The sequence below is a fragment of the Nipponia nippon genome, unplaced genomic scaffold, assembly GCF_047370975.1.
Source record: "Nipponia nippon isolate SJK-2023a ecotype South Korea unplaced genomic scaffold, ASM4737097v1 scaffold_16, whole genome shotgun sequence".
Classification (NCBI taxonomy): Eukaryota; Metazoa; Chordata; class Aves; order Pelecaniformes; family Threskiornithidae; genus Nipponia; species Nipponia nippon.
This window is the reverse complement of record NW_028262332.1, coordinates 3,462,332-3,606,510: the sequence shown is the minus strand read 5'-3', so window position 1 is coordinate 3,606,510 and position 144,179 is coordinate 3,462,332. Positions and strand designations below refer to the sequence as shown.

General features: G+C 42.2%; 2 long non-coding RNA genes across 3 annotated transcripts in view; both read right to left on the bottom strand.

The window, feature by feature from the left end:
* Nucleotides 1-25,388: 25,388 nt before the first annotated feature.
* Nucleotides 25,389-64,178, bottom strand: LOC148056216 (uncharacterized). 2 transcript variants are annotated; one of them, XR_015703779.1, is made up of 4 exons: nucleotides 64,044-64,178; nucleotides 61,592-61,732; nucleotides 57,044-57,139; nucleotides 25,389-25,499 (listed from the first exon to the last, which is right to left on the bottom strand). It is a non-coding gene; the product is annotated as an uncharacterized LOC148056216 (long non-coding RNA). The 2 variants fall into 2 exon arrangements; XR_015703778.1 differs by lacking the exon at nucleotides 25,389-25,499 and having other exon boundaries at nucleotides 56,453-57,139.
* Nucleotides 64,179-137,057: 72,879 nt separating this feature from the next.
* The window catches only part of LOC148056215 (uncharacterized), a 10,797-nt gene continuing 3,675 nt past the window's right edge, over nucleotides 137,058-144,179 (bottom strand). The window contains exon 3 of the long non-coding RNA XR_015703747.1: nucleotides 137,058-138,520. This is a non-coding gene — a long non-coding RNA (uncharacterized LOC148056215). The remainder of the gene's footprint in view (nucleotides 138,521-144,179) is intronic.

The following is a 144,179-nucleotide window of genomic DNA, read 5'->3' as shown; positions in this document are numbered from 1 at the left end:
ACTAGAAAATGCAGATAAAGGAAAAGTTATTGAAAAAAAATCTTCCAGAAAAGACACCAAAGAAACCCCCAGGCACTAGGAAAAAGCTACAGGCCGTGGCCAGTTCGTTGCAGAGACATGCAGGACCAGGCAGATATAGAGGACTCATTTTTCCCTTACATCCAGGTGCCATCCTGGTGCTGCCAACACACAGGCCCCACAGGGTCGACAGACCTGCTACAAGCCATAACCACACCAGCGGGCAAGGAGGAGGCAAAGCAATGCCTCAGCCCTCTCCAAAACCCAGGGAGAATGCCTCTCGCGATGCAGCTTTGAGCCAGAATAATTTCCTTCTCTGAGCAGTGACTTCTCAACCCAGTCATATTTATTCTACAAGGATATTCCTTACTCCAGTTTGCTCACAAACAGAAACTACTGCTCAGCACCAGTACAAGACCATATTAAAGATCCCAAGCATCAGCCTGCCAGTGCTCGGCCTGCACCATCACACCTCATGGTGCAGGTGGTGGTTACTCACACACTTTCACACAACGGCGCAGATTTCACCAACACTTTGCACATGACAATGTTGGTACAACTCCTCTATAACCTAAAAGAGCTCATTCTTGCCATGACAGATCATGTTGGCATGTCACACAGTGGGACATGCTCCTGGCATCCAGCTCTATGATACAGCATGCTCTTCTGCCCCACCACACAAGTAGCTCTGCATATGTCACCAAAAGCATGTTTGTCACAGGGCCAGAAAGTGAGTGTCTGTTACGCGAAGTTAAGTATTTTAGAAAAGTAAATAAAAGCAGCATGTATGAAAGAAGATGCAAGATAATCCCCTACAGCACCTTCTACTATAGGAAATTAAAAAGCTGAAGTGGGAGCTATTGCCTAGCCAACAACAGTGCACATAAAGCATCGCTAGCTCTGCAGCGAGGCTGGTGGGGCAGGGACTGCAACGCAGGCAGTACAGATTGGCTTTCCCTCCTTGTTTTGTAGATTATTTTACCCTGTGAATATTGCCATTTTATTTTAGCTTGGTCAAAGCTGTTAAAATAGTGATTCCAAATAGATGCATTTTTTTCTAACAGTATTTTTCCCCCCTTCAGCTGGGGTAGGGGAAGGGCATTTTTATAAGCATTGTTCAAATGCACTTCTTTTTCATAATGGAAAGCTTTTTTTTTTTTTTTTCATTTCCTACTACGCACACCACCAAGCTTATCTGCTTTGCAAAGATGAATAGCTGAGTCAACTCTGCTGGGATTCAACCCTCTAGGCTTAAGCATCATGAGTGCTTCCGTCTCCCTCATTATCTAAAACAATTAGCAGGGAGAAGAGAAAGCTGCATTAGAGCTGGCAGTTTCCTATTCTCATCCCTTGGTACAACATCTCTCAGAAATGCCTGTATTTCCATGAGCTGATCTTAAGCCACAGATATTGAATCCAGACACTGATTCATTTTGCTATCAATTCCCCTAGCTTGAAGCTGGTCAGAATAAGTGATGCAGTTCAGACACATCAATAAAGGAGGCCTGAAATGCAATGCTTTGTTTCAAATCTGTCTGGCAAGGCCCCAAAGTTTGGGAGAGGCGCTTTGTCATCTACGCCAGTTGGGTTCATTTCTAATGTGCTTGCATCAACACACATTGTCAGACCAACACAAAAATTCAGCAGTTTCAAACCCAACAAGCACCTAGATTCACAGCTAATGTGTTTCTGAGGCATTTGCCCTCTTCTGTTTAGCACGCACGAGGTTCACTTAAAAAGCTCTGTACTGAAGTTAGGAATAGAACAACTTAGGCTACAGTCTAATATTCTTGATTAAGTATATGTTTAGGGACCTTGATGCTTTGGTAAAAAGTGAATTTTAATCCCATTTAGAGCAATAAAACCACTTAAGTAGTATCTTTCTTGGAAGCCTGAATCATTGCTCAAGCTAAGCCTGATAAGTGTATCACTTGAAATTGCCTCTTTCTGCATTTAGAGTTGGTAAGTACAAAATAGTGCCTTCATTTCTCAGTGAAGGCTTTACGTCCAGTTATAATTTACTACCTTGGAAACTATGTCAGGAGAGCATCAAAGGAATGCTATGAAGGCTGTCAAGAAAGACTGTCAATCTTGAGAATGTACCTCATTAACCCCCCCACTAGGACTGGAATAACATGGTTCCTTTACAATTTATTCTGAGGCTTCAGGGAAGAGGATCTCAAAACAGATCTTCAGCTGAAAGGTAGCAGGCTTTAAGATCTCTCTGCTGGACTTGGAAAGACTGGACAGCAAGTTACCTTTTCTTTAGAAAAGGGCTGATGAGGCAGTGAGCAGGATATGGAGTTGGCCTGTGGTTTGCTAATTCTCTGCAGATTCCCCAATCTCTTTTATTACCAGGACTTAAAGCTGCACTACACAGAGCCAAAGGGGATTTGAACTTCACTCAGCAAACCAGCTGACTTTGATGGGAATTACTCAAAGTTCACGTAAGGGCTGTAGGACTGGACAGAAAGAGGGGAAAGAGTGGAGGAGGATATTACATTCTTGGATGTAAGTTGTTGGCTGAAGAACATATGAGATGTGAATAGCCACTAAAGAGCATATTCAGCCTGCCTAGATTTCTCCCGAGTCCCTTTGCCTCTTGGCTGGCTTCAGATTCAGGTCTTCAGATCTTCATTCGGGTCTCCAGAGGATTTCAGTAGTGCCTGGATTTTGATATAGCCCAGGCAGAGAGACATAGGTGAAATTTAAACTCTGAATAAAAGCCTAAATGGATCATTATTTCAACCTCCCCAGGAAGGGCTGTTTACTCTTAAGGGAATAGTTAAGAGTAGAGCCTTTACACATTTAGCAGCTTCATCTGCTTAGCAATAAGGTGAACTTATTACTAGCCTATGCAGACTCTACTGTTTTGGGACGAACTTCATTATGGCCATCCTTAAAATATTTTTCACACCTCTTTGCTTCACATTAGTGTATTATCTAGATAAATAGTAAAATAGCACTGATATTACCCATTATCACATCAGAAGAAAAGGGTGCAGATTTTGTACTTGGGCTGTTAAATTTCCACATGAGCTTTGTAAAGTGGATCTAACCAGAAGGGCAGATTTGGCAGCCCTTACTCATGTGGAGCGATAGAATGAGACTAGTCTGGGGCCAAGGTATTGGGGGTGTTTGTCTTCTAAATCTCAGGTAGAAAGAAAGCAGAACACATATTATGAACAAAGTACAGGAAAATATACCAACCAGAACAGCATAACACCAGTGCAAGCCTTCACCCAAATGCAGACTCAGACTTTATGTAAATGTGCACGCATTGACCCTTAACCTATGGGGGCCATAAGCAGCAGCACTGAAGCACGAGACATGATGCAAGGAAGATGCGACTCAGCATTCCTGGTTAGCCTCAGCTCTCTCAGGGTTTTACAGGTAACAGGAGGTTTGAGAGCCATGAGTTCAGGGCCACTGTACTGGAGCTTGGAAATAATATACGCTTTAGGAAATTTTACGTTTTCCAGTTTTGATTTGCATCCTGAATAGAAAGCACTAAAAGAAAAGCAGTCTAAAACAGGTGACGCTTATCACCGTTTGTACACACTTGCATCACTTGCATCCATTATTTGCTAGATGCTTTTCTAATAATTTAGGGAGTTGAAACCTTGCTCTAAGAAACTCAGAGTTAAACAACAGATAGGCATACGTCAGACAGAAGAGGAAAAAAGGTGATTGCGTTTGCTTCACAGTAATCACCATTACAAGTGCAGGTCTCTACAGAAATATATGTTATAGTGATGGGGGCAGGTGTTAAAGCAAAGATACACAAGGTATCTTTAATCTGGTTTGCTTGAGTACTGAAAACAGTGAAGCAGGAGCTGCAAAGATTAATCCTGCACATATACAAAGACTCAGATTCACTTTGTGCACCTTGCACTGAAGCCTGGACTACTAAGGTGCAGATCTGTTAGCCCTTGAGCTACCTGGACTAAAGCTATGCTGTATGCATGTTTGCATCCAGAGTAGAGACCCGTTCAACATGGATAGAAGAGATAACTTGTAGTAACTGCACTGAACCTATTTTGCAAGCTCAGTTTAGCTTACCTTCAATTAACTTATTTTTGTGTCCATAATTCTCTATCCCAGACCACAAAGTCTGGCTCAAGAAAAAAAGTCCCAAACTCAAAATGCCTTTACTAACCATTCTGGCACACAAGGAGCCTCCAACATCATCGAAAGCCTGCCCAGCAGGTGGGTTGGATGTTTCACAACAGAAAGACTTTTGCCTCTGGTGCTTGATGTGTTCGAGGCCTCTGCCAAACAGCAGGTGCAAAAGCATCTCTTTTCCCTGGACCTTGAAAGTATCCTCCTTGCCAAGAGGAGAAAGGCTGCTGAGAAGAGAGCTGTGCTGGCCCATTTTGATAATTGATGCTACAATAAAAGTTTTGGCCTGATTCCTGGGGAAGACACTGCATTGCGCCTAGGTACCAGGGGCTTCTTTAAGTGTTCATGCTCATTGGATCCTTTTGGGAATCTTTTTGAGAACTGTACAGACAGGCACGTGTTTCCCCCGCAGAGATTTAAGACAGTGCCGTTACTAAAACTATTTCCTCTTCAACCCTCTTACATGACACATAGGGCTTTAAAGGAGCCACATGTGATGGAAGTTACCCTCTGTAGACAACCTCTCCCATGTTGCTGGATCTTCTCAAATAAAGCCAACTTCATCAGATATCCAGCATGGAGTCTCTCAGCATTCCCAGTGTGAGAGGATACACTGACCTGCCACTGCTCTTTCTATATTCAGGCAAATCAGGAACAGTACCGAAATCAGGTTATATAGCTATAGATGCTGCTTATGTTTGTTTTACCGCAGAGATCAATTTCCTGGTTACCCTTTTGTCTGACAAAGCATTTTCCTGTGGGCTGGCGTTAGCTCAAAAAAGCTCTCTGTCTTGCAATATACATATATTGCATATACATGGAACATATGTAATGGAATATAAATTCCATGTATGTATATGCAATGGAATATACATACATTGCATATACAAGGGAAGTCTTCCATGCTAGGGTCATTCCATGTATATGAAAAGGCTAAATACATTCTACTTAAATCACTATTACATATCCCATCCCCACAGAACTCCCTCAAGCTCTTTGCCAATTGAACAGACAGAAAATTAGCACATTCTCCTCACTGCAGTCCTGAGGAAGAAAGTGGCACAAGCAGTCCTGAATAAGGCAAAAGAATACGCCACATGGAAAAAGGGAACATGCGACCTGTATTGAGCTGGCTGTTTTATAAGACTATGAAGAGAAGGGAGGCATCCACACAGACTTACATTAAGAACAGGCTGGTTTGATCTTTTCATGCAAAAGTACATTAAGTTACAAAGAAGAGTAATGCCATCCAACACCTACAGATTTTTTACGTACAGGCTTTCTTACGAGCAGGCAATGTGAAAAGACCCTGGTTTCACCTCATTAGTGGTACTCTGCCCCTTGCCTGGGGAGAAGGATCATTATTGATAAAGAAATATATCTTTCCTTATCGATAGAAGAAATGTTTCACTTAATCAAGTTTCCTGGAAGGTGTAGGAGCTTCATATTCCCATTTATTTTTGTGTGAAGCGCAACAGCAATGGGAAGGAAGAGACCATGGTAAGGACAAGACTATGGGCACAGCCTAAACTTTGTTTTTCTCCAAACATCCAAATTATAAGCAGGCTCTCTGGAAGACAAGATGTTTCTCAAATCCTGACTAAAGCTAACAAATTAGTTTTAAAGTCTGAAAGAATGCCTGACAAATCTACAACCCAGAGAGCCCAGCAGCATGATAGCCCTACAGATGCCATCTCAGCTACCTTCAGCACAGGAGGTGACCACCCTTCTGCATAGGAACAGCGATATGATGGAATGGGTCACTGTCAGATACCTCCAAGAATTCATTTCATGTCATAGCTCAGTAGAGGCCAGATCTAAAAGACTTTATGACCCACTGCAAATTTGTGGAGGATGCATCTAAGGAGAGGACTGACTGAAAGGGTCCAAGCAGCATTTGATGTCTGAGGTTTGGAGGACATTAAAACAGATCTTTGTAGCCTGCTTATGGATTTTATAAGCCAAGCTGAAGCATAAATGGTTTCAACTGTGTTTTGTAATATAGTAATACTAGAAGCCAAAAGAAAGGGTCTGAATTTCAAATACTAGACTTCCAATGAAAACCCCATATTTTCTCTAAGTTTTCTTCCTCTCAATTTTTAAAATCCAATAAATGAATATACACTAAATGGGGCTGATAGTGAGGAGCTATTGATTCATAAACAAGATCTGCCTGCAAAAGAGAGAGCTAAATGCGTTTGAAAATGAGAGAAAATTGACGTCTGAGGCCTCAGAAAGGCACATTTCCACAGAAACATAGCTAAGGCAGGTAACACTAGGACAAGGAGAGAAGAACGTGTGTATTTTTCTGTCTACCCGACTTGCCCTTAATGCGAGGTGAACAAAATTTAGCGCTGCCTTGCACTTCGGCTGCAGCGTCAGCTTTTTCAGACTAGCCTTCTTCACATCAATTACAGCACTGTTCACACATGCACAGGAACCAGCATGATGAAGCCCTAGGATACTCACACTCAAACTACTTATTATGCCTAGCTTTACTTTGAGCCAGCTTGTCAGTCGGTGTAAATCAGCACAGCTTCCCCAAAATCAGTGCTGGAATTTTACCCCAGCAGCAATTTTAAGCCATTGGTCCAACACAGGTAACAGAGCTCTTCATAGCCACAGGCCACTTCATGCACAGATTCTTTTAGAGGGCCCGGTTTAGATCTCACTGGCATCATGGTAAGGCAGAAGCAACTCTATTAAAGCTGATGGCAGAAATTCTCAGCTCATATTAAAAAGTCAACATGAGCTGTGTCTGTAGAGCAGCAGAAGCATGTCCAGACAAGGGACAAAGCAGGGTTATAGCATTTGAGTTCCTTCCTCAAAAAAAAAAAAAAAAAAAAAAAAAAAAAAAAAAAGTCAGCTGTATGCCTTTGTCATTCTGCGTTTGCAATGTAGAAGGCTGGGGAGTAATACCTGCATTGCCTAAACATCCGCTCTTCAAAAACCTCTCCTAGGAAACTATCAGGTAGCTAAGAATAATTTTAAGCTACCTAAATTACTTTCAGACCTGGTTTTGATATTGGTTGTTACAGAGATCTCAATGCAGAGAGCTGTTCCACTTTGTTCCTCAGCACAGCGAGTTGTTCCAATTGTTTTTAATCAAACTGCTTAATTACAAAATGCTGGGGGACTTACTGCTTGCTTTTCAAGTTTGTTCATTAATCTGTGTTAGATTCTGCTCAAATGAATTATGGCACCAAGCCAGTTTGCTTCACAAAACTAACATTTAAAGAAGTAAATAACTGAAAATGGTTAAAAGGCATAATTATTTTTGCAATACAACATCTAATTAATCCATGAAGCTCACTGAAACAAGTGCTAATTGAAGAGAATACCTTAACAAGATTTTCAAAAGGAATTATTAGACATGGGTAGGAATAGGAATTTCACCATGCCAGCAACTGAAATCAAGCTGCAAAGTCACTTTCACATTTCTATATATAAGCTGACCTCAGGCAGGGGCTGAGACAGGCTTCTGTCTCCCTCGCATGAGCAGCCTGATGCAACGCGTTGGTTGTTTGCGTCTGTCTGAGGCATGACACGTTAGCCATTATCAGAGACAAGGTCCATCTAATCTTGTACCATTCATCTGTTTTCTTGTGGCAGTTCCAATATTGCTGTGTAACGTCAGAGGAATGTGATAATGAATAACTGACTCATGATGAAGCCATCATCTCAAAAGCCTTCTATGCAACTAAATGAATTAGTGCTGGGTATGAGCAATATCTTGATGTGACTAAGCTCCCAAGATAACTCGACCGTTTACCCATTAGTGAAGCAAACTGGAACCAGCCCAGAATGAGGCTTCTGGCAGAACACCTTCAAGGTAATTACGCCATAGCAAGCGTGACAAGCATGCTCTCAAGCGATGTGATCCCTTATAGAAAAAATTGGAGAAAGGACAGTAGTTACTGAAAATATGACTGAAATTCTGGCTGCACTGAAGCCCACGGAGTTCTGCCATTTCACATGGATCTTTAAATCCTGTTCCCTATTCTGCAACTTGGGAAGATGCAATACAGTTTAGGAAACCTGTGTGCAGAAAAACATCACCTCTTTCCTTCACAGTATCAGCACCAAGCTTGGATAGAATTTATTTTTCTTGCCTAAGAGATCTGCTTGTTCGAGATACACATAGCACTGAGTACTGCCATTGCATGGAAATGATCGTGATCAATCCTTCACCTCCTGTTTCTCCCATGACTCTGCAGACTCAGTGCCAGCTCACACATTTCAGGGAGAAGAGGGCATCTTCAAGAAATCCTCAACATTTGAAAGCTAAACAGTAATTACTGGCTCCAAGTACTCATTTTTATTTTTTGTCCAGGAGATTTTACTCTAACTTCAAATTCAACCAATTAGTCAAATTTTTATAGTAACCATAACTGACGTAAAAGATCAAACAGCCTCTAGTATATGGTTCTGATTTCAGCCACAGTCAGCCGATTACTACATTTTGCTGTAACAAGCCAACTGTTATGACACAGGAAAAAAATATTGAAATGAGTTCAAAAAAAATCTTAGAATACGCACCCAAAGTTTTAGCTGTTTTCCAAATGAATAAACATAATAAAACAAATTTTGTTTATACAGTAAACATGCTAGAAATAAGAAACCCACAGAATCTATGCTTAATTGTCTCAAAGTGAAGAAAAGCTATGACAGATCCACTGATGTATGGTTTTACATGTACATAAATGGATAGCTATAGTTTGAGACGCTGCAGAACATTTTTTCAAGAAGCCTGAAGTAAAATACAGTGTCTGGACTTCTTATTCTTTTATTACATTTTTCAGTTGCTCTTTTTTCCACATATTTAAGAAATGTTTTCCTCATGATTTCTGTCCCTCAACTAATTTTGTCCAACGTCAAGTATTAAAATAAGTGTTTTTGCAGATACAGCTTTTCCCTTCCAATATCTCTTATCACAGAAATATTGGCTGGGAGGGACCTCTCAGCCTCCCGCTCAACACGGGACCATTGCCAATGCTGGCTCAGGTCAGCCACGGCTTTGTCTAGCCAAGACTCAACAACCTCCGAGCATGGCGCTTCCACAGCCTGTCTAGACAACCCGTCCCAGGCCTGCACTTCCTTTCTGGTGAAAACTATTCTCCTAATATTCAACTTGCAGCTTCCAAATGGCTATTCTACAGCCACTGCCCCCTTGTTTTATTATCTGGCACTAACACCTCCCTTGTCTTGGTAACTATCCTCCAAGTAGTCGTAGATTGCTAGTAGGGAGCTGCTTCATCCCCTCTTCGCCTGACTAAACAAATCCAGCTCTGTGAACCTCCCTGCTTGGTCACATACTGTTCACTCCCAATCATCTCCAATAGCTTTGTGCTGGATCTTCTCCCTTACGCTTGGGGAACTGAAGCTCTCAGTTTTCTGTGCTCAAGTACTGCAGGAGAACAGGGCAAACTTGAAAAGGAAGGAAAAAACCAATTTTTTTTGCGCTTCAACAGGCACCCACGTCCTGAAGCTATGTCTTACTAAGAAGTTTCCCACTTCTTATTTGGGCACATGTAGGATCCCAGCAGCCAGTCCTCCAGCTGGCAGTACCTGACAGCTTTGGCAATTGTGCATTATCCCTTAACAATTGGAAATTATGTTGCCATTGGATCACCAAGTACCCAATTCATTCAGAAAAAACAATTCAATGCAACTGAAGTAGGATAAATTAGCCTTTATCCCAGTTTTCTCATATGGGCCTTTTACAGCTGTTACATTAACATCCATCTGTCTATCGTATTTCTGATGCAATTCACTGCTATCATTTTAACAGCTACAGTCTCCTTTCATCCAAATGAAGGATTTGTGTGGGAACAGCTGGCCCGCTACACTCAGCTCCCAGTCCATCGCTCCCTTATTACTGTGAACATGTAGAGAGGCGCATAACTTCGTGTGCCACTTCACAAGATTTCAAAGAGAAACGTGGCCTCCATCCAAAAAGAGTTTATCGTGGTTTTGCCAAACCAAAACGCTCAAAAATCACAAATAAAGCCAGCCCAAAACCATGGGACTGATTTATTTAGATGCTTCAATTCAGCAACACCTAAATAGGAAAAAGATGCTGAAATACTTCAAGGATCTGGGCTTTAACACCTCGCAAATGATACTGAAATCACCCTCTCAGCTCCTCCAGCATATAGGGAGGGTTTTTTTAGTCTCGCTTTCTGGATGAAGGACTGAGTGAGAAATGTCAACAAGGTCTGACAATGCTGGTGAAGCAAAACCTTTACTCCCCTTAATCTCTGTGCCTCAATTCAGAGCCATGTTTGCTATATAACCCTTCCTCCTAACTGCTTCTTCAGCCAGAGGTATGTGGTGGGAGACACCACAGGAGTACAAAACAGCGGGAGAAATGGCCAAGCTAGATGACAGCTTCATGTACTTAGAGACGAAAATGGAGGAGATGATGCAATTTATGGAGGATGCTGTGCACTACACAGAAAGGTCTGAAGGGGCAGCTGCACAAAAGCTTGTTTCATGAGAGAGCATTCACCTTGACCTACCTACAGCAAACAACACAGAGCTCTGCTAGTTTTGTCTCAGCAAAGCTATTCACATGGTCTGAAAGAGGCCCTGGCAACTTCACACAATGACAAAAGCCCACAAAACTTGAGTGTGCCATTGCCTGATTCAGTGCGGTGACCTCAGGTATACCTCTTCTTTGGATTACTTGCCAACCTCCTCACCCTAGTATAAAACAAAAACCTACTGCAGGAATTGTTCTTTAGCTGACCTTAAAGAAGCTAGAGCCGAACAAGTACAGTGCAGCTTCATGCTTATGGGAGAGCCAATTCCATTAAAGACCAGATCATTACTGGTTTCTGAGTGGTCTCACACACAGCAATTAACGCTACTTGCATCGGACAATACACAGGACCTTTTCATGCGAAGTTTTCAGCACTTCAAAATTGGTTTGGAGTTATCTGCTCAATCTTGTGGCCTGAGGAAGTAAGAGAGAGGAATCAAGCCTTTTTTATTATTTTAAAAGGAACCCTCAATTTTGGATCTGTCCCCAATACTTTCTCTGAATTCCTTATTTTCATTTGAGTGGAGCTAAATTATGTACTGCTTTTGAACCAGAATTCATGAGATCTTAGGGAAACAAACTGTTGCACAAAGCCAGACTAAAGGTCTGATAGGGGTTCCTGAAAAACTGAGGCAAGTCAACTCAACAGCCGTTCCAAAAAAAATTCCCAAGGATTCATCCACAAAGCACAAAAGAAAAGCAGGCAGATGGGGAAACAAGTGTCTCTTCACCTGATCCCTGGCCACCCACCATTTATAATCTAGTCTAAGGATCCACACACACTTTTGCCCATTCCAGCCCCAGCAGTCACAGCAGATCCCACATCAGCAGGAGAAATGCTAATATACAGCACACAGCTTTTCCAAGAGCACTGTAGACAACTAATGCTGCATTAATTACTGTGTGAGAGCCCCTGTTCAAATCAATAAAGATTAGAGCACAAGCCTGAAAACTGCAGTAACCAAAAACCTGTTCAGTGTGCACTAAGCAATGCATTTACTCTGCATGGCTCAGTCTCTCTCACCCTTTATCTGACCTCTAACACACTCACTCCATACATATCATTTTGTTACTGACAAATTAAAATTCAGTTAACATTCCTGGAGACTTCAATCACAGTGCTTAAAAACCCTGCATATCTCAGCAAATGCACTCATCTTCCAGTTCTGAGATGATCACAATTTTTATTTTTATTATTTTAAATGTTCTTGCCAGTTTCCATTGCAAATCATGCAATGTCTGGTAAGCAAATGAAAGGGTAGAATGTTCTCATGCTTGGGAAAGACATTCAGTGTGGGAGAAAGTTTCTTAGAAGTAGCTGCACTCTTTTTCTAAAAAGAAAAATACAGTACATACTTGGAATAGAATGAATAGAACAGAAAAGATGACATTAGGACAGGGGTGTAGGGAATATTTTGATGGTGGCCTTAAGAGCTGAAGATGTTTCTCTGCCACACTGGTAACAGAGAAACATCTGGATGGAGAAGGAATCAGAGAAAGCAGCCTTTATTACAAGCCCTGGTGTAAAAAGAGAGTGTTTACTTGCTAAAGAGAAGACAGTGAGTTTTTATGCCCATTTCATACTGAAAGTCATTATCATCATCCTTACATTATGGCTGCTGCAGGCAGACACACTCAGGCTCCAAACTAAACTGAGCTGATAGAAATAAACTTCACCGTCCATGTGTGGCTTTGCACAATACTTCAACTGTTGCCTCAGCACACTACTTGTGTTTAGGGATCCTGCTACATCTTACAAGAGTGGGAACTTTAGAAACTATCATTTGTCAGCAGAATGAATGTTGGAGGCTACAGGTTAAAAAGCCTTCCCTTTTGACTAGTTAGTGTGCATAGCCCTAAACAGTCATCCCCTCTGAATTTTAATAACTAGCAGTTGCACTTTTACTTGATAATCCTTAACTGTATTGAGTCTGGGGTTGTAATAGTTTGTATCGGTACCTGCTACACGGCACCAAATCTCCTTTATGCTTATAGGAAGCGTAAGTTATACATCTTCACACAGCACAGTGCAAAGCAGGACTAGAATCTGCATTGTAGTCATTTACATTAAAGTGAGTGTAATCATCCACAGTCCAATTTAGTAACACTTTCGACTTCTACTTTGATGGATGTGACTATGACATGCAGGGCAGCAGAGAATCATGTCTTAGCGTGTTTAGACATTCAGAGAACAGAACAGCATGGTACAGGTTTAATGATAATTGTATAGTGATCTATATTACATTCTTTTCAGCCTCTCTCTAATTATAACCACCATATATAACCTATAACATTAACGATAGCCTGACAAAAAAAAAAATAGGAGATTTGGGAACTGTGGACGTTTCAGTTTGGCATCTCCCAGCAGCATGAAATTGAATAAAGCAAATCATATTTTAGACCATAAGCAAGGGGTAGGGATGTGTTTTTTTTCCTATTCAAAGAACTTCTGAATAGGATCAGCTTTGGGAGCCAAGCACAGGCTAAGAGCAATTTCACATAAATACAGGAAGAACCGATGACAACACTTGGGAATAATCACAATGAGTCAAAGCTGCAGAAGTCTTCCCAATGCTGCAGGATTACTTGGAAAAACAATCTCTCATTTTCCAAAGACAGTAAGTGATGATAAATGAGGACATATTTATTAAGAGGGAACTTTGCATCCAGTTTTCTTCTCTCAAATCACAGCAGAGGATGGGGTCTCTGTCTGCTGGGCACTTTTCTAATGCAATAATCCTAACTTGTTCATGGGACCAAGATGTGACTAATAACTTCGTTGACAGATTTTTTTAACACCTTGAAGGACTTTGCAGCTCCAGAAAAGAGAGCAAGCAGAAGGATACTTATTTTAAAGAAAATTCTTCTTCTCATTTAACCTCAGTTTCCAGAGGTTCAAACAGAAGAATATGCACATCTCAAGGGAAACTCAAACTCAAAAAATGTGTAATTAAAAATGGAATATGGGTGAGTGCTGAAAGCTGCCCATTGCCTCTTTCAGGATGGGCACGAGCTTTAGGCAATCAGAAGATTTTTCTCGCTGTAACCCAGTTAACGACACATGGGCCAAACCAAAATCCAGTAGCACAAATGAACTAGGCAGCTGGCAGCTCTGCAGCTTTTCCTCCTGCCATGGACTGCCACTGTCTTCATGCACAGCTTTCATCTCTCTTCACCTTGTTTTTCCTCACTTACAGGACATAATTGCACTTGGTTCCCATACAGGACTACTGTGAATTGAAATTCATTCAGACTGGTTGAGAGATGATATGGGAATGTAAAGCATCAGCCACGCCAGAGGAGCCGGGAGGCGAGCTTCAGCAGACAGCCATGTGCTAAGCCGGAGTAGAGTATGCACAGGAGAAGAATTACATTCGGGTGGTGGCACAGGGGAAATTACGAAAGCAATTCAGAAGCATTGTAATAAAGTACAATGCGCTGTAGTGCTGCTCAAATTCAAAACAGGAATAAATTCTTTCATATGTTAAGTGCTCCCTGAAGTACGGGGCTGCCTAAAGCGCGAGGCCCTGTATGGGGGCACAGTGGTACACGCTTAAAGCTGGGTTTGGGTGCATGACACAGAACTGCAGCTGAAATTCAAACTGACATGCCCACGGCTCCTTAGCTGACTGAACGACAAAAGCCAAATTAAACATTTCTTCAGCTGGAACTTACCCTTTGTACCTTTAAAACCATTATATTAAAGAGCAATGTCATTTATGAGCTGGCCATGGGGAAGGGCAGGTGTCTAACACTGAGAAATCATTTCAGCTATGGGTGTTAAATCCAGTCTACAAACTGAAAGCATCCAAAATGAGCTCCACATTCAATCCCACCCCTTTTCTTTCTTTTTCAGTTGCCTTTGCTGGGATAGAGCTGAGCTTCAAACCTGAACAACCTCCTTTAGTGGCAGTGGCACAGCTGTAACCTGAGGTCACATCAGCATGTTGCTGGCAGCTTGATCCAATACCTGCTGAATTCAATGGAAACCTTTCAATAGGCTTCAGCAAGCTTTAGTTTACTCCCTAGGTGACACTGCGTGTCTTTTTTTTTTCTTCTTTTAAGCTTCACAGTATCAGGCAGTTAAAAGTCTTATTTAATCTCTAGCCAGCTTGAGTTGACTTCTCAGCAGGAAGCGCAATCTCACCAACAGACCTTGGAGCCTTCCACTGGGAAGCAGCGGAGAGGAACATGTGTCACTTGGGGGTTGTTTTAATCATCATTTCCTTGAGGATGGTTCAAGTAGATTCTGACATCTAAACAACACAAGTTCATCAGGGCAGAGAAGGTATCTCCTTGCCTCCTAACTCATCCACTGGGAAAATAGTCCCAGAGACTAGGTTGATCATAAAAACATGCCTGGCTATTATCTGAGTGTACAGGAGCTGGCCCATCACTCCTCACTGGGTATTTATGGAGTTGGAGGGCACATAGCCACTGAGTACTATATCTTCAGAAGAGATATTTAGCAACAATAGTATTAATAATAGGTCCCCGTCCCCCCCAAGAAGCTCAGCTTGTCAATGTGTTCACATTCAGTACATCCTCACATATTTCCTTAAGTCTTAGTTTCAAAGGCCTGACAGCCATGTATGGCACTGCCTGTTACTCATGAATATACAAGTGCATTTACATTGCAAGAAGGTTACTGTACAGATAGAGCTTACAGAAATGGAATATAAATTTTCTCCCTTTCATAACAGCATAAACTGAAGATGACATGAAAACTAGGATGCAGGAGAAAACCAAACCAACGCTTTTTGTCTAGAACTCTAGAGAAGAAATCTGCTACTGGAACTGGTAGTAGGTCAGCAGCAATACCAGCAGTGCTTCAGATGAATTATTTTCAGACCACTTCCTAAGAGGACACATCCCCAGCAGCTTTGAGTTCCTCTTTCCATGGTGCTAAATGAAGATGAACATGGCTGCCTGGCACATGCTGGCTGCCCTCTCTCCTGCCACCTGCACAAGGGGGATCTGCAACAGCCTGTTAGCTTGCAGAGCTTGCTCAGTTCCTGAAAAGAGCCCGTCAACAGTGTTTCCCTGAACACAGGGCAGGACTCTACTACCTACAAGTTTTTAGGTCCTTCTTTCCTAGGGAGGAAGCTCTTCCCTAGAATGATCGGTAATAGGAAAAGATGATGCATATGTTACCTGACAGGTCAGTCATAGGAAACTATATTTGCATCCTTGCATCCAGAAATAGATGAAAATTTGCCTGTTGCACAAAGAATATTCAGATTTGTGTTTATCATTTAGCTCTTCCCAGAATCATCGAAATGACAGAACCACAAAACTGGGAGTACTTTAGCTTTGGTGCCTTGCAGCTTGCATTGTTACCTGGAGTGCCGCTTCTCAGGCTGTTATGAACTGAATGCAGAATCGTCTTCCACTAATCTCACGCCCCCTGCATGGCAGCTCTTTTTCAAAAAGATATTTGGGCTTAGTTTAAAATATATATGCTTTGCTGTTAAATAGCTTTTCTGCAGCAATGTTTGCAAAATATAGTCACACTGACTGAACATACTTAGTTTGCAAAATATAAACTGTGTGTCAAACTGCAATGTTAAAGGGGACTTTTGCCCACTACTTTGAGTCTCAAGGCCTATAATTACTGAGTGGCAGTTTTAGGTGTCACACTAGGCATACATTATGCCCATCTGCACGAGTGGTCTCATTTCCTTACACTTACAACCTGCAAAAACTATCAATAAACTTTGATTTTATGATTTTTTTTCTTCTTTCCAGTAAACTTCATATTCGTAACTTGGCAGAGGGAGCCATTGTATTTAGCCACCTGTGCAGACATTAACTAAACACTTGAGCTTTAAAACCAAGAAAACACAAAGTGTTAACACTGCTTAGATAGATGCTTGGGTACCTTCCAACTCCACTTAGCAAGATGAGGTTGTGAATGTGCAGCACCTTCATACGGTCTCTGGTCTCCCTTACTGTACAAGGACGTGGGAGTGCTGGCTTGTGCAGGAGGATTTACGGTGTTAGAGCTGTTCCCAGGCAAGAGTCATTGCAAGGAAAGGTGCACACAGGGCTTTACGGAGGTCACAGCCTCTCTCTGTGCTGTGCTTACTCAACAAAGGTTGCTCGCAAGCTGGAAGCCACAGAGATTTCACAGCTAACCCCAGCAGGGGTTTTCACTTGTGTTAATATTTCATCGAAAAACACCACCAGGTCTGAACAAAGCAACAGCCTTGTTCTGCAAGGTACTTCACATGCACTTGGTCATGAGTGGCTCCATTCCAAAGAGTTGTAGACTATACTGACAACGAACAGAAGAAAAGCTCTGTTAACCACATTTCACAAGTGGAAAATTGAAGCCCAGAGGGAATAAAGTGACTTACTGATGGCCACACAAGTCACTGGCAGAACCAGGATTTCAACCCTGGTACACCAATTTCAAGATCCATGCCTTAACTCCAACGCTATCCTTAGCTACCACTGGAGAAATAAAGACCACAAAAATTGGCTGCAGGAAAACACTCAAATTCTTCCAAGCTAGAGACATAACACAGAGGAAAGCATTATAACTGCAGGAAAGGCAAATCTATACCATACCCTGGCCCTTCTTGGACTCTTTCCAAGTCCTTGCTGTTTAACACTCCAGGGACTTTTATTTCAGAGTTGTCAAGTTTCAGTTAATTATCTCTGTTTTGTTAGGCTCTGATCTGTCTCATTTCTTCCATATAAGCCACAACAGTGGACGTTGTGCCCACCTATGCACTGGATATGTACAGCATTACCTTTAAGTCTGAGTCAATTTGATAGGGACAGAACTAACAGGCTGAAGCCAGTGTCCTTTACATCGACTGCATTAGGCTCTGGCTGAACTTCCCCAAACCAAATCCCTGGTGGCTGTTGCACTGTAAAATAATAGAATCACAGAACGGTTTGGGTTGGAAGGGACCTTAAAGATCATCTGGTTCCAACCCCCCTGCCATGGGCAGAGACACCTTCCACCAGACCAGGTTGCTCAAAGCCCCATCCAGCCTGGCCTTGAACACTTCCAGGGAGGGGGCATCCACAGCTTCTCTGAGCAAGCTGTTCCAGCGTCTCACCACCCTCATAGTGAAGAATTTCTTCCTTATATCTAATCTAAATCTACCCTCTTTCAGTTTATAGCCATTACCCCTTGTCCTCTCGCTATGTGCCCTTGTAAAGTCCCTCTCCAGCTTTCTTGTAGGCCCCCTTCAGGTACTGGGAGGCTGCTATAAGGTCTCCCCAGAGCCTTCTCTTCTCCAGGCTGAACAATCCAGCCCACTGATCATCTTCATGGCCCTCCTCTGGTCTCACTCTAGCAGGTCCATGTCCTCCCTATGCTGGGGGCCCCAGAGCTGAATGAAGCACTCCAAGCAGGGTCTCATGAGAGCAGAGGGGGAGAATCACCTCCCTCGACCTGCTGGCCACGCTTCTTTTGATGTGCCATTACAAGGCTCTTCCCTTGTAAGCCGGAGCCGGGAAGCCCGTTGGGCCTCAGAGCGAGAAGCCCCTGCTAAATGGTCAGTTCAGAGTCAGTACAAATAAACTGACATTGCTCGAAAGTGAGATCATTGGCAATTTATTCCTGCCCAAGCCCTACCAGAAAGAAAACAGTGTTTCATGTTGGGGCTTTTTTCCTCCTCGCTCTCGCTCTCATTTCTCATCTCTCTGCTATTTCCATGTGCTTCCCACCACACTGTGATTAATCTTTTCTAAGGCCTAAGGGACTAGAGTAAAGAGGTAAGGCAGAATGTATCAAAGACCCTACACAGAGGCAGCCAGGATCTGCCCCAGCCTTTGTGGGGCTGCAGCATTCCAAGAAACATTTTCCATCCTCAGAAGTTATAAAGAGTCAGAACTTTTACAGCTCATTAGTAAATCATTAATGAGATATTCCCTTTACCTCTCAACAAGCTCCTTGCTTCCCTCCCCCAAACCAATCCTCAAATCCTCCTGTGAAAAAGAACGTTTTGTTTTCAAGGCCCTGTAAACGCCAAACTCCTTTTCTTCCACTCCCCAGCACATTTTCCAAAAGCTAAATTCAAGCGTGCCAAAGCTACTGCCAGGGAGGTGTGGAGCTGAAGCCAGCCTGCTTGGCACGAGCAAGGGGGTTACGACACTATGCCACACATGTACTGTGCCTAAATTCTGGCTTTCCAAAAAAACCCCACCAAATTGTTAAGAGCTGGAGCCCTGGTGAAAGCCTAGAAGATATTCGACTCCAGCACAGATCCTAAATCTACACAAGAAACTTGCCAGTCTGGCCCATTGATGTCAATTAAAGTGAGGAACAGGGTCAGCTTTTGTAATGTGTGCCAGTAAAAGCTTTTCCAATGCAGCCATTTAAAAGCACGTTTATCCGCACTTTTCACTCACTGAGTAGTTATCAACTAATATCAGCAAAAGTAGTTTCTGTCAGTATAAATTATGCCTATTTGATGAGGATCCTGGAAGCACAGGTGTATTAGAGGAACAGGTGTAAAATAGGTCTTGAGCTCCTGCACTGAGAAATAATGCAATATTTTCCAAAAACCAGTTGCAAAGAAGGTTCTGTGCAACACGGATGAGTGCTCCAGCATCTGAACACTTGCCTGAACTACTTGAAAGGAAACAGGCTTCTGCCAGGTATCCAGCTCCAAGAAACTCTTCCACAGTATTTACAAACATTTGGGTTCTCTATCAGATCCAGACCTTACGACATTACACTTGGCTTTAAGAAACAAAAGAGAAGTTTAGAGAACTGCCTTGTCATGTGACTTCTAGTTTTCTTTACTTTTTAAGTAAAAAAAAAAAAATCCTCACATATGTATCTCATGGCATGTTAGCACTTATTCCTACCCTTACCACGGACTCAGAGTATCTGCAAACATTTACAGTGGTTTGGTGTGGTCATTCTTGCAAAATTATCAATAATCTAGCACTACTTGACAGTATCCCTGACGTCTGAGCTGCTGACACCTTCTGATTGAAAACAGAATTCCCTGATGAAGAAAAAAGCCTGTCCTTGGTTTGAAAGAGAAGTCAGAAAGTATAAGGTTGCTGAAAGATTAGAAGTAAAAGCAAAGAACTCCAAATATGTTATATATTTAAATATCACAGGGAGTATGGTACTTGGCTATAAAGTTTTAAAGTATCACCGATAATAACAGGACACATAAGCACTAAGCCTGAGTCAAAAAGTATCAATCCCTAGGAGATGACCGGAAATTCAGAGTTCAATTTAGTTTTGTGTTTTAAATGGAAATCCCAAACCAATTATATTCCACATAGATTTGTCTGAAGAATTTTAACAAAAATATTGTCAACACCAGAATATTTCACTTGGGACATTGCCTCCCATGACATTACCTCTCTCAAACTCTTCCAGAGATTCTCTTATGCCTGTGAGTCAGGGGAAAACGTGGTTAGATCCCACCTGGGATGCATGGTTAATTTTTTGCATGGGGCAGGAACTGTAGCTTTGGTTATTCAGAATAGATGGGCCAACATCCTAACAATAAGTCATAAATGCCATACAAACTAGGATCTTACATTCATTATATCCCTTTTTAAATTTGAGGAAGAAAAAAGAAATCAGTGTGAAAATGGACATCGTCATACAATGTCACAGGAAGGAGGAACTGCTTAACATGCAGTTTCTGGTACTGGTAAAGAATGACGCTGAACTAGGACCACATTTCAATGTCATGACAACACCCTTCTCCAGCTGCTCCCCGCTGCTCTGCTTTTACCCATCCTGCTCATTTTTCAGTCAAACCTGGGCCTCGGGACAGAAAGTCTACCCTTTGCTGTAGTATTGGGTTATCAATATTTTTACAGGTACAAAGAGCTGGAGTTAAAACCCGGAAAGAAAATGCCTCGAGCATCTTGGTAAAGCGTCCAGCACCCATGCAACAGCCTTTTCAAAATTTATTTAATTAAAGGCTGGATCCCATAGACTCCCACCTTAATAAAGGAACACAGCAGCTGCAAGTCAGCAGAGAAAAAAAAAGAATCTTTGAGATGCTTTACTTTTTTGAGAACATTAAGATGGCAGCTGCCAGCTTTTTTTTTTTTTTTTTTTTTGAGAGACTACTGAGATGCCCTAGTTATTCAATGGAAAACTACACAGAAAAGCAAAATATTTCTCTACTTGCCAAAGTGCAAAGAGGGAAACCAGACAAGATTGAAATCAGCAATTTTACCCTGACGGTGACATCAAATCTTTCTTAATGGAACCACATGCAACATAAAAGTGATCTATTGTCAGGATGCAAGTGTTCTGGTTGATTTCAAATCAAACTAATTCTGATATCAAAGTACAATTGGTGGAGCCCTTGTTTATGTATGGCAAGAATTAAATCCAGAACAACTATTTGTTGGAAAATGAGTATTTATGCTTGCCATCAAAGTTCTTTGGACTTTCCCTGCTTTAATCTTTCTGTTTTTTTAATAGAGGCTGGATTCTCTAGTCATCACCTGTGAAGACAGACTTAAACACTCCTGTGCTAGAGGAGTTAACACAAGGGTGTACTCAGCCCCCACAGTGCTGGTGGAGACAAAAGCAAGAGCTTTTTCAGGTAGGTTGCAAGCTAGATAGTCCAGGCCCATCATTCCTGGTCACAGTGTCCACCATGCCCATCTTGCTGCCCAAGGGTCCAGCACACAACCCCACTGCCTGCCCCTCTTCCCCAGGCCTCTTGTGCCCCTCCACCACCCCTTTGGGGCACAGAGCAGACACTTCATCCACTGTTCCCCACATCCTTTGTCCTTACAGGGACAAACGCCTTCATGACAGAGGTGAGGAGGACAGCAGGGATGGACACCAGCCCAGGCACAAATGTCACTGCCGTTCACATTGCATGAGCAGGCCAAGTAGCAAGGAGATATGAAGCTATCAAGGAAATAGGTAAATGCCAAAATATTAGCACAGAAGTAGTAACAAAGGGGTACATTAGGAAAAAATAGGTTTGAATTAGGCCATGGTTATGCAAACCAAATGAAGCAAGAACAGCTACAACTAGTTAACAGCCAAGCAAAACCTGCCCATTAAGAGATATTTGCATTTTGCAATGGTCCAAAGAGACCTATTTTTCTATTTTATTTCTGCAAACATCTTTTTTGAGGGAAAGGGTAATTTAGCTCAAATTCTCCTTAGATTTTTCTTTAGTGAGCACAGTCTGGTTTTTATTGGGAAAAGAATAATCTTTTCAGGAAAGTTATTAAAAAAGCAAGCCATGTATGTTCAATTAAAATTTTAAATAAGACATGAATTCATTTGCAAAATGTGAAGTGCTAATAACCTTGGCATATTTTAGTCAGATGCACTTTAAGAACAATTCTTTTCTCCATGAAAAGCTTTTTATATGAACAACTTAAATCAGTTCTATTAGCAGCTTTAGAAACAGGGATGTGGTTATGAAGACAATTCCAGCCAGAAAAGGGCAGACATTTGTAGGGGAAAATTAAGGGAATGTAAATCATTTTCCAATAAATATTCCATGCAGAATATTCAGTTCTGTGATACACAATACTGTCTTTTTCCAGAGATATTGCCTTCCCTCCCTGTGGATGCTGAAAGTGATTGCAGTATTAAGTTTCAATTGATTGTTAACAAAACCCCAAGCCTGTTCCTACTTCTGATTCAATCCACTTAGAATGGCAGGCTGAGCTTTTCTAATCTCATTTTAATTTTCCATAGGGGACTAAGTGTCCAAAATCCTTGCAAGAGGGCTAGAAGTTTCAGCTGTAGGATGCAACAACCTGATTCAAAGTTAATGGAGAAAGACTGTCACTTAGACTAGGTTGCTAATAGCCTTGGTATGCTCTGGAAAGTGCCCTGACTGATCATCTTTCTTATAAAGCAGAATATCATTCTGCCCATACAGGCCTCCAAATACAGTTAAGGCTCAGCCTTTGGAAGAAAAAGGATCACAAGAAACAGCCTGAAGAGAATAGTCTCACATTACAGCTGCCTGTTAACGGGCAGCAGGACTGGTTTTCCTCAGTTCACTATTAGCAATGCCAGTTTGGAGTCTCCTGTACCATGACACCTTTCCAGACTTTTACTTTTGCATATCTAATAGTTGCCTGAATCCTAACCCATGCATCCCATGCATGGAAGAATTGCTGGAGAAATGTAACAGTTGTTCCCCAAGCTTTTATCTTGACCTGCCCTGCTCCACCTGCAACATCTCATACCTTCTTCACCTTTCCGTCCCCCTCTGTACCTGGCAGGGCAACAGGGAGTTACCTATTTGGGCAGATTCACTATCCTTTCACTCACTCTTGCCTTCCAAAAAAACCAAACCACAAAACCAAAACAAATAAGCAAAAGAGGCATCCCAAGCACTTTGGTTTCTCAAGTCCCATCCACTCAGGCCTGGTTCCTGTAAATCTCATACTGGCTATTTAACACAAACTCTTCCGCCAGTCCCAGAAATGCCATGGTGGTGTTCAAAGAGGAATTTCAAACTTGGCAGATGTTTGGGGACAGCCCCAAAACACTTGTTCAAATAGCCCACATCCTCCTTTAAAAATCAACCCCTTAACCTGCAATTTCACTCTCCCGCCCTACCTTAACTCCCTTCCTCTCTGCATACCTTTTCTCTGCAACTTCAATGTGTTCAACATTAATGGGATAAATACAGGAAATTCCTGATGCATGTTAAAATGAAGAGGTTTTACAGTAATGTTTCAGACCAGCATAACAAATTAAGAATAAACATTCTTTACAGCTCAGTGCTTGACCCCGTATACAACTTCTGGAGTATATGACAAGACACACAATAACCATAGAAGTCACAATTCCAGTAGACCAGCTCAAGAAACAATTCCAGTAGACCAGTACCCGAACCACCCCCCAGCCAGCACCCGGCTAACCAGCTCTGTTCAGTACCTCTCCTTTACAGCTTTATTCTTCAGACTTAATGAGACAGATGTAAACAGCAGGCATTTATTCTCTAATTAACCAATTTGACTGCCACCTTGTGATCATTAACCCAATGTTGCTGGGTCAAGATTGCACACAAAGTATTCCTTCCTTCCCCATACTCTCCCTTTCAATCCTAACGTATGCCGGGCTTTGAAATCAGCTGCTTCCCTCCATTCCCCAACCTCTGCTGCATACAAGCCATCTTTGCTCACTCACTGCAGCACCTTACAAGATGTATTCCTGAGATCTAAAAATAAGCTTGTTAGATTATTTGACAGTTGAAAATTAAATGAAATTGGAAGTAGTAATTATTTTCTTGATTATTTAATACGGGCCAGACTTTTATCAAAATATTTTGACATGAGAAGATCTGTGAAAATAAATAGGCAATCAGCAAGTCATTGCTAACGGAAAAGAATTTTTTTTTCAGGGAAACAAGTATATATTACCTGTCACTGCCATGTTAAAGTCTCATGCTTTAAAAGATGATGTGTTAACAGCACTTTATCTAGAAGACAGCATAACAGACAGATCAACATCATCAAAAGACAGATTCATACAGTGCCACACTGAACATGGCAGAGGCACTGTATTGTACTCAAAGATTAGTGAACTTTTATGTATTTAGGAGTTCCTGGGGGGCAGAGACTGGAGTACAGGTCTCTACTCAGCTTGATGAGAACCCTAATCACTAGCCTAAAAACATTGAAAAGAAAAAATTCCATTCATCCATCCTTCTCCTTTCTCAACCAAGAAATTCTGGACAACCTCAACAAGGGAGCTAGAGGACACTTGCTTCTCAAAACATTTATGCCAAACATGAAGAGGGGGCTTGACAACTTTGTTCCATCTACCACATCAGTACTTTAAACCACATGAGCTTAGGCAATCTCATTGCCCTCCTCCTTCTAGATGAGGTATGGGACATCTCCTGCCCAAGCCAGATACCTGTCATAGCTGGTTATGCTTATTTTGACTTGCCATTTGTATTCTGAGTTAGTGAGTGCCAATGTTAGTGGAGCATTTCTGGTTTCATATCCAGGTAAACCCCGTCTTTCAAGATCTTATTATGAAGAGTCTTGGGATCTGCAACAGATCAGCTGTTTAGTGTTAGCTATGAATACACAGCGCCAGTTTGTTATAGCACAAACAGCTGCTATAATTATTTGCTTCTCCTTTCTTAAAAAGAAGAGGAATAACATATGAAATGGATTTTATCTGCTTTAGGGATAGCATTAACATCATTTTCCTATGCTTCTCTCTTTTTTGGAACTGGTTTGCATAACATTTCCTAGAAATACGCTCCATATGTACACTAGCTAGCTACAACCAACTACACCAACAAGACATTTCAACTGGGGGTGATTCGGAGGCGGGGGGAGGAGGGACCCATCCACATGCATTTGTTAACACCAACAAATACAAAGATGGGCTGTGGCTGAGCCAGGTGAATTGTTCCAAAACAGCAGGACAACTCCCATCAGACTCACACAAACTAGGTCTGGAAAGATTACATTCAGCACAGAAAAACACACACCTCAATTTGGAAAGGCCTCATTTAGCATCTGGTGTGGTGTGTCAGATTCCATTTGAGATACTGGGCTCCGGAGACCAGTGGGAGAAAACAACGCACTCCAGAGTACATGTGTAACATGAGGAGTTAATCCCACACAGGCATTCATCTTTTCAAAGTATATATTTCTGACAGTTTTGGAAAGCACGCTTACAATTTCCATAATGTTTGAAAACATACAGACACTTTCTCTCGGTGTCACAGCGTCTTGAACTTCTGAGGCCCTTTTCGTGACACCATAAACTTCTCCTTGGAAGCACAGTATGATGTCAGAGGATGTAACAGTACAAGAGGTGAAGAGGAAAGCTGTGGGAGCATTCAAATAACTTTCTGGCCTAAAAAAAAAAAAAAAAAAAAAAAAAAAAAGCTGGAGTTTGATCCAAGAACATTTTGTTCATTTGCTATACAGGGGTGCCTTTTGTATGAGCACAGACTGTTTTGTGGACTCTGGTCCTCTGTAGTCACCATGAAACGGAAAATATACAATGAAGCTAGTGATGTGTTATCATCTAAGATTTCTATGAATGCTATTTCTGTCTTATGTTCACAGTCACTGCTGGTCAAACATTCAGCCACTACAACTTGATAAAAACAGGAGTTTTAATGAATTATCACTGATATTTATAGGTTATTTTCTCTCTTATCTTGTCTGCACAGTTGGCATGACAATGCTCATTAGTGTTCAGGTTTAAGTGAATCTTCCAAAATAAATAGTGTTTTTTAAAACTGCTAGTTTCTCACATATTCATCAGGGTTAAAAATATCCATATTCTTAATACATACATACACTTTGATATCATCCAGGTAAGCCAAACAAGTTTCATGCAAGAATAACTGAACTGCTGTATCTGTCACCTTCAGACTTGTGCCATAGTTACAACAGGTATTTAATGAACAAGTCAAATTTGATGCAAACTTTCAGAAGTTTCGTAGCTCTAATCAGCAAAATAAAAGTAAGCTAGATAATTACTGGAGTGTTAAGCTGATATTTATCTCTGTAATCCCCCAGATGAAAGAATAGATTTCACAAGAACAGTCTTTCTATTTAATACCATATGCAAAAAAAAAAAAAAAAAGACATTATAGGATGGATTGAAGGCAAGCATGATGTTAACGAACACCAGACCGTTTGCACCTTCAGCCCTGTGTAGCCCCTGTGAAACGCTTCTCTTGCATGACCACATTGGCTGTCACCAGGATCAGGCTCAGGGCTAGCAATGCTCACGTATTCCTCTCCCCCTCCTTCAGCACTCCACTTTCCCCCACCATTTATTTATTCCACATTCTTCAACCTCTGTTCCTCTCATTTCATCACAGCCGCTTCTGCTGGAAATCATTTTAGCAAGCAAGAGCTCACAAATAGCAGCATGTACCTACACTGCTGAAAAAGGCCTACTACCCACTCAGACAGGGCACTGGCACAAAGACAGAAAATCATGCCCATCACTTGAAGTAGCCTCCACTGACGCCTCTTTATAGGGTTGTGTTTGGTTTCAGACCTGTATTGACAAGGCCGAAGCCGCACATGTTCGTACATCTACCCAATGGAGCTCATGACCCATCTCCAGGACCTTCTACTTATTTCAAGTACTCCAACCCCCTGAAGTTAAAAATATATTTTCAAATATGGGCAAAACATTCATCTCCATCCATATGCCAAACAGATAAGCTGTCTCAAGATTCCAGAAAATTGCAGTCTGCAGTTAGCGTATAGCACTTACCCAAATGACTACCACTTCAGCAAATTTATTAGCCTCTGAACACAAGATACCACTACTGACAGTATTGAAGAACCTTAAAAGGAGTTGATGCTATTATTTTTACTCAGTTTAATCTTGCAGTTTCAAAAACTCACTGGAAAAGAAAAGAAGCCCCAGAGGTGGTAAATACATTTTGGACATTTCAAGCTTTTTTTTAAAACTCCAGGTAGACCACAGCTGTTCAGTACATCAGCTTTATCAACCATCTCCCATTGTATCATTGCATTGATATTCACACCTACACAGACACACAAATACTTGTCATTAAAAAAATTAAATACAAATGAAACAAAACAAACATCTCGGGAAGAATAGGTGGACTTCAGCGGTAGAACCTGCTTCCATATGCCAAAGGAAGAAAAGGAGGGAACAGATGGCTTTCTTACTTTGTCTTCATACTGCTTTCATACTTACACTACTTCATACTTTGGGTTAATATTTTTATCCAAACTCAGAGTGATTAACAATAAGGAGAGACAGACAGAGGATTGTATTTCACTCTATAATTAGTCAGACACAGCAAGGTGGGTTCTCAGCATGGTACGGAGGAAAATAAAGCATCTATAGCTCCGTTAGCGATACTTCCTGTGCAGAAGGGAATAACTTTTATTCCAATACGTGCAATAGAGATAAGAATTTAAAAAAAAAAAAAACAAAAACAACTCAGACCCACAAAAAACAGGGTTTACAGTGTTATTAATGAAACAAAATACCACAAGGCCTTCTTTCAGGACAAGCCTTAACTCTTCCTTAACTTTAAGCACATGCTTATGTGCCTGGAATGAAGAAATGGACAATGTCCTATTTCAATGCTAGAAATAAGAATGGACTTGGTCTTCTTAAACAGTCTTTTTAAACAGGTAAAAAAGCTGCAATAAACCTAGTTTTAATCAGACTTAACATCTTGCATGAATGTTTTGTGCAACTGAAGCATCACTCTGAGTGCTGACTCTGTCTATACCCACAGTGAGCCTGGACGTGTGGAACGGAGGACACCACTCATCATGGGATCCAGTGACAGACTCATAGGTAATCACACATTGAAAATAAAAGGAACACAGTGCTGGGAAAGACACAAGGCTCTGCAAACAGGGCACAATCCAGGGGCTGATCTGCTGAGACTGCCAGGCCGTGCATAGAACAGTCTGCCTACCGACACAGTGAGAACATTTTGCTTCTATGGGTTTGCTCATGACTGAGGTGCTGTCACACAAATGGGTCAGAAAGGATTGGTTTCTGGCAAAACACTTGAGACTAAATTACACATGCGGCAATAATGTCCATTTACCACAGTAATGAAGATATTTGTAGTTTCAGACCTGAAGGTAAGAGCACATGCTTTTATGACCTAGTTCAAGAGACCTAGTACACACGAAGGCTGTACAGAAGTGACCACCCTGGTCACTCATACCCAGTTTAAAAACTGATGTGGAACTAGGACCAAGAAAAACAACCCATGAAAGGGTCTACAAGACTCTAATCCCATCAGAGTCTCCATGCTGATGTTGGGGCAGTGTCTTGGTAAGCTAGGCATGCATCTCACCTGCTTTCCACAATGTTTTTGCTCTTAAATAGCTTGTGCTTGACCAATGACAGCAGAATGATGGCTAACTTATTGTTGCCAATACAAAGCAGGCACCAAAACTAACATGAGGTCTGTTGTGCTCAACACAAGTAGCAGGATCCCACAGCCAAAGTCTGAACAGCCACAGCAGAGGGTGATAGCCAGCAGCCCTGACAGGGTGTATTTGAGGCACATAGGACAAGATCTGATGATTCAGCTCTTCCGATAAACTCACCCTACTCTATTTACAGCAAAGCACAGCAAAGTACAACAACCTCTCACGTCCCTTTCTGTCCCCTCTTAGAAGCATAGGAATTGCCATGGTGACTGACTAGTGGCCCAACAAATTTAATACCCTGCTGTCAACAGTAGCTGGTACTCGGTGCTACAAAGGAAAAATACAACAGCTCTGCAGCAGGCAGTTACAGCACAGCTAGTCAAGAGGGAAAGTTTCCTCCTAATCCCCTTGCCATTTGATATTGGCTTATAGCTTCAGTAGCAGCAGACTCAGACCCTGCATGAGGAAGTATTTGAAAACAAACATAGCATTAAACATAGGCTTAGAGGCACATGCTCAAATCCGACAGACTTCAATGAACTGAGTGTTTCCCTGCACAGAGCCATGCTCCTGAACTGCAGCATAGGGGTTTAAGCCACAGGGCCTTGTTCTTTCCCTGCAAGAAATACAGCTCTTCTGTGAATAACACCAGTTCCTCACATCAAAAAGATCTGGCCCATAAGAACAACACAAATTCAGAGCAGATTTGTGTCTCTTTGTCAAAGGCTGCCTAAGAGTTGCATTTGAAGAGGTCCACAGATTTCCTGGGAGCTGACCCAGTCCAGATCTTAAACGGACATCTCTGCACATACACTCCTTGCAGAAGCAGCTAACCAACATCAAGAAGGTATTTAAAACTGGAGTGGCCTGGGGGTAGAATTTGATGCAATTATCACTGACTTTAGCCAGACTTCAAGGGCTCAGTCAGTACCCCCAACTGGCTCAAATTTTCCAAAGGATTCAACACCCATCACCACCAGAGCACTGGTATGTTTTGGAAACCTGGAATTGCCTCTAAATACTAACACCACAGAGCGACAGACAGCACTGGCCCAGACAGATATAAGACATATCTGACAGCCTTTTACAAAACTATTCCGGATCAAGACTTCTTTTCCAGTTGTGATGGAGCACTCAGTCAAATAAAGCAGCATATGGAAAACCCCCAGCACTACATGTTCTCATAATTTTTGGAACACTGTAAATATTTGACTCAGTAGATCTTAATCCATAAACACAGCTGGACTCAAGAAACAATGATGGTAACTTATTATAATTTAAACAATTGTGTAACAAAACAAACCAATGATAATCACTTTGGTTTTCTAAGGACAATAGGCACAACCTTTTCACAAAGTTAACGTGATGGTACATGTAATTATATAAAAAATAAACTTACATATGCTAAGATAAATTATTCTCAGCTTTTAAAGAGCGCTGTAGAGGAATGACAGTGGAGGAGAAAAGCTGTATGGTGCAAAGCCAGCATTTCATATAATGTACAGAGCTGGAATGGTAACTGCCAGCCAAAGGACATCCCTTTTCCCTTCTATCCGCTTCCAGAACATATTAGTTTAATTGCTTTATGACCAGGAACATCATTCCCCCAAGTTCACCCTCAGTGTAAGCCCTTGTGCACACAGTTTACATACAAAGAAGTAGCGGCTGATCTCTGCTGTGATTAAGGAGAGGAACATTTATCCAAACTGCACAAGAACAGACCTGGGCAGTCAACACACATTTTAAATAAGTTAAAGGGGTTTTAAGTTCTTTCCTGAAAGTTCAATTAAGTTCACTTCCTTCTTACTTCCATTGCTTCTTTGCATTTTCACAAGTGTTTGCATTCAGCAATATAACCTACAAACAGAAGTAAACACAATACAGTTCAAATCCATTTCAGAATTGTCCTAAGCAGGGTGCTACTGTGAAGTTTTTACCAGAGATGTAAAGTGGATTCAACTAACACCAAAACACATAGCCAAGACAAAAACTATGCAAAAACAAAATAGGATTTAAATGCATGCACTTTTTTTAAGCAAAAGCCTGATCATGGCTATAAACCCTTTATTACTTTACTAACACCAACACGAAAACTCCAGCTTTCCTATTTTACATCCAATTTTCAAGAGATAAGATTCCTACCCAAACTTCTAGAATCCAGAGCTCAAATGAGAAGTGCAAATAAAGAAGGCTAAAGCTCTTTAGTCAAGAACTATAAAAGTTTCATGTTCCAGAACTGCAATATCCATAGTAACAGAATTTGGCCCCCTTGTGTGTACCCCTTAGCAATTATGGTAGATAAGCCTGTAAACAAGCTACATATATGCTATGAGCCCCAACTTCCAGCTCTTGGTGAAATACCAGTGCCACACAAAATGAGAAAGCTGACATCTGAACTAATTCCTTATACCAGGAAAATTTCTAGTTCTAAAATTGCTAGGTTGAAAAGGAGCACATGACCAAAACAGCATATTTTCCAGCTCCCTCCCTTGCACTGAGGCACAGATGAGCCATATTAACTGCAACTTGCAAAAAAAATTCAAATATGGAAAACGTCAACCCCACAGTACAAGCCTGGCAAAGTTATAATCAACTAAAATCAGGATCTTATAATAGGAACTGACAGGGAAATTCTAGCTACTTGTGCTGATTATAAATGCTAACATTATCTGGCAGAGGGATGAACCCACAAAGCTGAGACCCAGTTCTGGACGAGAACTTCTCCAAGTTTTCAGGAAACTTTGATAAAGGAGTACAGTTTGGTCCAGGTAAAAATGTATGTAAGTTTTTCAGAAATAAATAATTAGAAGGTCTAAGAATGGTTAAAGGTTCAAAAGAACTCCTTCCATTCAGATTAAAACTCTCTTTTTAATAAAGAAAACCACAATACAGGATGGCAATTTCAGTGCCTGACATGTGACCCCAAAGTCAGTATGCTGCACTTCACACTAGAAGTATTGCCTTTGATCCATTTGAATATGTAAGAGCATTCTTTAAAAAAGGGAATAATAAATCTAGAACAATGACCACATTAATCCAGACCCTATTTGGCTGTTTCTGCCAAACAACTATTAACAGCCATTTATGCAAGTTCCTAAATGAGAGATCATTCATTGACTTGCAAATGATGTCACTCTCCAAATGACAGAATCTTTCTTTCCTTTTGTGGCTTTCCCATCCTATTTCTGCAAGGCTGCCAGGCAGGTAAACAGAATTCCACTTAACCTGTCTGCAGCTGAAAAAAAAAAAAAAAAAGCCAAACAAAAAAAACCCCACACCACAACCAAAAAACAACCTACAGCTTGTCTACCGAGGCCAGCGTTTTCGAAGATTAGTGCTTAACATTGGCCACCTAAATCCAAATTTAGGAACATAAATAAGTACCTTGGTTTTTTAAAGTCTTTAAATAGGTATCTTATGTTCCACAGTGTTTTCCTACTCCATGCTGTTCTTCAGTAAGGACCTCGAGGGGAGGGCAGAGAAGGGGGCCATTGTGCTTTCTAGATTTATTGTCTCCCAGACTTCAGTCTACTTGCATAGTGGGAGGACTGGCTAGAGAACAATTCTGCCCCACTAAACCCTCCAGCATTTTGAAATTTAGCTTCATTCCACATCACTGGTGCAGTACAAGGGAAACAGTTCTGCAAGAGATTTAGGGGGAGGCAAGAGAGTGACTGACATGGTTAAGAACAGAGACTTCAATCTGCTTTAATCAGAAAAGCAATTGCACCTTATCCATCTTCCCAAGCCAACAACTCTGTCACAGAGCTGCCCTGAACCTGAGGAAACTTCCTGATGAGTATTTCAGGAAAACTTACTACTCCAACTGGCTTAATGCTTTCCACAAACAGAAGACTTCAAGCAGTAAACAAACTTTTAATCAAACCATTCTTGGCCATCTCTATTTATAGGACAAGTAGTTTTCCTAGTAGATAAGTTTGCAAATGCAAGCTGGGACCTGACAACATGACAGCACGGCTCCAGCACTACCACCATTAACAAGTCAGATGCAGGAACATTTTCTCATCATTTTCTTCATAACAGAACCATGGTGAGAGCTCAAGGGAAAAGAAAGGAAGTTGCTTGAACTTTGAGAGTGGGAATGTCAGAAGTACTCACCCTACTCCCACCGGGGTCAGCAGCAGGAGAGTGGGCCAAAACTTTCCAAAAATTTTTGCCTTATATGTATCAATTTCAGGAGTCAAGAGACTGAGGAGCAATCAAAGATGTCTCCTCACCAGGCAACAGTACCTAGTTCCTGGTAGAAACCCCTTCTCTATTGCCCATCTAGGATGGTGATGAGCTGCAGACCACTCTGCAGTTTCTGACCACCTTGGGACAGGTCTGCACTCATCTTACCTAAGGTACCACATGAAGTCATGTAGCACCTCAGACCCCTTTATTTGCCAGTGTGGGGGCAAAACATCTTCCAAAAGGACCTTCCATAGTGTCGGGATACATATACCTATCTGTGTGCCCCTTGTCTATAGTAGGACGCCAAGGCAACTGTCACCCAGCATCAGTGAAGTAAGTGCCAAAAATTAAATGGAGTTATTGCAGATATTGAAGTCTCTTCTCCCTCTACCACACAATAATAAACATTTTTCTGTATCAATACCATCAGCAGGACCTTGCAAGCACTGGCCCAGTTTTATGTGGACAGGCATATAGCAATGGGGATGCTGCTACTGTCTCCAGTAGGATCAGATTTAGGCCAAGACTAAAATTCAAACAAGAGTTGATTGGGCTACATTAGGTTCAAAGTTTGAGCCAAAATACTCTCAAAGCAGTCTTTCCTCACTTTGTGGTTTAAATGTTTAAGTTGCCTAAACCCATAGACATTGCAAATTGCAAACAGTTCTAGCTGAACTTAACTTTTGGATTCCTGCTTTTCAATTCTTGTACTTTTCCTTATTTAGTTTTCCCTCATTACTATTTTTGTAAATTACTCACATCAGAAATAGTGAGTCACAAAAAAGTACATTAATAGCTACTTATGTTACAGGACAGAATCCCTCAATATTTTCAATCTGCTAAATAACTGATTGCTGGGTCTCTCAATTTGTTATTTCCAGAACGCATCCACCCAGCATCCAAGGCAAAGCAAGTTTTGGGATGGGAGGGCTCTGTTTTTTTTACTGAAAATAATCCAAAGCAAAACTTAGTAAAAAGAAACATCAAACTTGAGACAATGGAAATTACAGATTTTCAAGGAATTCAGATAATAATATGCCATTAAAGAAATGAAGTGAGCACCAAACAATCCAGGTAAATTTGAAAATCTCAGGCTGGGTATCTGAAAAGAAGCTAGTTTCAGCTAATTCGGTCTATACTCAGCACATCTGCAGTATTTTTTGTTATTGTTGTTTGGGTTTTTTTTTCCTGAAACACATGCACAGCAATCTGTGTGTAACGCTTTCTCCATATTTTTATCCTTAAATAGGTCACTGAAAGGCAATGAGCATGGTGATCTATGCCTTTACCCCCCAAATCCTGCTTTGGCATTTCATCTCTGCTTAGCTAAACCTTGATGTCATGCATAGCTTGTTTGCAGCAAGTCTTAACAAGGCTGAAGTTGACCGTGCATTTAGGAGTTCATGTGTATTTTATGTTCTGAATGCCTACACAGAGCATTTTGACCCCAGTTTCCACAGAAGTAGATTCAGGAAAGCTGCTGTTCCTAACAGGATGGTCCAACGCTAGGGGTGGGCAACTTGGATCCCAACAGGGGCTACTTCATCTCCTGCTTCTTTGGGGACTGCATTACCTGACAAAGTAAGTCTGCCTCCTCTAAGGCTGAAGTGGCATCATCTGGCCAGGCTGTGGGCATCACATCAGCCACACATCCTACCCCATCTACTCTGAGGATAATTTGTTGGATGTGACTTCTAGGCTAAAATCAGAGAGGTGCCAGGTCCCCCAGAGGCAGGGGTGGGGTGGGTTGGGATCTCAGTGCACTGGAAGCCTCCAGCACCCTACAGGATTGTGTTCTGACTTTGAAGAGCTCCTTCCCCTTAATGCTTATTCCAAAATGATTTGCAGGTTTTTATAGAAGTACAGTGGAGATGAAAACTAAGCATTACCAAAGGAAAAAAAAAAGTGGAAAAATACATTTTCAGTTGAATTTTCAAAAGTCAATGAGACAACAAAATACAGAAAAGTCGTTCCAGATGGCAGGAACGTACTTGAGGAATTTCATTTAATCACATTCTTGCAAGATGTTTTGATTCGGATGATATGTATCAATTGCATACTTAAATTAACAGTCCTTCCTACTGAAGTAAATGTAAAGCTCCCAGGAGCAGGAAAGGGTCTTGGTGCTTTTACTTTAAGTGCAAGTGCAGTATGTATGGAGCTAACAGTCTTTGTTATTCTCTTGAGGAAAAGCAATGATTTATCAAGACACTCTGCAAGAATGTGTCCATTTTGAATGCAGCCTCAAGGCCATTTGCCCACCTGGGTCCTCAGTTCTCTACCCACTGAGCTACCAAGACAATTCCCACCTCCCATGCCCTACCTGATAGGTAGGTTGGCCAGGTCCCAAACACCTTGAAAATACGTGTGATGGACAGGGAGAGAAGGAACCATTGAAAAATGTGAAGGTTTCAGCTCCTATAATCTGATTCCCATTCAGCAAGCCCCCAGTGCTCTTGCCCCAAGGTAAGTCACCAAATGGATGCTCCAGAGGTGTGTCATTAAGACAGCCCAAGCCACTCAGGCCTCCTCAAGTAGATGGGCAGGGTATACAAAAGGCTGCTCCAAAGCCTCTCAGAAAAGTAAAACAAAACACTCAGGCTCCAGTTGGAAGGGAAATGTCATGTTCCACCCGGGTTTTCCCCACACTGCAGTCATTTAACCCACCTTCCAGAAAAACCTAATGGTTCCAAGATAACCATTTCATTATATGTATTACATAAGCTGCATCCCCATAATGAGACAGGTGAGGTTCTAAAGATCCTACTTGCCTTAATAATTTCATTTATAAAAGCCTGGGAAGGGAACACAGGTAAGAAGACCTAGCACATGAACAGGTCAGTATCAGAACTATAGCACAGATTTCCTACATTTCAAATAAAAAAATTTTCTATCTTTAAGGTCATAGCACCTCTCAAATAGAACATTAAAAGCAGATTATTTATTTACAGAGGAGTTTTCATTATGAGTTGAAACTCAGTTTATACCTAAAGCATACAAAGTTTTTAAAGATATGGAGAACTTCAGTCACCTCCAAAAAAACTGCAAACGCAAACTATCTTTTTGCACAGCTTCTTCCTGCAGCTGTACTCTGAAGGGAAATACACATATACATACAGGTATGTATATTAGTTATTACTAGAATAACTGTAATAAGGTCTTTTGTTTGGCGACTGCCTATTTCTAAGAAGTGAAGCATGATGAGATTTAGCTTGCCAGCTGCACATTTCACTTTCCCATATCCCCAAACAGAGATTTAAAATAGCCTGTTTATCAGATGTGTATCTAACTCGTATTCCACTGTGAGGTCTAAAAAGGAATTTCCATTCTTACAAATGTTCCCCTTGTGGGGCATTACCGTCTGTTCCGATCATTGTAAAGGGTCCCTCTTTCCTTCTCGTCCAAAACCCACTGAAGCATTTCCTTAATGACTATAAAACAAAAGGCTAGAGGCTTTCTTGCCTTAATTTATATACAAATATATTACCAATTAAAATGTAACTGTGAAGAATAGAGCTGATAATGGAATGCCTTCTGCAACCTGAACTGTAGCATTGCTACCATGACATTATAATAATTAGTTAATCTACCCTCTAATTTGTCTCAATTTGCATTGGCAGACTAGAAGCTGCTGTCTACATGATTTCTTATTGAAAACTGTGGTAGGAGAAGGAAAAAAAAGTTTTTTTCCACCACCCACCCATTCTATGCATAATCTTTTTTCCCCTCATCTCTCTACCACCACTGTAAATCTGGAATACATCTCCATTAAGACAAATGGAGTTATACTCCAGATCCACTATGAAAGTAGAATTTGGCTTAGTACCACTGAAATACACCAAAGTCATGCATTCAAAAATGCCTTATCATTGCAGCCAGCCTCCTGCCTATGCTCTTGTTCCACTGCCAGGTTTAGCTCAGTGAAGTTTGCAGCAAACTTCTCTGTTGAATGGAAGCCTTTCTCTTTCCCTTCTATGCAACACCACCTCCACTTGCAAAGGGTTTATGATAAATTCATAAATTCCCCGATTATTCCTCTTGCTATTCAAAATAACAAAGGCAGATCCTCCCTTCTCACCTAAGCTGCTCAGATGGATGGAACATCTGTGCATCAGAAACGCAGGGGGTAAAAAGGAGTTCAGGGCAAAAGTCTGTACTTCAGTAATGCCCTCATATGACTTAGATGCACATTTCTTTCCATCAGGAATCAACTCTTTTGCTACCACACCTGTGCAGCCAGATGTCATACAACAGTCATTCCAGCCATTAGAAAGATATTTTAGAATCTGTATGCTTAAAAAAGGCAAGGAGACAAAAACTGATAAAGATTTTATTTTCCAATTAGTTCAAGACTTTGACAAAATACATGTTGCCTTTTCAGGAGTTATATTTACCTATATGCACAAGATTTGTGATACCCCTTATTTCTCAAATCAAGCTCCATTTTGATTGCTTCCGTAAGATGAAACCCACCATTATCTAAAAAAAACAAGTACAAAGCATACAACTCATAGCAAGCATTTGCCAAAATGTTAGCCTTCAGCACTTCTTTTTAAACAAACATAAGGAAATGAGATGACCTTTAAATTGCTTCTTGACATGTACTAAATCTACAGAAATTAGGAAGATTCTCTGGAAAGAGCTGTATAATTTTAGTACTCAGAGTATATTTTTAGCATATGCCAAGAATATTTTGTATACTGAAAGAATGCTGTATGCAGTAAAGCTTCAGGGATTTTGTCAAGCTTTGGAAGTCTAGGGTTTAGGTTAAAGGGCAGTAGAAGTAGTAGGTAGATGGCTTGAAGCAAGCAGGAAATAACCACCATAAGCTAATCCAAGCTTGCATCACCTGGGCAACACCATTTTATCACCCCCATCCTCTTATCCTTTAAGAGCAGAGCTTGGGGATTCATTAGTAAACAAATTCCTTCCCCCACTCATGCCCTTCTGCTCCTAAGACACAGAAAGTAAGGGGCAAGCAACAAGAGTCTGATCTGCAGGCTGCACAGGTAGATTGGAGCAGGCAGCTGAATCGGAGCCCTAAACCAGGATGAGCTCAGTCATCCAATGTTCCCTTTTTCCAGTGAGACAAATTCTGTATCCAAACGGAAGGTGGGTGGCAGAAGAACAAGTGTCACAGGAACTGGTGATGCTGAGAACAGAAAAGGAAGGAAAACAGACAATGCAGCTGCTGCCTAGTGAGAACCACAAGAGACCTTCTGCATGTACAGGGTGCATAAGTTGAAGCGTATGCACACAGTCATGTAGCAGAGGATTTGCTGAAGACCTCTGCTTAGCATAAGCAGTTTGCCTCAAAGGGAAGATTTGTTTCCTTGGGAGGGAAAGGATTGCAGCTAGTTGTTCCAGTCTGAATGCAAAGAGCATTCTTTTTTCTTCTGTATCACTGATGAAGTGCGATGAGCAGCAAGCTTCACAGGGCAAACGCAGCCTAGCCTAGCTCCATATGGTTTCACAGAGCTGCACCCATTTGCACCATAACCGAATTTGGTCACAGCACCACATAAGCTGTTTGTGAGAGATGTGTAAAGGGGCATCTTGTAATATAGTCTGAGATATGATGGTGTACAAACATCATGGACTTCCACACAAAAGACAGATGAAAACTGGATTCAGTAGATACATGTGACTTCTAGTATTTGCTTCCCATCACAAAAGTGCCAGGTCAGACTAAACGAGATAGTTAACATCACATCTAAATCAAAAAGACAGAGCAGTGCAAGCTTGAAGGAAGAGCAGACAAGGACAAAGTAGAACACAAGGAGAATTTGAAAGAGGTTACATTTCCTGGACCATGACAACATTTCTGAAGAGTTCTGAAGGAGCACAATTAGCAACTTTCCAGCTAATAAGTATTTCACTTAAGAAACCCAGCACCGTGAAGACTGAGGCAAAGTCAGAAGAAAGGTTAGATGCTGTTCATTGAATATACAATTCTTAATGATAAGAAATGAAGAACTGCCAACACATTTCTCCCTATTTCTCACTCACACGTGCATGCATTCCTTGCAAAACTCATACAAGCAAAGCTTTCAGAGTTTGGAGAGGCAGGCTGTGCTGCCATTTTTTCTTGACTAAATCAAGGAATTGCTCTATTCAGTTTTCTAAGAGCAAAAGTGCTGACCAGAGATGCATGAATATTTAGTAATGCCCAATTCAGTCTGTGGCAGCTACAAGTTCAGTGTCTTCATTTTTTCCCCCCCTCCTCAGGGCAATTCCCACTAGGAAATACCAGCAGCTCCTAACTCCCTGTACTAGTTTCCATGAATCACTTCTCCCCTGTGCATTACACTCAGGAATTTCACTTCATAGAAAGATGCATAAGAGTGGGTCATTGTAATAGGCAAGCCGGATGGGCAAAAACATCAGGAAAAACAAAGAACAGAAACAAGGACTTAAATTACGTATGACCTGATCTTCCAGTCCTGCAGTTTGTGAAGTTGCTTTCATTGGAAGTAAATACTTTAAGCATAATGACAAAAGTTTCATGTCTTTGTTTTTGTCCTGTGTAACAGACTCCATAACAGGCAGGATGACAGAAAGTCCTATCCCAAGGACCTAGCTCAATACCACCATTTCAGAACAGATCCAGCTCTCATAGCGATTACCGCCTGTTCAGGAGACATCAATGATGCACGCAGTCGTGAAGTTAAGGCAGAGAATGTTTTGATTGTTAATTCAAGATGCTCTCAGAGCTCTGTGGTGACCCAGCTGGTCATTCCTGCTCTTGTTTGTCCGAGCAGCAGAACAGTCCACAGATCATGGTGGTTATGAGTAAGCAAGCATGTATGCATTTCTGTTGACAGCATCTTCCCAGAAATGATCACAGAACCCAACTGGTACGCATAAGGTCTTCAGACTTTTTTCAAATATGTTAGACATATATTTATAAATCTCATTTCAGATGAAAGCCTGAAATGAGATTTATTTTCCTCAGCCTTTTGATAACTTCCTGTAGACAAAGACGTACAGAAGTTGCTGCTTAGCACAGGGTGAGCTTTTATTGCACATATTTAATGATTGCAAATAAGTGTTCCTTAGCCAAATATTTCCACCCATGCGGTGATGTGTTTACACACCCTGTGGTACATGATCAGCAGTTACTTGGGATATACTGTACCTCTAATGTTTGAAACCTAGAATGCCGCATGCTGGGAATCAGGTAGCCTAAAATTGTTTGACCTCACTGAGAAACACTGCTCCAGATGTGAAAGAGCGTTATCTTCCCTTTTTAGAGATGACTTCCCCCATGATTTCCTTTTTCCCCTACCTAGAAATCTAAAAACTAAAGTTAGCAGAGGCATAGTCCGGAAACAGAAGAAATTATATAGCTTGCACAATACGGAATACATTCAAATACACCAGAAAAAAGCTACCAAAATAACTACAAAATTTGCAGTTCTCTGGAAAGAGAAGGGCTTATTTTTCAGAGCATGAGGATGAACCACATTCCTAATACACAGGGATGCCCAAAGATGGAAGCATGTAAGTTTAGATTGTTCTTGCCATCCCAACCCCTGTATTTCTAAGCCTTTGGTAAGACAGAGCAAGAGATGTTCGGCTTGTACATTTGGGTTTATGGGAGACCCAACACATGAGGCAGAAAGTATTTCAGGAAGAACACTCTTGTGCTATGAAGTCACTTGCTTCCACAGCAATATGGTGCTCTTTCTTTCCGTCCATAGCGCTTTTATGCGGTCATTGCACCCAAAGTACTTCCTCATGCAAGGGGTGACTGACTTTACACATGGGAATCTATAGGGACTCAGATCTTGAGTAAAGCAGTTATCCAGAACAGTATTTAACCATACTTCAGTTTGAGATAAAACTGACACTGAGCCTAAATGACTTGCCCAACCCTACAGAGTTAATCTCTGTCATTCTTCCCTGTACTCTTCTCCTGTCAAAGCACACTTTTGAGCCGGCCACAGTTTTGCAGTGTCAAACATGCTAGTCTGTGAACATTAGCAGCAAAGGACAGGCTGCGTTCAGAATAAGGCACACTATGTGGAACAAGGCAATCAGGGTTTACATGGCTTCTTGTCTCCATCACCTCTGGAGAGTCTTTTACAGTTTGTTCAAAAAGACATCTGCCTCCTTATAAAATCCTAGGGAGTTCAAGTACCAATGGGTCCTTGTTACCTCACCTAGAGGTCTGAAAGGCCACGATTGTAATTTCTGACTATATTCCGATACAAATCTCAGCACATAGTACTTCTTAAATAAGGCCTTATTGGAGACTTGCACACATATCCTACACTTAAAATCATTGTTTACCTAAAAACTGGAGTATGTTGTCTACCACTCACCTTAATTGCTTAGAAAGGCTGGTGTTACCAGCCAAGAGAACTGGCAATAGGCACAAGAAAGGATTTTGAGAAAAGAACTTGATTCTTCAGGGAAGGCAGGAGCCTGGACCACCCCTTGCAATTGTTGCTAAACATTCAGGGATCCTTAGAAGGCAGCTCAGACATCGCCATGCTAAGGGAGAGCACAGCTACACACTGGTTAGAGCTAATTAGGCAGAGAGGAGTTACTGCTGTTTCTACACGAGATGTGAGTGGAAGCAATAGATCAAACTCAAATCTTGAACTCCTGTAGTAAACACAAAGCATACCAGGAGGAGCTGCTGGCAAGCCCAGCATCTGAGAAACATGGGAACGTGCTTGTGACCCCATCTGCAGGCATCCTAACAGCTTCTCTGAAATTTCACAAGCAGGGGGATGTCCTAGATAATGGATGGGAGCCCAGCTGCCCCCAGATGAGGGAGTTTCCTTTGTGCATGAGTCCCTAAGTTATTTCAGCAGCATCTGGCAGTGACGCTCTTGTTAAGGCTGCTATTTATAAAGCCTGATTGTTCGTTCAGGGACAGCTCTTGGCATACGAGGCCTCAGGAGAGCTGGAGTGATCTGGTTAACAAAACATCCAGCAAGCTGGGAAATCAAGTCTGCTTTTGATTTATAATGCAGCAAACTAAAATTATGATTTGCCAGGCTCATTTTGTCACTCTCATAATTCAACTACAGTTCTGATTATTTAAAAAAAATAATTAAAAACCCACCAGGTTTAATTACCATAATTATGGAAATACTCAGAGTGAAAAGGACTCAAAAATAACGAGGCAAACTCACACAGCTCGAACTCCACCAATTAACAGGATGTTAGCTTTGCAAGACAAGTCTCAGCAAAGAAAAACTTCTCCGCTGGCACCATTGCAGCAGAAGGGACAAACCCACCTCATGTCTAGGTTTTATTACAAACCTATTGCACCCTCTTGTGCTGAGGAGTCAGAATTACTTTGGCTTGGCTGGCTTGAAACTAATTGCTCTGCAGCACTTGACCTTCAAATCAGCTCTCCTGCAGCAGGCTATGGCAAAGCATGCAGCATTGTAGCAGCAATATGTTGAAGGCTGCTACAAGTGTCCAAGCGATGAACTAATTTTCTGTGCAAGACTGAACATTACCGAGTTCCAGGCTTTTGTGGATCCCCTCGATCTCTATTTCGCATATGTGACCTCAGATTTTTGTTGAACTCAAACAGTATTGGAAACTTTGTAGTCACTTGGTAGATACAGCATCCCACAAATCTGCCTGGCCAGAACTGCACCCTTTTCTGTGTTTCCTAGGAGGGGAAAAAAGCTAAACACCTATTAACACAAAGAGGATCCTTATAACACATGAATATTTCTTCCCCTGCATTGGTTCAGGCCTCAGGTGGGGGTACCACATCCAGTGTTTGGTGCTGCATTTTAAGCAAAGCACAGAACTGGAACAAGTTCAGAGGAAATCAGTAAGAGTAAGCTGTCTAGAAAACACTGACAGAGAGACAAGGCTGAACAATCAGGGAGTGTCCTGCCTAGGAAAGATCAACGAGTTCCTCAGTCTTCAACTAGGCAAGAGGGAACAAAACCAATTTTTTCTCTCTGCTCCTGGTCGATAGGACAAGGAATAACAACACTAATTTGAACCAAGGGAGATTAAGGCAAAATATTAGGAAGACAAAAATCTCCTCAATCAGTCTGTTAAAGTACTCCCTCACTGCAAATTAAAAGCAGATCAGGCAGGTATGTCAGGAATAACCTAGGTAGAACAGATCCTGCCTTGAAGCAGAAGGCTGAATTAATTACATGATTTCTTGAGGTCCCTTCCAGGCTTATTGCTATTGTGTTCAGCTCTAGAATTGTTCCTCTCTGATTAACACCAAGGCTTGTTTTCAGAGTATCACGCACAAGCTTGTACAACAGCTAAATACAAAAGTTCTTCTCTGGCAATCACATACACAATCCCCAGCGCTGTCTATCTCCTGCTGCTAACACCAGCCATAATGCTAATTTGCAGCTCCTGATCACTGTGAAAACAAAACATTTCTAAACCTTTCACTGCCTTAACTGCTAGTTTTAGTCCGAGTTAAAGCTGGTTCTGCTACAGCATGAAAAATATTTCAGGTACAGAAAATCTGCAAGTGCCTAAATCAACAGATTAAATAGAAAGCAGGATACTCTGCTGCATAGTGCCACAGCTTCCCTTAAGCCAGTTTTGGCCCATTCTTTCCCAAAAATGAAATCTAAAGAAGATACACTAAGTAACAAAGCTCAAAAAAAAAAAAAAAATGGGACAAGATCACCATAAATGCCTTGTTTTAACAAAGATAACCTTCCCTACATCTTCTCCTCAAGAAAGCATGCTGCTACAGCAGGAATGGGGGCATCTGTTAGGATTTGCTGAGTGCTGATGGGGAAGTTTTCAAAGCCTGGCTCGGGGTGGGTAGGACGGGCCTGCAACAATTGAAACTAAATTGCATTCTAATCCATGAATCAAAGCACTTGCAATTACCATTTCAAGGCAGGTGAAACAATAACAAATAATAAACAAAGAGATGTTCTAAGTCTTTGCTGATACACTCTCTGTGCTTGCTGCAGAAACTGCTAACTGGACACATTTTACCCAGAGCCAAGGTGATTGCCTGCAATAGCCCCAGTTAATCAAGTCTGAGAAAAATGAGAGTGTAATCTCTTGTATTGTAAAGTAGTATTTCAAACCTCCTCCAGCATGCACCCAATGTAGCTTTTATAGTCTTTGCTTAGATTTAAAATAGGAGAACAGAAGCCACGTATGAATTGGGCCAAATTGCACATTGTCTTAGAAACAGTGCAGCCTCTTGAACCCCACAGTATGGGTTAAAAAATACACATAGGTAAGTAGCAAATCATACACATCCCACTTTATGTGGGTTCACAGTACACCACATGAAGCTCTCTGCATCGACGACTTGACAGTTTTGACAAGATTTACATAAAAATTGATATTACGGATCCGGATGGTTAAAGTGTTTTTTTTGTATTATTATTAAAGTTCCTAAAACACAGGTTTCTCCCCCATAAGGCAGATATCTGCATACTGATGACAGGTTCCTCTAAAAATTTCTTAGCAACTCCTTAGAAGTGGTCACAAACCACAGGTTGAAACCCAGTGGTTTCAGTAATTGCCTGGTATGCTTTTCCTTGTCTCTCAATACACCTAACCTCTGGGCCATAGCCCATCTCTTGCAGATCAGCCATCTTTAACACTCAACTTTCTCTTAGCAGCTCAAGAGACACATAGCTCAGAAGAAAGAAGTATTACCCTCAGCCAGCACCATGGAGGCCTTTCAAAATTAGTGGCAAGACCTTGAACTAGGCTCTGCAGTCAACAGAAAGGCAACACAGAGGAGAGGCTGAAGCACCCACCTCCCTCACAATCAGTGTTTCTACCTTCAGACTCATAGCAAGGAACTGAGACACAGAAGGATGGGGGAACAATGAGTCTAAAACCAAACTGGGATGAAGGTTTGAGATGTGAGTGGATCTCTTGGGGGCCTTTAGCTGCCAAAAACTGGCCCTATTTTTACTTCCAGGTGCATTGCAAGGGCATAGGTTGCTGCTTGCACCATTGAACTACTGCTCCTGCCTAACCCCACACAGCAACTCATTTTGAACAGTGCAGGCTATTTTGCAGGAATGACTACTTGTCCAAACTCTGGTTTTGTTATTGGACTGAATAGAAACAGCCTTAACTAACAGTGGGCTTTTGGCAGGACAGGCACAGAAACCCAGCGAGTGCTATTCGACCCCTGGTCCTCCCAGCTCAGCCTGCTATTAACACATGCTAAATCCCCTATCAACAGTACTGGAAGCCATGCAGGTAAACTGAAAACAAAGCTGGCTCTTTCAGATGAGCTGATGGAATAGGAGTATGCAGGAGAAGAAAAAGGGGAGGGGAACTAGCTAAGCCTCAGGCTCCAGGGAACCCACGGCTGGATGATTTCTGGGCACCCATCCTGCTCTTGTTCTCCTGGAGTCGTAGGGCATTAAGTTCACATCCATGTAGAGCTCACACTGCTTTGGATCTGGTGACAGCAACGCCCCATCTAGCAGGGAGAGAGCTCCTCTGCTGACAAGCAGCTGGGTCAGGACCCAGAGATATCCCTGCTGCAGCCCCCACACCGGCTGTTTGCCTTGGCCAGCGCTGCAGGCAGCAGCTGAGCTCAGCAAGTTGCATTTCGAGCACAGCACCATTGCAGCCGGGGTTCTTTGCTGGCAATGTGACTCATGCTCCAAAGGTCACCTTCTCCTCCATCCCCTGAGCCGGGGGGAGGAAAGGGGAAAAAGGAGGAGCAGAGAGAAAGGGAAGCTGATTCTCACCACAGCTGCAAGCTCCAACTCTAAACTGCTAACCCCTTTGCTCCTTGGAAAGCTGACTCCCAAATCCCTAGGTGTTTCATTATCTCTTCCACTCCCTCCCAGAGTTTCTCTCAGGTAATTGTTCCCACATAGCATCTGCTTCAATTTGAGCCAGCTTCCTCCTTCACTATAAGGTTTTCAAGCATAATCGAGGTGATGGCTTTGCTTCGGCTCCCTCATTCCCTGCATAAGCAGTACAAAGTCTGAGAGGCAAACAAGCAAGTTTGTGCAGGGATGAAACTCATACCCAGTTACAATGGGAACCACCATCCCTAGGGAAAGCTATGTTGTTTGCGATACCGAGAAACAGACTATGCACAGAATCAGAAATAAACTTCTACCAGCCAGATAATGTGACCAGACATTGATGGACTTGCCTTTAGACCCCATCCCGCTCACACACATGCTGGTAAGAGATTTCTCCGCCACCAGGAAGAACAAAGGAATTGTCATTCCCACATTGCTGCTGATAAAGCAGTGGTTTTCAGAAAAGTCACCATTCCTGCTACAACCAGCAGTGAAAAGAAGCTGCAAGAACTTGCATCTCTGGTCCTGGTTAGGTCATCGTAACCCTCGCAAGACAAGTGAGGAATCATGAGCTCATCCTTTGGCAGGAAGGGACTGACTGTAGTTTGCAATATTCATAGTAATTTGTGTAATTTAATGCAGAGGGTGAAGTTCTCAGCCAGGGTAAATCAGAGCAATGTCAATTTTGCACTATTGAAGCAGCTGGGTCAGCCTGTTAATAAAGAACTTAACTCTTTTTAAAAATTTCTCCTCTTTACCGTGAAGAAGACCTCTTAAACTACATACTGTTTTTAGGTTGCTGTAACTGTCAGCTAATTGCTACCTGGTCAGTGCTGTAAAAGGCAAAGTGCTCTTCATCATGGCTTTGTCTGATTGGATCTCGATAAATGGAAAAAAGCAGGGAAAGCATGGTTCAAAGATATTTTAATCAAGTCATTAGGATGCACATGGATAATCATGAATGTCAACAGGCAGCTAATTATAAAAATAATTCAGTCACCAGCTTTTTAAAGTGTAACAATGTTCATGGGGCCAAATTTGATACTGCTGTAGATTCCTGGAAGCACCACAGCAGCAGAGGGGCGATGGTTTAGCAGATATCTCCAGCTTTACCCCACTAATAGACTTAATAGCAGGCAGGAATACTTGTCATTGCCTTCTGTATTACGCAAGAAGTATTACTAGAGAACAGGGCGCTACAGTGGAGCACCAATGGCAGACCAGGTTATGAATAATGTGTATTCAAAAAGGGCAAAGAGATGAAGGAGACTGAGCAAGGCAACACATGTGCTGGTTCATGGATAAATCCTCCTGTTTGTCCATTCAGGCACCATTATTCCTATTAAAAGGCAACAGGTCAATCTGAAAAAATCAGGTTCTGATCATAGGCATGTATGTGCCCATGCAGTTCCCTGAGTCTGGGTGCATGTCACTGAATCTGGACTTTGTTTTCTTCCCCACCTCCTTGCTCAAACAGGCTGCTACAGAAGCCAGAAGGGTTGTTTCCTGGCATGCAGACCCAAGAAAGCCCACTGTTTCCTTCTAGGCTAAGTTCTGGGAAGACCACGCTCTGGCTAGCTCTCTTGTAGCAGCTTTAGTATCATCTCCTAGTAGAGGAAAGGGACACGATTCATGACCTCCTTGCCACCAATCCTGTACCAGTAGCACTCCAACCATGGCAAAATCACCCCAATTTACACACAAATGTAACAAGTCCAAAGGTTTTATACTGAGCCTGAGGCTTACGGCCACGACCTACAGTCACCACTGCGCCTGCGAGTAATTTGCTTTTGTAGAAGCAGGCTTTTGCATCTGCTTTTAAACTGAAGTCCAGCAGCTGAGTAGGTGGCCACTTAATATCTCTGGGTACTTTCAGAGAAGATTAGGTGAAAGTCCAAATCCAGGTTGACATTCCCTCTCTCCAAGAAACAGGCCTGCAATAAATAAGGCTGCGTGCAAGTTGTTGTTCCTGCTATACTGCTCTACTCAGCCACTTACTGCCAATATGTTCCTCATTAGCACTCTGGGAAGCTGCGAGTGCATAAGGCACTCTGTGCAGCCCCATTTTTATTCTGTTCTCAAACACATGGAAACACTTTAAAAGTAAGAGCCTTGGGACCTGTGCAAGGGCGACAAGTGACGAGATGAGGAGAGGAGACCAGAGCCAGCCCCTGACAAATTTGAACCATCCAGTCTTTAATCCACAACAACCAAAAAAATTGATGCTAAACAAACCTAGCCCTTTTCAGAAAAGAGATTACATGTGTAATGGAAAAATTACAGGTATGGGGAGCCTGGCCTACAAAAATTGGTTAAAATGTAAGAGCCTTCAGTTTGCTTTCCATGATTAATGGAACTTCCCCTACATGTAACTCAGTCAACATTTCCATCCCTCTCAGAGCCTATTGAGAGCCCCCTATTTTTTTAATTTAAGGAAAATGGAATTTTAAGACTTCATAACATTTCCATAACTTACTGAGCAGGTGATTAGCTATTTCCCCCGCTTCAAATATCTGCCTCATGAGGCAGAGCTGGCAACCAGGGGAATAGAGTGGTATTGCCTTCATACCTCCTACTTGGGACAGCATTTTCCTTGTAGTGCCACTGGAGCAAGAGGCAGGAGCAATGCCACAACGCAAAGCACAGAGCCGACCTGGTTCTTAGAGAAGAAGGTGGCATCCCTGTACTGTTGGGCATGATGGATCATGGGGATGCCCAGTCCTCCTCGTAAGTGAAAGGAGGTTTCAGGTAAGCGAATTCCTAATGAAACAGTTGAGCCCTAGCAATAGGCAAAACAGAAATAGGCCATTAATGCCAACCCCACAGGACTTTAAGAGTTAAAGCTGTTGGACGAAATATTTGTGCATGTGCTTTCATGCCAGTGGAAACATAAGAAAAAGCCTAAACTCTCTGCACTGGCACAGCAGGTTCAGCTTTGATCTCTCAGGAGGTTCATTTCCTTCATTAGGCTTTTCTTAAAATTCACTTTTATGAACGCTTTTAATTTCCCCCCTGCATTTTCCCCCCATAAAAGCCTTTTTAGATTCATTCAACAAAGGGACAGGGTGGGGGAGGAGAATCTCATTTAATTGCCACTAAATGTTACCTGAAGCTGCTAGTCATGTACAGGGATGCTGGAGCTGTTCATTGTGCGAGTCACAGGAACTGAAGGAGGGAAAAACCCCACTAAGGCAATAATAAACCATTAAAAGGAACACAGGGAGGAGAGAGAGGAACAGAACCACAGAGCACTGATAAAGGGAAAGGTGAGGCAATACAGGGAACAGCAGGGAGATCTCTAGCAGAACTTGGCTGGTCACTGCTGCAAAACAAGCAGAGTACTTACAACCCACATCACCCACTGTCTCCCCTCCGATTCATCTCTGTTGGGGCTGGATAGCTGATCAGACCAGAACCTCGCCCCATTTCAGGTGTCTGCTCTGTAAATACAGTATGATGACACAACTCCTTCCTCATAGCAGGCCTGCAAGGCTTAAAAATCCCAGACTAAAGGAGTTTAAAAAGAGGGTTCAGCATCCCACTATCCAAGTTCCAGCACCAAGTTGATTACAGCATTTGAACAGATTTATGGCTACTGTTCCCATAAGGAGAAGCATGGGACCAGAGGGGCACCCTTTGAAATGCCTTCGTCTGCTGACTGCAGTAGGGAGAATTTGAACTCTGCATTTATTTCTGATGGACTCCTTGCAAAAAAAAAAAAAAAGAAAATTGCGTACACATCATCTCATCTGACCTGTATGCAAGCTACAGGTAACAGTGTTGAGTTCACTTCTCAAAATGGAGCTCTGGGTCCTTCTCAACAGCATGCCACCTTATACCACAAAAGCCTTTTAATAGCAAGGGATGTAAAGGTATTGTTGGGGTTGCTGAACACGGTCCCCCACTATTGTAGTCTACTGGACTGTATAATTCTATTCACAAGAAGCAGCTTCATTTTAACAGTAGTTTGTGGCTTTACCCCCACTATTCCTATTAAAAGCTTAACTTCTTATGATTAGCCAGTTACTTGGAGTAATTTAAACAATGAAACAATCATTTGGTGCAAGACTATTCACCAGCTCATTCATGTAGATGAACTTGCTTAAGTCCTTGGAAGCAGATACTGTTCTTAATGAGAAAACTGTGTCCAGATTCCTGCTTGGACTGTAGTGAACCCTCAGGGGTTGTGTCCTCTGACAGGAGGTAACAATCCCCATTTCACTCTCTCAGCCTGCTTCTACTAGAGAAAGAAGGAAGTTGCTGTTTCTAGACAATTTCCAAGGGACAGATTCTGACCTCAGACAAAGGAGCATGAAACATGAATCCACACAAAGAAGGCTATTTGGTTATTCTAGTTTTAAGCCTGATGGAGCAGAGATGATGTTCTGCCCTGCCTTTTCATTTCTGATGTTCACTTGATTCACTGTAACATGAAAACAACTGGATTTAACAGGACTCAACAACTGCAATAGCTCACAGTATTTCTTTAGTCCTGGAAACACAGGCCTCTGCTTTTCTGCTACATCAACCCCAGGCCTCCCCCCAGCCCAAACTCAATTTCAATTACATTTAACAAAGCTAGGTGGATGGGCAGCACGAAGTCAGATGAAGTTCAGTGCAGACAAATGCAAGGTAATGCACTTAGGAAAGGATAATTTGAACTACACAGGAAAAAAAAAAAACAGAATGCTTTTGCGAGATAATCATCTCCTGTGCACAGAGAGGTAGGGAACTGAAAAGACTATAATGGAAAGAGATGGCAAGTCCTTCCTTGGGAAGCTGTTCACCCCAGCTCACAGTAATCTGAGCTCACCCTAACTCTTGCAGCACTGCAGCAACAGAAAAGCTCTGAGAGATCACAGAGAGACTTCCATGCAAGTAAAGCTTGAATGGAGTTTGAGTCCGGTGGAGTACAGGAAAGGATGCATGAAAGAGCAGCTCTTTGTGTGCCTTTGAGTCAGCCCAAGCAGGGTGTTCTGGGTACCCAGCTGCAAACCCCAGGGCAGGCAGACTTCTCCCCCCCAGAAGAAAAAAAAAAAAAAAAGAAGAAGTTTCAGTCCACACCTCCAGGAGTTACAAAGCCCTATACAGGCACAATAACCACCGGTGAACAGGACCCATAATATGCTAACAGTCATTTTACAGGATAGGATCCTATGTCAAACAGATTCCACAATGAGACCCTCTGCACCCGCACTGCCTTAGCACATCAACTCTCCTTACACAACAGCACTGATCCGAGACCCAAACCCTCCGTGCTGGGGAGACAAGGCAGGGTGGACATGGGCACACAGAACAACTACTCCAACCTACACTCAGCAAAACAAAAGCTAACCAGAACCTCAAGCTCTCTATAATGCCATCTAGATTTGCTGGACAGCAGAACCAACCACACATGCAGCCTCTCCCAGCAAGCACTACTGCTCGCCACTGCCGCCAGCTTGTGTCCACACCCCACGCACCCAGGGAAGAAGCTCCATCGCTTGCCCCCAGCTACGCAGTAGGGTGAAGGAGAGTAAGCCTGACTCCTTGCTCCCCATCTAGCACCCTAAACACCAAGGTCTTCCCTTCCATACATATTAGGAGGTCCAAAAGAGACAGCACAGATGTGGGAAATGCAGCAATGCCCGCTCAGGGCTTTGCTAGCCCTCCCTTACTGCCTGCAAGCTATCACCCCACCAGGGAAAGGAGGGATTGCAGAACCATGGAGCATCTCCCGGGCTGGACACTGGGCAGGGAGAAGATTTCGTGAAGTGTGGGGCCATCTGATGGCAGAAGCGGGCAGCGCTAGTCAAAGCATCCCAAATGCTGCACTGCTTTGTTCCATCCATCTTCAGTAATTGAATGCATGCCCTAGGGGGGTGCACCGCGCAGGGGCGAGAGGAAGGAGGGGGAACAGTATTTATATTTGTCTTCCCAGATTTAGTTTGTCTTTATCTCTAGCTATTTTGAATGTCATGGGGAGTTAATGAAGACATGTTGTGCATCTGCAACGCATGGAACAACTTCTCTCCTGTCTCAGCATATTAAATTCTTTCTTACTTACACTAGGAGTTACAGGGAAAGAACAGACACAAACAAAAAGGGAAGAGAGATAAAAGAAAAGCAGAAAGAGATAAGACAGTAGAAGAAAAGGAGGAGGAAACTCCCTTTTTTTATTTCAGCTCTCAAATTTGCCTCACACAGCATTTTCTAGCCCCTTCACCATCTCTCTCTTGATTGGACATGTCAACCCTGGAAGAACTGTCCCGGTCCATTTGGCAGGACATAGGAACAGCCTCTTAAACACTCCATTAAAGATCACTTTGCTCCACAGTTCACTCCCCACTACAAACGCAAGTCAGGGTGAGGGCACACAGCAGAGATGTATCCTGAGCTCCGGCACCCTCCCCGGTGGCAAGCAGCACATCCCCAAGCCCTGACATAACATACCTGCAGCCACCAGATCTCCCTCCAGAAACCAGGAGGGACATGCCATACAGCAAGACCTCAGGGCTCCCACCACAGGCACAGATACTGCTCTGCAGCTGGATATTTTTAGTTGCTCTTCCTGTACTACAGACAGGAGACTGAGGCAGACAGCAAATACAGGCTCAGATCTATAAAGGCTTTCTGGCCTCCAACCTCTGTCTTAAGACAATCCCTGGCTTAGATCTCGCCAGTCATTTCCAAGAGAAGAGACAAGGCAGTGGCAGAGAAAAGCCCTTTCCCTAGGATATCCCTTCCTCAGCTCTCCTCTCTCCCTTCTGGGAGAGGCAAGAGTACAGACTTTCCTTAATCATGGGGCTGTTCTCTTAGAAATTAAGATCTTCCCTTTCCTGGCACTTCCCATCCTCTCTCTTTCCCTGAGGCAAGATCTGGCACACCTTAGATGTTCTGGTTTGGCCTGAAGTTTTATTTAGACTGCTCCTTGCTTTGGGGATTCTCTGTTTATATCATCAGAGGGTGTTAATAAGGGCAGAATGGTTTCCAGATCCACACCAGCTGACTGGATTTCCTGAATCCACGCCATCTGTAAAAACAGAAATGTTCCCTTCTCCTTGTACACACAGATAAATGCATTAAGGCTAAACCTCCCGGGGCAGGAGTAAAGGAGAGGTTTGGACTTCTGGCCAAATGAAACCCAGCGGGCTCTGGAACGAGGTAGAGAACTACCATTTTTAATATGGAGGCTCAGCCGAAGACATGAAAGATCTCATCACTCTGTGGAGCAGACAGAAGATTTTGACATTTTAAAAGAGCACACTAAGGAGTTTCTGGCACCTCTCTCAGACACATCTGGCACTGGCCACCCTCAGAGACACAGGAATATGCAAACTCAGGCCCCGGCTGGTATTGCAGCACTTGCATATCATTCAGCTCTTCCATTTCAAGGCAAGCTTCTCTGGAGCCACTCGCTCACCAGCCGGACATGACAGCACAGTGGCACTAATCCAGATGCTTCTCAATTATGCAAAGAGGCAGCACAGCAAGAAAGGTGCTTAGGAGATGGGACACTTGGGATCCAATGCCTGGGTGTGCAATGGGTTTACTGATAGCCTGGGGTCTGTTAGCAGGAAGGGTTTATTTCTTGTAAGCCTAGCACCAGCTTGATAAAAAAATTCCCAGTTTGCAGCGAGCTATGCACATCAAACTGGGAACTGAAAATCTGATGTCTCAGCTAAGACTGCTGGCCTCTTTTCACCCCAGTGCTCATCAGGTTCACACAAAAACCCTAACATTATCTAGGCACTGGCGTGCAGAGGTGAACACAGGGCTGAATCAGCTTAATGTTTCCACTATTTGTTCTCCCCATCTAACACAGCTAAATGTTGCCCAGATTCTTAGGAAGGAAATGACAGCTAGCAGTACAGCCAAGGAAAAAAAAAATCATTATTCTAATACACCAGCACAAAAATCACTCTCAAGTGAAAACAGGCAAAAGCATCAAAGAGTCTGGCTGAAGTAACATCACCAAGAGGCTTTGAAATACTCACCAAGAAGCAAGCCAGGGTGGGGAGGGTGTGGGGTATGCGTCAAGGAGTTAAGTCTCTTATCCAGTGACTTGCACCCAGAACTAGTATACCTACTGAGTTACCCCAAGAGGGATAATTTTGTTAGTTCAGCAAATTGCATCAGCTCAACGCATCTGATGAGCTCTGCAAGGAAGGGGAGGGGTAGACTTTACAACCAAGAGCAAGAGCAAACTTACTCAACCTACCCTCTTCCAGCAAAAATGAAGTGTCCCTCAGGCTCAGCCACAGCATGTCCCTTCCTTCACTCCCAGTTGTTCCTTTGATAAAACTAGTCCTATCTCAAGAAGGGATGAAGATGCAGCAGCTAAACTGGAATAGCAGTGAGCAGCCAATCTACAAGACCTTAGGAGTGCTCCAAATCGTGGGGACTCCCAGACAACAGAGGCATGTATCCCCCACCCTCAGCATCCCAGCTACAGAAACAGGACACTTCTGTTTCCTCTTCCTCTCTCAACAGTGCTCATGTCTTAAGTTTGATTCCGGGATGGATCTGGCCTTTACTGACCAGTTCAAAGTCACCTTGCCGGCAAGGGAGCACCTAAGGGAGCAACACTGCACACCCAGATGGGGTTGTTTCATGCCCCAATACCATCTGCTCCATGAACAAGCAGCAGATTTGACCACTGAATCTGACCACAACATATCTGCCTAAACCTTTTAGTTCCTAGACAGGCTTGACAGGACAGACCATTTAATGTCAAGTCTCTTATTTAGTCGCAGTGGAAATGAGGATATTTCCCTTTGGAAGCTTCCCCTCTGCCCAAGCTCACTGAAACCCAAACACCTGGTTATTATTTTCTCTCACATGAATAAAAATGCTTCCTACAACATGCATCTCATACAGCTACAACACTGCAAAGGACACAAAACATTAGCAGTCCAATTCAGTCGAATTTTCTTTGTTACAACATTAAGCTATCCACACCCCAAAACTGACAGTCTGTGCCCTGACACAGGAGCATCTTGCAGATGGCGTCTACAGCAATCACCAAACAGACTGCAAAGTTGCAGGCACTGTGCAGCTCCACTGCATTTGGCAGCAGCGTTGCTGACCGCCTAGGGAACAACAGGACGCGGGCTGGCTCTTAGCTTGGCTTCCCAGTGAAAGGAGCCCATGTGCGTTTCAAACTAATCCAGTCACCAATTCGCTGTTCCTGAGGAATTTTGGTTTGTGCTAGCATAAATGCTGCAATACTGAGATTTTCAAGGTCTTCAATCTGTGATGTGTTCAGAGCTGCAACTTGAACAGGAAAACAGAACGATACTGCTCACATTATGCCAATGCCTTGTTCAGCGCATGCCAACTATTTACCTCAATTAAAAGGAGCAATTTGCTATGCAGTATTCTTAAAGTCACCAAGCTCCAGAAGAGCAGCCCTGCAAATACTGGCCAGAATCCAAAAACACTCCATTATAAAAAAATCTTACTCTAATAGAGAACTATACTAATGCATATACATGAAGTTTCATAACTTAAATTCATATTCTGTAGCTTCCATCCCATCAAATTAGACAGAGTTCACAAATGCAATTATTTGAGATTCCAATGCAATACATGAACTTCATTATATCTGTATATTTTACCTTCATTAACAGAAAATCTGACCATCCAGTTTGATTTCAAGACCTCTGAAATTCTTCACATATCAAAAGCCACTAGTTTTTTTGATAAGTCAACTCAGTTTTCTGCTCTATGTTTTGTGTTCATCATAAAGTAATGAACTACATTCAATAGCAATGGACCATCTAATCCCAAAATCCTCTCTCGAACAATAGCCAAGAACAAGCGTTCCCATTTTCAACTTCTTTATACTTTAGCCAGGCTCCTAATAGTCACTTTATATGGTTTAACTGAAGTTTAAAAAGTATTCTCCTCTGGGGTTTTTATTTGTTGTTGTTTGGGTTTTCTTTTTAAAAAAAAACCTACCAAATTTATTGCATGTGTCAGAAGCTTCCTTGCCCCATTTTTATTTTTATTATCCATAGCAATATTATGACTTGCCCTCTGCCTCAGTTTCCCTAATGGGTAACACTTACTCAGGTGATCACATCGTAATTACTGTGATGGCATAACTAACAATCACTGTTCTAGCCATTAAAGCATTTCATTGTTTCACATCATCGATTTCTTCTCTGAAGTAATTAAGAGCATGAAAGACAGGAATGAGCCTCATTAGCTCCCACAAGTACAGGCATCCTCCAGCTCTTTCATGAACTTTTCCAAGGAGCAACAACTCACTATATGTACACACAGGCATGTAAAACAGCAGCGGGTTGTTTGCTGCAGACAGATTGCATTCCCTGCTCCCCTTCCACATTCTGCGTAGCTCAGCAAGCTCATTGATCTCTCTGATGGCTGTCTTATGTGCAGCACCAAGCACAACAGGCATTACTTTTGTACTAAGCTCACTAGATGATATCCTAACAAAAATCCTGTGTTCCAACCTGTACGAATTGGAGAGATTGGGAGAGAAATGCAGTGGAGGGAGCTACACAGAGCTATCAGCTCTAGCTTCTCTCCCTTTCCCTTAAAACCCATTGACAGTCTCTCAGAATAAAGTAAGCCATTTGCTGGATGTCCCTTATCTTATTGTACATCAATTTGCTGAAACATTCATGGGATCACTACGCATTTCATTTACCCTTAAGGCCAACCCTTCTGCTTATTAAATTAAGAAGATGAATGAGAGATTTGCTCTCTTGCTAGCAGCCCCAGGGATTCATTAGTCAAGTAAATGATTGCACTTGCCTCAAGTTATGCTACTGCAATGTTTGTAATGTGTCCTCTGATCTCAGCTCCCCATACACTTTTTGGAAACAAGGTTGGCTTTCAGACAGGTCACATTTAATTCCAGTCATTTGACTTCAGCAGATAGAAATAAAGGCCTCGAGTTCACTCTCCTATTCCCTTTCTTTGCTCAGCCCTCCAAACATTTCACAGAACAGACACACAAGGGGAATCAAGAACTACACGTAAACTACCAGTATTCATCTCATTTACGTCCGTATCAAGCACAGTTACCATTTTAGTGCTGACATAAAGTACAGATTTGGGTACATAGTGGCACACGGAAGTAACCTAACTGCACTGGGCAGAAGGGAGCATTTCCACCCCAAGTTAGACCATTAATTAAGCACGGAGGTAACCGTTAACAAGCTCCTTTTTGCCTTCCAGAAAGGAGCTGGCTCTGGGTAACTGCCTCCAGAGGACATCAGCATTTCTGTATGCAATATTAGGAAAGCAGGAAGAAAATGGCATCGCAGAAAAAGGTTAAAATTCACATCCCAGTTAAAGTACATCGAAGCGTAGAGGGGAAGGGGGTTGGACCCAAATGAACTCCAGGGAATAATTGTCCCCAATTTTGCAGGATTATTCCATGAAAAGTAGAATCTGGATGAACAAGTCCCACCAGCACAGTTGGGCGAGCACTTCAGCAGTGTGATAAGCATCATAGAAGATATATCCTCTGGCAAGCTACAGGAAGATAAGCAAATGGAAGATTGCACATCTTTAAGTCACTTACAGGTTGTGCTGTCTTGGATGTGGACTACTGGAAACACAGCCTTGCCACATTTAACACTAGGGAAGTATTACAGCAAAAGGCACAGTGGTAATGGACCTGCAATGAAGCATATTCCAGTTTTTAGCAATGACAATAGCAGGAACCATGGTACTTGTCACCCAATACAACGCCTAGAGATGCCCAGGTGACTGTGCACTCTGCTACAAAGCTAGACAAGTGAGTCTGAAACATCAGGCATTGGGAAAACTGCCCAGTTTGTGAGAGTTTCCCAGCAAATCCATAACCAACCAGAGATGAAAGATAGAGACTTCGGGGCTGCTCTCTTCCCAGCATTGCACCTAAGTAAAGCAGCGCAGCAGGCAAACACTCAGAAATGCTCACTCCCATGAAATGCATCACAACTGCAGTAGGAAAGGGATGCTCTCCACAGCCTGGGAAAGGAGAAGAGTACGTGCACTGCCCACCAGAGCTACAGATGAGCGCACAAAAGGGAGGGACTAATCTAATGGCAACAGCAGTGAGAAGGAAATTAAGATGTCTGAGCTAACATAATTGTCCTCACTCTCCTTGCCATTGCTCATGAGTCAAGTGCTTATTTACCTCACAGCTTTGCCACAACTTTCTCACCTGACCTTCATTAAGTCATTTATCCCCTGTCTATAAATAAGAGTAACACAGCAATTCTGCTGCATCTGCACAGAGTAAAGGTTTTAGCCAGGACTGATTTCACAGGGCGAACATATTGAGAGTCCATTCAATACCAAAGACTTAAACAATATACTAAAAGATCAGGCCCCTTTTGTCCTTTTGTGTAAACTTGGTAAGGTGTAAGTAACTTTGTAAAATAAAGGAGTCTGCATATCAAAGGTTTCAATAGTAGCATCTCCTGGGTTGTAAAGCCTGACAGGCTGAAAGCAGGATGTGATAAGGGGGAACTGAAACAACGAGGTCAGGAGGGAGGAATGATTACATGTCCAAAGGAATAGTTACTTGTCTGCCTAAAACCAGTTTTGGACAGTTGAGGCTTTAGAAACTTGTCCATAATCTCATCATGCAAATTACTAACCAATCATTGTAAAGAGAATGAGCTTTGCAGTCTTAGTGTGTAAATAGATCGTGGAAGTCCAGTTTGGTGTGCATGTTAGGAGGAGAGATCCCGCATGCACCCAGCACTGCAATAAACCAATGTCAGCTTTCTGAACTATCATTTGGTTTGGAGAATTTTCTTGGTTAATATTTTCGGTAACAGAATTTGGTCACCCAGATGGGACCAGCTCTCCGGAATCTTGACAGACCAGGGGAATTGTGAGGACTCCAGTGTGCACCAGACTATTTTCGGGAAGACCTTCCAATTCCCTGGTCGGGTGAGTTTCCGTGACAGCTATCTGGGAGATTAACAACATTGGTTATGGGTATTTGTCACTTACAAGTAAGTTGTATCTGAGTCAAGTACACGTTTGTAAGCTATTGGTATTGAAATTGAACTTACTGTGCACGGTTCTGGGTTAGAGTCCCACCTGAGCTGTGTAATCTGTACGCTATTATGGGGATGCCCGGAGTCTCGATTTTGGGTATCGGCAACTTTGTCAGATTTTGTGGTAATTTTGAACTCTGAACTTTATTGGATTTTGTTTGCTGATTTTGTTTGGGTATTGGTAATTTTGAATTTTATCAGATTTTGTGGTAATTTTGAACTTGGAACTCTATCGGATTTCTGAGGGCTCTCCCTTGGGTTGTATATTAAGACATTGGAGCAAGTTTGGGGTTGATCCCCTAACTCAGAAAAAGTTAGTAAAATATTGTAATCATTGGTGGCCTGTGTACACCTTAAAGCATCAGGAAAAAATGGCCTAAAAATGGAAATTTAAATTATAATACAATATTACAGCTGATGTTATTTTGCAGATGTGAAGGGAAATGGGATGAGATACCATATGTGGATTTGTTCTTTGCATTACGGGATAATTATGATGTGCATAGAAAATGGCTTGATTGCAGGTGAAAATAATGTATTAGCATTAGAGACAGAAAACAAGAAATGGCCTAAGCATTGTTGCTCAGAGGATCAATGTGCTTTCTGCAAGCAGAAGGGACACTGAAAAAGAGAACATCCACAATTAAATCAGCAGGAGAGGGTGCTGAGGCAGGCTGTTAACATGATGACATTAGATTCAGATTGAAGCAGACCAGGGGAAGAATCGAAACCCTCCCTAACAGAACCCCTGGTTATAGTAAAGTTGGGGAATGAGAAAATAAAAATTTTAGTAGACACGGGAGCTACTTATTCAGTATTGAATACATGCAAGAGTAATTTAAGTAATCAAAACACATCAATTATTGGTGCTACAGGGCAGAAAGAAAATCAGCTGTTTTTTTCAGCCTTTGAAGTCTGGAATTGTTAAAAGGGTGTTAACGCATCAATTTCTCTATATACCAGATTGCCCTATGCTGCTATTAGGAAGAGATATATTAAGTAAACTGAATGCACAAATTACTTTTGCAAAAGGGAAAATCCAAATCCACATCCCTGAAAATAAAGCTTTAGATGCTCAAGTTTTTATGCTATGGAAGGAAGCCGAGTTGCAGGAGATACCAGAAGTTGAAAACACGGTAACACCTCTTGTATGGGCTTCAGGAACACCAGGACAATCCCAAACAGCAGAACCGGTAATCATCCAGCTAAAGCGGGACACCGGATCAGTAAGACGGAAACAGTACCCAGGTAAACTAGAAGCTAGAAAGAGGTTAGAATCCTTAATGGAACAATTAATAAATTTGGGGTTTTTGAGAGAGTGCCAATCAGAATACAACACTCTGATATTGCCAGTTAAAAAGCCACACTCAGAAGAAGATAGATTGGTTCAAGACTTGAGGGCTATAAATCAAATTATGCAGGATGTCCACCCGGTAGTGGCAAACCTGTACACTACCTAAAAGATGCATTCTTTTGTCTTCAGCTAGCAGCTGAGAGTCAAGATCTGTTTGCTTTTGAATGGGAAAGCCCTAAGACCAGTAGAAAAATTCAATTTTGCTGGACAGTATTACCACAAGGATTTAAGAATAGCCCTACAATCTTTGGGAATCAATTAGCCAAAGAATTAGAAGGCTGGCAAAAGATGCATGTGGAGCTGAAAGCAACCAGCATCCTAAATCCAGCAACCTTCCTAACTACGATTCTGGTGGAGAAGAATTAATTCATGACTGCTTGCAGATGATGGAACAAACGTACTCCAGCAGATACCGATGGACAATGTGGACTGGGATCTGTTTGTAGATGGTAGTAGCTTTATGCAGGATGGAATACAAAAAGCAGGATATGCAGTGGTAACCATTAAAGAAGTAATTGAGGCTAAAGCTCTGCCATCCAACACATCTGCCCAGAAAGCAGAGCTCATAGCCCTCCTAAGAACATTAGAATTGTCAAAAGACAGAATTGTTAATATACGGACAGATTCAAAGTTTGCCTTTGTGGTAGTCCATGCTCACGGGGCCATTTGGAAGGAGGGGGGACCCTCCAACTTCTCAAGGATCCCCAGTCAAATACGGCCCAACGATCCAACAATTATTACAAGCAATAAATCTGCCTAGACTACTGGCAATCATGCATTGCAAGGCACATCAACTGGGAAAGAGTCCTGTGCGTATAGGAAATTGACTGGCAAATAAAACTGCAAAAGAAGCAGCTGAAAGTCGAATATTGTTAGTTTTACCGGAAAAGGTCCAGAGGCTGGGACCTAAAGAGTCCACAGTATACACCAGAAGATGATCAATTGGCTAATCTACTGAAGGCAAATAAAAACCCAGAACAGTGGTGGGTAACTCATTCACATCAAGTAATAGTTACACAGTAAATTATGTGTGAATTGGCTAATAGACAACACCAGGCAACTCACTGGGGAACTGAGACAATGGTGGAGGCATTGTAGTATGAATGACTGGGATAGCCAAAAGCACAGTGAAGAAATGCAAATTATACTTGAAGAACAATCCTCACTTACTCTGAAGACTTTTATCAGGGGTAACAAAGAGAGAAAACAGTCCAGGAGATTATTGGCAAATAAACTTTTCTGAATCACCGTGACAAAATGGGTACCAGTATATATATCACAGCAGGATCAAACCAGGGTGCTCGGAAACTTTCCCTTGTCGCACCAACAAAGCAAAAGAAGTAGCAAAGGTATTACTTAAGGAAATAATACCGAGATTTGGGGTACCTGTAGGACTATGTTCAGATAGGGGCCTGCACTTCATAGCAGAAGCTGTTCAAAATTTAGCTAGCATGTTAGGGGTAAAATGGGATCTCCATACCCCATGGAGACCTCAATCACGTGGGAAAGTAGAAAGAATGAATCAAAGCCTGAAGGGAAAATGAGTAAAATTTGCCAAGAGGCTCAGATAACGTGGCCAGGTGCTTTACCTTTAGCTTTGCTACAAATACACATCTAGCCTAAAACTAAAGAGAAGGTTAGTCCTTTTGAAATCATATATGGTAAACCCTATCAGGTAACAGAAACAGAAGTTAATCCTGAAGTCGTAGGAAAACATTACCTGAAAGAGTATGTTGTCTCTCTGGGAAAGGTTCCGTCCTCTCTCAGGTACATCACTGTGAGCGCACCGCTATCCCTGGACGTGCCTGTGCATCAATACCAACCCAGAGACTGGGTATATCTGAGGATGCGATTGGAAGAACTGTTGAAAGAAAGATGGAAAGGGTCTTTCCGGGTTTTACTCGTCACCTACACGGCTCTCAAGCTAGAGGGAGTCAGCCACATCACCAGAATGGACTGTCAAATGAGAAGGACCTTTATGCTTAAAATTAACTCAGGAATCATGAAATTCTGGATTATATCTCTTGCGGTAATGTCAGGAAGTGCAGAAGTTGATACAGACGGAGAGGCCAACATAGACATGGACGAAAATTTAATTTTAACTTTAATAGAAGGGTTTGGTAGAATGCATAATATTACCAGTTACAGGATGTATCCCAGTTCCCCATTCAGCTAGTCAACCTATCCCATGTGGTATTATACCGATGAACTCATCCTTATGGGAAGATTATGATAGGATCACAGAAGCCTCTAGACAAGCTAGTGCTACCCACTATTTAGATAAGGAGAATAGAGGAGAACCATTGAGAAAAATATATTGAAGTAGTAAGAAAAATCTAACTACTTCCAAAGCAGGGATTGATACCAAAGATTTAAACAATTTACTAAAAGATCAGGCCCATTTTGTCCTTTTGTGTAAATTTGGTAAGGTGTAAGTAACTTTGTAAAATAAAGGAGTCTGCATGTCAAAGTTCTCAATAGTAGCAACTCCTGGGTTGTAAAGCCTGACAGGCTGAAAGCAGGATGTGATAAGGGGGAACTGAAACAACGAGGTCAGGAGGGAGGAACGATTACATGTCCAAAGGAATAGTTACATGTCTGCCTAAAACCAGTTTTGGATGGTTGAGGCTTTAGAAACTTGTCCATAATCTCATCATGCAAATTACTAACCAATCATTGTAAAGAGAATGAGCTTTGCAGTCTTTGTGTATAAATATATCATGAAAGTCCAGTTTGGTGTGCATGTTAGGAGGAGAGATCCCGCATGCACCCAGCGCTGCAATAAACCAATGTCAGCTTTCTGAACTATCATTTGTTTTGGAGAGTTCTCTTGATTACTATTTTCAGTAACACATTTGAAAAGTACAAAAGAATGGAAGAGGGTTTTTTTCTGCTTTGCCACTGATTTCAAATGTATGTTTGGTCAAACTGTGGCCAGTCATCAGCTACTGCTTAGGTGAAACCACATACTAGGTCCCTCTAGGAGTAAAGCTACATTTGCTTAAAGCAGTATCAGGACACAGTCCACACTCCAGGGAAGGACAGGAGGCAAGCCTGGTAAGTTTTGTATATGCAAGTTCTCCCAGTCACCAAGCAGCATAATCAGGACAAAGAATAACCTTGGAATAGCCTGTTACGCAGCAGAGTATTTTATGGCAGCCACAGATAGCTGCAAAACGCCCTTCCCCTTACCACTGTCTTCTTGCTTTAAAGGCAATCATGAATCCTACACCCCTATTTCTCTTGGGCATCCCCACTCAGGAAAGGGCTCTTGGTCCTAAATAGGTGGTTCTGCATGACAAAAGGCAAGAGAGAGGAAATACTCAGCCTGTGAAGGGTTAGGATGAATTACTCCTTGCCTGAAACAGGTGGGAGTTAATTACACTGTCACAAATGAGGAATCCGTCTTCCCATTCTAGCTTTGGATTTTGCCGACATCTAGAAGACTGATTTTGAACACAGCAACAGTCTCAGCAGCAGCAGCCAGAGCTGCTGAGGTATTTTGGCTCACATGAGCTGCAAACCCAGGGAGGCTCCAACTCGGAAGAGCCCCCCGGCCTTTTTAGGTTTACACACATTTGATCCTATTTAGAGGGCTTTCAGCTCTGCTAACCGCACATGAGCCACCTCACGGAGAGCACAGATCCTGAGACGCCCCAGCGGGCATGAACGCACCAAAGCTTGGTCGAGGGGGGCGGCTGTCCAACACACTCGGCCGTGGGGTAGAGAGGCAGATTTGCAGCATTTAGTAGAGGAATTATATATTCGAGGTCTTCGATCTCCGCTGCTCTGAAGGGACCCCCGCTCCCCCCCAGGCAAGTGTTTTTCCTTGCACCAACCCCTCTGGCGGGGCTCCGGGGCTGCCCGCAGAGCGCAGTCCGGGGGATGCAGGGACCCCGGGCACTGAGGCGCTCGGCTCCCGTCACCACCTCCACCCGCGAAGCCTCGCCCGCCGCCCTTCCGCGCCAAGCACAAACGCAAGGGGCTGCCGCCACCTAGCGGGCCTCCCGCCGCCTAGCGGCCCCGACCGCCCCGGCCCTCAGCCGCTGCGGGGCGCCGGCCTTCGCCCAGCCCCGGCCTCTCAGGCGGGCGGGCACCGCTGCTCGTTGGCACCCCCACGGCCCAGGCGGGGCCCGCAGCCCCGGACAACCCCCCGCCGCCCAGCGCCTTACCTCCGGCTTACAGCCCTGCTTTCCTCCGGCCTCGGCTGGAGCCTTCTCCCGAAGCAGCAGTCCCTTCCCACGGGGAGCACCCAGGGTGGGACAGGCCAAACCCGGAGCAAGCCCCACCGGGCCCTTCATCCTCTCAAGCCACACAGGTGGAAAGCAGTGCAGCCTGCCAACCTTAAATCCTTATTGGAGCCACCTGGGCTGGCCCAGCCTCACCTGCAGCTGGGACTGAGCTAATTGCAAGGTCACATCAAGGGGCAGAGGAGGCATTTGGGGGTGCCCTGGCAGCAGCCCCTCACCTGCCATGGGTGATCTCCGTCCTCTGAAGGGATCCCCCTCCGCCCCGAGCTAGGGGAATGGGGTGCTGCGCAGGCTGCCCACACCCTCTGCTCCTTAAAGAGCAAACCTCCCGCTTCCCCTTGGTGGGGAAGCTGGGGCACGTAGGATTCAGTGTGGCCAAGGCCAGATTTTGGTGGTAACAGTAAAAAGAGAATGGCAAAGAAATTTTCTGGAGAGGCTAAGGAAGAGTGGTGGGTGCTCCTCTTTCCTACTTCAGGATTAAGTACTAGATGTGTTCCCAGTCTGATGGCTTCCGAAGGTGCAAGAGGAAAAGCTGTGTCTTAGGAAAAGGCCATGGGAGGCAATTGTGCCGCTCCTAAAATGTGGGACAACACAGGACCCCGAAGACTCTCTTTGATATCACAAGAGGAACCTAAACTCCAAGGCTGTATGGGTCACTCCAGCGTTTCTGGTTGTCCTAGCTAAAGGACAAGACAAAATTAAAAGTAGGAGCCAGGGCTATATGTGGAAACATGAAGGAAAGGCAGGTGCCATGAGAAAAATGGATGTAATTAAAAAGACACTGCTCTGGGTAGTAGGATTTTGGAGAGAGCTGCATGGACGTAGACAGTGGAGGAAAAGTCAAAGATAAAAGATAAATGTGGAAGAATTATGACAGCATAAATATGTTACTTCTGCTGCAAAAGCACTTACGTGTTATTTCAGACAACAGCCTCTGCAGTTTTGTACAGAGTACATCTGCAAGGGCTCTTCTGTGTGCCTCTGCCTGAAATCTGCACAGCATGGGCTTGTTCAAAAAGCTTTTGAGATTACTTTCTTATCCCGAGAACAAGGAAGGGATTCGTTCCAGGTACAGAGCATTAGCTGCAAGTCACAAAATTCAGTAGCTAATATCACTAGGAATCAAAGTATTTTTAACAGGGTTGATGTTAGTAATTTTAGGGTGTCTTCTGAAGAGACACATAAAAGGAACTACAAGGATTTAGACTAAAGTCTCCTCTGCAGCTAGTGGAAAATTCCAAGAAATCTTCCATTATGTTGAGTTTAATGTCTGCAATACAAAGCCTTGAACATACCAGACATCACCTGGCCCAGAGCGCCCAGTCAGACAATCACATTTCTTAGTGGGACTCAGATGGGGGACATTCAGGGAATTATCTAAGGAGGGAAGACCTGCAAATTGTGAGATTGCTCTGCCGTGGTCTAATGTTGGTTCACACATCTCTTCTGGGACACTGATATTGGCTGGCAGTGGTGGTTTTGCTTCAGGCATCTCTGCAATATTGCAGGGCAAGGTTGTTCTTTTGCCTCGGTGTCATCTCTGTGATGGAGCTTCAGCAGCAGTGACAGCAGTGCCACCAAGTCTAGCATCTCAAGAGTGGCCCTGATTTTGCTAGGCGTGAAGTTAGCTTCAGGTTTGTGTTGTGGTGGTCTGACAAGGCAAAGGGACACCTTGATGCAAGGCAGACAGTGAAATTATGAGTCGAAGGGCTGATGTTGCTCCAGGTGGTTACACTGCAGCATTTGTGTGCATTGTATCGTAGGACTGAAGCTTGTTTTGTGGGACAAAACCCAAAAGCTGTCAGTGTTTTGCCTAGGGTTGCATCCTACCTCACACACCCTGCTAAAAGGTGAGTGATAACAGAAACCACCCGCACATTATTAGCCAGTCAACAATTTTGTGATGACAGTCAGAGACTGAGAACAGCACTGGGAGACAGATATGCAATTCCTGATTACTTCAAAAAGGAAAAGCAACGTAAAACTGGTGTAACACAGTGTACAGTAACAGCAGTTGCATACTTCTCCCTAATTCAGGGTGCCCTGTGAGCCTCAGATGAGTTGTAACCAGATCACACACACCTGTACTCCTGCTGGCCTCAGAGCCTTGCAGCACAATGCCTGCTGGTTAATGTGAATCCCTGGTGAGGAGGGAGATGCTCAAATCGCCATCTTGCCTGGTGGCTCAGTTTTTGGAGGCTGATGCCACCTCACACCTTCAAATTGCCCTCAGAGTTCCCACTCCTCACAGCTCCCTGAGCTCTGCCCAATGTGCCCTCAAGCTTTCTGCTATGTTTTTGGTAGGCAATTTGTACGGTCAAAAAGGTTGATCATACTGCTGTAATTAAGATGATGTCAATCTAGATTAAATGACTTTACTCATTTGCATGCCTGTTACAATCATCATCTTTGCTATAACAGCATTTGCCTCTGAAGCTGGTAGAAAATCTCTACTACTGCTGAGCTGTCCTGGAACGGGTGGGAAATTCTGATCCCACTGAGGAGGCGGTGATGGCAGTTTATGCAATGTACCACCTCGCCGACACCAGCACATCTGCATGCAGGCAAAAGCAGGAGGAAAGAATGCACCGAGGTTCAGGCAGCCCTTGAAGGCTGCAGAAAGACACAGGAGACTGAAGCCTTTCTCTGCATCCCAAAGGTGATACAGGGTTGTGTGTCCCTGGGGACCCAAAGTAGGTCTGTTTGTATAAAAGTCATCTTCTGTTTCTCAAAGACAAATTTGTGGTTGCCGTTTGTTTGCACTGCACACACCAAGGCGTGGCTCTGCTGTGTGCAAAGTCAAGAGCAAAGCAGGAGCACTGTAAGCAGGAGAGGGATGAAACGTCCTTCTGACCTTTTGCTCTTGAGGACAAAGGTACCATCCCTGGATCCGAATGCAAATATCTAAAGCAATTTCTGCTACTGCACTGGGCTGTGAGGGCGACAGAGGGGGAACTAAATTAAATTGAGTCGCCTGAACTGAGTTTCAGGCGGGTCAGGCTTAACAGGGCCAGAAAAGAAGTGATTTGTAATGTTCAGAGGAATGAAATCATAATACATTAGGGATGCTGTTTTATCCTGTATGATGTCTATACCTACTTTTTAAATGAATGCCTAGGTACCAATATTTGGGAGAGATGCTGGACGCAGCATGTATGGGGTTTTGCAATTTCTGGCTCCCACGTACTCCAGCAAGAAAGTAAAAGGAATATTTGTTGGCAAAAATACAACCACCTCCTTGGTCTGATGATCACTTTCTATTGCAGTTGCCATCTTCAGTAGGAGCTGAAAACTTTTTGAAGCTTGCAAGAGTATGTAACGCTGACCTTATTTTGGAATAATATCCATGTTTATAGTTCCTGTCACAGAAAGAATAGCCATGATTTCCTCTCCACTAATACACTGAGGTTTAAACTGAGCCTTGAGTTTCATGTGGTATATCTGAGAGTAGTGTCTCTGCGGTAGCCATGTCACTGCTCCCCAGACCTGTCAACATCCCGTGCATGTACACACTGCATCACTGATATCTGTATAGCTACAGAAACAAAATCTGTTTGTCTGCAGGCCTTTTTCCTGTGTTGAGTTGAGTTACTGGTGAATGTTGTGAAATTTCAATGAAAGGGTAGGATTGGAGAGCTGTACTGATCTTGGTGATTTTGAGAACTCTCGTCGTCCCATCATACCAGTAAAGCTGTAGTGAGAGTGCACAAATGTCTGTTCAGACTCCCATCACAAATGATGGACTCATCTAAAAAGCAGATTAAATAAAGAGAAGGAAAAATATTTTACTTTGTATTTTGATTTGCTTTGCTTTCAGGTAAAAAAACCTGGCAGGCTCCCATCATCTGAGCAATATCATTTGCTACTAGGAGAAGGATTTGTTCATGTCTATGGGCTAGTCCAGAGAAAAGAAGCTCTGAGCAGCAGAGACCCTCCTCTAGCTGTAGCACACAGTGCCCGTGGCTTAAGTCCCACGTTGAAGCCCCATGGTTAGAATCTATTATTATTACAATGGGATTTTGTTTTACTGTACCTATTTATTAAAAATTGAGATCACAGCTCTCAGTCTAGGATCACCAGGGCAGGTGCATTTTTACCCAGCTAGGAAATCCATGGCTGAGAATTGTGTGGTGTGCAGTGGGTGGTGTGTGCAGTGGGTGACTTGTGGCCTCCCATCTCCTGAGCCCTGAATTCAAACCATGGTGGATAATGAATGAAAATAAGTTTGTGTCTGTGCTTTGTTTTACAGCACAGGAGTCCTGGGTTTGGTCTCTTGCAGGCATTAACACAGTTTAGTGCTCTTGGGCAAAGGACACATCAGGGGGGAGCGCAGCACAGAGGGGTACGGGCTCTGCGGCTCGCAGGGGTTTGCAGTGGGAGAGGACAGGGTGCCAGCACATCGCCAGCACTGCAGATGTGCAGGGGGGACTGGGAAAAGAGAAGATATATGATGGATGATGGATGGATGGATGGATGGTAGAGGCATACCGGCACATACTTGCACGTGCTATACCATCCCTTGTTTTCACAAGCTCAGCAACATACGCAAACATAAAGGGAGAAAACGAGCACTCCAACCTTTGTGACGATGCGTTAGAGTGCTGTGCTATGCAACTCACATTACTTCTCCATCCATCTTTTTCGTTTTCATCCCTAAAGTTCATACACGTATGCTGGCACTTGCATATCTACTTTCAGTTGCTGGCTGGAGTTCCCTTTTTGTGGTTACTTCTGTGGAAGACACAGTACTCTGCAACGTCCAGAAGGTGGCAAGCTTTCAATTCACATTGCTCTGTGCTTCCACTCGTTTTCCCAAAGCAAAGAATTTGAGGAAAGCTAGGACTACAGAGCCCTGTTTGTTCTGGGGTGAAAGCCTGTGTCCAAGTATATGCGTGTGAGACAGAGGGAGAATTGCCCGTGACTGATTAGCAGTGTCAATGACAGGGGAAGCAGTGTTCTGCTACAGACAGTCACAGATAACAGGCCATTCGGTTTGTCATCCTCCAGGGCAAGGCACCGGGAGACAGGCTGCAGCATTTTCCCAAGCTTTCTGAATACACTGATTTTGCCACAGCATTCTGCATTAAGAGGTGGGTCAAATCCATTCCTATCAAAAGAGAACAAAACCAAGATGGTTTTGAGAAAATCATGTTCTCCCTCTGCATGTTGGCATACATGCATTTAATTTCCTCCATGCTATCCCATTTAGTGGAAGCAGTATTTAGCCACACAGACATGTCCTTGCAGGGTGACAGCAGAAATCACGTGTTTCTGAGCACTGGCATCCATGTATTGTGCAGATATAGCTGGCGCTGAACTGAAGGACCCCACTTTGTTTTACAGAAGGCCTACTCCAGTCACCCTCCAAATGATATATGGGCTACGGCTCTGGCAAGGGAGGCCAGGCAGCCAGCTTTGTGAGCAGCTATGCCAGTGACCTGCCAGGCTGTTCCCTTCGACAAGGGCAGCTTCCCCTCCTGCTCTTTGCTGATTTAGGCTGTAACGTCTTTGGTTCAGGCACTGTCCCATATGATGTGCTTTGTAACAGAGCCTGTGACATTCCTGTTCTATTTCAAGGTTCTGAATGTCACTGGCAGGCAAGAGGGACCTGGGATGGCAGCAGAGCTTCATGGCAGGTTGGCATCTCCTCAGAGCTGTGCCATCTCGTAGGTGAATCCCTTCCCTGCAATGGCAGCGTGTGCTGCTCAGAAGGAAACCTTCAGAGTGGTTTCTCAAGCTTTTCTGACACTGCAACACCGAAGGCAAAGGAGATGAAAAAAACTCATTTCTTCCAGACAGGCTTAAATTCGGAGCATGTAAAACCAAAAAAAAGTCCAGGTAAGCAAAAAAACCTCAGCTACCCACGTGACAGTAAGGAACGCAGGGGTGGTAATTACTACTTGGGTCAAGTGTTAACTATTAATTTAGGATCAGCTTAGGATGAAGCCTTGGCACTTGCTCTGTTTCTCTTTCCTAGTGAAAGCAACTTTCAAGGTAGACGGTTAACAAAAATAAGACAAGCATGACAGCATCCCTCCTCTGCTGGCACTGCAGCAGAATGAATTTCCCCTTAGCTCCCGCAATGAGTAGGTGTGGTGGTGTTTCACGGTTTTTACAGATTCAACCAATTTTTTAGGCCACTGATAAAAAACACGTGGAGTGTAGCTCAGGTTACCTCAAACATGTCTTCAAGAAAAGCACCATGCCAAGAATCACTTTTACACATCCCTGCTTCCTACATCATCCAAAATGAGGAATAAAATTCTATTTCCCTCTTTCTTCTGCCTCTAACCAACTGCAAGCTGCTGGTGACATCACCAAACACAGAAGTGGAGCTAGAGACACTCAAAAATATTATTACAGCCTTTATGTGCACTTGGGGGTGCATAATTGCATATAATACATGGTTAATAAAACCTACGGCCCAGTCTGTTCTTCTTCCCTTTGCAGAGCCCTTCCTACAGTACAGAATTTATTTTCCTGAGATCTTCATCCTTTCCCCAACACTTCCCCTCGCCCTATGAAATCTCTCCCAGTTGGAAAATATATTTAAATACGCTATTTGAAAAGGTAACCAAGGCAGTCCAAAAGAAATAGCTGCTAACAGGCAGGGAATTACCCTTCACATTGCTGAAAAAACAACCCCTTGAAACCAGTGTGGGATGCCTTTGCAGAGTGGGGCAACTTTCACCAGAGCTGCTTCCGACGATCCCAGCCTGAGACCACTGTTACTCATGGCAGCATTCAACTGGCTTCTGTTAATTGTGTCAGACTGAGCAGTAATAGGCAACAGCTTCTCCTATTCAAGAGCTCTCCTTTGTGGAGAAATCTCTCCTGCTTTTCAGGGCATATATGAAACACTTGGGAGCAGCACTGGCAACCCTCCAGCAGCTCACAGATTCCCTCCTGTGCCTGGAGGGCTTTGTATTCCTGTCTCTTACTGCTCCACAAAAGTGTGTGAGCTGGAGGTAATGGCATCACTGGGGGTGCTCTCAGTCTACCATGGATCCTCTTCTGCTATATGTTACCAGGAGCAGAAGGTGGGAATTAATGTCTCATCTCCCGGCAGTCCCTCCATTGGTAGTCACTGACTTATTCTCCACTTCCCTATCTAGATAGCCTATAGAAGGTGGGGTTAGTCCAAACTGGAGAGACTAAGAAAGATGGAGCCTAAGCACTGTATAACCTAATGGGTAGACTTGTGAGAGCTATAAGATGAGCTCTGCTTTGGCAGAGGAGAGACACAAACCCAGGCTTCCATAGCCCCCTTGCATTCACATTCACTTGCCACTGAGATATTGCAAAAAAGAAGAGAAAGCATTGTGACTCCAGCCATGACGGTGCTCCTGCAGCCAGAGCTCATCTGTGAATCCAGCCTGAATTAACAAGCAGCTTAGGGACCACTGAAACACATTTTTTGGCAAAATCACTATTTGACAATTAGAATATGAAATGATCCATGCAGGTCTGATGTGTAGCTTCAGGCCTTCTGAGAATCATCCTGAGAGCCTCGATAATAAGGTAAAGACAGAAAAAAGAGTCGGGCAGCTCTAAATTAAACTAGAGGCTGGACCGGTGTCAGCACTGGAGTATAAAAGATGTCACTGCAGGTTACCTCTGTAAATTCACACAATCCTCAGCTTTGCTCTGCAACACTTCCCTGCAGTTTTGAACCTGGGCCAGACCTTCCAATTTCAACTTCTAAATGTTTGATTTAATACCAACAATATAGGAAGGACCTCAAATGTATAGTTTTGGAGAGACTTTAAAAATAATAGTTTCCTTGAACCATAAAACCAATTACAGGAGTTATTCTATATTGACTTCTTCCCCTCTTGACAGTGCTTTATGTACTTAGATCTCTCTGAAGGTAAGTGCCCTCTGAACTACAGTAAAATGGCAAAATACTCAATAAAAGGACATGGATTTCAGATCAGCCAAGATGATTTTAGCCATCCACTCTGAAATCTATTGACAAAAACCTTGGTCTCAGTCTCTCAAGCCATGTAAAGAGGAGCAGGTTCCATCACACCAGTGGAAGAGGCTTGGCTTAGCAGGAGCTTTGAGAGCAAATTGTTTTTTTACAAAAGTAGAACATTATTTCAACTATAGGGCTGCATTTGAAGAAAGGCAGGGCCAGCTCCCAGGGTGGCTGGGGAAGAGGGATTCTGTCTCTTGCATCATCCCATAAGAAAGAAGCAAAGCGAACAGCAGAAGGTAATAGCTCTTCAAATCCTCTCCCAAGCCCACAGTGAGTCCAACCCCAAATAAAGCCACCACTCTGAGTTTATCAGAAAGGGCTAGGCTGCAGATTTCAAGTTTTATATACAAAGGGAGACAAGGTTTGCAAAGAGCTTATTTGTCATTTCGTCCTCTCCGTAGTTTCAAAGTCAGATTTCAGATCAATTCAGACACTGCCCATGAAATGTTAGAAATAGAAGCTTCTGGGGTCTGACTGCTTGGCCTAGGCGTGAACCTCTGTTGAAAAATCTGCTCTTCCATGTTACTCAGCAGAGAATTAAAACACATCATCTGTCCTTTTGCCTCTAGGTTCCTCGGTAAAGCTTGGCAGCAGTGCTGGAGTTCATCTAACAACTGGCACAGAGCACAGGGTGCTGAATGAGCCTTTACCTGCAAACAACTGTGAATATAGGACAGATCTGAAGGAGCAGGGCTGGTAGGACTCTGGCCTGGTATTGCCTGAGAGCGTCTGCACTTCTGTCTGTCATTTGGTCTGGCTCTCTGCCTGGAGGAAATGAACTCGAAGCTTTTTCCTAATACTCATGCAACCGATCCAAGTACCAGCATCAATTACTGATAGACTCATCAGAGATATCAGCAAATGTGATTGCCCTCAGAATTAATTGTCCCCACTGAGAAAGCAGTCCAGTCAGACTGTCCAAGGGAAGCCAGCACTGCCTATTTATAGAGAATGAAACATTTGGACAGACCTAGATGGGGAGCTTTGACTGTGTGGCTTAAATGCAGCAGCTGAAAGGTTACCCTGTGTCTGGGAAAGCCCAGATACATGTGCTTCCTCTGCCTCAACATTTGTCCAGGCTCAATGGCACTGGCTGAGTTTCTAGGATTTCTACATAACTCACAGCTCAGGCAGGGCAGTAGCTCAGACCAGCCTGTAAGTACCTGGAAATCCTGGAGAAATGCCCACAGTGCCTATTCAGATCAACCAGGGCATTTGTACAAGGGGAGATCACTGCTCTGCGCTCACTGTACTCACTCTGGATGTGCTGGTCTGATCAATCTGTCTGGGGATCCCAATAGGAATTAATTGGTGCCCTCACTGCCTTGTTCCTTCGGTTATGGAGATCCAGGGCGCAGACATCTGGTTACCATCCTTCAGCCAAGTGACAAGTGGGAACTTCCCTGTTCAACGAACAAGAGGATTTAGTTAAAATACCAAGGACACCTTACCACAAGCAGGGATTACTGTCAACTGCTCTTACTGCACATTGCTGGGCCCAGATCTATAGCAATGTAGGGACTGAGAAGCTAAATCCTGACAATGTCTGTCACTGCTTGGAGTGAAGGGAAGGCCCTATGTCTCTGGAGGCACGTGAATTTCTGACAGCTGTGACACATAAACATGGAGTTCTCTTCAAAATGGGATCAGAACCACTTCAGCTCATGTACATCTATTTGCCAGTCTAAAAATTGTATCCAGTAACTGAAATTAACTTCTGAAGTGCACTGGATTTTATAGACTAAAAACAATGACTTCATGGTAAAGCGGCATTTGATTCCTGCATGAAATATTACAGGATGCCATTTTTGTAATTTCCTCCTCACTTGATCATGATAACACAGTCCCCTAGGCACTGGGAAGCCAGAGAATATGTGCCAAGTGGAGGAGATGGAAATGGGAGAGTCGCCAGTAATACAAAACACAGTTAAGGAAACAGAGTTTGAGTGATTGTTGTGTGATAGGGAATGTTTTGTCTTTTACTTCATCAATCATTTGGAGTGGGAAGAGATAATACTTTTTGAAAAGCTTGGAAGCAATTCTTAGAACTGCTTTGAACCAGCTTCCAAGCAGAGCTTTGCTTGCCCTGTAAATCCCTTCCTCTCTAAAATTTTAAATGCAACAGCAACAATAAGAAAAAAATAGGTACCTCCACCTACACTTGACCATTCAAAAAATGGTAAGGACAGAAAGCAGAAAGCATGGCAATGTGGTTTATATTTAGGTTTAACCCTTTTCCTGCCAACAGTGAAGTGTTCCAAGGCGTACTGCACTCATTTCTGCTCTGACCTGCTATAGGACTGATACTGGTGTCAATCTATTTTTTTGCAATGAGGCTACTCATAGTAGGGGAAGAGAGAAGAACTAAGCTAAAAGCCAAGTGACACAGTAGTGCAAGATGGACTAGCATCTTTTATTTCAACTGTTTACAGTGATAATATGCTCAGGATAATTACAGCTAGTTAAGAAAATGCAAAGTTCCTGTCTATGAGGAAGTTTATGCATGGTTCTAACACCTTTCCCAGAAGAAAAGGAGCAGTCAGTGTGCTTCCGAGTACAGATTTAAGGCACATGCATTTCTAAGCAGCTAACTGGAAACAAGTCTGAGGCTGATGCAGTGTTGTTTCTGCATAATCATTTATACCAACTAGAGCAGTTATCTGTTGGCATTTCATGGGGCTGTAAAGATACCTTGGTGAATACAGATTTAGCTGCCGTGGACCAATCTTATAACTGGACCAATGCTGCCTTTTATATAGCTGTGTGACTCCGTAATGGGATAAAATTACATCCTCAATTTTCAAACATGCGTTACTCTTGCTGAAAGATGCACCACACAAAATGAAGCCAGAGTCTGCAATCCTATGATTCGTACTGTTACAAGTCAACAAAGAATCATAAGGCAAGTTCTTTCTATATAGCACCAAAAAGGGATAGCTATCATATAAAGCCAGGTATCCTTTGAGCTAGTGGCCAAAGTCTCCAAAATCATCTTATAACTCTAACTGTCCAAGCAAAGGCATTTACATGTCCAGGTGTCTTGAGAGATTCACTGGAAAAGGACATGCCCCTAATCCACTCTTTTTTAACATCTTTAATATTGTATAGACGATCTCGTCTCTGATTCATTTTAGAATTTCAAAACAAAACGCTTTGAAAATAAAGTGAATGTATTGGTAGACTATTAGAACTAAAGTCAGACCCGTGTGGATTGCCACCACTAATAATCACTGGGGAGATTGACTGAGGAGGTAGGATACTGGGATTTGTGTTAAAGGCCAAGAGATAGGTGTCATCTGAGTCCTTGAAGAGACCTGTTAGGGTGTCCAAACCTGCAAGCTGGTTCTACCTAATTCTAATTAAAATCTCCAGCTCACTTATTGTTGAGGTACTTTCATCATTTTTATTTACAATCTCAGAAAATCTCCAGGTCATAATGAGATTTTAGATTCATCCAAACTACAATTTGAGAGAGAGGAATCTAAAAAAAAGAGATGACCATGCCAGGAGATAGGTACTGGTAGACTGGAACATAACGTATTTCACTGCACTCACCCACTTACCTGAATAGGTACATGGGATATGCTGAAGCATGGAGCATGCTCAAGCTTGATGCTCAAGAAAGCTCCAAGGCTTAGCCAAACTGCTGGTAAACAATGTGGAGAGAAGGCATGTGAGGATTTAAAAACAGGCTCAGACTCAAAGTTACAGTGTAAATTTATGCTCTTTGCATTTTCATTCCCTCTGGCTAGTGTATTTTTCTGCATTATTTCCCACTATGTAAGCAAGCAAGTACCTCTGTGTAATGTCAGATGTTGGAATTGGCTTGACTGAATCAGTGGTATGAGAAACTTGCCAGGGATGAGCACATAGCCAAGGGTCAGCCTATTCTTAAATTATTAATAAACGCTTTCCAATTAATCTGCCTCTGCACATGCAGTGATTCAGGCCTGGATGACTCTGGGGAGCTCAGAGGGTGAATCACATGTTTATTCCTTGTTTTCTTTATTGTTTCTCTTTCAATGAGTCCTCCTGAGAAGGTAGCAGCCCTCCTTCACCTTTGACAGGGCTTGTTCTTGCTCATGCTGATGGCAGAGGAACTTCTGCAACCAACTTTAACAGGGCAGGAAAACTTACTATATGTGTTTTCAGATATTTCTTCAGCTTTGTGACATTATCACCTTTAGTGGGTTCAGAAAGGTTTCTGGGCTTGACACCAAATTTGTATCACGTAAAAGAAGTCATCATTATCTGAACTGGGCCTTGGCTCTTCCCCAGCATGCATCTGCCTTGGTGATAATCCCTGGAAATGCCAACAAATGCCTATGGCCTCCCAGAACATAAAACAGCTGCCCTTAGCAGTTTAGAGCCATAGACCAGATGTGGCATTAAGATTATATTGATAATATTGTATTTTAGAGTCAAAGGACGCCAAGGCTATTCCAGATATACATAAATTGCCTCCTGTGTGGAGAAAGCATTAACTTTTAGCCTTTTTAACAAATTCACTGAAAAACAGAGAGTTCAGTTCATGAAGTTTGTCTAATGCATTGTCCACCAAGTAGATGGAGTAAAGATGTTATAGTAAAAAGAGAAAATTCTGGAATGGAAAAGACAGCCAAAGAACCGTATAAGCTAGATACCATTTGAAGTGAGAGATGTCAAAACCAAAACTGAGAGTTCCTGCCTTTTTGAGTGTGAAGGGAATTGAGGATTGGATTTGAATGCCAGGATCTCCTGTATAATTTTGGTTCCTGGCCCCATGAGATGAAATCAGAGTTATCTGGAATTGCTGGAAGCTATGGGCACAGTGCTGATCAGGAGTCTGTCCCCTTCCAACGAGGGAAATGTTCTCACAGTGGACAGTAAGTAAGTACAAAAAATACACACCCCAGTATTTCTTTCAGCCTTTGTTAGGCCTGGAAAAACATAATTTTAATTTGTGAATGTAGACAGTTAATGATTTCTCCTTCCACTCTGCAATGTCTACCATTAGCAATTTAGATCTTTAGAGGATTTAGAAAATTAAGTTGTCTTTCATTTATATTTAAACTCATACTGGCAATCTGTAATCAGGAATTCAATATGGAATTATTGAGAGGTTATTTTTGAATCTCACCTCCTGCCCACAATCTACTTGAATAAATAAGAGCATCAGAGGGATTTTTTAATTAACTCTCAATCCAAATATGCACATTGATAAAATCTTACAAATATCCACTGTTAGTGTTTGACTTTCCATAAAGTTAACATTGGACAATCCAGCCTTAATCTATACTGTTTTAAGAGCAGGTCTTTAAACTCTGCAAATTCCATATCCAAAGACAATAGTATAGTGCCTACCCTCTACATCACATTGAAGACAAGAAATCCTAAAGAAACAAAATGCTAAACAATAGCATCGTTTTTCTCTTTTTTAAATGACTGATAAACTGGGCAAGGAGAAGTGGAAGGAACAACTTCACATCCAACAGCAGCTCAGGGACAACACAGTGCAGAGAACAGAGAACTTCAGGCTCATTCTTGACCAGATCATCCCCACGCCTTAGGGGCTCATTACGCAAAGAGGTATTTGTGTGTGTGCTTTAATGAAGCATGATAGAAAGTATGGCATTACCTACTTAGGCTCTGGCTGCACTGTCTTTCCTTCTGATGCAGCAACTTTTAAAGCAAATCAGGAACTAATTTTGCAATGTTAGGTCTGAGTTTTAGAAAGAGAAATGTAACTGCTGGATTAAATTGCTACTTTACAGGCAAAAGTTACAAGGAACTGGGATACTGGTGTTGAGGGACTTGGCTTCAATCCTCTACCATGAGCATGGTGATTTATATGGACACCGTGCAAACTTCACAATAAGAGACTGGTTTGGAAGCTGAAATGGGGGAGGGCAACTATAAGTCTACAGCACAGCTTCCAACAGTAATCCAGGCTTCACTTGGAGGTCTTCCATGAGAAAGCAAAACGTGGTGAGATCACATCCCAAGCTGAACTGATAGAGAAGAGGGAATCCTTCCACAGCTGGAGACTGATCTATACATATAAATATGTGAAGTCACAGCTTCCATTAAAGTCTATCCATCACAAGTATCTTGGCATGTGATAACTCCTCTCAGTCTGAGTGATTCATAGAAATGACCCTGTTTTCAACAGCAAGGGAGAATTTGCAAGATCTCAGCTTGGCAAGTGGCAACACCAAGAGTTTAGCAGAGAGATGGAAATAATGTACCAAGTAGAAAAAAATGTAGGGAAGGATGTGTGCACAAAACAGCTTGGGAGTTTAGGAAAATATCCAGCCTCCCACTAAGTTGCTATGGGGTAATTAATGAAATGTCTCATTCTCTCCAACTTTTCTTCCAACCTTTTCCTCCCCAGGGGCATGAGCTATCACCAAAGAACATTATGATTTGGCTTGGTAGGTTAATAATGATGGATGGTTTAAAAGGAGCAGCTTTGGAACCCATCTCACCTCCCACTATTGAAAATTAATCAGAGCACAGTTGGCCAAAGTGTAGGTGGAAAGGAACATGAGGCTTCTTTGGTCTGTTGGTGTCAGCTGGCACACCAGTATAGAATACAGCTTAGTAGAAACATTAACAGACAGTAGATGTACTAGGAGCCAATGACATGTAGTCATCGGCTTCTATTTTATATCCCCTTATTGTTTTGTGTGAGGTGATGATCACCTGCCAGTCTGCTCACACCATGAGGCTCCAGCTACAGACTATTCAGTTTGAAGCACCACATATCAAGAAAGACTGGAAGACTAGTTGGAAGAAGTCCAAAGAAAAGCAAGAGGAGTGGTCAGAGCTCTAGAGAATGTGACCCATGATGAAAGATTGAAAAGACTTGGTCTATGTAAGCTTGGAGAAGACAAGGCAAAGGAAAGACATGATAACAGTGCTCAAATGTGTGGAAGGTAATTGCAAAAAGGAAGGGAATAAAACATGTACTATATCCATTGCGGTAAGGACAGTAAGTTGTAAGTTTAAAGTGTAGCTGAGGAACTTTTGATGAAACTGTAGGGAATGCACAGGAATAGTAAATCCCCTGAATAATTTGTGTAAGGAAGCTGTAGACTTGCCAAAGTTGCAGGTTTCTGAGTGCAGGCAGGTCAGACTGCTATCTGTAGACAACAGTTCAGGTATAGCCGATCCAGCCTTGGGCATGGGGCTAGCTAAACAATTTCTTAAGATACCTTTCAGACTTTTTCTATGATCTGTGATTAAAAAAAAAATTATTCTACCACTCTAAGTGAAGGACACAGAAGAAACATACCCATCAACAATGTGGACAAAACAACTAGATACTAAAGTCTAAGGGACAGCAATACCCAGAATATCTTAATAAAATAATATTTTGTAATGGAGCCTGCAACTTAACCATCAGATAAGAATTAAAAACATGTAAAGGGCTATTTGTGGGATGACTAGAGACTAGGGCTAAGGGAACATTAATGTTCCACTCATTCATTTTGGAAATATTCTCATTAGTAATTGCCCCATTTATAGTTAGAGGAAAACAGAACGTTCAAATTCCTGGCAACAAAACACTTCCCTAGTTGCAGATAAATATTGATATTGGCTTTAAGTCAGTTTACAAAAAGAAATTAAAAGAAAACAACAGCTCCAGTGATGCCTGTCAGGCTTTGAAGCATCTCTTGAGAAACTGTTGGTGACTGTCATTGTGCGGGACACTAAGTCAAAACTATTCACTATTAATAGTCTGATTAGAGGAATTCAGGAGAAAGGCCCTGTGGAGCCAGACTGCTGTTGCTGACAGTCCTCAGCCCCTTGCCCATCACAAGCAGCAACAGCATTTGTACAAACTCACAGAAAAGAGTGCATTTTCAGACCAGTTCACCAGGGCTGCACTCTGTGAGTGCTTCCACTTTCTGGGACTAAAGCCTGTGCTTTGGTTGGGCATTTGGTGGGGACTGAGGGCAGAAATATGGGACCAAACCCGGGGGGATGCCTAACGGATCAACATCCATATTGTAAATACCTTCCTCCAGTCCCTCCGTGGGAGTGCTCCAGATCCAGTCATGCAGCATCTGTGTCCTAACACACCACCTCGGGGAGCTTAATGGTGTGAAATGGTATGGAGAGGCCTGGAAAGAAATACTGAATTACTATGGGTTACGCTCTCTTCATTTGTGCTTAGACATCTGTGCTTTGGCTTATATGGGTTTGGATTTCAGACTGCCATTATACATGGAGGTAAGAAGGTGGGCTGAGCCTGATTAAACAGGTTTACATGGGTTAATGATCTCTTTTATGTCCTTCCTCACCCATAACCTAGTTAGCAGCTTTTCAAGAGCCACTTTCTTCCTGCAAACTGTGTAGTGCATAATCCTTCCAGCACATAATATTCCTTCTTCTCCTTTGAGGGAAATGAATAATATTAAATTCTAGTACTATTATTACTACTAATAATAATAATTCTTATGCTCTGTGACTTTGCCTCTCAGAGCTGCCCAGTTTCTCGCTCTTTCCTACTGCTGGGTCTTCATTTCACTCAAGTAGTGAGACTTCTTCCCTGAACTCTAACCTTCATGCCCACAACAGTCTTTTTTCCTGAGGTGAGAAGCCAGAAGATCCTACGCACTCTCAAGGGCAAACAAGCCATAGTTCTCAGCAGAAGGCAACGGGTCTTCTAAACTCGGTAGCTGCCAGACTGCAGATGTGCTGGCTGACCCACGCTGCCACCAAGCCTTTCACGGGAGATGGGGTCCACCTTCAAAGATACTGGTCCACCAGAGAATTGAAATACACAGAATTTTAAGCATCAGTTAGCTTTAAGCTAAGAAAAAGGCTACGACAGTGCCTTTCAGCCAAAGCAGACAAAGAAGTATTCATCCTGAGGTGATTATTTACTGCATATTATTTGGCACTGGCACTTCATTTATCTATCAGGAATATCTGGCAGCTTTCATTTCTAAGATATGGGAAATAGCTGCAAAGAAAATAGAAACGGCTTAAGTTATTCACAAACTAGTCGCAAACTAATCCCAAATCCTCAATCAGTGATGTTTCATAAAAGTTTGACTATTCTGTTCTCAGCTTCGTTCCTTTTTTCTGGTGGGGAAGGCCCAGATTTCCTGTCAGGGTCAGGTGTCAGAAAACAGTACAAAAAGGCCCATTTCCCAGGTACAAAGTTGCTGTATGCAGATCTGCTAGGGACTTTCTGTAACATCTTGGAAAAGTCAATTGCCACCCTATGCCTCCATTTGCCCATTGGCTGTATGGCAATAAAGACACATAACTACCTCTGTAAACCAATGTATGCTGGTCTGACACATATTCTGTCAAAATCAGTAGGAGTCCAGACCTCTCGGAGGACCACTAAGTGCTGTTGGTGCTGCACACCTGGCTACCTGACCTGTAGATATCTTACCTAACCTTCCAGCCACCAATACACATATGATTTGTCCTGATCTGCTTGAGGACGTTAATACTCAGGATTTTCCATTAATTACCATTATAAGGATAGGACAACAGCCCCATTAGCTTGGAAAGTCATTGTGTGAACAGGAAACTACCTCACAGCTTCTGGCTAATCTCCTTAAATGCCTTTTTCTTCTTTTAGTGTCCTGACAGGATGTGTGGAGGAGAAGACACAGTTTGGAAAGACAGAGCAGGACAGCACACAGGGGAGACAGGGCCACCAGGAGATGCACTTTGCTTTCTTGCTCCACCGCATGACCTCAGGCAAGTCACTTAACCTCTGCCTCCACTCCCACTCTTTGGTTGCATAGCTATTGGACAGCTCTTCATGGTGTGGGCAACCACAAAGTGTACTCGGGGATGTTACAATCGGGGGATCACTAGATTACTTACTCCAACATTTCATGTGGGCCAGGCCTTTGCATTTCACCTAATTATTCTGAACCAAATAATTTGTGTTTGTCTAAAATGTCTCTTCCAGAAAGGCATTGTATGAAAACATTCAGCAACACAGAATTTCTCACACAAATTTATTCACCTTCAGATCTATCTGCTGCTTCTTACTTTGCTGGATAACTGAGGTGCTCAGCACGGCCCAGTATTTTACTTTTTTCCCCCCAGGAAGATACTTACATAACATATTTACTTCACCTCTCAATATTTTCTTTTACCAAACATTTTAACTGATTGATGTTCTTGTTCTGAAGCATTTTCTCAGCCTTCATGTAACTTCTGTACCTTCCTTTACAAGTTTTCACACTTCCTGCAGTGCCAAAATTACATGTCACAGTAGAACAGTTTTGCAGGAGATGTGATGGCCCAAGACATCAGTAAGGCAAGCTTTATGGGGAGAAATCATACAATTTATGTTTTATTAGATCAACTGATGGAGTTAGAAGGAAAAGGTTTCATGTACATGCTTTTCGTTGATTTTCAAGTTCCAGACCAGTGCCATACGGAGGAACTGAATCACCCTTTTAGTCCTAGTGTTGCTCCACTTATGCACAACCAACAGCATTAACTTCCTTTGTCTTGCTGGGAGAGACACTGACAGACATGCTGGCTGGCTTGCCTGCTCTGCCTCTGACTTTCTGCCAGTCACTATTGATACAACAAAAGTCAAGGGCATGGTATCTTGGGTGATGTGTAAATCAATCATAACAACTCACTGATGGGAGAAAGGCTTTTTGAAAACTCTTTCTGCTTTTCAAAGAGAGAAAGTTTGTCTTGGCAGAAAAGTGAGATTTGTGTGAACGATTTTAAAACGTGTGCTGAAGATTTATAACAACTGATTTTTTTGCCTGAAAGGGTACATGAAATTCTGCTATCTATAGCTGTCATGTCATCTATGTTCGTTAATCTCTTCTGGAAACACATTTTAATCTCTGGCATGTCCAGTATTCCCTGGTGTTATTCTCTGAACATTACTTTTCTCCTTCTGATTCAGCCCTTGGACTTGTCTTCTAGTTGAGGCTAAAAATGGTTGTGCCTTGCATGAGACAAGCTGCTGTGCAATGCACAGCAAGTCCCAAGTGTAGGTCTGAAATGTCCAAACAAACAATGAAGCAGAGTGATGTTGGGAGCGCTCATGAAAGGAGAGAGGGCATCCATCAGCCCTGGCCAAAGCCCTTTGTGCTTTTCTCTATGACCTTGTATTGCAGAATAGATACTTATGGGGTATTTGCTTGAGGAGAATTTTCCCCATTAAAGAACCACAGAAAGGAGTTAAGGAGTTCTCCGACTTGATTAACGTTTTGGATGCTGTTACTGTTTTTTTTAATTCAGCTACTGTCAGGAGGATATAACTGTTATAACTGTGCCGTTAAAGGTGTGTATGGGCATCGCAGCACCATGTTCAAGCTCACAAACTGGCCCAAAACTGTGAGCCCTAAGGCTTTGGAGCAGAGACTCAGAGAAGTGATTGGCAGCTGAAAAACAAGAATCATCCCAGAGGCATCCAGCCCTTTGGCAAACATCAGATTGTACAGGTTCTGGGGGAAATGTTTTTCTCACAGAGAATGTAAAAAGCAACAGGGACGGAAAAATGGGTGGGTTTGGGCTCTTGTTGGTTTTGTTTTGTTGTATTCTCAATCTAGGGGTAAATTTTTGATGTGTCTGAACCAGCTGTTTTATTCCTACTATGAAGATGAACTGAAAGATTTTCTCTCTTTCCTAGGCTACCTTGGTATGTATCTTCTCTGACACTTGACATGCTCTGTGTTATTGCCACATCAATACAAGTCTGCAAATCTGACTGCTTGGAACTTTGTCCCAAGCACTGGAAAACTACTGCAGCCTAAGAAGTATAGCTAATAGGATCCATCTGCTTTGGAGACATTTTTAATTCCTATGATTTACTCGTTAATTTTCTCTTCTCTAATTACACACGAACGTCAGCGGGGGGAACTGGAAAAAGAGAAACAAGAAAGGAAAAAAGAGCCAGCTGTCAGTGAATGACTGCATTTCGTGTTGCAGTCACTAGCCGGCGTGATCCCCACAGTCATTGCAACACGTCCTGGTCCCCAGCTCTCTCTCAGAGACAGACTGTGAAATGAGGAATATTTTTCAAGGGGAAGAACAAAAGGGAGATCCTGATGGATGAATAAATTGTGTCTGAACAGACTATCCAGAGGGACTATCAATGGGTTAGATGATCTATAATTATCATTAAGAGGCTCTGAATGAATGGACCAACCATCACTACTTCAGTCCCAGCCATAAAGCCGTGCACTGAGACCTAGACAGGGGAGATGTTGTTTATGAAAAAATAATCAAAGTACTCCAGAAAAGAGGTGAGCCAGAGAGACGGCACAAGCCCCTGTGTTCCCCATGCCCCTGCAGGACTGTACACCCTCCTGCTTTCCCCTGCGAGGCCAATAACCTGCAAACATGTGGCCCCGTAGGGGTAGCACAGCACAACTCAATGCCATGGAGAACTGTTTAGATACTCCGAGTGTTGGGTGCCTTTTTGCTTAGAGAAACACTATATATCCAGTCCCTAGGATCCTAAACATAATTTATACTAATAGAGTCACTTGTGCCTGCGCTGGCAGCTCCCTACACGGGGTTGCATGAAGAGGATGGTCAGCAGCTCCTGGCTGCATCTAGCAGAGAGAATCACAAGATTTTAAGATAGTTTCTTCAGTGATTCAGCAAACTAGGCCTGTTTCAGACGGACTCAAGTTTTGCCTGTGGTACAAGGACACAAACTGTCTCTAAATCTGAAAATATCTATTCACCCACGCTTTTCTACTACGGTGCCTGTGTCATGCAGGATATCACTGTCGCCCGCTACACCTGATACACCTTTCTGACTTTTTTCCAATCTGAGCTGCTTTGCCCCAGAAATGGCAAGCAAACCTCCCCCATGGCATGGTTTCACCCCACACTCGCTTTCTGCTCCTTTGAGCTCCACATTTAGTTATTTCTTGGTTTTACCTTCCCTGGCTCCACTAGTGAGGAATCTCCACAGCCCCCCCGAAGGCCTGGGGTCACCCATGTCTGCTGCCTCCCCAAGGGGCTGTTTGAAACCAGGAATTTGAGAAAAGCTGAACTACCCAAACCTGAGCCTGCTGCTGCCTTTCTTGGAGTTGTGGCTGATTCCCAAGAGCATCACTCAGTTTCCTTTACCAACCTTTACCAACACAGCACAGAACAAGATGTAGAAGGAAAACAGCAACCAGAAGAAATCACTTCTTTATTTTCTCATCATATAAGGGAATTATTCATACATTTCTAAAAGGTGCTGGGCATCTCTGATAACGTTTATCAAAATGCTAATAATTAACAAGGAACACTTTTCTCTCCAGGTGAACATGTGGGCCCAACTTTTAGTACCCTGTTACCAGCAACAGATCAAGGAGTCACGCAAAATACAGTCATATAGACATCCACTTTAGTGGTATATTACTGACACTTTTCATATATATTCCAGTATTTTTCTAATGTAGCTCAACCTTATGAACACAAATGTACTCATCTTCACTCCTTTAAGGAAAAAATACTGAAATCTTCATTTTGCCAATAAGAAACAGAGAAATAACCAATCCAAGGGCTCAAACACACCAATAAGTTGCTGTGTTGGCTGATTTACAGCCCTCAGTGAAAGGTAACAAAGGTTTCCTCAGATTGGTCTCACATTATAGCATGCCGAGGCCAGTCATCGTCCTGTCCTGCAACTTGCTCTCTTGCAAGGAATGTAGGCACCTCATTTCCATGGAAATCAATCACAGCCAAGCACTGAAATACCATCTGAGCACTTACTGACGTCACCTAAGAAGTCTCCAGTAAAACCTAGACTTGAACAGACTCTTCCCAAGCACCATGACCATGAAAATAACTTCCTTTGGTAGCTCTGAAAATTTTACAATAGCATCTGGGAAAGAAAGGTAACAATCTGAGGATGTTTCCATGATTTTAGGTTTCTAAAGATATGATAAATTAAGTGCAGATTATTAGCCACAGTGTTTGTGTAAGATAGCCATTAAAAGAGATTGTTAAAAAGAGGAAAACCAGAATTTTTTATTTAAAACTTTTTTTCTGGCTTTATTTTGTTTACTTTTAAAATGTTATCTTTCAGTATTTAATTGTTGATTTTGGTATTTCCAATTTTAAAAATTCCTTCAGCAGCAAAGCCAAGTTGGACCACACAGACTGCATTTCTGCAAGCTTCATATAAACCGTTCTGCCTCCAGTTCTGAAATCCAAAAGGTTGACGAGGTCGTCTCATATCCCTACTCTTGATTTTTAATAATCTCACCACGATGCAAGTGTGAACTAAGGAGGTGTTTGATGTAACCAGGTTTATGAGGCCATGATTAATAAGCCAGGCAATACTGTAGGACCCAGGAATGCTTCCTGGCTCCCAGGTCTGGGTGTAAGTACTGGCAAAGCTCCAATTCTGTGATGGGACCAAGTCTCGACCCTGCTCAGCCCTTCCTGCACTTCAGTTTCCATGCGAAGAAACCCAAGCCCGTAAGCTAGAAATGCTCTAGACTGTGCCTGAACGGGCCCCCAAGGAGGACAAGAAATGCAGTTTATTGCAGGGCACCAAACAGACGTGGCCATACAGTGACATAATCAGGGTATAAGTGGCATTAACACTGTTTCCTTGGGCCTGCGTTTCAACACTTCCTCTTCCATCTGAAACAGTGCATAGAAGGCAGTGCATTAGCACCAGGGCAACTCGGGGGAGAGGCGAGGGCAGGCTGTCTAGACACAAATTAGCACATGCTCACAGCTCTACCTCAGTGGCATGGACTTGTACGTACTTTCCTACAGTTGCAGAAAATACGGGCCAAGGAAGACAGCACGAGTCAGATGCTGATCTCGTGCGTTTAATTTCTCACCCAAATGATCAGGGATCTCTCTGCAGGTCCTGGTTTGGTGCACGACAGGAATTTGAGCTCTGGAGTCATCGGTGCCTCTGATGTGTGGCTGATAACAGATGCCAGCGAGGAATTCTTGCTTGGTACCCTCTGCCTGGATAATTACCCGATTGCTAGGTCAGAAAAAGCCAAACCTTTCCCACCTTCTTCTACAGAAATCTCTTGCTCAGGGGTTTCATACATTTTCTAGAATAGGTACTGAAAACATTTTGGCTCTATCCACTTTAGTAGCCAATGTGTTTTCAACCCCACGTGAGGGGGAAGGGACTTATTTTTGACAAGTGTTGTTAATAATGAGTCATTTTCTAGCACAGACAGTCTCCTGGGTTTTAACCTGTAGCTTTTTTTTTCACCCCACTTAGTTCTTCCCACGTACAAAGTAATTTGGCTCTATAGAGGCCCTGTCATGGTTATTTATGTATTCTGGACCTCTATTTGTTCTCCATCTTTCTCCCATCGCAGCTTGGTTCTGCATGGGAGTATCTCCAGGAAGAAAACAAAACATTTCAAAGAAAAGACACCATTATCTTCCTCCTCCTCCTGTATGAGCTCCCTAGGTGGACTTTGTAAAGTCTGTACAGTTCTTGGCAAAGTACCAGATCAGTAGGAATGTAAAAAACCCCACTGAATTCATATTTACTACGTCTTTGTGACATGAAAGCACTTGCTTTTCAGTGTTATATTTTCATTCTCCTGTTTGTGCATGGAGAATTTGAACTTAGAGGAGGAACTGAAACTTGTGTCATCTGTAGCCACTGTAAGAAATATAGTGCTTTCCAGCAACTGTACACATTCATGCCCCACATCCCGCAGCCAGGTATGAATGTCTCTCTGCAGCACATGCAGTCAGTTTGGTGCCCTCACAAGGAGTGTTCCCAGCAGATAGATCACTGCCCTAATATCTAAGGCTGATATTAATTCTCCCATTCCAAGCACACCTCAGGTCTTAAAGCTGTCTTATTTAAGGTTGTGTGTCAAGATAAAGGCTATGTTAGACACTCTGAGTGGGTACAGTGCCTAAAACAACAGCGCTGCAATTTCTGATGGGATTTAGGTGTTGCTACACTATAAATAATAAATAGCAATTGTAACAGAGACATTTATAGAAATATATACCCAGATATATATACTTCACTTCCTCTAACATTATTTATTTGCTATGATCATGCAGTGAACTCAGCAATGAAAAACACAATTAGATATGCCCTGTATTTTGCCAAGAATATCAAAGAGTGTAATGAGTTTCTTTGTATATATGAGTTATTTCACTGTTGTTCCTTACTGAATTAAATGACTTGACTGATATTTTTTCATCAGTTCTTACAGGCAAGGCTACTGCTTTCACTCTCTGAGTAGCACTTGGATTTTAAGAGTTGAAAGACTCAAATCATGTTTCCGACATTAGGTATTAACTGCCCATTGTGGTTAGGCGCCTGTGGGTTGAAGCAACGTAATTCCTCCTGGTTTTGAATAAAATATCTGTAACTGCTGCAGTCTGCACTGTGATCTCAAAACAGTTATGTCTTCTACAGAAGATACAGAACTGCACTGTACCCATACCTCCTACAGACAGGCAGAGCACTGAAGAACAATCAACACTCACCTAGAACATATACCGTGGTTCCTGCTTTTTTGCGTTACATGACAGAATGAACATGGTCCCCATGAAGCTGGGAGAGGACTACGCTGCACTGGAGATAGCTCACAGTTCAGGAATGGCTACAGCTTCGAGCAGGCTCTCCCCTGCTGTCTAGTGTTTGAAGACCGCAGTGAAAATAAATGCAGGTCAGTGAGTCAGTTGCTTGAATTTCTTCATTTAACCAGTTATGGGGATGCCCATATGTAGCTGCTTCACCTTTCAGACTTTCCATGTTAAAAATGCAGAAGAACTTGCCTTCCGCATTAGCGGTGGTGTAGATGCAACTGTGAAGATGATGTATTTCCACACTTCACAGTGCCCTCCAACAGCAGGAGACACCATATGGTGTGGCCACCTCTTACACTTTGGAACCATGAGACAGAAGGACATTAGTGCTGTACGTCCCCATTTCAGAGATGAGGTTTTCTTTTGAAATTTTGTTATAATCCTCCAGCCTCAGGAGAGGATGCATAGCCTATCCTATGGATGCCTGTGCTCAGACTTCCCCTAGGCTGCTTTTATGGTGTCCTTTGCATAGGCACTGAACTCACTCCTGCATCATATGGAGCGCCTCCTCAGAGGTGCTGATAGCTCCCTTGTTTCACTGTCTGCAATGGGAGGAAAACCGTGCAGCCGAATGTTTATGGTGCCATAAAAACCAACAACAGTAATGAGGTGGTGACATGAGCAATGCAATATCTGCACGGCTCCCAAGCTGTGCCTCTGTTCAGCTGATCCGTCATCACTGCCTCTCTGACATGGCACTCCCCCAAATCTCTGGAAGGAAATCCTCGACAATCATTTTATTAATAAGGAACCAAGTGCCAGCTTACAGATGAAGGTGCTAATTGTGGCACATCAGCAGCCAGAAGAAACAATTCCTGTAGGATCACACACATAATATCCCGTGGCTGCTGGTCAGAGTGAGAGGCATTCCCTTAGTTGTGTTGACAGCTGCTAGTAAGACAGCAAAACACTCTGCAAGCATGACCATTAATGCTGCCAGCCAAGAAGCTGGGGATTCACATCTCTGGCAGATCTCAGTCTCCAACATTTGCTTGTAGGATAAGCATGAGGGGATATACTGGAGTCCCTTGCAGGCAGGAAAAGGGATAAAACAGCTTTCCATACATGAATTGCTACACTGGTGAAAGGAAGGCTTGGTTAAGCAGCACAGCTCTGAATGGGTCATACTGTCTGGTCCAAAGCAACTCTGTGATGCTATCTTGAGGTCTATTGACACTGATGTTGAAGATAATGGGTAAGGAGCAGCCATCACTATTTTTATGATCAGGTGGTTGGAACAGGGATATGCCTCAGCTGGATATCTCAATAGTGAATATTTTCAGAGAAAGAGCTCTGCCTACTTGTGTTTACACTCTGCCCTCGCCAACTGGCATCTGAACATCACAGAATCACAGAAGTGGTGGTTTCATTAATTAATTAATTCATTCATTCATTCATTCATTTCATTAACCTTTCTAGGGACAAATACCTCCCTCTTCCACATCCCGGGGCCTGCTACTGTTTCTTAAACTCATGGCAATGTTTGGGACTGTGTCAGTGCTTTTCCAAGCTCTACCAGCAAAACTGAAACCGTGCCTAATCTCTTCCTTTGCAAAACTTCCAGTTGGGGATATTCTGTCACAGGGAGCCAGTATTAAGTGAGGAAAAAGCCCAGACTGCTATGCCAGGTGCCGGGGCGCATTATAGATGCATCAATAGTTCAGCCACGGTGTGCACAAGTACAGCTACACGTCTGGCTGGAATCAAAATGCATTCCTTCCCTAAGCTGGCAGTTTACCTCTATCTCCTTCTGCAAGACCCCAGCTGACCTCAATACCAAACAAGCCCCCATACCATCTCCGTCTTTGGCTCTATCCATCTATTATTTTGAGATACAAATAGGTGGTCTTGTGAATTAGAGGCTCCAAAAGAAGAGAAACTTGCTGCATCAGTCAAATTCCTGCACTTCTCTTTTTCTAAGTTGTTTTCTAAGTTGTAGCTGGGCAAACATCCATAGAGTCCAGTAGCTAGACAGCAAAAAGAAGCAGAGAAGGAAAAAAGTTTAAAAAAAAAAAAAAGACAGAAAAGTTATGAATTAAAATTATGAAATGGAGAATAAAGGGTAAAGTCTGGTGAAGTGGGAAAGGCAATAGGAATAAAGAAGGAAGATGAGGGGACAAGGAGAAACTTTGAGAAAAGTGGCATATAGTCTCTGCCTGGAGAGTTACCAGAGATTTAGATTTCACTATTAAAAATGGGAATTAATGGCTGGCCCTGAGCCTCACGCTGGCAGCCTCTGCTATTCTGATCTCAGGACCAGCATCTGTCAGCAATTTTCAAGAGGAGCCATTAGAAATCACAACATTTAACAGTTTGTCTTGGCCCCCTGGAATTTTACCACCCCCATCAGCTACTGAAAAAAAAAAGCAGGGGGTTGGAAGAAGGAGAGGGAGGAGGGTGGAAGAGAAGAAGGAAGGGAAAACAAAATGGTACTTGTAAGATTTAACATGCGCCTCCCCCTTTTCCCCTGCTTATATGCCACATCCGCAGAGGTGATATATAGATGGTGGTTTTGGCCTCATTCCTATATGCTCTAACAACACAGATGCTGGTTTAGAGGAGAGCCCCGGGCTGGCTGGAAATTCCCCGTGAGTGGGCTCCAGGCACCTCTGCTGGGGAGCCTTCCCGGAAGCAGAACAGACTTAGAGATTTACAGCGCTTTGCAAAGCAAATTGCTCCTGACACTCCTGACACAAGAGTGACTTCTGGGCATCTCACATATAAATCCAACAGAAAGAGAGACGTAGCATTTCCCAGAAGTGGTTCAGTCACTTGGCTACCACCAGACGATTTATTCCATCTGTTCTTCTATCCAGATCTCTAAATAGCTAACCACAAAAGGCAGTATGGGGAGTGGGGAAAGGGAAGAGCAGTTTCTCAGAGCATTTTGGCAAGCCTGGCCATGTGCGGTGCTTGGTGGTCAGCTCTGGAGGGGACACCCGGCATTCACAATAAAAAGGTTTTTAAATAAAGTGTTCAAAGGGCTGGTTCTGCTTGGCACCAATAAAACTGTTGAAACAAAACTGAATGAAGGAAAACAAATCATTGCAGTGAGGTTTGAATATGTTTTCTACAGTGCCAGCAGTGTGAATCTAAACCACTGTGCTGAAGGAGAGGCTTACATGGCAGCTAAAGGATGGGCTGTCACAGTGGTAAGGAGCACTGTGCCGAGTGACTTATAAGGACCAGAATCTGGCATCTGGTCCATTTTTTTTTCTAAGCACTGCCTGAATCCAGCCCCAAAGTGCCAAGTGCTACAGGGATTTAAAAGAACACTTTCAGGTCCAGATCTGAACTTTAATGCTGCCTCAACCTCTACATGAGCTCAATATAAGTTGTGTACTTCCAAGGGCGTGAGTTCTGTTTGTGTCCATCAGGTTCATACAGTATGAACCTCACACTTTGGTTCTTCTCTTCAGTTTAGAGTGTAGCTAGGCAGCATTTCCCTTTGCTCCTTCTGCTTTATACAGAACTCACCCTTTCTCTGCACCACTGGAGCCAGCAATACCTAGAGACAGGCTGTACAGAGGATACACCAGTAATCCCGGCATCATTCACATCTGGAGATGTCCATTTTATCTAGCCTACAACCAGAGTTGGAGGCAGGATGGATTTTTTTTTTTACTTTACGTCACATTATTAGGGAGGGAGTACTGGGGGTGTTTTGCTTTCTTCGGTAACATGGGACATAGCCAAATCTTGGGGCTACATAGAGGTTTTATCTGACAAATCCCCTGAAGCATTAGGGCCCTTGTCCTTACTCCCTTGTGCTCTCTCCTATGCCATGGTCTGGTTATGACTACTGGTCTTTAACTATGTAATTTATATTTCATGGCTTTGGGAAATATTTTGTGGTTTATACAGACTCAAAGACCAATTAGTCCTTGCCAGTCCTGTGCCTTGCGATACTATGGAAAGAGCAGACTTGTAAGAGTTAAGCTGAGCCTACAACATTAGCTGTGAGCAGTGGGGGAGAATCTGGATTTTGACTTGCCATCCCCAGAGACCAGGACAGTGTACCTTGAGATCCTGTCCCTCTCTAGCAATGAAATGCATTTGCTCACAGACTCCCTGACTTTTCAGTGATATTTTGCTAGAAAACAGCTAAATACAGAGATTTGAAAAGGTGCTCCTGGGCAAAAGGCAACATTATCAACGTAATAATTTGATTTACTCTTACTGCACAGTGTCCTACTGCAGGTTTCAGACCAACCCCAGGACCCCTACCAAGCATCTCTCTTGACCTCAGGAGAGGTGAACACTGTTATCAGCTAGATGGGCAGATTGAGCAAGAAGTGAAAGAAAAACTCAGGGGAGAGACGTCTCTCAGCCTATGCTTAGTTTGCAGTGACTTAAAAACCTTCCAAACAGAAATGCCAAATGAATTTTAAAGCCTTCCAAACAGAGAAGAGCTAAATGAGTTTTTCAGATCCCCTGGACACTTGAATCATGTGCAAACACAATGTGACTTGCAACATTTCATAGCCTGAATTCCAGCAACACCATATAATAAAATGCAGTTTACATAATGTTTTTCACACCAGGGGCAGGGAGACAGACAAGTGACATGGGCAGATAAGTTTAATAAGACTAATATTAAGCAGTTCGCATGGTCTTGGCTATCCGATCTTGATCTGTCTACACATGACATTTGGAGTCTAGCCGAGTTTTAGAAAAATATCTATGGTGAGCTAAACTAAGCTTGGCTACCTTTAACCTTGGACTACATTACCACACAGAGAAGACTGGAAGCTGTAGGTATCAGCCTGTTTTAGATTACTGAATAGATGACCCTTTGTTTTATACATTTGGTTCATATTCGAAAGATTCCACCAAGTTTTATTACTTGGTTCTACTTCTATTTTCATAGTCAATTAGCTAAACAAGTTGTCTTTTAATCAATTTTTGTTGTTTTTTTGTTTTGGTTTTTTTTCACTGAAAGAAAAAAATGTTTCCTGGTTAATATGACGTGATTCAGGATTTTAGAAAGGAACAGAGAAATCTTAGCATGTGTTTTCATGTTGCCTTGACAGGGACAGACCTCAATTAAGCATCTTATTAAAAGTGTCTTCTCCTGCATTATATCAAGTCTTGGTGCTTTTGCTGAAAGTTAAAAATGTGCGCACATGCTAACCGCAGACTTGTAGTCCAAAGGTGATGGAGCTGTCAATAAAGTAAGTAGTACATGCTAGATTAGCTGCAAAGGAGATGGATCATGGAAACTAAAAAAGATTGTGGCAGCTTGGCTAGTGTCTAGGAAAACTTTAGATCCAAGTATATTTGGACGTTTACTAGGGAAGCTATCTAGTACAAAATATTCTCAAAATCAGAGCCAACAACTTTTAAATTCATTTGATGCTTTTTCCATGTTTAATTTGCCATTAACTCCCTCACTTTATTGATGATGCCTTTTTAGTTCTCTTGCGGGTATCTCTGACATTGCAGGTTCTGCCCACTGCTACAGTTCGAATAGTTTAAGTTACCTTTAAGAATCAATCAGCCTATTTGGACATATGGAAAATCCAAGAATTATAAAAGTAAATAATAAAAAAAAGATCTTGAGGTTTCCACCATCATTTTGTCTCCTCAGAAACATTTGCAAAAGATTTGTATAAACAGAGAGCTTGTTTTTCTAGACCGAATCCCTGTACCAGCTACAGTCTGCCCATTGATTGTCCTTGAACCAGACCCTCAGCCACCATGAACCAGCTTGCACTAAGGAAGTCAAGTAAAGCAACACTCCTTTGCACCAGGCAAAGACTTGGCCCATCAACTTCTTGTTTGTTCAGATTGTTTATACATCATAAATGCCTGCTTTCTCTGTCAGAAGTATGCAATACCTGAAGCGTTTACAGTTTCTTACCATGCATAAACCTCTCTCCCTTTGGAGCTGTAAGTGTTTGATACCTTCCAGAAACTCATCTCTGTAATCAACTCAGAAGAGAACATTTCTGGATAATGCTGTCATATTTCCTAAAGCAAAACAAGCAATTCAAAGCAGCAGATAAATTAATTCACTTTGGAAGTTTAAGTATGTCTTGATTTCAACACAGCAATGCGTACACCCAGGGATTAAGTGACTGCATCCAGCATTCCTTGCTGGGAATAACCGAGTAATTTCTTTGGGATTTCTTTAACTTTCCTTCCTCAGAACCACTTACTGAAAATTTTGTTATGAAGCAGATCTTTTTCTGGTTCTGTGAGTTTGAAACAGAGACCTTAAAGAACAGAAACAAACTTTAACCAAAAGTCAGCAGATGGAAGATGTATTTTCACATATGCGCCAAGTCACTGAGAGGAGTCCAGGAAAAGCAGGTGTATCTCTTTTCATGAGCGTTCAAGTAAGTCATAACCATGCTCCGGAACAAAAAGAGTCCTCCACATGGCTGGAACTGATGCCTGCTGAGGTTTTGACCTCCCTGTGTCACTAAGACCAAACATTTATTTGAGCTTATGGAAATTGAGCTCCATAATATCACCGGAATTCAGGGATGTTGTTTTAAGTCTAATGTGACATTTCTATCCCATTTAAACTTCCATGAATTCCTGGCTGTATAAGGTTATTAGTTTGATCATTGCTTCAAATTGTGTGTACTGGTAAAGGTTTCAAAGAGCCTATCCCATCTTCCACCCCAGAGATAAGTGAGTCACAGTGGGAAGATCCTCTCTTTTCACGTGTCAGGTAGAGGAGGATGAAAAGACCTGGATAGACACGAGCACCATTGGGACTGCTGGGTAAGGAGACAGGAACTTGCTTTTTACCCACAAAATGTGTGCAGCAGTGGCAATTGTTTGGCATGTCTCAGTCCTGCTTCAACACTGTGTTTTAGCCATCTGGGAGAACTAAGGCAAAGCGAGTTCAAGCTGTGAGTGCTCTTTTCTGCAACTTATCTGTTGGTGAATGGCGCCAATACCACCAGTGGGCTTTAGGGAGAGATTTTGGCATGTATCCACCAGAAACTAGCTCAGAAAGGATGGCCCTACATTACTGAAAACAGCTGGAGTGCTAACTGCTATGTGCTCCTCATGGCTGGCTCCAGCAGCTGGTCACCAGAACAGACCCTTCAAATCCTTCCTGATCCACCTCAGTGCAGAGCCAGCTGTAAGCAGTGGCTCAAGTGGTCCAAAGCACAGCAGGAGCATCCATGGGCCATTGCAAAACTTCAGCTGTAGTGGCAGCATCCTATGGATATATTATTAGATGCAAATAAGGAGCATTAATAGACTTGCAAGAAAAAACAAACAAACAAACAAACAAACAAACAAACAAACAAACAAACAACAACCCTGTAGCTGTACTGCAGACACAACGTTCTGAGGCATTTCCAACAGTTTTGCAAGTGGTTTGTAATCGTTCTGACAAGAAGTCAGCAGGGTGAGATGTCAAGAATGGTCAGTGGCTGAGACTATGCTGAATGGTGAGGATGCTTGCATGCTTTCATTTACAATAAAAAATGAAAGTCACTGCTGATCAAAACTTTCAGGCAACAAAGTTTGTGAAAGCGGCATAGGACTGCAGTGCAAGGTATATCACATGGGAAGTTACCCATATTCAACAGAAATGTTTTGATATTGACACCTCATCCAAGGCCAGCTTGGCACAGTGGAAAATCAGTCTGCCAGACACTGGTGACAGGCAAAGGCTGCAGAGACCATGAAGAAGCCTGTAGATCACCATGTGACCTTTAAGGATCTTTCAGAAGATTTTTTTAATCAGGAATACAAAAATGCTTTCATCTGTACAGACATTGTCTTCATTGTGTGGTTAACATAAGTGAGCAGCACCGAGGTTAATTAAAATTTGGTAAAAAGAGTTACCCTGACAAGCAGCTTATGCATTCCCATTCACGTGTTGTTGGGATAACTGGAGGCATTTCCTGGAGGTCTCCACCCTGCAGCCAGCTGGTGCTCTTAGATTTCTTCGCTACAGACCTTAATGCTGCTGTGCAGATACGACTAAATATCATAGTTAAGCTAAAGTCTCACTGAACAACGGCCTGTCACAGCATTGCATCAAGCGACATTTGGAAAATATGCCTTTTAGGTCACATGGCTTTGCAGTGCCCTACCCTCAATTCTCTCTTATGGATGCAACTGCTTCTGCAAGTGTGTTGAATCACCAAGTGACATCTCTAAAATGATTTTATAATTTGCCCAGAACGTTATGTAAGAGGAAAGAAAGCATCAGGGCAGTCTGAACCACAGTTTAAGTTACTCCATCTCCCTGGAAATTATGGGTCGGATTCTGTCTCCCAGACTGGTGTAAAATTATGCACTTCATGGCAGTTACTATCTTGCTCTTCACAAAAACACAATGGGGTCCTCCTTACAGCAGAGACTTGCAATGTGTATGAAAGCATAAGCAGAGCCAGCAAGAGCGAGAGGGCAGTGCAGTAAAGCAGCAGCTCTCTCCTCATGGGACCAGTCCCACGCTCAGTAGCAGAGTCTGCACCACATGGTTCTCTTAGCCCTGCCCTGCAACGTACAGTGGTCCCATCCTGTTGTCTCTCTTCATTAAGCTCTCTTAAAATGTACCAGCTGAAAGTTATTTTGCTTTTAAAACTCATCTCCTTTTGCCTCCTCCCCTGAAAACCCCATGAAACTGCCTGTCCCCTCATCTCTATGAAAGCAAGCTGCTGCAGAAATAGAAACTCTGCGTCATAAACCCAGCTGATGTCAATTAATATAGACCAACTGACTTTTATGGAGCTGCACTAACTTACAACAGCTGAGGACGCAAAGCTATTGACATTCAGCAAATTACATCAATTTTTAACAGAGTATCTGGCCTACAACATAAGGGTAGTCCAAAGAGATTGCAAAAGCTCTATTTAGAAGACAAGCATGGGTGATACTATAATGCAATTATTCCCACCAAACAGGGGTCCTCTGCATGAGGAGCAGGGGCCAAGAGCTCCTTGGCTGTAGGAGACTGCATGGAAAATTTTCTTTTCCTACTGTATTGCAGGTGGTAGAATCACACTTGTTAGATCTGAAGTAACCTGAGGTTTGAAAAATGCTGATATTTGCACTTTTATGCATCTGCTATGAGACCACCAGAGACTGTCAATTCACAGATAATGAAACTGTCTCATATTTGCTCCTGTAGTTGAGTCTCCCTGGGAAAATCCAGAAAGGAGAGGGAGAGGAAAAGGCAGCCCTGCAGCCTGTGGTTTGGGAGCTTCCCCTGACACAGCAGCAGTGTCGCCTGATAGTCCATGTTTCGTGTTATCAGTTTTCACTGCTACATAGTGGTGGTAAAAAAAGCAGAGCAAGCTAAAAAAGAAAAAAAAAAATCACATCCCATTTGTACAATATTTGTTCTCTATTTTAACTCAATGTGCAGCTCTTCAGCAGCAGGACACAGACAGGGTCTCCTGCCCCGTAGCATTTTTCTTTTGTCATGTAAGAAATGAGAGCTCTGGTCTGGGAAGAGCTAAGGACACCTCCTGGCTTGGGAGACAACACCCATAAAAACCATCCATTAGAAATCCTTCAACACTGGGCACCATGACTACACATTGCAATCTGCAGGAGGGAAACAGGGTCATGTCTTAACTTGTGTTAGCAAAAAACGCAATTCCAGCATAATTTTGAAATCACATGCACCAAGTGGTTAAAAGGAAAATTCAATTAACAGACAAATGTTCTTTGAATTTGCTAAAATGTGAGAAAATGTTTCTAATCAAAGTATTCTATTTGGGTTTCAATACTATTTTGTTCAAACCTAAACTAATCACTATACTCTTTGCTTTCTGAACCAAAACAAAAAACCAAACACAGTCTAGTTGCCTTTAATATCAGCTTTGAGGATAAACCGCACTGATTAATGATTCACAAACCATGAACAAAAATGAACAAGTCTCTCCTTTTATTGTGAAAATAACCAAAAAGTGGCTGGAGGGCATGTGCTTAAGCAATTCTCCTGATATGACTTTTGAGCCCTCCATTTCTCCACAATTGCCCCCTGCCCACCAACCATCCAAGCCTTTACTATATCGTGGTGCCTAAAATATAGACATGAATAGTCAGATTCTTATTATTTAAAAGGAGTTCATGATTTCCCTGTTGTGGTCACAAAGATAAGCATCTCTAATAAAACATTTACAGCTCTAGCTTCAGACTTGGGTCTGAATTGAATGAACTGGGAGTGCAGAGAGGTCCTGGCCAAAGTCAACCAAGACAAGAGGGAGGGAAGGAATGTAGGAGAGTCTGGAAAAGTTTAGTTGGATGGAGCTTAGAGTCCAGAAAGTGCTGGGGATGCAAAGACTGGAATCGTTTATACATCAGAGACATGACAGTTAAAGCTTCAGTTTTACCCTTTAAAGCCTTTTTGCCCATTTCATGACAAACATTAGCACTAAACAAGGCTAAATGAACCATCTTATTTTGAAACTGCCTTAAGAGTATGTCCCACACCAGTTCCCAGACTTTGAGTTGCTCTGTTTCTGAGAACTGCCCACCATACTTTGGGCCACAGAGGCATAGAGAAAGCGGAGGGACACTGCCTTGTCAGCGTACCCTCACTTCTGAGACACTGCCAGCACCTACACACAGAATTTCTTGGAAGCAGAGAATGCCACAGCACAACTGCATGTACCCAAGACTGCCATTAGAGAAATCCACCAGCACCCTGCTGGCAGCTAAGAACACAAACCAAAAATCACAGGCTTTAATTTGAATCAGAGTGTTTTGATGAAACATAAAAAACGACCAATTTCTGCAGAGGTGGAAGCTAAAGATAGATCTGACCAAACCAACAAAATCAGCAGCACGCTGGGTTAGACAGCCTGGCAGTGTGGAGAAGGGTGTAATGATGGGGAAACTTCCTTCCAAAGACAGACATCATGGGAAATGGGACAGGAGAATGGTTGTATAGGTGCTCTCAGTCACTTCAGATCTGCTTCTCTCAGAAGTCCCATACTCCATAAGCCTCTAAGAAAAACTTTCTGTAAAATGCTTTGCACTTTGGCGCTGAAGGATCTCATAATGGCACTGGTTCCAGACGGACTGGCTTCAGAGAGCCACAGTCCTTGTGAAAGGGAGTTTCAGCAGTAACTCCTTCCCAAGGAAGACGGGGAAGAGGGCAGTGGAAAAAGTTGCCTATAGAAGAACTAAAATAGAAAGTCTTACTGTAAAAGAGAATGGAAAGGAAAATCTGCAAGTCAATGAGAGAATTCACACGTATAAATAGAAAAAGGCAGATGTTAATGAGTCATTGCTTGCTCAGAGAAATAAGCCATTTGCCTTTTCTTTGAGTCACTGGCACATCCTGCAGCAGCAGCAGTGACCTCTTGACATGAACCATTTTTAACAATTCATTACTCATATAGTCTTCCAGCTGTTTAAAAGGTCTGTGAAGGATTGAAAACCATGACATCATCTCTTGTCCATGCTATTCCCTACCTGAAACGCACACTGGCTGCTGGGGGGATTAGCCCTTGTGTATAAGCAGGAAGAAACAGAGCCTGTAAGAGGGCAGGTGTTGGGCTCACAAGCAGACAAGGATTCCCCTACTTGTAGTCGTTGATGGGTGCTCCGGGACTGTAGCTCTTTATGCTCAATGCAGACCCTACAGCATTCATCAATCATTAGCAAAAAAAAATTGCCTAGGCTAGAAAAACCTCAAAAAAAGTGTGAAGCTACTGTCAGCTCCACCGTAAAATACCAGCTCCTCACTAAGTCTGCTGCAATAGTTCTCAATAAAGCTATGAAAAATGTGTTTCTCGGTGATATGCAAAACAGGCATCCAGAGGTGCTCTGGGGTCCAGACGTGAAGCTAGAGGGATGCCATAACAGGGGAGGAGAGAAGCACTAGGAGATAACATGAAACTTCACAAAATGCTTACCAACTTCCAGGTGTGGTGGTCTGGCCTAACAGTTTGGTGCTAAGCCCTTAATCTATAGACTGAAGTTTTGCATCTGTAGAGTGCTTTTTGGGGCTTATTTTATTGCAGTACTATTTCAGGCTGCAGGATAAGTTATGTATAGCATGTGGAGCATAGAACACACTGTATATAGCACTGAATAAACAGGCATTTAAAGAATGCAGCTAGGAGAAGTAACTTATTGAAATCATATGTTATTTTTAGATTGCATATTTCCAGGCCAGCTTCCATCAGCTCCACTCCTTTATTTTTCTGTCTGGTTATCACAGGCTATCTCAAGGTTCCTCCATCTGCCAGATTCCTTGCGCGAGTGTTCCCTCAATGGCTTGCTATAAAGGACAGTCAGTCCTAGGGCATCTTTAGACTACAACCACAGATTTAACCTCAAACCAATGTAATTTTTCTTTCAGTGCTCTTTTCCTACCCTGCAATCATGCTTATCTTCTTTCCCAGGACCATGATGCAGTGATGTCAGAGAGAGGAGCAATTTCCAATTCACAAGGGCAGGCAGCGGCAGTGGTACCTACTAGCTCTCATACCGCCATTGTCCCAGACTGTAGGAAAGAGGCACTAAAAACTAAGTCAGAACCAGGATCAAATCCTGAATGCAGTTCCTGAATTTAGGACTGCCTCCATCCCAGAAGTCACTCCAATGCTTGTGAGAAATGAGCAGTGGATGTCATAGGGAATTAGGATAGGAGAGAGGATTTTTCAGTTATTGATTTCATATTGATTTCAGGAATAAATCGCTAAGAGAGAGACAAAACATGTTTTGTTGCTAGTACGTGAGTTCGGCATGTGCGTTGGAAAGGAGGGGACTCAAGGCTTGCTGAAATGAGACATTTCTGGCATGAATTGACCAATGTTGCTTTATACAGTGAAGCAGCAATGCCACCTTTCAAATCACACAGCAGGGTCTGCTTATGGAGAAGAAACGTTGGGAAAAAGAAAAGGTGACTTGAAAAAGTGTAATGGGAGGGCTAGAAGAATAAAAGTTATGAATTGTTTCTTACACACTTTCAATCTGTCTAGCCATCCAAAACCAGATATGGCTCTCAAACACATTATCCGAATGGCTCCTAAAATGAAGCGGTGATGATGATGTATTCTTTTTTCCCACAACTTGAAACCCAGTTATAAATTTAGGAATACTTCTGTCTGTCTAGTGGGGAAGATGAAGGTCGCTTGTGGGGCATCTTGGGCAAAGATGTTGTTTGGACACTTAGCGCGGAATGCAATGTTATGATTGCTATTTCAGAAAAGGGTGTATCTAAGGTTAGGTAGAAATTTATGGGGAAGGTCTGGATCCTCTGTGAAAGACTCTAGAAGAAGAAAACATGAGACAGAAGTTGGGCAAAATAAGTTCTTTCCATCTCAGAACTGCACCCAAACTAGTTCTGACACTTACACTATATGAACAATTTAACCCAGAGAAAAGGGTCTTCTCCCAGCAGACTTTCAGGCAAAGAAAGTGAATTGCTTTTGAATGTTAGCACTTAGTTACTCCCTCCTACAAACTGACAAACATCAACGCAGACTTGTAATTGCTTTCAAACTTTAGCCGACTGCCATGGGGAAGAGGTTGGAAGACCATAAATATTCATTGACAACATAATGGAATGGATTCAAGCTCCTACACAAAGGAATGTGTTGGGTAATACCTCCCAATGACTTGGTTCTGACTAGAAATGAGTTTTATTCTGATTATTCCAGCTATTGGCATCCTTGGGTACTGAAGAAAATAGAATAGGTTAGAAATCTTGCAAATAATCAAAAGGCAAACATCTCCCAAGGTCTCTAGGGAATCAGGCACATTTGCCCAGTCAGCTTGCTCACAATTTGTAGACTCAGCCTTTGTAGACTCTACAGCTCACTAAACATGGGCATTCACTGTATTCAGCAGGAGCCAGAAACTCAGTTAAGACCAAGCCTCGCTGTAGTAGATGATAGCATATAACAGATGTGACAGTCAAATACCTGCATTTAAACATCTAACAATCTAAACATGAAAAAACTCAAAACAAAACAAAAAAAAAATAGAAGAGGCAAAAAAGACAGGATGGAGGAAGGAATGAAAGACAAATTAAGCCAAGATAGAAACACTTTCCCCAAAGGTACAAGGGATAGAAACTTTAGTTAGGTCTTCACCCTAAGTCTAGCCTATCTCCATTCTCATGAAGTACAATTCTGCATGGAAAGACGGAGATGAAACTATGTGACCCCTACAACAAAGCCTTGTGTAAGTCATTGGTATTATCAGCCTTACTAAGCTGAAACCAGAAAGTATTCTACCAGACCACATTATCTTCTAAATTAAATCAGCATCGAGAAGTCACAGGTTTTACCACAGGTCAAACCACTTGTGAAGTTGGATAGTTTAAACACTGAAATAGAAGCATAAGCAAACTAGAAACGTTTTGCATGTAAATGTGGTTAGAATACCTGGTTATAAAAGCAGCTGTGCAAACATCATGACCGTGATTTGGAAATCAGTGCGTGCTTGTTAAACTACTCTCTGGAGACAAAATTCTCCATTACAGTATTATCTCCAACAAATACATATTGTTTGTGCAAGGAATAGATTTCAGGAGGGACAAGTAGTAAGACACTATTGTCGCTTCTAGGTAATTGCACAGACTATGTATTTGAAAACAATTTATTTGCTAAACAGGAATAAGCCAAAGGTCTATGTTGTGCTCAAACACCTTAGTAAGTCTCAGAAAAGAGTATTATTTTTTATTAATTTCTGTAGAAGAGGTTACCTCTAGGCCAGCATGGAACTGAGCCTCCTGGGCTGGGCAATCTTTTATTAATACCTAGTTATCTATCCCTTCTGCAAACAGGCAGAGCTTTTGGTCTCCAGGACTAGTCCAGCACCTTTGAGGTTACCTGAGTGCAAAGCCAACAAAATACTTTCCTGGATTTGCCACTGTCACCTTGCCTTTGAACAAGGGAGTGTCTGAGGCTACTACATGGTGAACCACAGATGTGGCTGAAAGCAATGATTGTCATCTCTAGTCTGCCCACAATTTAATTGCTATTTTAGTTAAAGCAGATCTGTAGCAAATGTGAGTTTGATTTAAGGTTGTCAATGAGACAGTCAACCAAAAGAAGGGCAACGAAGCTGGTGAAGGGTCTAGAGCACAAATCCTATAAGGATCGGACGAGGGAGCTGGGGTTGTTTAGCCTGCAGAAGAGGAGGCTGAGGGGAGAACTTATTGCTCTCTACAACTGCCTGAAAGGAGGCTGTAGCCAGGTGGGGGTCAGTCTCTTCTGCCAAGTAACAAGCGATAGGACAAGAGGAAATGGCCTCAAGCTGCGCCAGGGGAGGTTTAGGTTGGATATTAGGAAAAATTTCTTCACTGAAAGGGTAGTCAGGCACTGGCACAGGCTGCCCAGAGAAGTGGTTGAGTCCCCATCCCTGAGGGTATTTAAAAGACGTGTAGATGTGGTGCTTAGGGACATGGTTTAGTGGTGGACTTGGCATTGCTGGGTTAACGGTTGGACTTAATGATGTTAAAGGTCTTTTCCAACCTAAATGATGCTGTGATTCTATTTGGTGGTAGGAACCAGCTGTACACATAGCCAAGAAAATAGAGAATTGCAAATGCTGGTATACACTGGCCTTTGCTTTTCCGTCTCTCTGGGAAGATAATTAAAGGTCTAGTAAATGTCTCCAGAGCCCTGCATCTCTAAACATTGATGAACCCTGCCCAAAAAAAGGAAACTTTCTCATTGCTCCTAGTGAGGAAAGACTGCAAATGGGGGTCTCTTGAAGCTTTTTCAAGGAGCATGGGGGAAAAAGCATACAGTCTGCAGAACAGTAGCCATAAGACAAAAATGCCAGGGATGTCTCTGGAGTCCAAGACAAACACAAAGCAGGACAGCAGGAGCCATAACAAGCTTCTTTATGTATCAATATCAGAGGTGACCACTCCATGTCCCATCTGGGTTTCCATCCCTCAGGAAGCAGACAGATTAGGAAGAAGAAATGTATTTCTAACAAAGACATCCTGGAAGAAAACCAACATCAAAGAGGCAGATACAAGTTTCAGACACCTTTCCTCCCTTCCTCTCAGCAAACCCTACCAAAAAGATGAATCTTTCTGATTCCTATGCTTAGCCAGGTTACCTCCTTCAAAGCTACTGACTTTCTTCTAGCTCTGCCATGACCACACTCTATCCCTCCCTACTCCAAGTTACTTCATTTGGGTTAACAAAAAAGCAGACATGTCCTGCAGTGAATTAGTGCTGTAAAACAATAGAAACTTTAAGACTCCTACTTCATTTCTGGGAAGACTCACATGCTACATGAGGAAGGATTTGCTGGAAAAGAAAAGATGACCTCATAGCTCTGGCAATTGGATGCAGACTTAGACTGGATATCAGCTTCTACCACCAAGTACCCCACCACACTAAGCTAAGTCATTTCAGCCAGGTGGCCTCTTATTCTGTGTTCCTTGTTCGACCTGGGCCCCAGGAGCCTGATGTGCCAAAGCGCTAAGTAGTCACAGCTACAACTGAACTCAGTGGGAGCTGGGAGCAAATAAAGTGCTCTGTACTGCTAGGCACTCTGAAAAAAATCAGCCATTGGGGATCTCTCAGTGAGCACCCAAAAGTTAGAGGTTACTTGCATCCTGTGTCCCTAATTCCCCACCAGTCCCATTGTATCCAAGCATAATAGAAAGGAATATAAGAGGGTTTTGTAAATGCTAAAATGCTGTAGTAATGGGCACAATAGGAAAAAAACAAACAGAAGTAGTCAGAATGGACTTGAATATTATCCAGTAAATAAAGCATGAGACTGATCTAAACAATAAGAAGAGTACTTGCTCATCCTCATCATGACAAGTACTGAGTCACATGGGGAAAAAAGTAATCATATTTTTTGAAACTGTACCATAATGTACATATATGAAGAGACCAAATTCAGGTTACTTAGGAACTACGATTCTAACTTTTCCCAACTTCAGAAAGTTTGGCCTTGCAACTTTAAATACACTTACATAAAAATAACTCAAAAAATACATGTGGTGACAGAGGACTTTGCCATTGAAGTTAATAGCTACAGTAGCTATAGCGTAGCTAAATCTCTTAGACAACTCTTAAAGCTTCTAGCTTTAACATTTTACAAAAATAAGGAAATGCATCTCAACCGTGCTTTGTAGCTTTTAAAAAAAGTTTTTCTTAAAAAAAAAATAGTTTCTTCAGGCATAGTGGAAAGAAGAGGAAGATGTCAATCAGGGGAGTGAGGGTAGCTAAGTAGATTTTAGGCCAGGAGGCTGTGGTTTGATTCACTACTTTATCACACATTTAATGTGCAGACTTCTGAAAGCCAGAATATCAAATGCACAAAAGGGATTCAAATGACAAAGCTCAGGTGCACTCAGTCTCTGCAGCACAGCTCTGTAACCCCCAGACAGACCCTTCCTTCCCTCTCCACAGCTTAGCTCATTGATCAGCAGTATCACAAAACAGTATTCCTCTCCTCAGGTTTCAGAGTGGTAATCATCTTTGGAAAGCCTCTCCATCCAGGACAAGCAAAGGCAAGGAACCCTGTCATGGAATTTTTTGAAGCACAGAATACATGATTGTTTCTAGTCAATGGTCAGAGAACTCCAAGATGTAAAACAGCTCTGTGCCATGCCTGGAGGGTGTCAAGCCTGCATTTCGCATCACTCTGCAGAGACTGTAACCGTAGTGGTTAGGACACATAAGAGCTTAATACACATTTGGAAAGGGTATTTTTCTCTCCTCCGTTTCCAGTGAATCTGGAACCTAGACTGACACTTTGCGACACAGTCCATAAACAGCTAAATCAAATTGGAGGACCCTTAAGCTTTTCAGTGCCTGAAATGTGGATCTATAGCAAAACTGAGAGCCAATGTAATCCACATGCTCACACAATGCATGTTCTCCTGGCATGCCTTCATAATACATTTATGTACAATTTTCTGTTTAGTAAACTTTGACTAGTCACTTGACTTAAATTCTAGCATTTCACAGATTCACGCACATCATCTGAAACAACCATCAGTAAGAGATAAGGCAATGGCATGAAGACAAGCATATTAATTCTAATTATTTCTGATAAGACTCTGAGTAAAAATAGATGTTAATACTTAGCCAGCTCTAGTTTGCTTTCCAAAAGCAGAATTCTAAAACACTTCCTTACCAAAATCAGCCCCTCTGACCTCAGATCACTGCATCCCCAGACAACTTCCATTACGTCAGTGCAAGCAGGTCTTCTTAAGTGGACTCCAGGGAATGATTCCTAGATTGGTACTTTCCATTGGAAGTATTCTGTGTCTTCTTATAAAGATCTAGGGAAAACACATCTTAGCTTTCTCACTCAGAATTACGAAAGCTCATTAAAATATTAAATGAAGCTCAAGAAGTTTGTTGGTCACATTACTTGCCAATTGTTTTTTAATTTGTTGCTTTGTATGCAAAAACAAAATAAAAAAAACCTGAATGCAAACATACTCATTTTCTATACTGGCAGAGTTATTTTCTCATGCTTGTGACAGCTGAGTGACCTGCTTTTATTTGCTCATGTCTCAGTGCCTCTGCGGTAGAAGGCACAACTGGGATGTTAGCACTGTTTAGAAAGGGGTGGTTGTCTGAATGACTAAACTAACCTGGGTTATCTGTGAACAGCTAAGATTCAGAAGCCAACAAGTATTTTAAAGGCAACTGATAGATGACAGTGCAAAGCCTTGGTTCAGAAGATGGACCTGGGAAGGTAAGTAAAGGTGCTGCTTTAACCAGGGTCTGCATCATCTTCTTGATTATCTGTTACTGGTAATTCAAAAAATTGACCTTCAAAAACAGTTGCAACTTCACTACAGTAGGAATCGGATCTTCACAGTGGTTGCCAATGTGAAGTCTTCTACTCACTCGTTCCAGAGGCTACCCATTTTTGGTTTGAAAGAGTGAAGAATGCAGCATTTCAGAGATATCCAATACTGTTTTGGAAGTACTTCAAGAAAGGGTATCCAGCCTAGCTGCCATATTTCTCCCCTTAGACGTGTTTTCAGAATCCCTGCAGGCCTTATGCATGTCTTAAATTACTCCAAATCCTGAACTTTCCATAGAATGATCACAAGGATAGCCACGTGTATGAAAAACCCATCTTTCCACCCTTCAGAGAGATATAGCACAAGGTAAATATTAACTAATAAGAAGCAAATGGAGATGTAGAAAGACAGTATAATTAATAATATGGTAGGTGGTGGTAACAAAGAAACTTAGGAAGTAAAAAAATGGGCAAGTTGTCAAGCAGACTCTGTCTTTAGTGGTCACATCCTGATGTCTCTCATACACTCTCCTACTTGTACACAATTTTCACTCAGCCTTGTGAAGAATGAAGAGACCATTTTCTTTGTTGGCAGCATAATTTCACGGACTTCCATGGATTTATGCAAGCAGTGAATTTGGATCGCTCTGTGGAAAACACACTGCTTCCCCTGAGTAAATATTATAAAAAAGGTTGGCAGGAAGGAATCTCCTCTGAAAGGCACTGGAAACATGGTGCATCTAGGAAGAGAATTTTAAACTTGGCGAAATAACCTACAGTAAACACTTACTTGTGCCAGATTTTATGCAATTGATTCAGCAAGACAAACAAAAGTTCCTTGGATTTGTTTTCCTCGTATCTTTAGTTTCATCTCGAGAAGACCAATACATCTAACAAGAAGATGCAACAAGCTGCATCCCACTCCCCTTGTTTCAGGAAAAATTTCAGGGCTGGTGAAATTCTCACAGGCTGCAGCTGACGGTTTCTGTAGAAAGCAGACTCTCTCTGTCCCTACCGCAGTATGCAGTTACCATTAATGTCACTGGGAGTGCTACTGCTGACAAAGATTAACATTTGGCTCTTAGTGGTTATCTATCCCTTAGCCTTTTCTACACGCTGGACTATTCCTGGTTTATCTAAATTATCCAGACCAGAAGATGGCTTCCTTGTGAGAGCGGAATCAAGGGGTCTGCTGATCAGGACCCATAATACAGTGGAATATTTCTTAATCTTATTTTAGGTTTTCCTTCAAAGACATCTTTCACATACGTGCTCAAAATGTATATGAATTTGTAATGAAGTCTTCTTCCATACTGGCTTTGTGAACTGACATACAGCTCAGCTACAGCTGTGCATTAAGTAGTTGGCATCAATTTTGGATGATATCAAAGCCCTTCCTCATATCAGCCATTTTGTATGTAATCTGCAAAATGCCAAAAGATCAAGGTCCCCTTAGTCCTCTTGAAATGAATAATCAAAGTGTTACACTTTGATAGCAGTTCATCACTGCCTGTTAACAATTAGGCTGCCAAATGAACAGTTATCCTGTTAGGAACTAGTTTGAATTTACTGCTTTCTGGCGTCACAGCTTTTTCAAAGTTTTAAATATAACAAATAACCTTAAAGAATGTATGACACAGCTTGTGGTAGCTAAACCCCCATATAGGTGAACACCAGAAGAATGTGGTACAGCACAAAGGTAATCCTAAAATCCTTTAAGTCTTACTGTATCTGCAGGCCTCCCATAGAATATTCTGGGAGGGGGAAGCAGACACTTGATTTGCTCAGTTACTGCATGCATGCCAAGCAATTGCTACAAGCACCTAGAGAATTTGACATGCTTAGATTTCCAGATGACTGCAGAATTGTAACAGATACCTTTTCAGTGACCTTCATAACCACCAAAGCTAGAAAGACAGAAGCTTACCGAGTAGTTTATTGTATGATAAAAGAAAAAAGAGTAGGTACAGCTCAGATAGAAGTACTGAAGCTTTGAAATCCTTTTACATTTATTTTGCGATAAGAGGTGAAAACTTCAGCCATTCAGGTGAAATATGAATAGACTGCCAAAATTTGTCTTGTAACATAATCCACTACTGAAGAAAGAGAAGATTTTTTTCTTCCTATCTGTATTTGCTTTCCCCATTTTTCTTGAGACCAGGGAATCCTGCAGTGGTAAGATTTTAAACAGAGAATTCCATCTCTTTCAGAAGGTTTCATTTGCCATTTTTTAATACATGACTGAAAGGACTTTTTATTAAGCTTTCATAATTTGTCTTAGCTACTCCTCTGTTTAAGGATTTTTAAGATACTTCCCACTGCACCGTTCAAGCAATCTGCATAGCATCAGAGAGCTCTTTAATGAATTAGATAGGGCCACATACATTTGCACTGGGGAGCTAATAGTTAACTTTGGTATTTCTCTGCTTGTGTTGGTCACTTACTAAGTTTTAATGTCTGCTTGATGAGTTTCAATTCTTGGGGCAGTGGACAAGTATGAGTGCCATTTTTGTATGCAGGTTTGCTTACAATTTTTCAATGGAGAAATAAGACACTTCTAAAAAGAATTTCAGCTGCTTTCATCTTGAAGAATATTAATTTTAAAATAAAAGATATTAAGAACTTGTGGCTAAATATTTAATGAATATTGTGGCAAGTTACAGCTGAAAAAAACTTTAGGTATTTACATCCCTTGCTGATGTGCCTTCCTCAAAGGAAGACTTTTCCTCTAGAACATACAGTTTTACATGAAAACACATCCCCTTCTTCCCGCTCGTTGATTGGGCCTCATCGCTAATGTCATAGAGGAAGAGTTTCATAAAACAATGGTTTTGTCACGTTGCTTAAAGACGCTGGATTCACGTCATCTCCCATGGAAGTCTGTTTCTCAGCTGGCTCTTGGCAGTCAAGGACATGTTTTCCACAACTGTCACATACATCATCCTATGCTTCATGATCTTTGAAAATTTGCTATTGCTAGTCCTCCTACACATTTTTCCCTTTTCCCCTTTTTTTTCATTTTGTAACCCAGCTCTGACAAGGACATATTTGTTTGCAGGAAAGCAACTGGCCAGTGAACTGCCTCCCTTTAGGCAAAAAATTCTTTACTCTATAAACTCGTTTCCTTGTGCTTTATTAATTTTTCCATATCATGATAATGATCTGCTAACCTGAGCGACAAAGGGGCCTCTCTTGCGCACAAACACACGTTTACAGTCTTCTACAACAAAGAGTTACCAGTGGAAGTGCTGTGTTTATATACACAGACTCAGCTTCCGGAGAAACTTGCTGACTTTATTTCTCTTCTGTCTGGAGTAAAGTGAGGCACGTTCCAGTTGAAGTCAAATAATCCCAGAAAATCCCCAAAACTTTAGACTTTCTGGAAGAGTTTTGGAACATCCCCAAAGGCAAATAGAGGGATTTTACAGAGCATTCCAATACTCATATGAAAATGATTTTGGAGAAATACGCAGAATGCAAACCACTCTAGGGATTATGAGTCTTCCAGCAAAGAATTCCTTCAGCTTTGCATTTCTTAGATAAAAGATTTCAAAAATAGGAAAGTATTATAATCTCATTTTAGGGTTATTTGTTCTGACTGATAGGAGTCTCCATGCACTGACAGGAGAGGTAAGTGCTATGCGGTATGTTCACAAGTATATAATAGAGTATTGGCTTCTACATTTCTGTAAGCATATATTCATGCCTCTTTCTTCTCCCTCCATGTGTCTCTATTTAGCCAGCTAAATATCAACCATCTTGATTCTCCCCTTAAAAATCGCAGTATGAACCAGGAATAATCCTAGTGAAATCATTAACTTAAGCCAGTTTAAGCAGAGAATCAGGCCTCAAAAAACAGTAGCGAGTTTCGAATTTGCCTTTCCTGTCACAAGGCAAACACAAAGGGCATGTGATATACTACTGAATCAGAGGGGTCTGAAAGCCTCTTTTCACTGCAAGTAATTAATACGCAGAAAAATCAGACCCCAACTTTCTCACAAAAAAGAGGAATATCTTAATTTGGTCTCATAAGAGTCTTCCTGTCCAACTAGAGAGCTCTGTACAAACATTAAAACAGAAATATTAACAAAATGAGGCACGTTCTTAATGAATTTGTTGCAGGCAAACAACATATGAACATTAAAGTGAGCCAACAATTCTGCGGTGGCCTATTTGAAATGAGCTGTTGGTTTTGCTCCATTTTCTAAGTAGATACACGTCCACCTCAAGTACGTGCAAAATATTCGTACAGAAATGGGTGTAGGCTCATAATTCCAGGATTTTTCTTTTTATTTTGATTATGATTTTGAAAACCAGTCCAGTTTGGCAAAAACAATCCATTTTGTATATAAATCTGTTTAGCAGAAATTGATTTCTTTCACAGAAAATCCTGTGACTCTCACAAAGGCCAACTGCGTATCACAAAGTGACCTTCAGCACTGGGCTAACTGGTCTTTATTCCTAACTTACCTGGAGGCTAGAATTTTTTGACAGTATTTGGGAGATAACTAAGGCTAAATAATGACATGCTGCTTAGATTAGACTATGCATGGTCTTTCTGCCAAGTGCCTTATTTTAAATAATTATTCTTTTGGGGGGAAAGACAACATATCATGTTTTTTTGTTTCTAATCTATTCTTTGCCTCATTCCTTCCTGCATGCTAAATAATGAAGACTTGATCTATTCTGTACTGAAAGGAGAAAACTTAGTGACTTTAATCTCACTTGTGTTCCCAAATTTCATTTTTAGTAGTCTGAATGTTAGAGGTCTCGCTCCTTAGGGCAGCGCTTTAAACAGGAGGCTACTCCATGGTGGTGGGGCAAGGAATTTTTACCTTGCTTCTGCTTGAAGCTGTTTCACTTTGCAGAGAACATTTACAGTTCTTTGATTACACAAATGAGTGGGTGAGGATAAGCTGTTGCCTTGTGGCTAGAGAAGGGAATCAAATCTTGATTGCACTGTCTAGTCTGAGGACACTTTCATTTAAGAATAGAACAAGAAAAAAAAGAATAACAGCTCCTGTTCACTGGAAAAGACCCTCTTTCAAGATACTGAAGGGGATAAGATGTAAAACACAGCCTGTCCCCAGTGTTTCCTGACTTATTGGAGGTGATAGCTCCCTGCTCAGAGCATTTTTTCCCCTTCTCAGTTCTGAAGCATCAAAGTCTTTCCATGCAGTATATATACAGAATAGCAGCACTTAATTCTGCATTCCCCAATCCCTTCTGGAACTTGGGTCATGGTACCTACCAACAGAAATGACTTTAGAGGACACAGCTGGCAGAAACAACTAGGGAGAAGCAGAGGTAAGCTGCCTTTAAAGTGTAAGCAGAGTTCTTATGATGTAAGTAAAAGTCTACTCTGGCTCCTGAAACTCATGAAACACTTCATCCTCACGGTGTTGAGACATGACACACATTAGCCAAAGCCTCATTTAATCAGCTTAGGAACCTGAATAAGGCTAACAGTAAAAACAGCTCCTGCCAATCCGCTCTCCAGAGTTTCAGCTTTCTAAGAAAACCAAAAGAGTTATTCCCAAATACCCCATAATCTCACAAGAAGGGTTTATCAAACACACACTTTTAAAGGTGTACCGCTCAGTGGTAAGCGCAATATAGTCCCCTCATTTCACTGGGCATTTCTTTACAATATTCTAGGTCATTCAGAATTTACCTTCAATACATCTGCATTCTGTTCACGTGCATTTTAGCAGCACGCAACTGGGAGGAATCACCTGGGTCATCAAGGCTGGTTCCGTGCTACTGCAAGCAAATGCATAACGGAGACTCCTGTAAGTTCATGTCCAACACGCTCATGGGCATGCTGGCATAGGTATCCAAATACTTTCATGGTCTTCTCTGTCAGGGCACAGTAGTGTCAGCTGCTTCCAAAGGGATGGGGAGCCAGGAGTGATCCCAGAACCAGCAGAACAGGAGCCTCACCAGCCCCAGAGCAAGGTGAGAAAGACAGGACAGGGGGTGGTAGCCAGGTTCAATTAAGAGTCCCAATCACCAGACAAGTTCATAGTGACAAACTGGGGTCAAGGCCAAGCCATGAGCAAGTACAAGTCAGCAATTCAGGATTAGGTTCAGTGATGGTGAACAGGGTCAGACATAGTCCAGTGATCGCATACACGATCATAGTGATGACACAGATTCGAGTCCAAGCCAGGAAGTTGATTCATGGGTCAGGGTCCAGATCAATGAGGTCCATGGATCAGCATGGCTGTGGCTGAGCTAGAGACCAGCAATCCTGCAGCATATCTTGAACTGGGAGCAAAGTCCCAGGACTGAGCTTAAATGACCTCCTGAGCCCACAGGCAGGGTGGAGGCCTCAGGTGAGGCTGGTCAGAGCTGTTAAGGCTATTAGTGCCCTCAGGGCTCTCACCCCCTCCTAATTTGCATGTGTATTTCTTCCTCTTTATTTCTCTGCTTTTTTCTTTTTCTTTGCTGTGGTAGTCCAAAGTGCTTGTGGATGGGACATTGCTCTGGAAAGAGCTTTTCAAACTGGTGGGTGGATCTTGCATTGAGAGCTGAAAGGGGCCAAAAGTAGACACTAACTGATCTCTGCAGGGAATAGCCTCAGTGCTGGTGGCCTGCCACCACCACACTTTGCTCCCTGGGATGAGGGCTCAAGTCAGAGCTAGTCAATAGAGCATAGCTGCAGGCTGCTGGGCTGCCTGCAGCCTTTGAGGCAACCAAGACCCAGGCTTTTAGATGTCTTAGGTCCAGAACAGGGCAGGTCATGGAGTCTGCTGAGTATCAGCTGTAGCATTGCTGAGTTGCTCTGCTCAGTATGCAGGTTATAGTCTGCCTCATAAGCAACAGTTTCCCATGGTCAGTGACTCTGAGGCAGCCTGCCTGCTTTTGCTACAGCATCATAGAATCATTTAGGTTGGAAAAGACCTTTAAGATCATCAGGACCAACCGTTAACCTAGCACCACCAAGTAAGTAGTACACTACATTGCTGTAGTGCGGGGCAGTGGAAGAAAGTGAGGTTCAGTAATGTGAAAGGAGCACCACAGTGCAGCTTTTTCAGCTTGTGTGAGAAAGAACTTAAAATTCTTGTGGAGTTAGTATGTTGATAACACGTTACTATGCAATTCATATACTACATGCAACACGCTACGCCAGAGCAGAAGTCAAGTATCCACATCTGTACAAGATCATGTTCCCTCAGCAGTGACAAGAGAAGGCCGTGCATATGTGCTGAAGAGCAAAGGTGACTGTAATGGGTTTTGTTTACAGAACAGTCCATGGAAGTAGCGTAACCAAGTCTCAGTGAATCCTCATGGAATTTAGGGGCCTAATTCCCTTATGTTTTTTTGAAGACACCAAACATCAACAGATTATGTGAGATGACAGCAACAGCATTCTTAACCAGTGAGTATTCCCACTATGTTTTTCTATTCTTCCAGATAACTTTCATCTAGGATGTTACCCATGCTGTAATTCACTCATGGATTTCCCTCTGGAGCAAAATAATTCATTAACATTTTGTATTCTTAAAAACTCCAAAATGAACATTAGATGTTTTAAAGCTGATTCCTAAAACAAAACAGAAAGACCACAAAGACAGGACATTTGTAACCAGGTCTCACAAAGCAGATGATCTGACGATGATGGCTCAGACTGTTCTTAGTGATCCTCCACCCTTTGGGACAAGCTGATACTTTTCCTTACTGCTGTAGCACGCCATGAATATATTTCTTGTTTTCAAGGGGATGGTTTAATGGTTAATCAGGTGCTACTGAACATGTATAAAGAAATCATAGTCCCATCCTTACTTTTTACGCTGGAGATCTAGCTGAACATAGCCCTCCAATCTATGTCACTATTAAAGGTAGAACTTTGCAGGATAAGGAAAATGAAGATGTCACCATTGCAAACAGAAAATATAGTCCACTGTGTTATGACAAGTTTCTGAGAAATCACCTGCTCAGAGTTGCCTAAGAATTAAAAGGTTACACTGTTGTCTGATGTGTTTTTTCTGGACTGTTTAGGAAGGTCTGGTGTACACCCAGCCTGCTCACTGCTGCTGCCCCATCCCATTCCCTTTGTGTCTGTACAACTCCTTCTGAAGCCACACACTGACCTGGCTAAAAAAACTCCTTAAACAAAAACAAGTTATTTTTAGGCAAGATCACTTCAGGAATCTTGTTCCGAACCGTGTGTGGACAGTTGCCTCAGTGTTGCTGAAGGGTAGTAAACTGCAGTATGCAATTTGAAATTTCTTCAATGAGCTGTGCTGCCAGAGAAGACATGTCTCATTATTTCTCTGTTTTCCAGAAATGAATGGAAAATGGTGTCCTGTCTTTCTGCCCTGATATCTCTTTACTGTTTGTTCAAAACATTAAATAAATTACATGCTCTTCCTATTGAAAATCAGAATGAAAAGTACAAATGCTAATTAAGTTTTTGAACTTGCAGTGTGCAAAAGCCCCAGCATATTAGGTCAATCAGCTTTTTAAAATGTCAAGTGCTGTTCTGTGTTCATTTAATATGTTGGATTTATATTTGAAAGCCTAGAAAAGAGGATTGAAAAAAACATAGTGAAGTACTATACTTAAAAATTTGGGGGGGCAGGGTGGTTTTCTGCTCTTTCAAAGCTGACTTGTCCACAAACTCCACAAAAATTTATTTTGCAGAACCTGATAATACGTGATGGTTTATAAGCACTTCTACCGCAGGCCAGTTCTTTTGTTATGACTCAAGTTCCAGTCAGACTTTTAGGTGTCTTCAAAAGAGCACTTAGTTAACCCCAAGAAGTTTTTTAGGGACACTAAGGCACTTGCGGCACTCTTAAGATTTCATCTTGGCTCCATGTTAACCTGACCTTGCACACATAAAGACTCTACGTATCAGATGATGGGTGGTCCACAGGCCTTGTCAAACCTTATGCATCATTCACAACCCATTATTTCTGAAGTGCTGTTAGCAAGCAAACTCAAACAATCTTTTTCCCAAGCTGCCCTTTCACCCATGGCCTTGGCAAGCTTTAAGTGCAGAGCAATCCGAAAGCCTCTTCAGTTAAAATGACATGCTCCAAATGGATATTCAACTGTTTATTTCAGTGTGAAGATTCCCTTCTCTTGGATCTTATTTTGGATCTTTTTCTGATAGAATTTGTGGTGCCCAGATGGTTTCTAAATTGAAACAGATTTCCTCCCCCTGCTCTGTCTCCCTTTAATTCTCCCCTCCTTTTGAACATACTGAGAGACTGAGATAGTTGCAAGTGATAGCTAAGGCAAAGACACAGCAATCTCATGGATAGAAATGAGCATGAGCCAAGGCACCCAGTTTACTTCTTCTGGGAGACTGGCCGCTGCAGCCAGACACCAGGAGGATGCCAAATAATGAAGTCAGCAGTTGTACAGATGCCTTGGGTTTGGGGCCATGCTCAACATATCAAATCTAACTAGAAGTTTTTTTGAAGGTTCCTCAGAAGGGGACCGAATGGTGCTTACTGTACTGTCTACATACAATCATTGCTATGTCTTTCTGACCAGACTGGCGTACTGCCTGTCACTTAGGAGACTGTTGCTATTGTTACAGCAAAATTTTTCCTTCCACAATGAACTTCACTGCTTTTTATGGTTATTTTGAATAAAGAATAGTTATTTCACTGCTGGATTCCAGGAGCAAAAGATGGTCCACCTACACCACCACATTTCTCTTCCCAAAGCACTTTTGTCAGGGAGAGAAGTATTAACCTACTTGGTGAATAATCACAAAGGATATTCCTGTTCTGAAGCTGTTAGCCAGGGTCACACAAGAAGTCACTGTCTGAACCAGGAATTTAACACCGTGCTCTTGGGTTGCAGACTAGCATCCATCCACTTCAGCTGTTTTATTTGTTCTGGTGAAATGGAGTATCTCCTACTCATTTCTAAGAAGTCCAGTCCTAGAGATTAAAAGAAATGGAGCTTTGCCTTTTCATTATCCACGTTAAAACATTGTTACTGACCACGGCAACTTTTGAAAGCTACCTTTCATTTTGAAAGGAAAAGGTACTGCCTATTTACAGAGCTGCCACTTTCCCTAATGCTGATACAAGCAAAAATGCGGGGAGAAATTTTGCTAAACATAGTCCTGATTTGCTTTCACAATTTTCATTCAGTGAATTACATCTCACACTTTCAGGCTGCTGCTGCTTGCCTCTAGGAGTCTGGGAGGGACCGTGCCCTCTGTGTGCTCCTGCTATTTAGCAGCTCAGGCACAGTTTTGTTTCCTCCTGCTAAATCACAGATGCTCTATTTCTATCTGTTTCCAACTGGTCAGAGTAGAGCAGTTGTCAAGACTGGTACTGTGTCTTTACTATTTGTTTTAACATATCAGCTGTAGTCTTACTTACATGTCCAGGATTGTCAGGTTTAGGACTGGAAAAAGATTTTCTATTAAGGTACAAACGTGGCAACATTCCCCTGCCCCAGGAAGTGCAGAATACCTGCACTGGCCTGGAGTACCACTGTGGCAGCTTTTGGTACTTCTGGTGCCTGTTCCTCTCTGGTTCTGTGACACAGAGCAGGTTACTTTTCTGGCTTAAAAGTAGTGCAAGTAGATGGAGAATCAGGAGCAGTATGAATTTGTGAACCAATGGAATGTCTTATTAGAGGATAATAAGCCACAGAGCACATTCTTCCATTTCTCTGGCCAATTTCAATTTGAAACATTAAACGTTATTGGCAGACATGAAGAGACAGTCAAGGTAAATAATGTAGTTTATGCTTTGGTTAATTAACTGCCTGAAGTACCACCCATGAAGCAGATAAATCAGACTATTCGTCTGAGTCCTGACTGAAACAAGGTTAAAGGAATATTTTTAACATTACCATAATCTAATATGTGAACAAATGTACAGATAGTGCATTCAAGAGAGCTGTAACTGTACTGCTAAGGGGAGGTTGACTGGATAAATGCCAGCATGTTCACTGCCCTGAAAACAGAAGACTAGAAAATACACATATCAAGTTAAACTAATGATTTATGTGTCCCAGAGGCAGGTATCAGTAGAAGGAACCCCTAGACAGCACAAATAATGAATACATTGCCTGTAAGAGAAGTGTTTATTTCTCCTTGTAGTAGGAAGCTATTTCACAACAGAGAGCGTGAGAATTTGATATCCCTCCCAACATTTTGAGAGACTTACTGATGCTCCCCAGAGGACTGTCTGTCTGCAAGGAAGCTACTCAGTGAGGGCGGCAGGTACTCCCAAAGGCAGCTGCACTTGTAAGTGGGTGGGCTGGCTACGAGCAGAGATCAGGGCTAGCAAATTTGAGAAAATGGTGACTGGCAGCATGTACTGGAAAGCAGAATAGTCTAGGGAAAAAATGGCTGGAGAAAGATGGGAGTAAGGTGACTTGCTAGAGAAAGGTCACAGCAAAGTGCACGAGAAGTTTTCAGAAAGTACGTGAGAAAGAATTTAGCACAGTGCTGACTAACGAGTGCATTTTTCTATACAACGCATCCTTCCCACGCAAAACATACTGGCTAGTTTAGTACAGCTGTATCAGTCAGCCCTAGTGAAGGAAAGGAAAGTAACACAAGTGGAATGGTATACTAGATTGGCAACCTCTTACTAAGCTCAGGGCTAGTACCTTTGCATGCCACTGCACTATGCCATTTAGATAGTCAGCATTTGTCTTTAGCTCCTAAACCTGAAGTGTATCCCAGTGTAACTCTAGCCTCATGAAATTCCCCTGTAGTCTCCCAGGTTGTGGCTATACTGCTAAATGGAACAGGGTAAGTTCAGGGGCTCAAGCACTGGTTGTTACAGTCAATACCATGCAACTGTTAGCCATCTCCCATGCACAGTCGTGGGCTGTGCCAACTAACAGTCTTCAGGGCAACACTCAGACTCAGTTCTGGGAAAAACAAGTTCCAGGGCTTATTAAGTAATGTAGGCAAGACTGCACCAGGCTGGCTTCCTTACCTTACGCTGCTCCAGGAGACTTTGCATCCTCAGGAATTCCCAGTATGCATCCATGGCACATCCCAAGGCATGCAGCATCTTTATGTTCATACAATGAAAACACCGTTTTGATGGGCTACAACACAGTCCTCACACTACTTCCAGCATCTTGAACTGAAAAAAAAAAGCATGCAAAAAACTAATAACTGTGTTAAGAGTCACACGCACACAACAGAAAACCCAGCTATACTGTGTGAATGTAGCCAGCCTGTGTCCTTGAGCATCTGGATGAGCAAGTTGCCCATGATTTATTTAGCAAGGAAGAATAGGCCCAAAATCCAGGAGCTTACACTCATACCAGCTGTATCCTGAATCTACAGTCTGGTACTACAGCAAGGTTTTCAGGACCCCAAATCGATAGACGAGATTCTGTCCATGTGTCCAGCCCCTGTGTCATAATCCCATGGCACTTCCTAAAAGGGCTTGTTCAAACAGTATTCTAATCATAGAAAAAAACAGAGCTTCATCTGATTGTGTGAGTTTAGGAAGAGCATGGTCACAGACCATTCTCACCCCATCCCTAGTTCATCTCTCCATTCTCACCCCATCCCTAATTTATTCCTCCATTTAAACAACTGCCCAGAAGGAAAGACTCTGCCCACCAGCAAGTTTCTTGCCTGGAGTGCCTGCAAGGAACGGTTTCCGATATCTCTGTTTCATGGCAACTTGGAATCTAACCTTATATTTACATTGGTGGCATACATTCATGCCTAAAAATGCACTCAGAATATCCAACAGACTATAGCTGTCAACAGAGTTCTTAATACAGACATATGACTAGCATATCCCCAAGTAGACACATCCCAGACTCACATGATGACCCTGAAATCCCATTAGGAGCAGCTTAACACATTGACAAGAACCACAGGAAAAGCAATGTTCTTTACACATGTAAAATAGATGCTAGAAAACCAGCATGTATGTGGGATTAAAAAAGGAGAGGGGAATAAAAGAACTCTTTGAATAGATATGAACCCACTAATAATAGTAGTATTAGTTCACAGGAAAGAATACTTATGATATTAGAAACCACCGAGAACAGGAAAGAATACTTATGATATCAGAAACCACCAAGACATCTGTTTATTTTAATATTAAAGAAGATCTTCCCTAAAGGACATATGAATGTGCTGCAAGGACTCCCAGACCCACTTCAGCCAGAAGGGCAGGCGGCAGCAAGATACAGTTACTCAACCACAGATTGCCTGCAGACAGTGAATCAGACTCTGCAGAGATCCCCACTCAGCAACCCATGGCGCAACGAGTGTCAGATCCGCTAGCTACAGTCTAATCGTGCATATGGGAAACATTCAGGGTCTCCGCAGACTGGGTAACTCTGGGCTGTGACCTAGACAGGGCATGGAGCCACCATGCACACTAATTCTGATGCCAGAATCTTTGTTGCTCATGCTAAATGAGGACAAATGGACGATAATTGTAGATTATTCTGCTGCAAGCTGGCCTGTGGTGATAATTGCTACTGGGACCCACACAGATCCATGCTACAGTGTAGCCTGAAGTACTGAGATACATTTAGAGTGACCAGAGGGGATCTGGCAGGGCGTAATGTCACACCCGTGCTGATGTTACATTAATATCCACATTCCTCTGATCTGTTCATTCATCTAGCAAAAGTCAAAACCAAGACAGCTTATTCCTGGTATGAGTTGAATTCAGTCAGGCTATTCCATGAATGAATTTAGCCTATGACCTACAACAGATACTGGTGCAAACACTTCCTTCAGATACATAGGTATAACTCCTGTTAAAGCCCTCAGATCACAGATATTTTAACAAACAGCTGGTAACAGAAGGATTTAAAATCCTTGTCTTTTAGTCAGAAAGTCAGCCCTTAAATATAAATCTGCCTGTGCTGGCAGTGAATACTTTTCATGGGCATGTGGCCAGCTGAAGTGAAATCCATGCAGTTCTGAATGTGCAAAACTTGCATAGCATGAGGACAATGACTTTGTGCTTCAAGCATACACCGATCACAAGCTGTAGCCAGAAGGCTGTTTCTCTAGATGGGATATTATGAAATCATCTTTCACATGATCCAAAACAAGAAAACAGTTTAAAGAGAGAGAGAGTCCAGTGGCAATATCAATTATTGTTCCTGCTTCACCCCCTGGACATTTCAGAATAACTGTGATTATTCTGTGAGGCAGACTGATTCAGCACTATCAGTCCCCTGCTCTAATTCCCAGCACAGCTCCATAGGCAGCTGTGGATGGAAAAGGAAGAATGTTTTAATTAAGTTTTGCTACTCTATACATGAACTGGAATAGGAAGGAAATATTTAACAGGAAAAGACAGAGAAAAGGAGCTGTGCTTTGGCTATTGCTGTTCTGTTTTGCTGTTATTGTGCTTTCACTTACAAAAGAGTTATTTAAAGCAGAATCTCCTAAAAGGACTACAATTTGGGTTTTGTTCTCTGAAAATTGTGAAAATTGACTTTGGGAGGAAGAGACAAAAGGATGAGAGAACACCACACAACAGATGTTAGTCAAGTTGGTTAATACACTTGGATACTACGGCTATGAGTATGATACAGGAAAGTCTATAATCTCCAAGCAAAATTCATTAGCTTTTGATGTCTCCCCAGGGCAAACAAACAGAATGAGGCTCACTGTTCATATAATTTGATTTCAGGTTATTAATCTTTTGGATTCTGCAAAGATACTTATTTTCATATGAGAGAATACACATACCATAGTCAGCTATGGTGAGATGTGCGAGGTTGAAGTTTCCAAAAAGTACCTTTTAATTAAAAATTTTTGTCAAGATCCTCAGAATTTCCCAGTAGAGTACGCTAAATAAATAGAGTCATAGCTCTCCGGCAAATGCCTGAGAATTTACATATCCCTTTTGAATTAGCCAGCATCCAGGATTTACATTATTTTACATACAGGACTTTTTTGTCGGATATTTCTTATATTTATGGTACTTCAAAACACACTGTACTGTGCAGAGAGCAAGTCAGGTCACAGACAGAGCAGGTGTTCTCATGATCCCTTAGTGTCCATCCAGTTTTCGCTTGTGCAGAAAGAATCCAGCTAGATTTATGCTTTCTATAGGCCAAATGTCAAAGTTTTTCCACTTGGTCAGCTTAAATAAGCAGCTGGTTTGTTTTGGGTTTTTTGGGCTTTTTTCTTTTTTTTTTTTTTTTTTTTTCTCAGAAGTGTGCAGAACCTGATTTCAAAGGACAAACAGTTTCTTCATGTAGGTGCCTGCATGTTTCTGAATACAAAAATCTTATCCCTGTCAGGTAGCCATCAACCCCCTACAATCTCTTTTTGTGCTATGAGAGATCAACTCTATTCTTTCAGCCTAGGGTTTTAAGTTAACAGATTCAATTTCCCTGTAGCACCACTCCCCATGCTTGCAGTTAAGCCCATTAACTGTATGAAGGTCATCGAGACTTGTGAAGATGAAGCCATCATTTATGAGATATTATTGTGATTAAGGCAGCCAACACAATGAACCATAGGTGGCACTGACCCAAGTGGGTCAGGTTCTGGGAGCTGGGTTGCTGTATGGGACTGAGAAATGCGCTGGGAAGAAAGCCATGGCCAAGCTTTCTGCTGGTTCTAAGCAAGCTCCATCAGAGCCATCCCAACTGCCGGTACTTTGCACTACCCTGTGCAGTGCAGATTCATCTGCAGAGAGTTTCCAGTATGCTGCAGATTGTTTTTACTTTTTATGGTTTGTCTTCTCTAAAGTGGGCAACAGTGGGAGAATCTTGAGGATTCTGACTTCAAAAGTCAAAGTCATTATCATTTATGGTGGCTTGTAGGTCAGGATGAGGAAAGAGGACACTTCCTTCTAGCCTACAGCACTTCTTCCTGAAAAACACAGGCGTCACCATTTTAGAGCCACTCTGTACATGCAGATTCCAGGTACAACATTCCACAGACATCTGCCAAAGTCAATAGCTGTTGTTTTCAAACATAAATGTATCATTCTCATTTAGTATTAAAGAAAGACTTTGCTATATCTGTCTCGTCAATACAGATCATCCTCTTCCATAACAGGAATAACAGCTTAGATGCCAGAGACCTGTTAATGTCTTGTTTATTTTGTATCAATCAGCCTTGTTCCCAGGTGATGCTAGTCTCCCTGCTATTCTAAAAGACTTTACCAAGACAATTTGTGGACTCAGGGAAAACAACTTCTTATTTCCAGGATGGCAGAAACCTGTCCCAGGAGTGTAAGAAAAGTAAACCCACTCACTCACCTCCAAATAAAACCCCAGGTGGAACATATTTTACTTTAAACTGGGATAGTTAAGGCAGGAGTGAAATGACTATGCACTGGGCTGAGAGTGCTCAGTATGTTTCTATTTCATGAAAGATGTAGTAACATTTTTGTTTGCTGAAATAAGCTAGAAGATCAAACCCCTCACTGAATTCACAGATCTATGATAGATGAGCTGCTAGGACAGCACTGAACTCTCTGAAAGACTTACAAACAGCACATCATTAAAATCCAAGAGGAAGCCATCGTGGAGTGTATCAGTCCATTGCATAATAACATCCTGAAAAAGAGCTATGTGTTATCTTAGAGTCTAGAATCTGAAACAAAGGTATGTATGCCAAAAGCATTCAGATATTGAATTACATCACAGCATTTTTTAAAGCCCCATCAACGTGTTGAGCCTATCCTTATTTTCATTGATAAAAAATGTCAAATGTATTATGAAGGCTAAAAAGCCTTGTGTTGCAAGGCCAGAAGTCATGGTAACTGGAATGAAGGCTTGGGAATTAAAGCTGCTTTGAACTTACTGGGAAAAAAGTCAAAAGAGAAAAATTGTCGATAAAGTGTTGGATAAGAAATGGCATGAGAAGGAGACAGCCTAGAGGAAAAAAAACCTATAAGGAAATACCTCCACATAAACTTTACAGAGGGTTTTAACTAGCAGAAAATGTGAATTGGTTGCTCTAAAGCATAAATGAGCACAGCTCCTCCAACTTTAGGGACATCCTGACATACTACCTGGGTTTAATAAATGAAAATGAAGTGAAAATACTTGAAATCCTGGCTCCACTCATGTCAATAGAATTTTTTACATTGCTTTTTCCCTGGAGCCAGAATTTTGCTTGAAAGTTATATGTATTTGCATTCACAATAGAAAGGGAAAACTGGCGGCAGAATGCATGATCTGAGTATCCTATAGCCACATATAAATCATCCACTTCCCTTACAGCTTTGACAGGCAAGCTTATTCCTAGTGGAGAGGACATGTGGGAATAGAGATAATAAGCACAATATTTTAGTCATTGTTTAAGCAGGTAACAGATCATTTGGGACTTGTTGAAGATGTTGCCACATAGAACACAATAAACATCATCTTCAGAGGCTGTTCAAGATGCTGTTCTGAAAAGAAGCATAGGCCCTCTGAGGTGTATGTCTACCAAGTGTGAAAACAGCACAGAGACATACTGTAAATAAAACTCACAGTGAAGTAGATTTCAGTTGTTGAATATATATCCAGGGTAGGATGTTATGGCTGTTGCTGTTACAGCTTTTTAGCTTGGATACCACTACCTAAGTGGATTACAGCTAGGTTAATTACATTTGTCTGTTCATGCTGCCGTTGAATCTCCCAGCTGCCATGTCAACAACCAAAATTACACTGGCTTCATGACTGCAGGAGCAGAAGAGGCTTATAAAGCTTTGGCCATAAAAATGTCACTTTCCATTGAAAATGGGTTTATTATGACAGGAATTAAAAGAAGGAAAGAACTGAACAAGAATGTAGTAAACGAGAAGGAGCACACAGTGAGTCTGTCATAGCAATCTGAAGCAACCTGGAGCAAGCACGAAGCAGGGCTCACATGCAGTGCTCTGGAACACAAAGCTGCAGAGCACAAAGACCAGAAAATCAGGGTGATTGTCTAAAGACATATGATGAAACATTGCCTTTTATTTGGCTGCCAGCTTTACTAGCTTCCCAGAGGCACTGCTTTGATAGCCTGCCTTGATCAAATGTTTCCCAACATAAAACAGTACCTCTCTAGACAGATAGATCATCCAAGATCTTATGCACAAAACAAGGATAATATCTCCCAGAACTACCACAAGCCTAAAAACATTAATGATTGTTTATAATACTACAGTGAAAGGGAATGCAAAGGAAAAGATCCACGGGCAACTCTCCCACTTTCCAATCCTAGCGAGTTTTCTCAGACACTCATCCTGTGTCCATTCACCTCAGAGCACTTTGCTTTACAGGTTCTTATTAAAAAACATCTGCAGAGACTGTTCAGGATGCTGCCCTAAAAAGCAGAGCAAGTGCCCACGCTTCTTCTGGATATGTGATACTGCCTCGCACAACAGGGCTGCTGTGAGTGACCACTATATCAGATTTAATTAAAAACTCCAGACTAGCACACAAACAGTGATGAGGAATGATCCCAACTGCAGACACCAAGTTTGGCACATCAAGCTTTGTTACCAAATCTTTTCATCTTTCTAGGCTGGTAAATAGCTTCATTTCCAATCTGTATTCAGGATTTACTGCAGAGAATTCAAAGACAAGGAGGGAATGGAGAGATGGGGTAAGAAAAGAGGATGGCAAGTAGTTTTGTGTTAAATAAGAGTGTGTTTTGAATTGATATCTTGAGCACAAAAACAAATGGCCTTCAGATGTGGCTTTACAAATTACAATATCAGTAGAAAAAAGAGCTTCTTAAATGTTAAGTTTTCCCTCAAGACTCAAGTGAGCATTCATGCTGGCTGCTTCCCTTCATTCCTTCCCCTAACTTCCAAGCTGAAATGTGAGCTCAAACTCTATTTACAGTCCCTCACTTTAGACTTTCCTATGGCACCGTCAAAGTAATGTTTGAATTTCCATTTCATCAGCTCAAAGAAAAACAACCCCAAACTTTGGATACAGGGATTAAAACTGTGTACTGCTTACATGTCTCCTAGTTGTTTTGTCTAAAACAAAGGGATTGGTTCTGTGAATGATTCTGATGTATGTACTGTCTAAGCTATAAAGTATCATTAATGGGACTAGAGCATGCCGAGAAAAGTTTATCAAGGGTGTTTTTCTGTGGGATATTTAATTACAATCATGGCACTGCTCTTACATGCTCTGCTCCTTTCTGATTATGATGTAAGTCACTTAGTAAGGCTAAAGCACCAAAAGAAACATTTTGTACCTTCTTTGCACAAATGTTCAAGGTGCATACATTCATCTTCTACAGCATTACAATTTTTTAAGAGGTTATGACCCTCTTAGACACCCCAGCTGTGCATATTCCTCCTCCTCCCAGTTGCTGCACTAACAGGTTATGGCAGTCATGTGTGCTCTAAAGCAAATAAATGAAATTATTTGGGTTAAGAACATTTTTAATAGCTTTTATTTAAATCTGATCACTTTTCTGATCCACTTTAGAGAACAACTCCCATATCCTGTAGCAATGGCACATCTGAGAGGTGGCAAACTCTGAACTTCAAACTTTGAGTTGATACACCCCTGGATGTCTGAGACTAATACAAGGACAAAGCTTCCCGAGTAACTCTAGTTTCTTTGGAGAGCAGATCACTACTGCTCTTGGGATGCCTCTGTTTAAACGCAGAGCAGTCCAACTCTACCTTGAAAATGTGTCCAAACTTTTATCAAATGGAGTTATTCTGATGGTCCTAAGATATGAGTAGCAATAAGAACTGCCAACTTGGTTTAGAAGGCACTTAGTCTTGTCTTGTGCTGCACCTTTCAGCGTATGCATCTAGGAAGTGGGGATGACATCAAGAAAACTGCAAAAAAGCCTGTGTCGACCAATATGCCAATGGATTTTAAGTTACTCCAGAGACTGTATTTATACTGCTGAATAGGGAGGACCAGGAACCAATACCCAGTTCTAACACCAGATTTTGCTTACTGGCTCACACCCACACTGCTTACAGCCAGCCCTCTGTAAAGCAGATTTATCTCAGAGCTTGCTGAAGTGGTCCAAAACAGGGTCCAAAAGAGGCTTAACAAAGCAGCATGGACAACCAAGAGTCCTTGCTTGATTGCCCTCCCTCATTTCCTGGACCTCCTTTATTTAGCTCTGCAGATGTACCAATAGTGTATTCATGGTACTTAGACCATTTCAGGTGTATTACTGAACCATCAGTCAGCAGCCAGCTCTTCTTGCAGAACAGCTTTTAGCCACTGCTGGAAGGCTTTATTTGGATTGATTTGACTGGGATAGTGTAACATCAAATCTCTAGCACTAACCACTTAGGCTTAGTCTTGTCACTGCTGAGTCTAAAACATGCTGTCTGCAAGTATTTCAGAACAGTGAAAGTTCAAGTATTACTTGCAAGCGCAAATATTTCAGAACAGGCAATACAGACACAAAGCAAAACCAGCTGGATTTAAAGTCTTCTCCTGAAGAGAACAATGGCCTATTTTCTTTCTTTGCTGAGCTCAGACTCCTTTTGTGACTTTTGGGCTTCCCTCACAGACCAAATGATCAGACATGATACCTTGATCCATTTATCTGTTCTTTCCTGTATTTCACTGTCATTTGGTATCAAGTGGAGGCAGAGAGAGAGGAAAGAAGGGAAACTAGAAAGATCACTTCCTTACATTAGTTGCAGTCTCCTCCTTTGTTTCTCTCCTTCCCTTGCCTCTGTTAGCACAAGGCTAAATTCTCCTCAGTGAAGAGTTGGGGACCCTTTGGGGAGCTGGAAAGCATGGGCCATCACAACCAGACTGTGTTGCAGCAACAAAAACATTTAGCAGAGGGAGCTGACATAGCATTGTACCTGGCTTGTCACTGTGCCTGGTGGAGTTTCCTCTGATTTGTCATGATACTGAACTCCAAAACCCTATGAAAGTCAGCACGTGTTGTTGTGTGCACACAGTGGCACAGAGGACAAACCTCTCCATACTATTTCAGGTCAGCTCAAACAGCCATCAAAGAGCTGCTTCTCATTGCAGGCACACAGGACTGATGCTTGACCATAAATGATGGGTTTTCCACCCCTTGCTGTTTCCCTCCTCTGCCTTCACATCTGTGGTCTTATCTGGTGCACTTGCACCATGCTGTGATAAAAGGTTAACACAATAAGTAACTGGCAAACCCACATCACTGGCAACATCTGATGAGTGAGTCATTCTTGCTATAGGAGCCATTTCCTTTAAAGTGGAAAGAAAAAGAATATAATACAGAAATAAGGAACCAGTCACAGAACTTTCCATAAATAATATTTCCTCCTCATTTTCTTTCACCAATTGACTTGCACTCCTTGCTTCCTCCCTTTGCTGCCTAAGTTCCCAGCTCCTGGTTCTAGTAATTTGTCAATGAACTGCAAAAGGAGCAGCGTGAGTCATACCAAGCCCAGACAGACAGCAGCCTATAGGGATCCTTCTCCCACTCCAGAGGGGAAGATTTTATTCCCTGGCTTTAAAAACTCAGTGCAATTAGAAGTGGAAAGGGGAAAAAAGCTGTTCCAAACATGATGTCAGTGTTTCCACTACTTCATAGGGAAACCATGTCCCCCTCTTATTTTAAAGATGACACATTAGTGCTTATTTTCCTGTCAGTTGTGTGTGTCACAGGAAATGGGAGGCAAAAGGGATAAGGATTTGCTGGCTTCCTTTACCTAACTATGAAAATATCAAGAGCCTGCATCAGTTGAGAAGTGGGAAGCAGCTGGAATATGTCTGGAGAGAACAGAGCAGCCAAGCAAGCTCCATAATGGAAAGCTCCCTGCACTGAAGAAATCCTGAGGTGGCTCAAACTCCACAGTTCTCAGGGAGCCCTTCCAAATTCCAAAAGTGTGATGTGAAATGAGTCTGTATTCAGAGGTTAGTTGAGGGTTAAAAAGAAGAAAATTACGTAGGTGCAGAACGACTATCAGTACAGGCTATTCAACATTAAAAATACAGCTATTTTCCATGCCCCCAAGTATGATAACAATAGCTGCCAAGAGTGTGGTTGAGATATTGGGCACATACCTGTACTGATCAAATCTGAACACCTTGTTTCTCAGTCACCAAGTATAATTTAAGGTGCTGGTTCTGTCCTATAATAAAAAGCGTTTTCTTACATTTACTCCCCAGTATCTGTGTATGATGTACTGGAATATTTGTCCTAGCTTTATGCATGAAAATGCATGACAGAATATAAGCTGTCACATAACAAAAGTTTGTAAAGCAGGATGCTGGTAAATAATACAGGCCCAGGTGCACCAAAGCACTGCAGCATCTTCAGTCCCCCTGGGCTGCTAATGCTATGGGGGACCACAAAAGTCAAGGCTGATGGAACAGGAGGATCCAACAGGTCCACAAACATTCAAACACCAAATTTTGGGCTTCTCTTCAGTCTGAAGTTACTGATTATTTGCCCTTTTATTTCCAGGGGCATCAATCTGTTTGCCAAAAGCAATTGGTATGCCAAATATGAAACCTCTTTGAGTTCCAGCTTTGTAAGTGTCCAAATGCCACCCCTTGTCACCACTGCCTTCAACCATACGCTGCTCTTTCCACCACTTCTCTCATCCTGTGCCTCCAGAGCAGCTCCCCATCACGTCCCACTTCTGCACGTGCTACTGTATTTTACAGCATGTGCCTTATGACTGGCAGTTTGGCTACATCCAAGGGGAAGCAGTTGGATCCGTGGATGATCCCCTCTGCGCTGTTTCTATGTGGTGTGCATATGCTATGAGCAATGTGTAATAGTGCAAACATAGATTAGTTACATTAGTGCCCAGGCAGAAGTGCCTGCAACTAGTATCACCTTTGTGAACGTTTTCCTTCCCTTTTTTTGTAAACAGTGTAATGCTTAAATTCCTGTCCCCATCTCTTTCCTCTCATCATGCAAAGTTCAGCAAGAAATGTGCTTTTGTTTATAGAGGTAAGGAATTAAATCCGTGTCTCAGCTTGATCCTGTCTGCCCCATTCCATTAATACCATTCCTCAGACATTAGAAACAAAGAACAGAGGGATAAAGTCTCTCTCAAACACACACACCGAACAGCAATCTGTGTCTAGCATTTTTGCACTTATAGATTGCTTTTCCTCATTTTGATAGTGACTTTGCTTCTTTCCATATAAACAATACTCAGTAGTCCTCTCTTTCTTTTCAAAATGGCCTCTGAAATCAGAGATGATGTCCTGCCTCCCAGGGCAGCAGCTGTGTTGCCTTGCCCACTCCAGGAGGAGTAACTGTAACATATGATTTTCACTTTATTATGCTATAAATTATGAAGTCATGGAAGACTGTCAGAAAATGAGACACATGTCCTTGCAATGTAATACTGCCTCCACAGCCATCCCAGTGGACACTGTGCTACAGGGAGACTTGGGAAGAAGGGAAAACCGCCTTTCCCATCAGCAGCTGGATTCAGACACTACCTGTGGCTCAATCTGCTGGCTGATTCAGCTTTCTCTTGTGGTTATAGTGAAGTAACCCTGGCTAAGATAGGGCACAGGGGACATTAAGCCATTTGCTCAGAAAATTTAATCAGGCACAATATGATCCATTGTCCTCTGCTTGCTTTATATTAAGTAAAATCAAAACCAGCTTATAGCAGAGGTTAAAGCATAGACATCTTGCTCATATGTGTAGCTATCATCGTCACTCAACAAAATGTAACAGCCACATGGAGAATGGCAGAGTAACTATGGAAAATATTTGCAGTTCTAGTCTTGTAGCAAAGGAAAGGATCTGTTTGTGGGATGCAATACTTCTACCATGCTGAGATGCCGTGTCACTTAGTCTTCCCAGGCTAAGCCTGTCTCTAGGAAGAGAGCCAAGCTCAGGGGTTTCAAACTTTTCAAATGGGAAATAGTATCTGAACAGGTGACAAAGCCTGTAGCAGTAGATCACGTCTACTCTCATTTACTATCAACAGACATCCCAGGGCAACTACTGCAGTGCCACAGTCATATTAAGACAGGTTTCCTTACTTATTTAGCTCTCCTCATACAGTTTAGCATATCCTGAAGAGAAAACAGATCTTAAATACATTCTAACAGATCTGCCAGAAAGGCCACTAAAAGTACAAGACTGAGCAGAAAAAACAACAGGACTTGCTGGCACTTGAACAGGGGAGTTGGGGTTTGGGAATGGGAGCTCTTCCAGGTCCCAGGGAGTACAGTGGAAGTAGTAAAAGAAAGGATGATGAAGAAACAGGAAAGGAAGAAGATAATCTTAGATCTAGGAGAGAAAGAAAAAATGAGACACAGGATAGATAATGGAAATACTCATGAATTCCAAACACTGAAACATCTCATGTTCTCTCCTTTCCAACAAATGAGCCGGAAAACATGTATTTCATTTACCTTTTTGTGTTTACTGCCACTCTCAGTTTATCTCACAAACAATGGCTTTTACTACAACTGTGAACGGTCATCAAATGGAACACTATAGGAAATCTAGTTATTTTATTCTATACCATTTCTTATCCAGGACAAATTAGATTGTTTTTTTCCTGTAATTTTATTTCCAGAAGACCTGCGGTTTGAAAGAACAGCTTATAGAATATAGGAACTGGTATGGCACAAAAGATGGGCATTAAAATTCTGCAGGGTCTGAATGCTTACCCATGCACTCAGTTCAAATCCTCTGATCCTGGTGTGGGAACTATTGTATTCCCAATTGCTAAGGAACATAATTTAGATTTTTTTTTTTTCTCCAGGAAATCTATTTTCTTTCACACACACACACGTACATATGTTTGCTTGTGACTGCTGCCTCTGATCCTCCACCCTGCCAGTCCTCTGTGTTACATCCAACATGTTCTTGAGAGCACTCTAAGTCCCCGTGGCCATTAAAAGCTGAAGTCTGCAAACTGATCTGTGGGAAGCTGTTCATACATAAGGGCAAACATCCTCACTAGGAAAACTCTTGTTGAACCATTCACGCCAGACCAGTTCCATGCAGAAGTGTGTAATTAGTCTGGATAACTAACATTGGAAGCTATTTCCCCAGCAGTTTGGAAGGTTTTGAAAGCCATAACAAAGTTATAAAGCATGAAAAGACAAAGATGAAATGCTGTTTCAAATTATCAGATTCACTCTCCTTGAGGGTGCGTACAAGAGAATGGCAACCCATTAAGAAACAAGAACCAGCTGAGTTTAAACAAAACTCAAATCATGTGACTTTTCACTTAACAGTGGTGATTACACAATTGTTTTCTGTTGTATAAGACAGCAGAGTATGTTGCCTGCAAACAATCAAGTTAAAGTCTTGAAGGTCCAGAGCTGTAAACATCCTCCCCATTGGGAGTCCAAAGGTTTTTTTGAAAGAAACATGGATCTCATTATACTAAAAATATCCAAAGTGATTAGATTTTGTTACGGGTAACATCTTTGCCAAATCTCCTTTATAAACCTTATTTTGTTTTTAATGTTAAACAAAAGCCAAAAATACCAATCTGATAAATATTATTGCTTTCAGAAAGATGGGCACTATGGTGAAAGCCTTTTTTCCTGAATTAGGACAGTTTCATTTTTGCAAGGATTTGCTGTTTTAAATTGTTAGAGGCTTTCAGTTATTTTATCTTTTTCCCTACAAAATGAACAAAACATGCACTGTCCAGCTTCATCTGACTCTTGTAAAGAGTAGCATGAAAGAAAGCAAAGAAAGTTCAGTAGTCATAAGAAAACCTAGTGTTTTCATCTCCTTTGTTACAGTCCAGAAAGTTGCTCTACCAACAAAATGGCTGCTGAACATAGCATTCAGGGAGCTAAATGCAGCCTTTACATAGCACAACCTCAGTGCATTTATATTCAAATGAATCTGGAGAGAGCTTAGATGTGTAAAAGTGCAATAGACATTAAAAGAAGTAGTATTTTGATTTCCTAGGTAAAACCTCATGATTCTGACCCTGCATATTGCTGATATTCAAATAAATGAAAAATCTCCCTGTAACAGCTGGCCTTAATTCAATAGCTTTTTCTTCAGAACAATGCAAAAATCCTTAAATGGTCCTATTAATCCTAGTGGAAAGGAGGCACTTTACATTCTTTAACACTACTCTAGTGTACCAAAGTGATATACCATCCCCACTGCATGCAGATCTGAAGTAGAGAGGTGATATCTTACTTGGGCTTGAGTCCTTTTAACCTTATTCCCACATGCTAGACCACCTCATAACCTTTTTGACCGTCTGGAACCTGAAATAAGCTACCTGTGTCTCTGTGCAGAGAAGCAATAATGCAGACTGCAGACACTCTTGTAGGATGGTCCCAGCAAGCTCAGCAGCTACACTCTGCAAAACTGAGCTTCAACTCAGGCATTCTCATGAAATCGTTATTGACATCAGCTTAGAAAGTAATGAGCTAACCCTCACCAGGTTTTCCTTACCTCTGATTAAAATCAACAGCAACTGGATACCTAAATAGCTTTTAGAAGTGACACAGCCAGCATAAGAATCAAAGCCACCTGTGGGACAGCAAGAAATCATACAGCAGCATTCCCATTCCTCAATGTTCTCTCTTCTCTACACTGAGTAATGTCAGAATTAAAATCCAATTTGGATCCCTTTTCCATGGAACTTTGTCCAGAATTTGTTAGACTCTTACTGATCTGGTCCGTGATCCCAGGTTTGCTGCTGAAAGCAGAATCCAGGCTTCTGAGATTCAGGCTGAATTATTTGCACAGTTCTCCTAAACAGAACCGTAAACAGAGCTTTCAAAAATCTGCAATAGGACTCATATAAGGAGTAAAGCCCAGACTGACATAAATCTCAGAAAATGTGTTTGGTTCAGATGAACCTCAAGAAGCTTGAACGTGGAGCTAAATCTGTTTAATCTGGAAATCTCATAAAGTCAGGCTTTGTTGAAAGATTTGTAGTGCTTCCTTATTTTCATATGGTCAGAAATTACTATAAGAAAAATGTCTTTTCATGCTATTTCTGTATTTCATCTTTATGTTTGGGCCAAAATCAAAGCTGCTTTAATTTTATTTTCAATAAGCTCTAATCAGCCTGTAAAAAGAGGACTGCAATTAGATTTACGTTGATATGTCAAGATTTGTTCCATAATCCTGAATACAATAGTCATATGTTTTTTCATCTTTTTTCTTATTAATCAACCACGTTTCTATTTTACTAGCAAAGTTTTTAACTGGTATGACCATGGTAGTCCCCTCTTGTCAGGATAATATCCACAAATTTTAGACTCCCAGCTTAGCAGGGGACTCCTGCTTACGTGCTTCCTCCCACGGTCAACCATGTTATTTAGCCATCTCTGAGGAGCCACCCTGGGGCTGGCTGAACCGCACAGCTCAAGAGCAGCAGAGCGGTCACTCTTCCCACAGAGGGAACCGCTTGTTCAGCAGCACGAGTGCCTTCTGACTTTGAAGTAAATACTCTCAAATGCAATTCTCTGGTGCCCATTGACTTCAGCAGGCCTTTTATCTGTCCCAGATGCCTACTAATGAAAAGGGGTTGCTGCTGCTTCTGCTAAATCCAAAAACTGAGTGGCAGCGCTGACTCTTGCCAATTCCGGATCTAACTCTAGGAAAGTTGCATTTTCCAACCCCACCAAAAGAAACGCTTGTCACATTATTCATACATGTGGTCTCTTACCATATGAGGAGGCAGGCTGAGAAAGGGAAAAGCCAATGTTAATATTTGCACAAACCAACCCAGGCCAGAATCAGAACAAGCGAGACAGTATGTCCTTGAATCTCACAGCAGACACTAAGCAATGAGAGAGCACCATTTAGCCAGCAGTCGAGGGGCTTCCAAGGATGATTGCTCATGAGCCTTAATGGATATTTTGAACCCTGAGTTCTGTGACCCTGGAATACGGTGCACAGACTATAGAGTAATGGTGATACAAGGATGCCTCAGCAGTACCAGGATTCTGGCTGTATGCCGTACCAAACAATTAGATGCTGGTAATACTACAGCATCATAAATATGTCTGACACTGGTCTTTTACCATCAGGTCCTGCTGCCCCTCTGCGGCCTGCTCCCTACCCATATCTCCTCTGTACCATGGCAGTGGGGTGATGGGGCAGACAGAAACAGATCGTTCTGCCTTGTTTCTTCCATGGACATCTCTCTCTGGAGCTGAGCAGAGCTTCCCTGCACGCAGGCTCACATGGAGGTGACAGATGTGCTGGTACAGAGAGGCTTCTCCTACAATGTGCTGCAATAAGAGAATAAGCCTCCCTGCTCTCACTGCCACTTCATGAGTATAGATTGCATTCAGATTCTTCTCAATGTCTTTCCCTGAAAATGCAATGTGCAGGCAAAACCAAAGGAATCCACTGCCATATAGAAGTGTTCTGGTGTTTGGAATTTCTCCTTGTTCATAATATATCTGTGTTAATAAAGGCCCATATCAGAAGCATGTTGCCCACCTTAGCGTGAATAATCAAATATTGGAGGGAGAAAAGCTGAGAAATCGCATATGTGTCTAAAAAAAAAATAATCAAAAAGAAAACACTTTATCCAGAGAAGCTACAGTATATCCATGATATATTTTGAGGATTGCAAATAAGATTTGTAACTAGAAGTGATAGAGCAATTATCCCTTAGGCCTAGAGGAAAGTGAACTACTCCAGCTTGATTTAATAGAGGGAAGGGTCTCTAGAAGTAAATCCATGGCAGTGAAAATCTAGAATTTCCCAAAAGCTGAGATGCTGGCAGAGAGCATCACAAAATCCTACCTTTGGTGCCAAAGCAATATTGCAGTTAATGAAACACACAACTCAGAAAAATCTGCTAGATTTTGTAAAAGATGACTTGAAAAAGTTTGTCCATTCTAGCAATCTTTCCCGTCCAAAAACATAATCTTTACTGAGCAGGAGACCATTTTACAGTGGAAAGGCATTTAGCCATCCCAGAGGACTCCTGGAGATGAATCCAGAAAAGGGTGCAAAAAAGTGACTCAGAACCAGGGGAAGTTTGGTCTGGCAAAGCAAGAGCTAAAAGAATGTGATAGGGATGCTTCATGTTCCAGAAAAGATGGACTGGAACAGGCCACTAGCAGATGAGGAAAACATGGATAAAGTAAATGAAGAAGAAGAAACTTAAATTTTAGGAAATCTTAGGAAAGGTTTAAAAAACTGTTTCAGATGAAAAGGCAGGAGGAAGGGGTTTGTTTCCATACTAATCCAATTCTCTAGCATAGCATGTCATTTGGCAATATAACATGGTGGCATAATACTTGGAGTGGCATCCATGAGTATAAATGTTAGGAAGGGAAAGAGCTAGGTGAAAAAAAGGCTGTTGGCACAAGAACTTAATCTTCATGAAATAAAGTTCAGCAGCCTTGCTCAAAGCTTTTGTTAATAAATGGCCATAAGCTGGGCAGTAATATGCTAAGGTTGGAAATAAGAAGGATTTTAACCACCATAGATAAAAGGTTTGGAAGCAGCCTCCTCACAGGAGTAGGGGGACTCAGTCTTGATTTGAAAATCCATCTGGATGCATTTATGAATGCCATTATGATATGGATGCCTGACAGAGCCAGCGACTGGACATAACCTTGAAAGACCTTTCCAGCTCTTTTTCCTAGTTCCTCCAACAGCATCCTATCAGTCAGTTGATGTCTATGTTTGCTTTAGCACGGCGCTGCACAGCGTTCTTCCCAACTCCCCAGACTGAAGCAATTTCATATTCACCAGCTGAATAAAAAGCAAAATCATTTTTACAGGAAATGCAGTAGCCCTTCTTTCATGTTTGGACTGCAATATCTAAAGGACTATCGTCCAGCAGCCAGTGCAGCTTTTGAAACCTTCAATAAAACAAACTTCAGCAATACTTTGGAAATGTTTCACTTGAAAGGGCAGGCCAAGTTTCAGATGTTACACTGTTTCCACAGCTAGATTTCAATTGCCTGTTTCTGCAAAGGTCAGAAATGTTTAGTTTCACCACGTTGCTCCTGCCCATCCCAGAAACTGGGATGATTTGTAAAATTTGGATCCATACACCCCTTTGGGCTCCAGCATTCCCCAGAAGGACTCTAGTGGAAGCTAAGTGCCTCATCAAGACCATGCATAAACAAACCTTGCTTTTCTGGAGTATCCTTACCAGGATCAGGCAGATAATCTGTTTTCTCTTAGTTGGGTAGATTCTAAATATTTGATCTGTTTTTCTCTGCTAGCACTCTGCTCTATCAAAAAGTTAATGAAGAGCACCAGGTTTCAGCTCCTAGCAAGGCCTTGTAGTTAATACTTCATGACACAAACACTGGTCAGGCAAATATAATTTATTTACATTGTGGCTAAGTCAGTTAGCCAGACTTTCTACCACAGTGACGTGCAATAAATAAAGTAAACTGCATTCAGGCTTTCTGAGATACATGGGAGCTGGCAGGAAGCAGAGGTGTAACAGCATCCTGCCAGCTGCTCACCAACCTTACTTTTGATGGGTGAAAATTTCTGCTTTGCTCAACTGTTGTCTAGGGCAAGCATAAACAACACGCTTGTCTCAACACAAGTGGGGCGTACCCAAAACAGTCTTAAAGACAAGGATTCAGAAACGGTGTCCTCATGAGTGGACATTGAAGGAAGATGCCTATTTGGGCTCATGCTATTTTTTGTATGTTGCCGGTACTGCCCAACTGAGCTTGCTCTCTCTAGCCTTGTTCATGATGAAGAATACTTGACAAAATTTTCTTCTTTGCTTTAAAGAACTTACACATGAGAACTCAGTAAGTCTCTGATTTTGCAAACATGAACAAAGGAGTTAATTCCGTACAGCAAGCAGCTCCTGTGGCAGAGAGCTGCCAGATGACTGTTTCAAATACACCAGTAAGCCTCAGCCTAGAAGGATGGAACCGCAATCAAAAGATACAAAACTGTTTTGCATAAAATCCATCAACCAGCCATGACCATAATCCTTTTTTATGACCCAGAACACTTAACAGCTCTGCCCACACTACACATGCAGTTGGGCCTGAGCCCATTCTCAGAGCTTGCCCGTCAAACAGCTCAGTCCTAAAACCCACCCACAGCCTCGGAGATTTACAGCCTGAGCACTTCTGCAGCTCAGGGTAGGCCATTTCCTCTTCCATGCATTTCAGATGGATCAGACATAAATGGTGCTGAATCAGCTGTAGCCCAGTCCACAGCGCTCCCAAAGTCTGTTCCTTCTTAAGGCTGTCACTGGTGTTCTTCGCCAACACTACTGTCAGGCCAATAGCCAGTTATGCATGGAAGAAGGACAAGGAGTTCTCTTTCCTTTTCTCTTCATCCTGGAGGGCTTCAGATCATCCCAAGCCAACTGGTATTTTGGTAGAACTTCGTCAGTAGCTCATCCTGCAAGATCAAAACAGCAGCCATTGGAGCTGCATGTATAAGCAAAGTCCCCTTAAGGCCTGAGGCTGGATTTGCTACATGAAGATGACCAGCATGCGATAGGATGAAGCTTTAGTTTGTGTCTCTTCAGTAAAACACTGGTTTTTATTCACCAGCATGAAAAAACACACAGGACTTGTTTTGATTCTAATGCTGTTCTAAGCATGAAAAGAACTGGAAAGAAAATACTCACACACTTCCCCTTGGGATATAAGGCCATCATCTATTTCAGGAAAAAAAAGCAATTCGGTTTTCACCAAAAGCTGAAGAAAACACAAAACACTGTCTTTGCAAAAAATGGGACATGATATGTCAATATTTTAAAGGGCTGTTTACTTAAAAATGGTTTTATTATAGTAACTTCTTCTAAGAGGGGGATGCTGTAAAGGAAACCCACATAAGGATGTTCTTCATAATACCCCACTGATTTGAAAGGATCAGATTTTCTCCCCTACATATTTGGTACTGGCATTAATTAACCTCATTTCCAAGAAATGTTGGACTCTTCTGTTTTTAAAACTCTCCAATGACAGCAATTCCACACACCCCTAGGCAATTCAGTGCCTCGGTCTCCTTAGAACATCTTTTATAAGATTCCCTAAAATTTCCTTTCCTGTGATTTAAGTCTTTTACTACTATTCTTATTTATACTGCACATGGAGAACAGTTTAATATTTTGCAGCTAACTTTTATGTATTTAAAGAACATTATGTCTTTCAGTTCTCCTCTCCACATTTAATAAACGTCATTCTTTCAGTCATACACCAAAGGTCATGGTTGTTTTTAAACCTTTGATCATTCTTGTTTTTCTTCTCCAGGGTTCCTCCAATTGCTCTTCACCTTTCTTCAAGTGCATTGCCATTCATGAAGTCCTGCCCACCAGGAAGCAAGCAGCCCAGGGTACAGGAGATTTGAAGACAGGGAGCAATGTGACAAATAAAACCTCAGAACAAAACTATAATATCAGGAGGATGTTTGCTCGCAGTACTTCTTGCTCTCGTACAACTTCAAAAACTCAAGATTATGAAGTAAAAGCTCAGGGTGCTTATCTTATCTGAATATGTTTGCACATTCTTAGCATTGAGTCAAAGCTTCTTTAACCAGAGTCCAGCTCTGTGAGTTTAAATTCTTTCAAGTCAACAGTAGATGAGGCTTGGCTAAGTCAATCTGTTACTTTCAGAAGCAAGTCTGTCCCATTATCACTCCCTGTCATGGTTTAACCCCAACTAGCAACACAGCCACTCGCTCACTCCCCCCAGTGGGATGGGGGAGAGAATCAGAAGGGTGAAAGTGAGAAAACTCATGGGTTCAGATAAAGACAGTTTAACAGGTAAAGCAAAAGCCGCGTGTGCAAGGAAAGCAAAACGAGGAATTCATTCACCACTTCCCATCGACAGGCAGGTGTTCAGCCATCTCCAGGAAAGCAGGGCTCCAACACACGTAATAGTTACTTGGGAAGACAAACACCATCACTCCAAACATTCCCCCCTCCTTCCTCTTCTTCTCTCAGTTTTATATGCTGAGCATGACATCACATGGTATGGAACATCCCTTTGGTCGGTTGGGGTCAGCTCTCCCAGCTGTGTCTCCTCCTAAATTCTTGTGCACCCCCAGCCTGCTCGCTGGTGGGGTGGGGTGAGAAGTGGAAAAGGCCTTGACTCTGTGTAAGCACTGCTCAGCAATAACAAAAACATCCCTGTGTTATCAACACTGTTTCCAGCACAAACCCAAAACATAGCCCCATACCAGCTAGTATGGAGAACATTAACTCTATCCCAGCCAAACCCAGCACATTCCCCCTCCTCTCCACTTTTGCTGGTTTAACAATGCAATTAGTCTTTTCTGATTTCTTTCCTTAAAAAAGTAGACGATGAAAGCAGGCATCACAGATTTCCTTTGCTATAATGGAGGGAGAGGAAGCAAGAAGAGATGCACAATATAGCATCAGGATTTATAAGCAAGCTGGATGAGAGTGAGTGGCAAAGAGACAAAACACAAATAGAAAGGAACATGGAACAAAGGGCAAGTGATGTGATCATCTGCTTTTACTCATTTCTATGAGATTTAGGCAATTCAGAAAAGTTACAAGGTCAAAACCCACTATATATATCTAAAGCCAATATCACCAGATTTCAGAGAAGAAACAAAATGCTAAGGGACTCCACTTTGACCACAGAATGGTTTTCCTCTCATTACTTCCTATTTGTTCCTCTTCTGAAAATAAACCATTCTTCCTCCAAGGAGGCAATGGAAAATGAAACCTTGTTTAGGGGTGAGGAAATTGTAGGCATCATTTCACAGCAGAGACTTATCCATTTACATGAGAAAGATTGGTCAAATTGGATGACATTACCACATGGCTACCATCCTGCTCCACAGGCCTGTCAGAGAGCAAGCCCTGTTACATTTAAGCATCACATCAATCATACTGAGCTTGCACCACAAAAGAGACGGAAGAGGGGACAGAAAAACATGCTTTTCACACCAAGTTCTGCTTTCCTTCTGCTAAAGCCATTCACAGAGGCATCATTCATAGCTTAGATCCGATTTTGTTTGGTTTTTAACATGACCATTTTTTAACATGACTATGATGGTTAAGTGGAGTGTGTGTATGCATACACACTCCTGGAGGAATGTTATTTACAGAGGATTAATGTAAACAGTAATGCAGGCTCTGGTGATCTAGTCATTCACCTTAACTAACCAAGCAGCCTAAACACATCCATCTCCATCAGTCTGAGCTGTCTGAGCTCCCTGTGCACCACTCCTTATTTCTAAGTTTCCATTCACTCTTTCCAAAACTTTGATATATCGACTAGAACTGCAAGAGCTGTTTTCAGTTCTTTTTCTGAGTCAGAGTGAAACTTGCCTTCAAACTATCTAGTTGATTCTTTTTTTTTTTTTTTCTTTCTCTGTGCCTGCACCCTGACCACAGAAGTCCTTTCCAAGCTTTCCTCCTAAGCATGCTTAATGCCAGTTTTACTGGGCTCCTGTTCATAACCTCAAGCCAAGGGTAGGTCACTTGAAATACTATACTTTTTCTCCCTGTGCCTCTGTTGCTTAAGCTACTGAACAAAAAGGCCAGCTTAGTTTAGCAACAGACTTTCTTTTTTTTCCCCTTCAGCTTTTCAAAGTGACATGTTGCATTTCAGCTTTATCTGAACTGGCTGAAAGATATGTCAGGGAAAGAGTCATGATTTACTAGCTCTTGTGCCTAAGCTTGGCAAGCAGTGGCTTTGTATAGCACATTCCCTAACTACCCCATATACCAGGGATTAGATTTTATATTAGAGACAGTCAACATACAATTGTATTGTGCAAGGAAAAGTTAGATTCATTTACATGTGAATTATCTAAATAGATCTTACAGAGACTTACACACTGATATCATAATGTTTCACATCCATTTGCACTTTCTTTTGCATAGGAAAAAAAACAGGTACCAGACAGCAGAAAATGAAGCCAATTATGTGTTATTTCTGTGCATATTTATAACACATACATTAGAAAAATTTAATTGTCAATAATGAGATGCTGAACAATCACAGTAATAAAGAGGACTGGCTACTATAAAATATTTGATGGAAATATGAGAGGATTCATCAGTTCCAAATGAGATGCCATTTACATGAAAATGAAAGCAGCTGTAAATCCTACTAGAAAGTAACAGCTCTCACCTCCTCCTCTCTTCTACAGTATCATCATTACCTTTTATGACTTTTAGATGTGCATCGTACATACAGAGGGAGGTCCATTATACTGTGTGTTGTTGAAACTCAGGTGAAGGAAAACCATGTCTTCACAGAGTGTATCGTTCCAAGCACATACAGTAAGACATGTATGAAAAGTCCCCCTGCACCCCATCCAGGGGACCCTGCTCTGCTCTTTCCTCCTCCCGGAGAAAACAGCAGTTCAATCCCAAGGAGGCTAATCCAAGACCAGACCAGCCCTGAGGCAGCACCCAAGCAAGGCACAGCCTGCACCCCAGCAGCCCCCGGGGAACCCCTGTGGGAATTCTCCACCCACTCCGTGGCACAGCAACAGCAAGTCAAAGCACCTCCATACACGGACAAAGCATTGAATAAGGGGCTCCAGAGTGTTCTCTGCTGCTAGCTTTGCACAAAAAGGCTGCCTGCCATCCTGCCCACCCGTCCTCCTGCAGCAGCTCCTCATGCAGCCCCCACACATCCTGATGCACATAGGTTCCCCCCACAGGGAGTCTGCCCACTCCCAGGGGCACTCATGGCGAGGGGAGCCTGGTGTTTGAATCTGGATCCAGCTTATGTGTTTTGGTTAAGCTAAAGTTATGCTTTTTATGTAGGGATAATAAAGTGCTGCGTACCTGGGAGCAGGAGGCCAGGGAAAGCCCTAGGGATAAGGATTTACCCAAGTCACCCTCACAGCTTGGAGTAGTTGGGAAAAGGATTTTGTAAGAGGGAGGACAAAAGATGCCCTTCAGATGTACCTTTTGACGAAGAAAGAGCCACTTGGATTCATCTCTTAAGGTGTTTTAAATCATGGAGTCAAATGGAGCCTGTGATGTGAATACTGAGATGGAAGCTGTAAGGAGAGCAAGCCTTGTGGAGGCACCCTGATGGACTTTCTCCAATACTACTCCTGTATTTTGCCTTTCATCTTCCAAAATACAAGAATTTGAGGATTCTCTTTATTTTCCTCAGCAGTCTGCTCTATATTAGATCTTTAACACATGCATAGTCATTTGAATGTGTCCCTGAAATATAAAATTTATAGTACATATGCAGGCCATCTGGGCATGCATGCACATTCCTGACAGAGAAATCACATGCAGAGATTAGACAGCCTTAGGTAAGAGTGTCTGTAGCTCCCACTGGCCCTGAAATCACTTCAGCTGTGAAAAAGCTGCTAGAGCTCCTCGGACAGCACATCTTACAGGCAAGAAATGCACCTCCAGAAATTACAGATTTAACTCCAAAGTACTTGATTCTGGGCCCTTTATGCAGCCAACAGGACCTAGCATGAGTTATGTCTGCACATAAGTCTAGGTTATTGCTCAGGTTTTTGTTTTTCTCAGTCTGCCCTGGCTGGTTGATGCTCTTTCTCTACAAACTGCAGCACCCTTAAAAATGTTCTACATTAGGAGAACTCTCCAGTTTTAAATATAACTTATGATTTATACAGAATGTAATTAAATCAAAAGTGGGACCCTTCAGATAAATACAAGCCAACAAACTGTTGCTATAAACATGCTGCGGGCTTTCTGCCTGCTAGTCTCTCGAGCCAAGCTGCTTTATTTGCACACTGGGATTCTTAAACCCAGATGTACACTAAAGATGCACATCCAACAGTCTTCACAGGGTCAACCATGGATCCCTGTGGTATCAAACAGTGATCCTTAAACAGGAGTTTATCTGTACCTTTGGGAAGGGCAAATTAAACAACTGTGCCCACCCCAATTATTTCTTAGTGCTGGATACGCTATGGCAGAAATCTGCTTTTTGATTCACTCCATAGTTCTCTGAATGCCCTCTCTACCCAATAAGGAGATCCTCACTGCCTACCCAAAGCAGCTGTATGAGTTCGATATAATAGATCACTCTGTGTTTGTTTCTTCATTGACTAACACAAGGCAGACATTCCG